The sequence below is a fragment of the Cryptomeria japonica genome, chromosome 4, assembly GCF_030272615.1.
Source record: "Cryptomeria japonica chromosome 4, Sugi_1.0, whole genome shotgun sequence".
Taxonomy (NCBI): domain Eukaryota; kingdom Viridiplantae; phylum Streptophyta; class Pinopsida; order Cupressales; family Cupressaceae; genus Cryptomeria; species Cryptomeria japonica.
In genome coordinates, this window is record NC_081408.1 from 527,524,203 (window position 1) to 527,668,381 (window position 144,179).

Genomic DNA, 144,179 nt, shown 5'->3' on the forward strand with positions numbered 1-144,179 from the left:
GATGAAGGAGACATGGTATGCAGATTGAAGAAAGCATTATATGGACTCAAATAAGCCCCTAGAGCCTGATACGTGAGATTGGACATGTATTTGATCAAGTTGGGATTCTATAAGGGTACTATTGATAGTAACTTATACTTTAAGATTGATAATGATAATATTTTGATTATTGAAGTCTTTGTTGATGACATTATTTTTGGAGGAGATGATGACTTGAGTAAGAAGTTTTTTGATGATATGCAAAAAGAGTTTGAGATGTCTATGATAGGAGAGATGAAATTATTTCTGGGATTGCAAATTACAAAGATTGACAAAGGCATTTCCATATCTCAATCTAAGTATATGAAGGAATTGCTGAAGAAGTTTGGGTTAGATGATTCCAAACTTGTTGGAATTCCTATGGTAACTGGATGCAGGATTACAAAAGATGACGAATCTCTGAAGGCTAGTCAGACCTTGTATAGATCTATGATTGGTGGACTGCTATATTTGAATCATACTAGACTTGAAATTATGAATGTTGTATGTCTTGTTGCAAGATTTCAGGTTGATCCTAAGGAAAGTCATGTTACTGTTGTGAAGAGGATATTCAAATATTTGAAGGGAACATTTGATTATGGTTTGTAGTATCCGAAGAATGATGATTTCAATTTAAATACTTATACAAATGTTGATTGGGAAGGTGATGTTGATGACCATAAAAGCACCGTCGGTGAAGCATTCTTTTTGGGAAAGAAGTTGGTTGCTTGGGAAAGTAAGAAGCATAATGCTTTCTCTTTATCTACTGCAGAAGCTGAATACATTGTTGCTGCTAGCAATTGTACGTAGGTACTTTGGATGAAGAAGATGTTGAAGGATATTAGAGTTGTTTATAATGAGCCTAATGTTATATATTGTGATAATTGTAGTGCTATCAATATTTCTAAGAATTCAGTATTACATTCTAAGACAAAACATATATCAATCAAGTTTCATTTCTTAAGAGATAAGGTGAATGAGAAGGAAGTCATACTGGAGTATGTATTTACAAAGGAATAGATAGCAGATATCTTTACGAATCCTTTGCCTATAGATATATTTGTATATCTGAGAGAGAAGTTATGGGTGATTTCCCCCTTTTTGTGTGAACTGATGCGTTGGGTTGCATCGATCTGGTGGACTTCATAGTCTTATCTTGATATCCGAATTGATGAGTGGGTCCTGCTACTCAAGGGGAGTAGTCAGTGTGTGGTTCAATTGTTTAGATTTGTTCAGTGTGTATCTTAAGGAGAGATTATCTTGTAAGAGGGAGAGAATAATGATTTGTATGTGTCTTTGGCATTGTTGTCAAAGGGGGAGAGAAGCATGTGAAAAACTGCCTTATCTACCTCAGATAGAGAGCTATGTGTGCATGATCTCAGGGGGAGATTGTTGGAGTTGATTTCTTTCTTTGCATTGATTGTTTTTCACATTAATATGTTGCCATCAATGACAAAGGGGTAGATTGTTGGATATTAGAGTTGTTGTCCAATGTGTTGTTGTCATTGATATCAATATATTCCTGTGTTTCTTGTGTTTCAGTGTTGTAGAGAGTTGGTTTGATTGTTTTATTGCAGATGTGCTGATGTGGATTAATGGGTTTTGAGATACCTATCTCTAGTTGATTCAGTATGAGTTTCAGTGTTCCGGAAGGTGATTTGATCGAGTTATGTGATCCAGTGTGGTGATTGGTTTTTCAGTTGGTTTTGTATTTCGGAGTTGATATTTCTAGTTTATATTGCTTTGGAATTGATTCTTTATGGTGTGCAGATTTTGGAGAGTGTTCGGGATGTTCATGTGTGTCCTCAATTCTAGTGGTTCATGATTCAAAACTTCACAAGCATATCTTTCAATTTTTTTGAGCTCCAGAAGGAAAATGATGACGATTCTTATTATCCGAGTTGTTGCAGAGGAATTCACATTGCTTGTTGATGTTCTTTGATCATGTGTTATGCATTTTGGTGGTTTGTGTTGATCGTGGTGCACGTTATTGAAGATTTTATATTGATTTGGTGGTATACTTTGTGTTATACGACCTTTCTGGCTGACTCGATGGTTGTTACGTGTTGCAGATGATCTTGGTGAGATATTTGGTTGTGTTGCATGTTCAAGGATTTGATTTGGGTCCATGCTATGTCTTTGCCGACATTGTATTAGTCCGCATATTGATTTATGTATCGTGTGATGTAATTTTGTAATTAGGTCTTATGTGTTGAGCCGACCTTGAGGATAAGGTTGATGATCTGTATAAATACATGTAATATTCATTTAAGAGATGTGATCTGCATGAACAAATTTTTTTTTGATCCTTCAATAGCAAAGGAGTAAAGCGAAGAAGTGCAAAAGAGTGTGTAGAAGTGTGAAGAGCATAGTTTGAGTAAATGTGCTTAACCAAAATTGTGATCAGGCATTTGGAGATGTTATTCTTTCAGTTCATGTAATCTGGATTGTTGTCTGATCTTTATAAGGCAATGAGCCTTCTCAGGGTTGTAGCCCTTTGTTGTTTTTGAGTAGTAAACTCTAGGCAGTGTGCCTAAATGCATGTGCACTCCCCATTGTAATATTTACACATACTATTGTAGGGTATCGTCATATTGTGGGTAGGTTCCCACCGTGAATTTTCCCTTGACCGGGTTTTCCACGTCAAAAATCCATGTGTTATGTGTGTTTTTGATGTGGTTCTTATCTTTTCTATTGTTGTTCTTGTTTGGTGAAAACTAATTCACCCCCCCCCCCCCCCCCCCCCCTCTCAGTTTCACTGCTTTGTTGTTGCCAACACTCACAACACATATTTACTTTTATGTTACTTTCCTTCTTTTTTTTCCAATAACACAAGGATGAGTAGTTGGGACTTGATGCACTCTTTTCCAAAGGGACTTGACTCGTTAATCCAATTCACACTTGCACTTCTTTTCATAAAATGCAGTTTTTCTTCAATTACATGCAACCGCACCACAAAATATATTTACATGCAAATGATCAATTCCATACAAATGTACTTGGAAATTTTCTTTCTCACGAATTCAAATTTGCTGCCAACTTCACATTTCAAATTAGTTTCACCACATCATTGTGTCAACATCTCATTATCGTCATCACTGTCATATCCATCACATCAATGTCACTTCAAATGTTTCTGCTTCCCATGCATACCACTTCCACACTATTTCTTCAGTATAGTGCAAGTACTTCAGATTATTTGTGGTGACACATAAGGTATGATCTGACATAAATAGTATTTATGACATATTTCACAATTATTACCATTCTTTGATTCACACGTGATATTCATATCAATATGAAAATATTATATATATTGTTTATAACTCTCCCTATCAATCGTATTTACCTCCCTTGTTCGAATTTGAGGACAAATTAATATTTAAGTTGGCTAGGGGGAGAGATATTATGATGTTGCCATCATTATATTTTCATTAGAGAAGTGTAAGTTATTATCATTGTAGCTCATTAAGGGGTAGGTTATGTGATTGATTATGCATGCACCATTTGATGAACTTACAATTATTTGGAAAGTCTGGTAATGACTGCCTTGGCAAGTCTGTAATCTTGGCTAAAACTTTAGAATCAAAACCCAATCTTTTGTCTAGAATTGCAGTCACATGCAGTTACCCATATAGGTTGGAAGGAAGAATTGCTAAGAAGCGGTTACAAGGGTTGTCAAAACAAAATTGGTAACTGTCTAGAAGTGGAAAGAGAATAAGGAAGCTACATTGAGAAGAAATTAGTTATTTTTGAAGATATAATTTAGGATTTTGAGTTGAACATAGTAGAATATAGCTTGATTGAAGGCCAATTACATAAGAAAGAAGCGGGTCAAGGAACACAAGATGAGAATAAGAATGGGTGGTGACACAATTAGAAAAGAACCTTCAAACCACACCCTGTTGCTCAATGATGCAAATTCTCTTCTATTCTTAGAGAGAGCAGGATGGATACATTATTGTTTATGAATAATAGAGTATAATGATAAAATGATGGAGGAGTTTGTAGCCACCTTCTATAATAATTTAGCAACTGTAAGAGGGTTAAAGGTGGATGCATTTGAAGTTGCCATTATAGAAGTTAGTGGTCTTTTGAGAATGAGAGAGGAGTTTCTAACATCTCCAAATCCCAAGTCAACATGGGCTCAAATTGCTTATCCCAATGAGATCTTTCACTTGACCACTCAAGGAACCAATTGGCTAATTATTCCTCCATTCCGGTGCACCATACCAGTACTAGTTATCGTACCTGTGATGGAAGGTATTCTATGTTGCATACTATTCATTTCAAATTATTTTCATTTGTGGCATAATATATTTGTTAAAGTACCTAACTATTTGCATCATGTGTTAATTACCATGGTAGTAGAATATAGAAAGAAAAGGAAACCCACTTCTTTGTCTCACCAATGTCTAGTTCTTTTATTGTTCAAAAGAAGTTTGTCTTGATAGTTCCTAAATGTAATAAGAATAATTTAAAACATGGAACAACATTCATAGTAGGTTGTTAAGGAATCGTCTAGAACCAAGAAGGGATAATGTGAAAGAGCCTATGAGAATGGAAGAAGAACAAGCATCGATAGATGAGGAAACTAAAACACTGGTAGTGGAAGACTTAGGGGTTAGTAAGCACAATTTATATGATTCCTCCTTGCATCTTCAAAAACCCTAGTGTGAATGAAGAAGAGAACTTGGAATGAGGAAATCCTAGTGACGGTGACCTGATAGCTACACTTGCAACATCATTGGACACACTTGTAGCCTCTGAAAAGATGACATCCTCATCATTCGAACCAAAATAATTTGCAAGGAAGAGGAAAAGACCTTTGTATTTATCTACCCCAAAATAGAAGGGGTCAAGGGTATAGATGTCAAATGAGAAAGATATGACAAAGAGACAAAAAGTTGTAGAGGACTCTTGAAAAAGTCCACAGAAAAGGTAGAGGAGAAGAAATATGAAGAAAGGTGTGAAACTTCAAAGCCTACAAAATAGTCCAATAAACATAAATAAAGGGATAAGGGGAATCAAGGGAAACAAAATTCAAGGAGATGTTCTACCCATCTCAGTAAAAATAAACCCTCATCAGAGAAGGAAACCCCAACACATGAGACTGTACATGTGGATTATATTGATTTTGAGAGGGAGTATTTCTTCAGAAATAGAAGAAATAAGGACAGACGTACAGGGGAGCTTGAAGCAGAGACTGTGGAGGAAAAAGAACAATAGGGACCTGACCAATATCATTCTAACCAAGGAATGGAGGATAAAGATCCTTTTGACCCTAGGAAAGTACCTACAAGGGAATCCAATCTTGTGGAATGGTGGATCATTCCCCCTATGGAAGAACCTGATAATGATAGTGAAATAAATGAGGACCTAATATTTCTATTGGTCTTGAGTATGGTTTGGAAGGAAAATAAAAAGTAGAGTTGTAAGCATCTCTAGAGAAAAATATTTTTTTTAGCAACAATTGGCTAACTTCAAAGAAAGAGATTGGATTGAAAGACAAGGTGTAGAAATTAGAAACATGTTTGATTATAAAATAGCATGAAGGGGTTGGATTACAAAATTTAGCCAACATGAGGATTATAGAATTACAAAGGAAAAGATACCCTCATGTTACAAGTAAGGATACATTTGCACTGCTGCTATAGTTACACTTGGGCATGCCTTATGGAAGCAACAATCAAATTTTGCATGACATAAGGCACAATGGAAAAAGGATAAACAATTGCTCCAAGAAAGACATGAGGCAAAGTTAGAAGAGAAAAATGCAGAGGTCAAGAAGTTGACCGTTCACCTAACATATATTGCTAATATAAGAAGTTATTGCCCTCCTGCCCAAGTATATGTCTTATATTTGCAAGATAAATTCTTATGTTTTCAAATTAGTTAGTTATTAAATAATCTACCAATCTCTGTTGTATCACCACAGTCATTTTTACTTACTTAATCCAAAGCTAATCCAGACACACGAGACCAGATGTGTGAGTTTTATCTACTATCTAGTTGTTCCCTACACCACTACATGGAATATCTTATAGTATGTGGGGGAATTATAATTGAAATCACTCACATCTTATCTTAGGAATGAGCAAGAGAAAGGGGAACTATATCAACAATATCGAGAATGGGAAAAGGTGCATCCATTGAAGATAAGGCCTGAGTGTGAAGAACCAAACCATATTGTAGTGAAATGGTTTAGAATGGTTAATAGGCTGGAGATGGTAGCAAAAATTTATGATCTCAGGAGAAAGGACTATTAGCGGTTCAATACATTTGTGCACAAGACAACAAAAGAACAAACTTTGGGACATTGTTAATTTCTTGAGTTTTCTTGTTTTCCTGCTACTTCAACAAACATTTATTATATTATTGTCAAACTTACAATATGCTTTAATCATCCTTAATCATCTTTAGAACCTTATTACTACTAGTTATAATATATGTATATGGTACATTGATATAGAAATGCAATGTGTTTTAATGAATGATATGTTGTTAAATGTTACAAATGATCATCTATGTGGATTATTACCATTGTTAGAACTAACATGTAGCTTGGAGGAAGCACAAGATGGTTGTAGTTGGCATATCTTTATTCCATCTGCAACTGAAGAAAGTGTAACTATGTCAACACACGTGGGAGTCATGGTTGAAGAAGAGTCCTTGTTGACTCTATCTTTATAGAGAGCTTTGAGAAGTTATTGCATAATAAAACAGATACTTGTCGACAATTCTATATTTAGCCATAATAAAGTATCCTTGATTGTAACACGGTTGAAGAAGAGTCCTTGTTGACTCTATCTGTATAGAGAGCTTTGAGAAGTAAATATACCCTCATGTTCTTGATTCCATGTTACTGCTTAATCAAATAGTCTATTCTAAAAGGGACTCCTGTAGGATTAATCTATTATTCATGTTTTCTCTCTTAGAGTAAGTCACCTCAATGATAGGGAGAAGCAACATTTGGTTAGTTAGTTGGAAGAAGTTAATGATGCACTTTCTTCGAATGATTTATAAAGGAGAAGTGTCACTCCAGTTATAATCTTCTCCTGCTATTGAAATTCAATCTACTTTTGTACTTATTAGTTAGATATACAATGCAAACAATATAGACTGTGTTTACTGTTAAGTCTTTTGTGTAATTATCATTTACTTGTTCTAAGCATGAGAATAATGATGGAATGATTATTGTTCTTTAAGTTAAGTGTATTGTTATCTTTCACATAGATTACATTCCTCAAGCAAGGGGCACTTGAGGTAATATGAGGCCCCTTCCTTCTTTCTATTATTTAGTTTCATGAATGTAGTAGATAGTTACTATTAATTTCCAATTTCTATTCCATGTTCAATAATCTTGTTGTAATTAAGAGTCTTGGTTGAACCCAACTTCTAGTTGTTCAGTTGTATTGTTAGTTGTACTCACAACCATTGTTGAGTCACTCCTAGAGTTACCTGCAACAACTGTTGCACTAGTTAGTTTCTCATTTAAGCATCATTTATGTTTTTAGTAAATGAAGTATATCCCATTTACACAATGATAGAAAGATTAGGAATCCATTGTTGCACATATAGTGCTAGTGTCATCTTTGAAGATACATCCTTGGTCAATAATTAAATGAGCCCTCACTTAGGACAAGGTTGATAACACAATGATGAACAGTGAGTACCAAACCGATACTGAGAGGGGGGGGTGAATCAGTACAGGTACAAAAACTTTTCCTGAACCGGTTTGACTGCAAACAATGAACTTGACTGGCAATCACTAACACCGGTCATAAACCAAAATACTACTGGTTAAGCACAATGAGACTGTGAAAGATATAAACCGGAAACACTTATCTTACCACACAAACTACACCCTCATTTCCACATTATCCTTGTGCATAAACAAATATTCTATCATCAGAAATATAATAACATGCTAGATCACCATGATTCACCGCTTGACATAAAACAACATAGCATCACATGAAAGACATCACATATGACACACATATTTTTCACGTGGAAACCCAACTGGGAAAAACCACGATGGGGATGAATACCTACAAGCTATTTTTGAACTCTTTAGAAGTCCGCTCTGTTAGAAGCCTAGTCCAGTTAAAGACTGTTACAACAGGTTCTGTTAGGAACCAATCCTGTTAGGGATCACCCGGTTAAGGGATGGCTAGAATACCTGGTTAAGGGTTAAACCCTGTAAAGGGTTACCTTGTTAGAGGATTTTATGAACTCAATGGCTTTGAGTCACCCTGTTAAAGGATTTACAACAAGCTGGTTAAAGCTACTCTGTTAAGGGATTTTCCAACTGTTGAAGTGATTAGAGATCAACAGGTATTACAATGATCTGGTAATAGCACTCAATGCCAATGCAGACCCACTTTAGTTCCTTTCTTCTGCATACACACTCTGCAAGTATCAACCCTCTTATCTGGTCTGGCAAGAATCATGTATCTTTGCACTTAGATACACACACAACATTTGCCAACAACTTCAACATGAAACACAACATCGACCTTATAGGAAATAGATAGGTCGGTAACATAAACCCTAAACCCTAAACATTTAGGTTGAGCAATTCAGTCGGTTCAATCCTGACCATTGAACACTTTGTATTTGAATACAACGGTCTTGAACAGATCTCAAGACATTCTCCATCATTCGTTCTTCACCACTTCTTGGAGGTGATAACCCATCATGCATTCTCCACCGTTTGCATGGACTTTGCACATTCCCGAGGTAGATAGGATCAATCTCCTTCATGCAAGATCCTTCACATGTACGAGGCTGACGTGGCAACACGATCTGATCTCCATTACAATGCTAACTCATCACACAATACCATCAGTTGAATCACATAGGCTTGAAATACTTCAACCGGAAACCCTGAAGCTGAGACTACCAACCGGTAGTCATACCATATTAAACCTTGATAGAAAACATTCCATATACCGGTTCACTTGAACAAACGCACCGCTTCACCTTTTGCACATATACCAGTTCTCATCATTATACCGGTTCACTTTGCCAGTTGCTTAACTTCAATAAACCTGTTCACTCTTCATCATATTACCGGTTCTCTCTTGAGCATATTACCGGTTCATTCTTTCAGCACATTGACATCAATGACAACACAATATCATCATGTCAACATATTCTGCACATATGCCAACAATTACCCCATTGAATACCTCAATTGGGATGTGTGCATGACATACTGCACCAACTCAATGGATGTAGTGGAGACCAATCAGTATACATCTCATTCAAACATAAAATTCAATACAACCATTTCTAGGGCTTGGTTAGTTGAGAGATTTTTGCCTTTTGTCCAGATAGGTCAAAAGAATAATTTGCATTTCTCTGCATTTCACTATTCTCTTGCAGTTTGGAGGATTTGATCATAATGTCAGTGTCTTCTTCTTTAGTTCTAGGTGTTCAAATGTATGAAAAGTATGGATCTAATTATTATATCTCGTAATTATGTTGCTTGACATGCATGTGTCGATTAGTTTCAGTATATATTAGTTTGTACTAACTAAATTGAACAAGATTGTATGAAAGAAGTGTATAGAAATGATGTTGATACTCATATGTTTCTCTCCTATGCTCCACATTATGGTTCCTAATCTTTTCAAAACTATTTGATGAATGGAGTGGACATTTGGAAGGTTAAGTGGTTGTCTAGCTAACTTGGTATATTTGTGTCAATTCTTTGTGGTTTGCACCAACATGGAAAGGTGCAATAAGATGATTTGAGTCTAGTCTATCTCTTGCCTTAGTCTACACTTACTTTCCTTCCACTGTGGAAGTATTTAGGGTCGACCTCCTTGGGGGATGCACATGTCATGTCTACATGTTTCATCCTAGCCGGCTTGGAGTATGTGCACCACTATTTTTTATGCTTTTGTGGGCATTGATATGTGTTCTAAGTTGAATTAGGCTCTATTTTTATGTGGATCAGACTATAGTTGTTCTCCTTTCTCTGTTGATTTTGTTGGGGGCTAACCTCTTGTATAGTGAATCTTTAATCATAATTGGTTGACTTTGAGAAGGTTACTGATGCTTGTGGAGGATATATGAGAAAAATAAAATTAGTTAGCAGAGTGGTTGAGGTGTGGCGAGTGTGGTAGTCATGAAGTGTGCACATAAATATTTTCTGCATTCTAAAAGTAGTGAGCTGAAGGTATCTAAATTTGGATTAGTATGAAAGTTTGCTAAAGGAAATGAGCTAAAGATAGTTGATGGTGGATAAGTGTTGTGGTGAGAATTCATCAATCATTCATGATACTATGAGGTTGTAACCTCTTTTTTAAGTGTTGTATTTCTTAGGGAGTAGTGAACTTTCTTTGGATGAAAATAATATTCAAGGAGCTATAGCTTCCTCGTGTTGTAGCCCTAAAACAAAGTTGTAAATCTATTTATACTTTTTGCGAGGCTTGATTTGGATAGTAGCTCCAAGAAGCTTGCTCACCATGGTTTTTCCCTTGTTGGGTTTTCCACATAATTTCAATGTCTTCATGTGCAATGGTGTTGAATGTTTTGTTCTTTATATTTTTCATTGTTGCTAATATGCTTTAAGAAGTATTATGTTTTAGTGTTGTTGAAGGGTTTTAGACTTGATTGAATACTAATTCACGGGTCCTCTTAGTATTCCCGTGTCCAACAATTGGTATCAAAGATAAGTTCCTTGGAAGAAGCCTAACAACTTGAGGAAATATGAGATGGCACAAGAAGGATTTCATAAGGCACTTTGATTTGATGGAATAAACAGCACCTTCAGGTGGGTAAGAATGGAATCATATTTGACCTCTTAGGGTGTGGTGTTTGACAATCTATTGGCAATGGTTATACTCCTCCTCTAATTGATTAGGCTAAGAACAAGGGCATATGAAAGTAATGCTAAAGCAAAGAATGTTATTTTGAGTGGATTAGCTTATGCAAATCTTATAAAGGTGATGCACTATGGTACTATAAGAGATGTCTAGGAGAAGCTTAGTGTTATTTATGAAGGAGATACAAAAGTGAAGAAAGGCAAGCTACAAATCTACAAAGGTAAATTTGAAAACCTACTAATATCAAAAGATGAAGATATTGTAAGCTATTTGCTATGGGTAGATGAAGTTGTCAGTGCAATCAAAGGTCTTGGAGAGGAATTGAAAGAACTAGTTGTGGTGCAAAAGGTACTTAGGTCTCTTCCTAAAGTCTATAGTCCTAAGGTGTCTTCTATTGAGGAAGCTACAAATTTGAACAACTTTTCAATGGATCAACCGTTCAATGCACTTATCACTTTTGAGATGAGAGAATTTGACATGAAAACTCCTAAGAAGGAAGCAACTTTCAAATCCAGTAGAAAGGAGAAAAAATGGTGCATCTGATTAGAGTAACAATTTTGATGAAGAGGGTGGGATTTAAATAAATAATAAATATTTATTTAAATTAGAAAGAAGAGGCTTAGTGAATTAATTAATTAAATAAAAATATTTATTTAATTAATATAGGAGGTTATGGTAAAATAATTAAATAAATAATAAATATTTGCTATGTTATTCTCCAAACTATTTTTACATTCATTGTACAAATATAAAATGAAGTGTATATACTCCACGACAAATTGGGCAGGAGAGGACATGTTGTCCACCTATAAGGAAACTCTAAAAAATTGTGATCACAATGACTACAAGGGGCATCTATATCTTAGTCACCATTGTCGTAAATGTTGCATATTCAAAATGCCCCTTAGAAATCCATGAACATATAAAATAGTGAGAAAATCATTCCTTGTCCACTTGACATGCTTACGAAATTAATGGCATAAGGTTTCATATGCAAGGACAAATAAAACACCAAGAAAAATCTATTAGAACAATGACTTGGAAATGGTATTTCAAATGTTGAGATCAACAACAATAAATGAAGCATGTCTTGAGCACCACATTTCTCATTTAGATCCAATCAAGTTAGAATTTAAAATTATTTCTAGATGCCATAACATTAAATCTGGTAGTTGTAAGGCCAAATCAGATCATTAATGGAGCTTTGGGTCATCTAGGAGGGTATGAGGGATTTGTAGTAACAAAAGATGAGAGTTTTGAGCTATTGAAGATCAAAGAAAAGTCATATTACATGCTAGAATCAAAGTTTCTAGGAATCGGGGTTGATAGGAAAGTTGTGCCAAAAGGGGATGAGGAAAGGTCAAATGTCAACAAGGAAACTCTAACAAAAGAAAATATTTTGAGAAGTTAAGTATTGGAAGAGATGTTATGAAAGGACAAGAAACCTAGAAATTTTGAAATACTTAGAGAAACTTTGGAAAATATTGAAGAGAATGTCAGGGTGTTAGATTCTTGGAGAAGGCATGACCAAGATGACAATTCTAATGGGGATGGAGAGTCCAAAAATCCAAAAATTCGAAAGGCCAACAAACACTTGGGTGAATTTAAATAAGGAATAAAGCAAGGTTTCAAACCTTTAGGGATTGATGGAAAGAGGTAATCAAATAAAAGAACAACAAAAAGTTTGATTCGAAAGATAGAAATTTGGGGTGACATGGATTGAAGATCGAGGTGCAAGGTTATGATACAATGAGTACCCAAAGGGATGGAGAGATTTTGAAATTTTGATCTAGACTAATGACATTGTGATGTCATTGGGTTTGCTTACATTAGCTCTATATCAACTTGACTACTAATGTTTGTAGGATTGAGTTTACTAGGAAAATGTGAGGTTTCAAACTTTTGGGGATAACATGATTGCAAGGACGAGTTCATTAGGGGTATGAAAGGATGAAGAACTTTGATACTCCAAAACATTTAGACAAGGATAAAAATTCCAAGGAACTAGGAAAGGAGAGATGACAAGAAGGGAAAAGAAACCTTGAAACTTTGAAAGACCAACAAGTTAAACACATGCAAAATTCACAAGGTTTCCACTCAAGGTCCTGAGATAGTTAGGAAAGGTATACAAGAACAAATACCCCCAAAATACCAAAGCTCTGATAAAACACAAAAGGTCCAATAACACAAAAGTAGCTCTAGAATTGGAATTTTTTTAATGGATTTTGGGCATCAATTGACACTTGGAAACCCATTTTAGAGTTTGTCAGATTGGTTATTAGCAAAGGGTGGAAAACGATCAAATGCATAATTTTTTTGAGCAAAATAGAGCAAAATGAGACTCCTCAAATTGGAGTGTCAACATGGTTAATCCTAAAGAGGTCAAATTTGACTTGCACAAAATTCTATGACTAGAACATTCCTAAACAACAAACACGTCAAGGATATGACTTTCTAAGCATTGGTGAATTGGCTTTGTACTACATCAATGATTTCTCTTTATTATCATTCCAAAAGCTAAGTACCATATCTCTTCTTAGATCGATTACCAGTAAAGGGTGGAAAACATCAAATGTATCATCTTTTGAGCAAAACGTAGCAAAATGAGACACATCAATTATGGGTACCGATAGGATCAATCCTAAATAACACAAACTTGACTTGTACGAAATTTTCCGATTCTTATAATTCCTAGACATCAAGAACCTCAAGGATATTACTTTCTAATAATTGATTGATTGACCCTCTACCACATGAATCATTATTCTTCATCATCATTCCAAAAGCTAAATACTCTATCTCTCCTTATTTAATTTCAAAATATTCATTTATTTCACATTTATTATTCCTAACTATTAAATAATATAAGTTAATTGTACTTCTATTGTTTGTCTAGATTTATGAAAAATAATTTTACTCATTTAAAAAATTATATTATTATCTTTAATAAAATTAATTAAACTATTTAAATATCAACATCTCTATCTTTTTTTAGGTAGATTACAACATAACAAATTTTATATAATATTTTAGACTATTCTCCCACCCAAAAAAAAAAATTGAACTTAAAACGTCAAACAACAACTAACCTCCATTTTCATAAAATAAAAGATTTTAATAATGTCCACCACACCAAACAGTCCATAAAATGAAAGATTTTTTAAACCCTAAAACCCTACTTTATGAAAAGAGGAGCAGGTGAGACAAAAGTTGAACAACGCTAAAATGTACTTAGTCTATGCAAATTTGCCCCAAAAAGATTTGAATTTGCCACTCTGCTGTGTGGGGAACACAATGTTGGTGAAATAAGATTCTGTTTCATCATTATCATGGCGAGCGTGCGTCGTGTTGTGCCCCCAAAACAGGGAAGCACAATAGCTAACAACCAAAACAAGACAAGGGGATTTGAGTCCCGCTGTAACAGAGAAACCCCATTTTTAATTGTTATCATTACAGGCTAAATTATTCTGTAAGTCTACTCATTGACTCAACCCGATAAGACAAACAAGTTCCAAGCACTCACCATCCATTACTACAATCCTCTACATATACTGTAGCGCCATGTGTGAAAATCTGAATTCTGATCTATAGAATAATCTTAGATCATTCCTAAATAAATCACTGTATGCATGTGAAGCAGAGGGAGATTTTTTGTTATTTCCTCGTGCTGTCCCGATTCATGTTTCGAGGGGATTAAAGGGAGCAAAGATTTTGCTTGTTGGGTTGCCTTGATTGGTTCTTGGAAGCTCTCGGTAACAGCACAGACGAATAAAAAATAGGGCAAACCTTTCTTTAATGGCTGTTCCATTTCAATGGATTTTGTGGATCAAAGCCGCCCAAAAAATTGACAAGTTGCTTTTTGTTTAATGGTGAAAGTAAAATGGGTTACAATCATAAAGAATGTAGAGGGGATTAAGTTTTGTTGGGTTCTAGTTTTTTTTTAAAAGATAAGTTCAATTATGTTCTATAAGAATTAGCTTAACAAATGTTTAAATTTAAACAGGAGGAGGCAGTTGTACAAGTACTATTGTAAAATGATTTAAAAATTAAATTTTAATTGTTTTATTTAAATGGAAATGTTAAAATAATATAAATTAAGATTTATAATAAAAAATCTTAAATATTTTTTTTGAAAGTTTTTGGATTTGATTGTGCATACATTTTGTACTCTTTGATCTGGATTTTATCAGAATGTAAAAAATTAGACTGATAAAAATGATAATAAATCATAAAATATGATCTAAATTACAGATTAAAAATGTCTATTATATAATAAAATCCAAATTATCCATTAATCCTAATAAGATACACTTAACACAGGAACATGTGGAAGAAGAAAATTGAAAGAATAATGAGGAGTGGGAATTAAGCATAAATGAGAGATGGGGGACCCTGTCCAGAGGTGAGTGTGGGACCAGGGGCCTACAAAATGCCTGCGAAGTCCAGCCCCTCGGTCGTATGTCGGGTATACTTTTAAAAATCATGTGGTGGTTATTAAAACACTTTTTGTTGTCCTCTTCCCTTTGCCTGTAAAATTTTTCCTGACACAGGCTTTCCCACGCATTAATTTGTCCAGTAATGATGAGGAGTTCAAGTGAGTGTGACTGCTGGGATATATGCTTCACCAGAGGCTCTTGAGAAAATGACAGTGTGGATGGCTGAATGAAGAAAGTTCTAATTGATAATGGCGCATGAGTAGTCATTTTGAGATAGAGATTGACAGAGCCTTGGGAAAGCAGTTTATTGTTTTGTACAATGAGTGCAGAATTCAAGTGAATAAGGATTGACTTTCATTTTCATAAATGGATGCTAGTTGAAAGGTTCAGTTTTGTGAACCTTCGTGACAAACATATAGATACTATTTTGCATATCGCTGTCATGCTGTGGATGTCTGATGCAGTGAGATAAACGAGGTATCGTACAGTCCAACCCCTTCTACTTTCTTATTTATGATGTTGTCTTGTGTTGGCCCTTGATGGGTTTTTCTTTCTGCACTGTTTAGACTGCCCCCGTCTCTGCCTCTGCCTGGCCCTGACCTGCATGGGACTAAGGCAGAGGCAGTCGATTGAACTTGGAATTGATTCATGAGCTCTATTTGAACTGAATGGGTAAATTGGATGGGTGTGAACCCAATACCCAAATGGCTGTTAGTTGTTTGGAGTTCTCTTTTGTGTGCGATATGATGTCACCCTTTTCGCAGATAGAATAGAATTGTCGAAATGAGTTCTTGTACCTAATGAAAGATTGTGACCGGTGCTCAGCGTGGGATGGAAGCAAAATAGGACTGTTGAGTGCTTTCCGATGCCTGATAAAACCATCTTCTTGCGTGCAAGATGAGTTTTTAGAAATGTTTTTGGCGTGCTCAAATGGCATGGAGGTTTGTATAGGATATGTTTGTGCAATGAACTAGTCTGTTTTCTTTAAGAGTCCGAAATGGGACTGGAATTTTTTCTCCTATTGACATGGTAGCCGCAAGATTGTGAAGTGAAAGCTTCATTTTCGTGGTGAATCTTTTTGCAGAGGCTTAAGGTCATCACATGGAGATTTGGTTTCTGTAAACTTGTGATAAGGTTGCAGACTTATTTGTTTCATGGATGCGCGACTCTACATCGTTTCGGTGTCTGCTGATGTCACAATTGACTAACACGTAGCTTCATTTCAGGAAAGCAACTCAAATGCATCGAAAGCTTTTTAGAGTTTAAGGTGCTGAAACATTTCGTAATCTGTTTGATCCCCAATTTAACGCTATCATCCAGATATATTAGGTATCCTCGAATTCCATTTCAAAGCAACATTCCGATTCAATCAATACATGTACGGTTCTGTTTTCAGCGGTTACTATTTGATGAAATACCATATTGCAGTACAATGGATTTTCCAAAGCAAATATAGAGGCGCCTTCTGTCTAAATGACATGAAGATCACATACCTGATGCTCTTCAAGCTCATGGGTTTCCTACCGTAGCCCTAAATTTGATTTTCTTGGATTATGCTTATAAGTCGCTTACAGGTGAACTGAATCAGACTGACAAGAGGTGTCTCCAACTGCTTCTTTCCTCTCATGTAATGGTGTACACTCTGTTTAGAAAATTTCATAATTGACGTCAGGTTTGTTTCCGTTAATTAAAGTCACCGGCTTTTCAATAAACACTCCAATAGCTAGAGAAGCCACAACGTGCCCAGATGTGGACTTATCTTCTTTTGCTTGGATTTTTTGATTAAAAGAAGACCATGCCCTAAGCTTTTTCTCACTATAATTTGTTGTAAACTATACCTTGTTCCTACCCTATTTTCTTGATCAAGCATCGACGTCTTCCTTTTTATTACCTGAAGATGGATCTAGGAGTAGGATCTGAAATGTCAGGCGAAAATTCAAATGCAGTTGATTCCGAAAACCTTAGGCAATAAAGAAGTTTGTAGTTGCTGGCTCTCGTCCTTAGACCAAGCAGGTTCAGATGGTAAGAAGGAATTCAGCTAGGTCGCCGGCCATTTGGCTAGGCTTGACTGGTAGTAGTAGTAGTAGTTGCCTGCTGTTTTTAACATATGCAAGGTATCTTTATCATTTTGGTTGCTGTTATAACTCATTTCGACTGCTGTTAAATGCTATATCTACGTTGACAAGTAGTGAACACCGTTGACTAGAATATATTGATAAGTTAACTGCTATAATGATGAACATCTGCAGCAATTAAATGTTGCTGTATATTCTTGGCATGTACATGCTTGGGTTGATGGCTGTATGCTGTCTGCTTTGTGGCTTAAATCTGTAAGTCATCTCATGAGAATGAGGGCTTACAATATTTATAGATGCTTGAGAGTTGTCCAAGGTTGTGGTTGGCACCTGTAAATAAACTTGTGAGAGCACTTGAGTTTTGGTCCTTTGTGGTTGATGCTTGTAAGTTGCCCCCTTGTGGTAGATGCCTGTAAGTGGCCATTTGATAATGCCAGCTTATCCCATTTGTAGATAAATGCAGTTATTTCCAGGAGTTGTTTGATGGATGTAAATCATACCCCTTGGTGGCAGATATCTGGAAGTTGTCTCACATGGGATGTAATGGTATTTCTATATTATGCAAGTGAAATGGCAGAGAACCAATGGGATAACAATAACATTCCACACAGTAACATTGCAATACAATATATTAATATTAGTAGAACATATCAGAAATGACAGCTGATTGCTGAATTGCCAAAATACTGAAAGCAGAGACTTGAGCATTTTAAGGTGGCACTGCAAATACAATAGACCAAAGATATGATTTACACAATTTACTTTCCAAACAAAATACCATTCCTTGTTTATATAGTCACAATTAGGTTAGGTCATCCCAAAAGCTTTAATGAGGCCAATCTAATAAATAGGAAAATACCTAAGAAGCTACCAGAAGCTTATTCAAGGTTTATGTGTGCCACTCCATTATCTGACCACACATAATGATACATATAGGGCCAGAGACACAACATGTCCTTACCCTTCAAAAACGTGTCGTTCTCAACACTTGAGAATTGTGGATGTGCTTCTGCATGGATTGCTCATTTTTCTAAGTAGCAACTTTAGTTGGCAGGCTCATCTGTCTGATTAGATTTTCCATGATCGTTGTGTTCCTTCATGATTCCCTGATCTGACATTGCTTCTGGTTCTAGAATGATTTTTCCTTCCTCATCAAGCTCTAGAAACTCTCTCTTTGCTAGAATCTGATCACGGAGAACCTTCTTGAGGAATGATGCATCAATGACTGGGTTGATCCATGAAGAAGGGGATATCTCCAACTTATATGTGACACTGTCAATCCTGGGAGGTGCCTTGGGAAGGCTATAGAAGCTGGGTGAGAGTTTGCTGCTGTTATGCTTTGTGAGACAATTGTTTGTATGGTTGACGCCTTTGATTGAAGATCCACTCTCTGACTTCAAATTGTCTCTTGCTCCTATGTTTATCTGCTTGGTGTTTCATTCTATTTGATGCCATAGCCAAATTCTCGTTGAGGATTTAGGATGTTAAGATGGTGTTGCATGTAGTTTTCTATTGTTTGAACTTTTGACCAACCCTGCAGATAATTCTCCTTGAGGTTTGGTGGATGGTAAGATAGTGCTGCAGATTAGTTTTCCATTGCTTGAACCTTTAACTAACCCTGCAGATTCAAAGTGTCAGTGACTGGTATATACCCACACAGTTCTTTGAATGGCGTTATCTTAGTTGATTTATGAAAAATAGTGTTACATTATTTAAGATTTAACCTAAGGAATCCATTTGAATCTCTGAACTTATTTTTCAAAAGAAAACAACGGATATAACCTTTAAGATATCTGTTAATAGTCTTTATCTGCCTATCTGATTGAGGATGGCATGAAGAACTATGGAACAAGTTAGTTGTAAAAATATTGAACAAGTTTGTACAAAATTTGTCAATGAATACATGAGTGCTGGCACTACCTATGATTTTTGGAGTCTAATGATGCTTTTGGACATGCTCCATAAAAGTTGTCACCACTATAATAATGAGAATGGATGACATATACGTCAAAAAAATGTTAATATTTAGTGAACTTATCGACCACTAATAGAATAACATTCATCCCTTTTGATTTAGGAAGGCTTGTGATGAAGTTCATGGCTACGTACTCCCATTGTTGGCCAGGAATAACCAGTGATGCAATGGTACTGGTGATTTTGTTGTCCTGCTCTCGATATACATGCAGATACAACCTTTTGCCACAAAAGTTTGGATCTCTCTTAAGTTCTTTCAAAATTAAATCTCGTCAAGTCTTTTGAGGAACCCTTATTGGCATCTTATAGAGGGTGCATGCATTTTTAACAGAATCAAATGTTTCAATTCTAAGATCTGGCATAGGTACAAACAATTTGTTCCATACAGACCCCCATTTGTAAGCAAATAATCCCTCGCATTTTCACCACGTTGTAGTTGTTGGACTAGTTGTTGTTTCGTTGAACCCCATTACCATTCTAAGCGTGCTGCTTCAATCTTGCCAAATTGCATGGTGGAGATTTACCAAAGGAGAGCTTTATCATCTTCTAAGTAATGGAAAGACCATTTTTTGCACATTCTCCTCCTCTTTGGAAGGTGAACTTGATATTGTAGCCTAACATCATGGCAATGCACTTATCTTGCACCTCTAAACATGAATTCTATTCCAAGAATTATCCTAGATTCCTAGGCTTTCATCATTTGTTTTGACCTTGAAATAGTGACTCAATAAATGTTGTTATTGTTTGACTATATGAAAGATGGCCAACATCTCTTTTTTGTTAGCTGTTTTGACCAAATTCTTTCAGTTTCACTTTTTTTCTTTAAAATGTGAGCGGATTACCTGCATGAATATTGCTTGAATACACACATTTGAATTGTCATACTTTATGACGAATGCCATGTTGAAATTTAGGATAGCTATGGTTGGGGTAGAAATAAGAGCTTCGTAGAGTCACTTGAATGTTTGAGTGTTGATATCAAACAATGCAAATGGTTTATTCTTCAACAAGGTTGTTTAGAGGTTTTAGGATGAAGGCATACCCGTGGACAAATCTATGGGAATATCTTGTCAAGTTGAGTCTCTTTAGAATGTTTGGTACAAACCATCTGACTACTGCTTTTATCTTTTGAGGATCTCTTTAACTCCTCCATCAGAGACCATGTGACCCATGAACTTAAATTCTTCTGTACCAAAAGGATGATGTGACTTCTTGCAATGGTGTTGGCTGTTTCAACATTTGCAATACCTGTCCACATGGTTTAGATGATCTTCCAAGTTAAGTTGTAAATTAAAATGTCATTGAAGATAACTAATACAATTTTTCTGAGTAGAGGTTTGGAAATAGATCCTATGAGACATTATTAAAGGAGCATTTGTGAGACCAAATGGCATCACTACAAATTTATAGTGGCCTTATGGGGTTTGAAAGTTTATTTGGGCACATCTTTGAAAAGATGGATCTAAATAGTTTGCATCAACCCACATCCCTATTGCCAATGCTTTGGCTTCCACTTCATGATGCTATTGGATACAAAGTGCAAAACGTAGAAAAACAAAAAAAACACATTTTCATTGCAAAAATGATCAAAAATGCAATTGCTATATAACCTAGCTAGCATGATAATTTGGGTGCACATGTAAAACACAAATGTATATGTAGAATAAAACATTTATAAACACTTGGAAAACTTAAAAAATGTACAACAAAACTGAAAAATCTTGAAAAAAACCAGGGAAAAAAAAAACTTACCTGAAAGACTTAAACAATCTTGAAAATCTTGCTTCCACAAACACCTAAAATAACTACCAGAAGAGCTCAAAGGAAAATGATTGCTGTGTGAGTGAGAAGGGAATGTTCAAGGGCCTAAAAAGTCAAAAAAGAAAAGAAAAGAATGTGTTTTTTTCTGAGTGCAGACTGCATACGTGAGTTTCTCTTGTGGACTCACCTAGTATTTGCGAGTATGGTGCAGTTTTTTAATTCAAACATCACCAGAACTTGCCTGCAAGTAAATGGGTGATTTTTTTGGCTGTGTTTTTATCTGGCATGTACTTGGTCTGACAAGTGCTCAACTATTTTTTAAAAGATGGCTTTGCGTAATGTTGAGAAGGCTGTTGAGAAGGCTAAACCTATAAAATGGGTTTATGTTGTATGGGAAAGTTCTCTACTTTCTATAATTGCATCAATGCATCCCAAACTAATATTCTTGGGTCTCAATTCCTACTCAAGAGGACTTTTGATGTGTTGGTCCATTCTCAAGCCTTAACAATTGTAGCCCATCTAACCAATTGTTTTGGCACGATGTTGAAAATTCCAGAAGATTAGTTCTCCACTTTCTATAATTGCGTCATTACATCCCAAACTATTATTCTTGGGTCTCAATTCCTACTCAAGAGGACTTTTGACGTGTCCGTCTGTTCTCAAACCTTAACATTTGTCGGCCATCTAACCAATTGTTTTGGCATGATGTTGAAAATTCCCAAACAAATCTGATTAGTGGGCATATCTCTAAAAATTAAAAGAGTTTACCATGTTTGCTTGGACTGCTAAATGAGCTAATTCAGATGTCCACTATTCTTCTTAATCTATTCAGGCTCAGTTTTTATTATGGCCAAATCATGTTGAATTTCTTCATGGGCTGCTTCACTGTCAGCTAATTCTTGTTGAAGCTTCTTCATAGCTTGCTTGCATCTTTCCTCTGTTCAATGTAATCCTTCAAAGATAATGTACTAAATTGGACGCTCTTCATTTGCAACTCTTTTATATTTACAAAAATGAGACTAAGAGCTTCATCCTTTGTGCAAACCTCATTTTAGAATAATCGATTGTTGTCCCTTAGGCACAGGTTGTTTTTAAGCAGTGATTAATGCTTGTCTTAGGGAATTGAAATTGGATCCACACATTGGGTTTGTTTTTTGTGGCATCTCTCCTTTTTGCCTGCCTTCCCCATGTCAAGTATAGAATAGTCATGCACAATGTATGACACTGCTTTGATACCACTGATCTGGATCATGGGAGTATTCATGGTACAACGCTCTACATTATTGGAACTTAAATATTTGTAAGTGGAAGAACATTAGAAAAAAACTTCAGTAGGAATAAAATTGAAGAGTTGAGTTATAAATTGCCAAAGAACAGAATATTGCACAATAATGTAGAGCAAATTACATATGTAAACTATTTTGAATTTTATTGACTCTCTACATGAGAAGTGTACATAATGATTATTTGTAAGTGGAAGAACATTAGATAAAAACTTCAGTATGAATAAAATTGTAGAGTTCAGTTGTAAATTACTGAAGAACAGAATGTTGCACAATAATGTAGAGAAAATTACATATGTAAACTATTTTGAATTATATCGACTCTCTACACAAGAAGTGTACATAATGTCACAACTTGCTATGCATGCACCAAGGGATATTGCATAATACATGTACACCATCATTAGGATGTGCTTCAAGGTTGAGACAACTTTTTGAGTTTGTGTGTTGTATATGTGATGCCATACCATCATTAGGATGTGCTTCAAGGTTGAGATGACTTTTTGAGTTTGTGTGTTGTATATGTGATGCCATACCATCATTAGGACGTGCTTCAAGGTTGAGACGACTTTTTGAGTTTGTGTGTTGTATATGTGATGCCATACGGTATATTAATAACTCTACTTGGGGATTGATGACCTCTAGAATATGATGTGGGAAAAATTAGCAGCAGAATAAATGCCTCTTTGTTATTCTCTTCCACACTCTAGCATAAGAGATGTTTGTATAGATGCATGATGTGTAAGTGTATAATCTTTTGAGATAAGAACTGATTTGTAAAAGGAGAACTGAATTGTCTCAAGAATCTGAAGAAGAACCACTAAACAAGTATCTCATTTGAAGACGATACATAACTAGTGGATGTCGCAGAACAGTGACAAAACAGTTGACTACAATTCCCAATGTATGATTACCTCTGTTGTTGGACAACATAAATATAGAAGGCCCATGCGTTGAGCTTTCTCATGGATCAGGAGTTGAGATAATAATTTACTTCTCTATTTACATTAACCAATAATCAATGTTGTTGAATAGAGGAGTGCTGCAAGGATGGACTTGTGCTGTACTGAATGTTCTGTACATTTCTTAGTTGTCTATGTTTGGGTTGATGCCTGTAATGCCTTCCCCATGTGGCAAATACTTTAAAGTTGTCCCATGATGATGAGGTATATAACTACTTTCTATTTGTAGAGACTTGTAAGCTATCCTATGAATCAGTTGGCACTTGTAAGGCATCTTGTTGGAAAAGTTAGTCCTTTGATATTGATGCTTTTGAGTTGTTTTCCTGTGGTAGGAACTTGCAAGTTATCCCATGTTAATGAGGGCTCTCTAATTTGTAGACAGATTCCAGTGATCATAATAATAGGTTAACACATATAATCCATCCTCATATGTGATGGTATGTGGTGGATTGACCACAAGTCATGCCCTCAGGATGGGACAATATGGAGACCTGACCACTACATTCCCCATTCTCCATCTTCATGGTGATCTGTTAGGGAGACCTGGGTGGCCTTAAAGGAACATCTTGATCTGGAATGGATCAGGCAAATAGATTGTAATTCAAACATCATCTCTCCAACATTGAATACTCAAGTATAGAAACATCAAAAGACATGACACCTTAGCATTCACCAAGTTGGTGACAACAGGATCAAGAGTTTGTGTTGGAACAAGTACCTAGACATTTGGAGATCCTATGATAATACATGGTCAAAATCCAGATGATGTCAAGGTTTCAAAACTAGCAGGACTTCAAAGGTCAAGCATGGTATATTCACCACCTCAGGTGCCGAACTTTGTTTGGAATTTTGTGTTAGCCTATGAAATGGACATAAGAGGTCTCCTTGGTGTCATGATCACAACCCAATTGGTTGCTTTGAAATAAACTATCCATAACAGTTCTGCCACCTCAGGCATCAAATTTGCACAAGAGAAGCATTCAACTTCCAATATGGGTCCAGCAGGAATCATCTAGAACAATCAGGATTTTTAAACACTCAGGTGATTTAACCTCAACCCAATACTTGTAAATTTGTAATGTATGCAAGGAAAGGGAAGCCCATAAAACACCCAAGATCCATTTCAGCCAAGCTTAATTGGAAATGGAAATGGAACCTTTTATAGTCCACAATACCCAGTTGTCTGTTTTTGGGTCTACAAATGGCTTGTAGTATATGCCATATGGGACTACCTTGTACTCTATGCAGGGAGCACCTAACTGTGCTACAAATGAGGCATACATACCCTACCCCCTGCAGGATTTGAACTTGTGACCTCTCTTTCAAGAGTACAAGTTCTCCACCATTGGGCCAATTCAGGAGTACATAGAAAAGGCATTCCATGGTCCATATTTTACATATCACGTGTTTCAGATAGTGTAGTGAAAGGAGCAGAATGTAGTAGGCAAATGAGGAGGGGCTGCAATGCACAATGGAGGATGAAGTGTGAAATTCCTATGATCCAAGAGGGAGTAAGTAGTCTTTTGAAAGTGCTGTAAGAACCTTTCTCTTAGTAAAAGTGATTTTTAATTCTAGAATTTTTCCGACATCATGTTTTCTCCAAGGTAAATTTGGTGTTAATAGTTTGTGTATTCAGATAATGTTGATTTCTTTGTATGTTTATCCAATTTTCCTTTGCAATAGCATGAATTATAGACTAGTTCATATGGATTATGGATTATTGCATGCTGAATATTCTTAATATATCAGCAATGGAAAACCATAAAACAACGTCAACAAATATTTTTGCCAAATAACGATGATAAATAATAATACCTGGAATATCCAGTGCATTTGAGAGATCACTTCTACACGCTGCCCTGCAGTGGGCCTGCTTAAAGCTCACAAAAATTGAAAAAATTATTTATCCGAGGGTCATACAAACTAAACTCAAGAACCAAGATACATTTTGTGACCAGTCTGTGTAAAAGATTAGTAAGGAACTGCCATGCCCAAGGTGAAGAGAAAAGATCCCATGGTTCAAGAGCGAGGAAATACTTCTTGGAAATTATTGTAATAGTCCTTGCTTAATAAAGATAAATTTTAGTTCTCAAGTTTTTAACCTACTGGATTATCTCCAGTTTAAATTTGGTGTTTACAGTGCATATTCACCGATATAAATTATTTCTCAAATGTTCGCTCAAATTTCCATCACTAGCACTGATTTTAGTTAATATGGAGCATGGTTTATTGTGCAGCAAACATAATTCCTAATGTATCAGCAATAGTAGAACAATTTCAGTATTTATTCTTGTCAAAGATCTGCGGGGAAGAATCATACCAGAACATCCAGTGTGATTGTTGATCATATTTTGGTGTCCTTACATGGGTTTCACTTGAGGATTGAAAAATAAATAAATATATGCTTAATAAAGACACCATTAACTAAACCTTACACTGAAGTTCTTAAAAAATTACTAAACCTAAGAATCAAAATAAATTGTCTACAGTTAAATCTACTTGAAATTGTAGCAGTAATAATTAATATTTCGTAGTATTATTTAAAAAAAAATTCAGAGTTTAGTATTATCAAATATCTGTTGTACAGAATTATACCTGGAATGTACAGAATTATGCCAGGAATATCCAATGCAACCACTGGTCATTCCTAGGTGACCCCCTGCACAGGCCTCTCATGAGACTCACAAAAATTAAAACTATATATTTACAAAAAAAATTTCACTAACTGTTTAAACCAAAACAAAAACATAATCCAGGAATCGTGACGCATTTTATGACCTGTTTATTTTAATTTATCTATTCTTAAGTGTTCTTAATTTTTAAATTGTAATTTATCAATTTCTATATAGTTGTTTTATCATTATTTTATTTAACTTTCCTCTTTTCTGTCCTATATTTCCTGTGATTTTCAAGGTACTTTCACCCAACCCCTTTTTGCATCCCCTTGTTTTCTTGTGTCCTTAAAAAGTGAACCTGGTGGAATACAGATCTTACCTTGGATTTCCATGTTCTTCCTTGTTTGTGAAGATCTATCAAGAAAATTAATAAGCACCATCTGTACAGGTGGGTATATATTGCAGATATTAGTTCATGGCTTATGATATAATGGAATGATGCATTGTGAGGATGAAATTCATAAATATCTTAATAATAATTCTTGCTTTTGCTGAGGTGGATGGATAGTATGTAGATTGTCGTATAGCTTTGTTCAATGCAATTTTTTTTGGCATGTCTACCTATATTCTATTGGAATTTAGAACACTGTTTTTTATTAAAATTTAAAAATGGAATTTTTTAGTTTGAATAACTGGTGACATTATTGTGGTTCAACATGATTTTAATTGTTACTTGTAAGCACTAGAGAGTTATACTACATTCATTTGGGGCATTCCACTTTTTTTTGGGTCTCATCTTCCTATCTAGATTTATGCATACATGACCAGTGTTAAGTTCACTTGCAGATTTTGCATAATAATAATAAAACTATAAGATATTCTGTGGGATTTACTCTGGAGTCTGGGCATAATTTTTATTAGAGCTGCACTAACTGCCTGATTGGTAATTTACCATGTGCTTTTTTAGAAAGGTGATTTAAACATTGCAAGTTGCTTGGAGAAAACTGTAATAAAGCTGTATGTAGATAGTAGAATGTCTGTGCAAGCATATAATTTGGTTCATAACTTTTTTTAACACACCTTATAATGCCAATGTGAAACTGATACAATCACCAGGCAAATTGGTGGATGATCCTGCAAATTAGCTACTAATTCAACAAGATCATGGAATGCATAATGGAGAACAGAAAGACGAAGTATTCATAAACAATGGAATGGGTAGGCCATTGCCAAGGCTCCAATAGATGTTGACAAATGTCCAATGCATATGGACATTGGTGCATGTGGACAGGATGACACCAAGAGTCCAACCTGTATGGTGCTAATTGTACTGCTAGATCATGTGGCCTAGATGCTGCCATTTTGTTGAATACAGATGGTGTTAGTTGTATTGTCATGCCCGATGACTCCGAGGCCACTAGGTGTTGCATGCATGTGGTGGCATAACATGTGGATGTTGATGTGTAATGATCCCGATTGCTATGGAGTCTGCCCCAATTAATAATTAAAATCTAAATAAATGGAATTATTGAATATTTTAAATACTGTGTGCCGACCTTTCCGACCTTCCTTTTGAGTTTTTATTTAATATTGTGTGCCAACCTTTCTGACCTAGATTTGCAAATGTTCATGCAAATCTGACTTTCAGGGACTTTTATGAGATGAAGAAAGCAACAGGAGATGGGAGGAAAGGGTATAAAGGAAGGAAAGACATTCAACATTGATTGAGAAAGATTACCATCCCAACTTTTGATGGATCTGGTTGTTCATCAGCAAGGGCTTAGTTGCAAAAAAATGGACACATACTTCTCATTAAATCCAATGCTTGAAGAAGATGCTTTCAAATTTGCCACCTTATATCTTGAGGGGATAGGTCATGAATGGTGGTATCATGGCATGATAACTCAAGGGTATGATTTGATAACATCTTTGGAAGACTTTAGCCAAAGATTGACTGAAAGTTTTGATAGGAGGGACCTAGAAATTCACTTTAGGGAATTAGCACAGCCGAAGCAAGAGGGTAAAGTGGAGGATTTCAAAGCAGAATTTCAAAGACTTGTAGTACTTGTTCCTCATGTGACTGAAAGAAGACTCATAATTCTATTTGTAGAGGGCTTGGTTGAATATCTCAAAGGTTTAATAAGGGCATTTGATCCAAGAACTCTACCAGAAGCCATCACAAGAGCCCTTAATTTGGAGGATTCAATGACTAGGGACATATTTTATTCCAAGAAGTCAGATTTTATTCTACCCAAGAGGTCCCTTCAGAAGGATATACCAATGCCCAAGGCATCACCCTCCAAGCCAAGTCAAACAAAGGTATCCATGAATGAGCTACGAAGAAAGAAGCTATGCTTTACATGCCGAGAGCCTTGGCAACTAGGGCATAGGTGTTTAGGTAAAAGGCAAATACACTACGTAGAGGTAGTTTCAGATGATGATACGGTAAGTGAGGAGGCTGAACCTAAAAGGAGGTAGAAGAAATTGAGCATGAACACCAAGGAGAAGAGCATTCAGGAGGTACACTTGCAACTCTTTTAAGAGCACCACGATATAATGCTTTCCGTGTAGAGGAGTCTTGAAAGGCCAAAAAGTAACAATTCTTATTGATAGTGGGGCTACTTATAACTACATTGATGAAGAAGTAGTAAGCAGATTTGTGGTTAAAAGCAGAAGATTTTGAGGTGTTTGATGTTAAAGTTGCTAGTGGGAGAATTCTTCCATGTACTAAAAAAATTCCCCAGATGGTATTGACTAGGGGGAGTATAAAATGAAGGATGACTTCTATGTTATCAGCCTGGATATGGAAGTGGTTCGAGGAGTTCAATGGCTGTACTTAATCGATAAATATTAATAGAGCTACTGAATCATGGAGTTCTCATTTTTCAACACAATGGAAGGAAGATAGGTCTACATGGCCTATCTAAAAAGGAGCCCATAGAAGTTTCAGCTAAGAGGATGAAGCAAGCTTTTCGCAAAAACCAAGTAGCATGGGCAGCTGAATGCTTAATTACAGATACATGTCCTATCCTACAATGTAGCGATTCAGTCTATTTTGGACAAGTATGGCAAGGTATTCAAATATTTTCCTATTGGACTACCACTAGATAGGGGTTTTCAGCATATAATTGAGCTGGAGGAAGGAGCAAAACCAGTTATGATCACTCTATATTGTCATCCTACGGTATAAAAATAATCAAGGATCTGTTGGATATGGGGCATATAAGGCCTAGCTCTAGCCTTTTTGCATCATCCATAGTGCTGGTTAAGAAGGAGGATGGAATGATGAGGATGTGTATAGATTATAGAGAACTCAACAAAAGGACAATTAAGAACTATTATCCCATATCAAGGATTGATGAGCTTCATGGAGCCAAGTATTTCTCCAAGATTGATTTATGTTTAGGGTACAACCAAATTATGGTAAGAGATGAGGATGTGCACAAAACAACATTTAGGTGTCATTATGGGCATTATGAGTTCTTGGTTATGCCATTTGGCCTAACCAATGCACCAGCAACCTTTCAATCATGCAAAAAAACCAGGTATCCATTCTACAATTAAGGAAATAGGTTCTGGTTTTCTTTGATGACATTTTGATTTATAGCAAGACATGGGAGGATCATTTGAAATATTTAGATGAGGTGTTGGATATACTTGAGACGCATTCTTTTTATGCTAAAGTCTCCAAGTGTGAGTTTGGGTTGACTGAAATTTTGTACTTGGGATTCAAAATTAGTGCACAAGGTGTTAGTGTGGATGGGGAGAAGATCAAAGCAATCCAAGATTGTCCTAGGCCAAGGAATTTGACACAGCTAAGAGGATTTGTAGGTCTATGCAGCGACTAATGAAGGTTTTTGAAAGGATTTTTCATAACTTGCAGCCCCTTTAACATTCCATAACATATGAAAGCAAAAACCTCAAGGAGGCTGAATGAAACTTCTCAATTTATGACAAAGAAATGCAGGCTATAATGCATGCTTTAGCTAATTTTTAACATTATTTGGTTTATGGGAAGTTTGTAGTTAAAACAAATCACAATAGTCTGAAGTTCTTCCTTAACCAAAGGGATTTGAATGATAGGCAGCACAAACGGGTAAGTAAAATTCAAGCCTATGATTTTGATATTGAATACATGAAAGGGGATAACGATGTGGTAGCTCATGCACTTTCTAGGAAGCCTCATCTTCATTCCTCATCTTCATTCTCTTACTAACATATCTGCTGATTGGAAGGCTTTGATAATAAGGCTTTGATAATAGCTAAGTATGTTAAGGATTCGTTTGCTAGTGACATTTTGGAAGGAAAAATGCAAGATGACAAGTTCAAAGTAATAAATGAGCTCATCCTTTACAAAGACCAAGTGTATATCACACTCTAAGATGAAGGGAAGGATTTTGAGAGCTTGCCATGACACACCACTTGCTGGTCATCCGGGTTTTTACAAGACATACAAGTAGGTAAGTGAATGCTTCTCATGAAAAGGGCTTAAGAATGATATGTTGCAGTATGTTATTAAGTGCATGGAATGCCAACAAAACAAAGTAGATCATGTTTTCCCAGCTGGTTTATTACAGCCCCTGATTATCCCGAATCAGAAATGGGAGAGTATATCCATGGATTTCATCATGAGGTTGCTAAAGGTCCAAGGTAAGGACTGTTTGTATGTGGTTGTTGACAGGTTTATGAAATATGCACACTTTCATGCCATAACTTATAAAATTAAGGCTCCTCAAGTGACAGACTTGTTTTTTAGGGAAATTTTCAGACTTAATGGGTTGCCAAAGAATATTGTAAGTGACAGCGACAACATGTTTTGTTAATTTTAGTACTTTCAGATTAGATGAAACTCAGAAAATCAGAATTTGTTTCTAACTAGGTTAATTAGATTTATTGGTTTTCAGATTTAAGCATAGTAAGAAATGAATGCAAAAGAGACAAGACAAAGTTACCCTGGGAAAACTTCCTAGGAGGAAAAACCCAGCCAGAAAAGATCCTCAGATCTGATTATGGTTTTAGATTCAATTGACAATTACACACTTATCTGGAGTATAGAAGTTGCAGTCACAAGGAAGATGATATAGAAGACTACACAGCTAGTTTGTTGACAGTGATCATGTTTTACAGTCCTTCTAACTTGTCTTGTTGTGCATGCACCTTTCAACTAGTTCACAGTCCTTTGCTTGAGCCTTCAATGGAGATCCCTGTCTTTGATGATAACTTGTGATCACCAATTAGATCTGCTGCACATACATGGAGTTCGCTGTGATCACCAATTAGATCAGCACATACATGGAGTTCGCTGTGACCTAACTGATAATCTGCTGCCTATGGATGAAGTTCGCTGTGATCTGCTGCTTGCAAAGGAGTTCGCTACCCAAGAAGGATATATTTCGCATTTACTTGAAACTGTATTAATGATATTGTGAGAGTTATATGTCTTATTTATAGGAGAGCAACCACCCCTAATCAAGTTGGCTTATGATGAGTTAATGACCTTTAATTTATTTGCATCACTTTAACCAAAACCCTTTATTAGATAGGGTCGGCCCTATTCATGTAAGCATGTTATCTTGCACGTAGCGTGGTATTGAGGAGTAGCGTGGTGTTAAGGAGTGCGTGATGTATAGGGCCCAGGCCTAAGAGTGGCGTGTGGGATGAGAAGGGCCCAGGCCTAAGAGTAGCGTAAGAGGAGAAGGGCCCAACCCTTGGCGGATTCCAATGTTGTCTTAAGGCAATTGGAATCCGCATTCTACCTAGTTACAATCAACATGTTCCTCAGCTTGTTTTGGCAAGAACTCTTCCGTTTGATAGACGCTAAATTGACACCAAACACTAGCTATCATCCACAAACTGATGGGCAAACAAAGATCGTGAACAATGGATAGAAGCCTATTTAAGGAACTATGTCACAGGGCAGCACGGAACATGGATCAAGTGGTTGCACCTAGAAGAATATTGTTACAACACAACTCATCATATGTCCTTTGGTATGACTCCCTTTAAAGCACTCCATTTATATGATTCTACTTCATTTATGGACTTGATGTTGATTGATAGTAGAGTGCCAAGTGCAAAGGATATGATACAACAAAGTAAGGATATTTTGGAAGTTCTCAAGGAAAATTTGCAGCAGGCTCAAAATCAGCAAAAGTTATATGCTGATAGACATCGAATAGAAAGTGTCTTTGAGGTTGGTGACATGGTGTTTATGAGGTTGCAGCCCTAAAGGCAATCCTGCATTAAAGGGAGTGGAGCCGAGAAGCTGAAACCATGTTTTTTAAGGGCCCTATAAGGTGACAAGGAAGGTTGGTGCAGTGGCTTATGAGCCGGAACTCCCATGGAACTCCAATCTGACAAGGAAGATTCACAACACCTTTCATGTTCTTGCCTCAAGAAGGCTCTTGGACGGCAAGTTACTCCCTCACAAGAATTACCTCCATTGGACTATGAAGGCAAATTAATTTTCGAATCTGAGACAATAATGGATGTGAGAGAGAAGAGGTTGAGGAACAAAATCATTTCTGAGTATTTGGTGAAGTGGAAGGGACTTCCCCTTGAATATGCAACATGGGAGGGGGTTGAAATTTTTGAACATCCCAACCTGAAATTGCTAGAGGACAACCAATTTGGGATGGGAGGATGGTGATGATCTTGATTGCTATGGAGTCGGCCCCATTTAATAAATAAAATTTAAATAAATAGAATTACTGAATATTTTAAATATCATGGGCCGAAATTTCTGACCTTCATTTTGAGTTTTTTATTTAATATAAATAAATTAATAAGTCGGCCCTAAGGCTGAGCTGTTTGTTCTGGTGGTTAATTCTGAACTGACCCTAGGAAATGTATATATATCGTTTGCTGTAGCTGAAGAAGATATTGGAGAATTTCAGTTGATCTTCATTACACGAATGCAAGGGAACTTAAATGCAAGCCGAGCTTCTCATCTTGGTAGGATGTAGCCCCTGCCCTGCAGTCACATTAAATCAGCTATTATATTGCATATTCTCAGTTGTATTTGTATTAGAATTGATTTGGATATCTGACCCGTAATACATCCCAGGGCCTGCATATTTTGGAGCTTATACTTGGTCGTGAAAACTACAGAAGGGTATATACTGAGCCAGTCTATGAGTGATAGTCATCATCTCCTTTGCTTTGTCTTCCAACATAGCAAAGCAGGAATCTTGGGACAGATTCGAAGGCGATTCAAGAGAGGAGCGATCTCATCAGGAAAGGTGTGATAAGTTAGTGCCAACTCGATTGGAAGTGCCTACAGCGAAGTTTAGTTCAGTTTGTTCATTGCAGAAGTCTCTGAAGACTTTAAGGAGTCAGAACGGACTTGGAGACACCACCTTAAGGTGCAATCAGCTAATCGCATCCACAAGAGGGCCAACCGACAGTCTATGGTTTCATCATGAAACTGAGTGTTAGTAGTTGCTAAGAAAACTGGGGATCAAATGTCTTATGTGAATGCCATTTGCTAAGATTTATGTTAGAACTAAAAATAGAGTATACCTGTTCTGGTTCTGCAAACGTATGTGTTTTTGGTAATTACATTGCTTGAGGTGGTAAAAACATCAGTGTTAAGAAAATATTCAGAAATCTGATATGAGCAATGATGCATGAGGTTGATATGATTGTATATGATGAAGATGTTTGAATCTGATTATTGTTCCTGAAGTTGTGCAAATTTTTACTATGGCTGATTAATTTTCTGACTATTTCCATTTGAAGTCTTAAGAAGGATATTTCACAATGCCCCATATGTTGCGCATGTATGGTCTGACTTGGCACAAGCATGTGCAACCATATGCAGAGCCATACTATTCACATATACAGTGTTGTGCCATTGCACATGAGTACTATGCATAAGGTGTTGCATATGGATGCATGGACGCTGTCATGTGTGCATTTAGCAAGGCTAAGTGTGCTTAGGAAAGTGCCAATGAAAATGTTGCATGAGGCTGTGCTTGAATCACAAACTATCTTGATTTTTTTAGTGTAAATATTTTTCTAGAATTTGAGTTTAGAAGCCTTTTGTGTCATTTTTATATAAGCAGTTAATAATATTGAAATTAATAAGGAGGTATTCAGTGGCAGCCTTAGTAGAAACTGTAATTTCCTTATCAGCATTATTAGTTAAGACATAAAAGGCAGCCATCATTTTCAAGTGTAATATTTTTTATTTTGTACTGTCTCTGGGGAAGATGCTCAGGCCTTTGATTATAAGAGAGGTTTATATAATTAATGTGTTGAATATGTCCTTGATTTGTTTCTAGAGTCACAACTTGTGACCTTGTTTTGTCTGTATTTGTGAATTTAAGCCGCACTGTAATGTTTATTGCTTAAGTTTAACAGTGTAGGGATTACAAATCAAGTCCTACCCTTATTTACTTTTCCATATTTTCATGTAGGAGCAAGTAATATGCTGTGGAACAAATCATTTAGTTTGAATGGTTGACTGCTGTGCTCCATGTATGTGGTATTCTTTTTTCAGTTCCACCATTAAGCTGAGCTTTGTGCCACACTGGTCATCTAGGGAATCAGCTTTGAGCATTTAATTTCCATCTAATCACACAGGTATAGTATCTATCCTTCTTTATGCCAATAATTTTATTGACGGGAATGGTGCTTTCAATTCAGGACAGCATTCTGTGACTAGAATTTTGACTGAACTGAAGATCACTTTTACTTTATTATCATCATTCAGGAGCAGGTTCATTCTAGTAAGTGACAACAGCGCATTTTATCCACCTCTAGTCTGAAGATTTATTTATAGAACTGAGGTAGAATTTCAGTATTAGAACGAGGTCTTCAACAGACACAAAGGTGGAGAAAACTTAGTGATAACATTAAAAGCAGAAGGATGGGCCGTTGTGCATATAAAGATGTCTCGGCAATCAACTTTGGGTTTGGATAAATTGCAACAACAAAGTCATGTTGCAGAGCAAAGTCAGGAGCACAGAGTTGAAATTCCAGGGTCAGAGCCTTCTTTGTCTCCCCAGTGTCAAACTAACAATGTGTGTTTACAGGAATCAACTTCTTCCTATCCTGAATGTTCAGCAGGGTACTCAAAAGGATATCGAGAAAATACTGGTCCAAATATTATTGAAAATGTATTTCCTGGTTACAGTAATTACATGATAGTTTCTGATCCCTACAACTTCTGTGGCACTCCTGATTCACAGCTTTTACCAGCAAAATATACCAGCAAGTTTCATGCAGAATTGGTGCAAGAAACTCCTCCTTTAGCTGGAAACACCAAGTCTGGAGATTCTCTCATACCTTTTAGTTTCAATGGCTGTGTGAATTCATCAAGAATAGAAAGCTGGGATTCTGGACGCCCTCAGTCAGGGATGATGAATAATAATGGTTTGGTGAACTTACCTTTATCTGTAAATATTACAACAACTGTTCCAGCTGCAGAGTTGTTGGCTGCTCCAAGCAGACGGTCAAATACATTTGGATCAAATAGCAGAGAGGAAAGCATGGGTACATATTTTCCAGATTCAAGTATCCAAACAGACACCATGCAGACCCTCTATCTCATGAACCCAGGGGTTGCAGGTTATACTGATTCAGTGGCTTCTGGGAACATGGTACTCCTTAATAATATGCCAGGAAATGCATTAACTACTCATAATTTTGTTGGGAATGGGCAACCACAGCAACATTTCATTGAAATCAATGGCTCTGCTGCTTCCCGTTCCCAGCACTCTTCTTTGGGGGCTGTAGAAAATTCTGCAGCAGAACATAGTGTCACTTCAAGTATACTCACGTCAGCACTTGGAGCCCATACTTACAATTCTTGGCACGGTAGAGGAAATGGAATGACTTTCCAACAGACAACAGATGCAGCATCCAGCAATCAGTCCCTATGTGGGCAATTGAACAATTGTGCCAAGCTTGATAATCCATCAGTTGCTGAGATTTCTCAACTAGGGATGAGGCATCCACCCATGTCGTCAATTGAAGAGCAGCAACCAGAGATACTTACCAGGGGACTCCAGTTGCAATTAGATCAATCATCCACTGCCACTGGCCAGAGACAGGAGCTTTCTCTCAGGCTTTCCCCACAGCATCCCTCAACTGTCCAGGTACCTTCTTTCCAAAATCATCACACTGACCTGGATATAAACTGCCCAGGTATTGCTCAAGCAACTTCAGAAGACAATATGTATGGAGTTGATGGGGCCAATCGAGATGGGATGATGAGAACTGGGTTTTCAAATTCTATTCATAGTCCTCACACTAGCAAACGAATCCCATCCAGTTTAAACATGGTAGCTGAGTTCCCAAATGTTCTTAGGGGCTGCAAATATCTTAAAGCAGCACAGGAATTGCTTGATGAAGTTGTAAGTCTTGGAAAGTTTGGGAAACAGGACTATGCTAAGCATCATAAATCACATTCTCTATGTGGTAGCAGGAAAGATAAAGAAAATGCTTCCACAGAAGAGGGTGGAAAGGATGGAGTAGTTGACACCAGAAATAGACATAGAGCTTCAGCTGAAGAGGCCGATTATCCTCATAACACCGAGCTTACTCCTGCAGAAAGACAAGAGCTTCAAATAAAGAAGGCAAAGCTCGCTGCCATGCTGGATGAGGTGCGCACTTTTTATGACTTTGGGATATCTTTTCATGTTTAAATGTGACTGTCTGCAGAACACGAATGTGCGTGTTAGTCTGTGACCTGCAACAATAGTAAAATGCACTTGAAAATTGGCCATGGGTTGCACTACATTTTGCATGCACTTTAAGTAAGATAGAAAACATTATGCAAAGTCATTTTTTGAATAACCATGTTGACATCTTGAGTTTGTTCCACAGCATAAATGAAAGTTACTGCATATGGTGGGTTTGGAATCCTCCACCATATTTAATGCTTTTTTTCTATATACTGAGAAAACATCAATAAGTGGTATTTGTTTTTAAATAAAATAAAAAATACAAATTATATTTAAGAAATTTAGTGACAAATGTGGAAATGTATTTATAATAATTTTTATATGCATTTTTTTCAATCGTACAGTGCCAACATTGCTAACCTGGCTGATAAAATCATGAATTTGGAGAATATCGAAGAGCTTTAGAAGAGTTTTTAATTATTCATTAGCATGTCAATAATAAGGATTATTTTTTGTAAACTGATCTGTAATTACTATCAATTGTTATTATTTAGATTTACAGTATACTGCATTTTATGAGTGGACCATTTTATTCCTTCATTATGCTCTACCATATTAGACATTTTGTGTGAAAGTTACTGCCTTGGTATAGGCAGTTATTTACTAATGTGAAGTGTGCTCTTGTATTTTTCCTATTGTCTACAATTATCTTGTAGGATGTCCATAACACAAATTGTACAACTCCCAAAAATTAAAACAAACCTTACTAAAAGTAGCAGATGGCAACCCAATTAGTAGATTGGTTGAAACGTTTCCCTAAGAATTAGAGTTAGTAACCTTCAGATCGTGAAAAAAATTTAGAGATTCTACTCAAGAAATGATGCATCTCTATAACAAACAAGATGGATATTTCACAATGGAAATCTGTCATCAAAATGCATCTGGATATTGCATTAATTTTTAAATAACAATGAACATTCTTCTTAATTTATGTGACAACTCCAATTGGAATCATAAAACTTGTTATATGAACATTAGAAAAAGATGACTCTTGCAAGTGCCCAAAAAAACCTCAAAATTTAAGGCACCGAGATTCTCTATTGGGAAAGGATGTAATGACTCAAAACTCTTGACAGAATGACAGCATAAGATTGTGTTGAACCCAATGATAGGCTGTTAGAGAAAATCCTATTAAACTGTATCTCAAGGCATAATCAGGGAATAAATTTGTACCACATGAAAGTGCATGCTCACATCCAACAATAATACACCTATATGTGGTAAAACGACAAAGAAATGATTAAAAATTCTAAATTTTTTCGTGAAGTCTGGGCATGTTGATGTTATGTCATAACCTCGTTGGGGTTGATGTGGATGAGAAAACAATGATCAGAAGGCGTGGATGAATTCTGTAAGTTTCTATTATGAAAACTAGCTACATGTTGAGTGCTAAAGTAATGTAATCATAACAAGAGGGATAAATTAAAGAGGGTAACCTGTGAATCATAGGAACTAATTACAAACACAAACTTGTGATGGAAGACCCCTGAATGAAGCTTGTAGCAGATGAAAATGAAAGTAGTCACATGTTTGTACAATGGCTTGGGCAGTGAGAGGCCACAAAAGTGCCAGTACATGATTTGATAGTGCTCTTAGAGAAATGTCAGTGGCTGAATGGGGTTGGCTGGATAATTATAGGAGAGAATATATTGATTACCAATAATCTCTCCTGACATCCATGACCGATGAACCTTGGTGGCAGATAAAACCCAGTAATGTACACTTGCCTCCACCACTTAGATTGTGGACAAGGGGAACACGCTTTACATCAAAATAACACAGCTTCGGATTTTCTTCTAAAAGATACAACTTATTGATCCAATGAACTCAAGTAAAATGATGGTGGCCTCACATTGTGACCGCTTCTCCTTAAGTCAAGGCATACAAGGTATGCAAGGAAATAAGGAAAGAGGATATGTTTTAATCCTTTCATGACGAGAATGAATTAGTGAATAATAGTGAAGGAACATGAATGGTTATTTTTATGCAATAGAGGAAAAACATGGGTATATGAAATACCCTCATGACTTTATTAGGTGCACGGCATGGCCTCCTTGGCAAAAATGCTTAATCCCTGAATGCTTATCTGTCTGGAATGTGATTTTTGTGTAGGATATTTCACAATTCCCTCAGATGTAAACACTATCTGATCCTCCTTATCAAGGACTAGTATTTCAGTTTGGACTTGAGTGTGAAATCTCTCTTTTTACATACAATAGGATGCATGACAAATTGGCATGTCTTATGTATAAGCAATTGGAATTATCTTTTTACCAATCTAAAATAGCCATAAGAATGCGGGTGATAATTTTAAGCTTATGCTACCTTGTTATAATGAAGTTTGTTTGTATGTTTGGAGGTATGAAAGAATTTAATCACTTTATTGAATTTATTGTTTTGTTCTATGCTGAACTTCTTGTTTCTTCATATGATTGAGAGCAACATCCAAGTTTTTCTTATGGATGCTAATTATGTTTAGTGATTGCTCTGCAATCATATCTTCCTGTCATCTTTCATTCTTTTTCACACATCACATTTTGCAACACACATGACAATGTTGATTTGCCTTATTGACACGTGTCTATAAATATTTTATTGCATCTTTCCAGTAAAAGCATTGTCATTTGGTGCATAAAAAGTTTTAAAAAATCCAACAGACATTGTTCTCTTTTAATGCTAATATTCTAAATTTTGAAATTATGAACAGAAATATATCTTACCTAAACAAATTTAGGATACTTCTCAATTTGTTTAGTGATCATTTTGCAATTATTATCTTTTGACAAAATCTGTGTGGATTTCTGTAACCCATTTTGGAATCTAAATGGAATATGCAATATTAACCTTATTTTTATGAGATTGCATTTTTGACAACTTTACCTTTGCCTGTTTGCACAAAATTTCAAAACAACAGATTGAACTTTTCAATCCACTTTTGTCTTACAGAGTGGGTATGGTCTTCTTTTGAAACTGATATTGTTTGGGCTTTTGCCAAATTATACACAATTGCAAGCATTTCGTTATCATAAGTTGACCATAATTTTTGTTTTTGCAACTTTATGACTTTTGAAAGTATTGGATGGTCATAATGCAAAATTATGGTTCCAATGGCAAATCTGTAAGTATCAAATTCAATAGCGAATCGTTTTAACTTTTAAAATATCAGCTATGGCTAATATTGGGTTTGCCTACAATGTTATTTATGATCTCTCAAAGTTCTACTTCACCTCATTTGTCCAAATAAAATGTTTTATTTTTGACAATTTTGTTAGAGGTGTAGCTACATCAGTATAATTTGTAATAAAGCCTTGGTCGTATACAACCAAAGTGAGGGCTTTTAGCATAAAAACAGTTTTAAGTACTGGTCATTCGAGTATGGTTTTAACCTTTTCAGAATTGGCTTTGACTTCTGAGGAAATAATATGGACCATATAGCATTTTCTTATCTCTCTTTTTCCAAAACTGCATTTAGACTCTTTTGCATAATATTTATAACTTATTATTGTCCAATATAAAGGGTAAAAGGTGAAGTTTGTTTTTTAGGCCACAATGAAGCAAATAACTAATTTAGTGTATAGGACACCTCTTCTGGTGAAAAAAATCATTCATAGGAAGCTAAAAAGTTGCAGGTGCATTGGTGAGTCCAAGAGGCATGACCTGGAACTTCCAGGGACCTTGTGACCATGGAATGATGTTTTCTAAGTATCATTTGATAGAACATGAACATGGAATGGTGAGTCCAAGAGGCATGACCTGGAACTTCCAGGGACCTTGTGACCATGGAATGATGTTTTCTAAGTATCATTTGATAGAACATGAACAGGATGATATTGGAAATTTGTTCTAAACTATTATCATTCATATTCCTCTGAATTCTACACAAAAAATGATATGATCCATATTTTTACAGTTACCTGACCAGTATAATGGATGCAGAATACAAACTCTTAGTTGGAATAATTTTACCGAAGTCTAATGGTTCCTAATCCTTCAATTTCTGTTTTATGATAATTGGATATCCATTAGGCCTACTATTAAACCGATGCAGACCTTGTTTTATCTCAATATCATGTTCAATATCTTTCTTATTGGCTAGTCCTAATGGTAAATTATAAATAATTTAAAACTTCACGTTTATTAAACGTTTCCTTCCAAACACACAATTTTGACAAAACACCTAATCAACATAACAATTTGAAAGATCTTCCACAATTTGAAAGATCTTAGTTACCAAGGTTTTTTGGGCATTTTTTCCTATGTGACCCAACTACTAGTGCCACAACCACCTTGAGTTAGGTTTAGTGACATTGTGTGAGTTGTACAACATTGATGCCTCCAACTTAAAAAGAGTCCCATGCCTCACACCTCTATCTAATACCAAATTGCCTCTAGCCAACTTGCAACCTTTTTTGTCAAAGGCAACATGCACTCCAGAGTCAATTATCTTAGAGACAAAAACCAAATTTCTAGCCGAAGCTGGTATGTGCAAAATAATAATGTCCTCACTCTCCCATCCATGAAAGACACTTGAACCTTTCCTTGACCAACCATTTGAAGAGAGTTGATATTACTAAGGAAAACCTAACTTTTATCACACTCCTTGTACTTGAAGTACTACTTCCTATGAGGAGTTATTTGGAATGATGTGCCTGAGTCAATCAACCTAGAACCATCACCAATAATATTAAGAAATACAATAGAAACACTAACATACACATTAGTGTCAAAGGATTTATTAAAGGAATCATCCATCTTCGACTTGCACTCCATCATATGACCTTTTGGCTTTTATCCCCCAATTTCAACACTTTACTTTAGGTTTATGAGGAAGCTTAGACTGTCCTCCTTTGACTTCGTATCTTTTCCACCCTTCTTCTTACCTTATCTATCCTTAGACCTACCCCATACAATTAGGGCATTTCTAGAGGAATCATCCATGGACTTCCTCATGATTTCTTCACTTAGAAAACCACAATGAGTTATTCTAGATTGGGTGAAGAAGACTTATCGTTGCTTGTCATAATTTGACTTTTCCAAGAATCAGGTAAGGAACATGACAACAAAATTAACTTAGCCATTAGTTGACTTAGAATCAAATTGAAGGTGTTGAGATGATCAAATATAGAATCATCCTTTTTCATCTTCATGGAATATAGCTTCCTTATCAAGAAAAGTTTGTTTGCAAGACTCATGGATTGGTACAAGGTTCCTATCTTCAACAACAAATACACAAATGCTTTTTCTAACACAATCATTAGTATAGAATCTAAAAGATAGACATGTTACTTCCAACTTTTTCATCCAATCTATTATGGGTGCCATAAGACATTTCTATAGGTTTTTTTGAAGAAATTTTGCTGTCCATTGATCTCTCTACTTGGAGGTTTTTAACCTTAAGTACTAAACTCCAAGTTTTGACCATTGAAATGGTCAATATTAAACCTTTATGTACTCAGCATGAGTCCAATAATACATGTGCTCTATATTGTCATAAAATATTTCCAAAGGCTTCCATTAAAACTAATTATATATAAATTGCAACCTTCATGCTAGGGTTTCAAAACTGCAATCTTAAATCAATTACCAGTCACGCATATGGTTATGACACCAGACAATGTGGCTTCACCCAAGCAATTATACTTTGATACCAAATGTTGGGAATTTAATCCCTATCATAGTCAATCTATATTGGGATATTGGAACACCTTAAGATTATGTGATACTGTTGGTGTAATTAAGGTATTGTACCTTGTTAGTTCTTCACCTAGGTGCTAATTACATATCATTTAAGATTACTGAGGGACCACATAGGAGCTTTTAGGAGCATGAGCATTCCCACTTTAGGTGGTTTTATCATGTTATTGTTTTTCCACCTTAGGTGGGTGATAAGTTATCACTTTTTGTCTCATGTCATAAGACTATGACACTTCTCCTAATCTTATGCCTTCCTATGTTTCACCTTGGCCTATTTAACTAAGGGGTCTCCTATGTACTATCATCTATCGTATTGCATCATTGATGAGAATACAATTTATTCTTGTCACACTATTTCTCTCTTGTTCTTGTGCTTTTCATTAGGCCTCTAGATCTTGGGTGGCTACCTTCATAGCCAAATCTTAGATGGTATCAAAACTTTTAGAGTGCCTTTGGTTATTCATTTTTCAGAGATTTTTTGTGCATTTTGGGGTATGTTATTTTCGTGGCTTTGTATTGTAGGTAAAAAATAGAGCTTGTTAGGTCAAATCTAAGGTCACCATTGGATTCAAAAGGTTTTCGAAAGTCACTTTTGCCTTTTGATTCATCCAAATCGGACATCGAAGGCCAAGTTGAAATTTGGAGTTGCCACGACAATACTAGCATCATAATTATGCATAAGATTTTCAAATAGTGATGTCTTAGTCATCCGAGCTCCTTTTTTCGAGCATTTTTTTTTGATTTGGGGTAGAATTCCGTGCTCTTCACAGTGGTGTAGGTGTTTTCTAATGTTTGTACCTAGAGTTTTTAGAAAATTATGTAATCTACATTTTTGCAACTTCGGAGGCTTTGTTTGGGCTTATACAAACTTCATTTTAGGTGCAATTTTTTTTAAAGCATATAATTTTTCTTGTATTTCACAGTGGTGCTATTAGTTTCTAGGCATTGTGATAAAAAAATTCACTTTTAGCACATGGTGTTATTTGGTTTATTTTTGGCAAGTGTGATGCATAGATCACATAGTAGTCTTTTGCATATTGATTTGAGTCCAATATAGTCTAATTTAGGCACTTGTAATCACTGAAATTAGAAGTCCACTTTGCCTTTGTTTTGCAAGTGGCCATTGTAATCGCACTAAGTATAAAGTGCCAAATCATTTGCTTTGGGGAGGTTCTTTGATTGAGTGAATTTGGAGGGTAACCTTGCAGTAGTTGATTGCATTCTTTTGTATGTTTTTGTGCTCTAATGATGGGGAAATCTCAAATTGAACTCCTAACCAATGTTACAAGACTTGGACTCGGCTCAGACTCAGCAAGTTGATTTTTGACTCAGACTTGGACTCGACACCCAAACTCAGCAAAAACTCGGAAATTTGATGATTTAAAACTTGTTTTATGCATCCTTTAATAAATAAACCTTAAAGACACAATAATCTCATCAAATAGAAGCTACTTTGAACACATACACAAGCTTACAGTGATCACATAAGTATAAATGCAAATTTTAGGCTTGAGCTGAAGGAAATAAGTTAAACTAAATAACACATTAGAAATATAAAAAGTGTCAAATGTCTACAAAATTCATGGAATATGAAATCCATTGCATCAAAAGTTCAAAACATATATCAAAATAAAAGCTAGAGCCTAGAAGTCTAAGGCTCAGATGAGCCAATATCAGTGACCACTCAACTACGCAACCCTCCTACGTGTGCGCCTAAGATAGGTCCTGGATAGTTCTGCAGCCATTATAGCTGCCTTTGTCTCAAGCTCAGCCTTAGTGACATCCATATCCTCATCCATATCAGCCTCTGGGTCCTCCAATGGGTCTCCTCGTGCTCTAGCCTCCTCCTCTGCCATTGCTACCGCCTCCGCCTCTCAATCCACCTAATCAACCCATTCCAAGTCTTCATCGTTGAAGACATGATCATCAACCTCAATGTTCCACTCTGCCTGTGGATCAATCTCCTCTAAAGTGATAGGAGATGTGTCAGCGCCCAAGATCTGTCTGTGATAGAGGCGAAGGTTGTAATGAACATACACAAGATCATTCAACCTTTGCATTGCCAACCTGTTGCGCTTTTTGGAGTGAATATGCTCGAACATACTCTAATTGTGCTCACATCTTGAAGCAATATATGGCTGGCTCAAGATACGAACTGCAATCCTATTTGACACCTTATTACCAAACATCTCCCACCATGCATTTGAAATGAAAAAAAGAAAAATGATTTCTATTCTAGAACTTTGAGTTTATGATAATGGTAATAGAATCATAGATAGAAAAGTTTAAGATTTAAATTTTAAAGTTCCATAGATGAAAAACTCTACGATTTTTTGAAAAACTCGCGAGTAGTCACGCGTTAGTTTTCGTCGCGAGTCACTCGCTTCTGCCTTAACTCGCCGTGAGTTAAAACAGATGAAAATCACATGTTTTGGGGGAAAAAATGACTATAACAAAAAAACACGTGAACTTGAAAACCTAAAACTTTTCAGTCATTTCCTAGCTGTGCGATGGAAGTTTTTGACTTTTTATGACGTGAAACAAACCATTGATAGCGCGTGACACGAATTCTCTTCCAGCACCACACGATTTCATAGGGCACAACTACGAGTTCTTCATAATTCATGTGATTTATTTCAAACGTTCCACGATTTCTAGCGCACAGTCACACTTTGAGTCCTTTGTTCTTTAGCTTTCTGTTCTCTTCGATAAGGTAAGGTTTGGAGCATATTTTAGTAAAAAAAATTTACCATAAAACCTTCAATGTTAATAATCATAGCAAGCTCATAGACTCACAAATATATATTTTATTATAAATTTATTATTTTATTAGCCACCTATGTTAATCTTCTTTAAGATTAAATTTATTTAGACTATTTTCTTCGTCGAGCTCCATAACTGTTTAGACTATTTAGACTATGTTAATTTGCTTTTTGGTTTATGCTATGTATTTAACTCAAACTTTGATTTATATATCATGGAAATCAATATGTGTTCTACAAATTCGGTGTAAATGTGTGTTTTGAAGAATATTTAAAAAAAAATGTATTTTCATATGTTCGATAAAGTTGTCGAGTTATTACCGAGTTTTAAAAAAATTTGGGCTTGCCGAGTCATTGCCGAGTCTGAGTTTTTCAACTATGTTTTAAACTATGCCTTGAATAGATTTTTACTTGGCATCATTTCTATCTGGTTTTGCTTGCATATGTCTGGTGAAAAGAAGTCTCCTTGTGCATTCCTAAACATCTCTATCTCATGGACTATGTGTGCTCCAATTGATGAATTGGGTGACATTCGCTCTACAACTTCATAGAGCCCATTCCACACCTCGTCATTGGCCTAGAAATCTGGGCGAAATTGGAACGCTGGATTAAGGTAGTAGGCAGCTGCATGTATAGGGCCTATGAAGCAGATTGTGCCATTGTCGATCAATGACCTCCCATATGGGACCGTACTTAGCTTGATTCCTTGAGTAAATAGCTCTAATGGCCTCCTTCACCTTGTCCATGCCCTCATAAATGTAGCCCATTGCAGGCTTCTCTCCATCAACAACTCGTAGGAGAACAACAAGAGGTTCTATGAACTGTGATCATTGTGAAAGTTGAAACATTGCTTTAAGTTTTAAGTTTTATATAAACAAGTGTGAACAAAAATAAGGAAATGAGAACAAAAATATAATGGAAAATTACTTGCACAATCTCCTTAGCCAGTTGTCAAAAGCTATGCTCATCAAAAACCCGATCAGCAATTCCTGTAGTTGTCTTTGCATATGATGATGTGGTCCACTCCTCACTTACAAACATGCTTTTTAAACCTGCCTTGGATTGAAGCAAGAATTGTAACGTGATAAAATTTGTTGCAAATCAGGTAATTTCTGGATGAGCCAACTCTTTCTTATGCGTGGAATACCCAATAAGGTTGAAGACCCAGGTATGATTATATATGTAGTTACAAATATTCCTTGCGTTCTCTACACATGTTTTAATCCAAGGAATTTTGCCAAGATCCTCCAATATGAGGTCAAGGCAATGAGCAACACAAGGGGTCCAAAAACAAGGTGGGGTGCTTCTCCATAAGAAGTTTACTTACAGAAACATAATTTGCTACATTATCTATCACGATCTTTAGCACATTCTCCTCACTCACCTCCTCCAACACTTCCTCCAACACCCCACAAAGATACTCAACATTTTTCATTTTTCCTGAAGCATCAATTGACTTTAAAAACACTGTGCTACTTGAGAAAGAAAAAAACAATTTAGTAAAATAAAAATTTAAAAACTTAATCATTAAATCAATATAATCTAAAAAATAGAAATTATAATTACTTGATGAGGAGACAAGAAAATTTAGCAGTGTTCCTTTTCTTATGTCGGTCCAACCATCAGTCATGATGGTGTAACCCTTCCTCCTCCATACAACACGCTGCTCGGCAATTGTGGCTTTGACATCAGCCACTTTTTGACTCAAAATAGGACCTTTATCTCCTCATCATTGGGGGCTTTGATGTAATATCCCAGTAATTGTTTTTTGATTTTTTAACAATAATCGACACAAGCAATCACCACAACCCGTTAAGGTTAGAGAAATAAACCGAACTGCTGAAAGGGAACCCTTCCACCTTTTGTTCACCGAGAGCCCAGTCTGGGAGGGTGAGAGCATACGGTGTTTCGGGGATCGTTAGCAACAATAATCAAACTGAAATTACAATGCCTGGGCGGCAAGCCAGCCCCTTCTGCTTATCCAGCAGGATAGAAACCAAACTCTTGGCAGTAAGCCGACCAAGGGAAAAATGACAAGAAACTGAAATTCAATCACTCTACCGCGTGTTTCACCGGGAGGACATTACATTAAGCAATCACTCTACCACATATTTCAGCGGGAGGACCATTGTATTGAACTTATCACTAGACCACTTATTCAGTGGGAGGACTGAGTGCAGAAACTAAATTACAAAACTTAGAAGGCGGCAAGCCAGCCTCTTCCACTTATGCAGTGGGAATTACAAATAGAAGCAGAAAGAAGGGATGATCAGTACTACTGAAACAACCTTACTAAATAGAGATGAGCTGAGAAGAGTAATTGCAGATTTCTACAACAAGACTGTAATTTTCTGTTACAACTAATCTGCAGGCTGAAAGTACAATTCAGCAGCCTATGGAAACATCAAAATACTCTTAACTCCCTCATTTTTCACTCGAATCAATTCAAATCAATCCCAATCCCACAATATAACACTAACAACAACATCCCATCCAAACTACAACCCAAACAACCCACTATTCATTTGGCACACATCACAATGCAAGTGCAAAAACCCACGCTATACCTGGGAAGTTCGATTTTATCTAGTAAATTCATTGCTCATTTAAAACTGCTAAAAACTCACACATTGTATCGCCATAGCTAGGAAGGAAGGATGAGCCGGTACCCAGAATGATGGAGTCGCTTGGTTAAGAGGTGTGAGCAAAAATATACTTTCAGCAGTCCCGCGACCAGCAACCAGAAACACTCAAATCCAACATAGAACACTCCATAATCTGCAACTCATTCACCAATCAACAATGGGAATACAAGGACACAACTAGGTACTATCTTGCAAGTACGAAACTGAGACTCAGCTAGGAAGCCAACTTCGAAGCTCAGATTTTCAGTAGCCAAACCGGCAGCATAACGATGCAATTTTCAAAGATAATCCAAATGGGAGCCCAAGCCTCATATTTATAACTTCACTCCTCAAATCCAAATGCAATTCCTCCAAATTCAACGCCTTGCATTTGCATTTCATTCCACTACATGTGGACCCAAGTGTAGCGCCACTTTTTCCTAAGTCAAAAACTCACGCCAAAAAGGGGGAAGACCCACGTTAATCACTTGGCAAATAATGGTGATGCAATGTGAAATAATATCCTTCTAAAATATTTCGACATCCCATAGTTCACATAAATTTCGCAAAAACTTAGGATAAAACAGGCATTAATCCCAAATTTAATAAACCAGTAGCCAATAATCAGATTAATTAAATATTAACCTTAGGATAAGGAAATAATATTTAATTATGTCGCAAATGACTCCCGTATTGATTATTATCACAATCAGGATGAAACTGAGCCCAAACAACCACAAAACTGCTGCAGAATCAGAACCCTTGTCTACTGCCAAAAATAGAATTGTGCCATACAACCACTTACTAAAAATAGTAAGTCAAGAACTAATGCTTAGAAAAGCATGATCATTGCGTCCAGAGGCAAAACATGGAGAGCTCAGTAGGACAGTAAGTCCAGAATGGTCATTCCCTGACTTACTAAAAATAGTAAGTCCTCGTTTCATCAATGCTGGACCCTCATTCTTCATTCCACCTAGCCTATGGGTCTCAGGAATAGGCTAATGGACCACTGGAAGGTCATCAGTGAGAAGGGGACATTACATTTGAACCCTCGACCACAAACAATAATGGCATCTACCATAATTTGCCAATAAGGAGACCTAAAACAAATTAAATAAATAGAATAAGTATTTACTATTAACTATTAAGTTTTACTTGTAACTTCAAAAATTAAAATAATCAATGTGGCATACTCTTAATTTCTTAAAAGCAAAAAAATCAAGATAGAGAAATCAAAATAATAATGAATGCCTCCCTGCATGAAATGGAACCGTGTTGTAGAACCAAAAATCTCCAATTGCATTTTTTGTAGCATCACGCTTCTCTTTATTCCAATCCATGCTCTCAATCAATGGTTGGGCACTTGGAGTCGTGTGTGGAACAAAAAGTGAATCTAATGTGGATTTATGTTTACAAATCCGAGGCCCAATGCTCACACTCGCACTACCACTACTTCGAGATGCAGGAAATGGAGGCCAAGGATTTGAAAAAGCCTCTCCACCAATTTTTGCCATTTCTTCCATTTGCTTCCTTTTTAATTCTTTTTTCTCTTCAAATTCCTCTAATTGAGCTTTCACTTCACGTATAGCCTCAGGGGGTGCTACTTTGCATGGTTTGGCATCATGGCATTGTATTTGTGCAATGTGATATTTCAGCCGGTTAATACCTCCCCCACTATAATTCGTTTTGCAATGAAAACATATTACTTCTCCTTTATTTGATCTGGGCATGGCATGTTTCCAAGCCTCATGCTTTCTAACTGGGTTTGCCTTTGGGGCACCACTACCACTACCGGTAGGTTGAGACATTATGCTGCAATATATCATAAATGAAAAAAAATAGCATCTACACATTTTAATTAAGTTAAAAGTAAATAAAAAACAAACAAACCAAAACTAGGGTTTTTTATTTTTTCCATGAATATAAAATGAAACAATCAAACAAAATCAAAACAAATGTACAATAAAATGGAGATATGAAAGTAAAAAAAAAACAAAAAAACAAAAAAATGTAACTTTCCTCTTCAAATTTGTTACAGTTTTGAAGAAATGCACCTTTAAATTTGTATAGGCCTTCAAATCCTTCTTTAACTCCTTTAAATGGGTGAATGCAAGTTACTAACTTGCACAAACAATTAGCAATCACTATCTCCTCTTCAATCAATTTGGTGGTCTGTTCTTCAATGCCTCAACATTTTTGCTCAAATGCCTCATTTGCTCCCCTCATTGTGTTTGCAAATAATAAAAATGAGCTTTTAGGGTAGGGAGGCAAATATAATGAACTTTTGTTGAAGTGAAAACTATTAACTTTTTATTTTTTTCTGCTTTCTTTCCAAGCTGGGTGCGACAGAGTTCAACCCTTGGGACTCAGCGAGTTTGACTAGACTCGGATAGACTCGGTTGAGTCCAAGTCTAGAGCTAGCCTTCTGGACTCTACAAAGCCGACCTATCTTTGGACTCGCAAAGTCCGGGCCGAACTTGCAAAGTTCGGGCCAAACTTGCAAAGTCCTGGAACTTTGCTCCTAACATCACATAATTATGCATCATGGAAGAAATCAATATGGAATATCTCATGGGAAAAGGTTATCTTGGCTATCTAAAGGAAACAATTTCTCAATCAACTGATTCTAATGCATTAACAAAGTGGGAAATTGAAAGGGAGAAAATGCTTGGATGCATATGTTCATTAGTCTCATTTGGTTTGCATTTTCATATTGAATCATGTAAAACACGAAAGGAGGCATGGGAGATTCTTGAAATTTTGTTTGGTAAAACTAATAAGAATATGAGATATTAAATTGATAATGATTTGATGAATCTTAATTCAAGAAGTTTTGACCATATCCAAGACTATATCTCCAAAATCAAGCAATTAAGAACACGGCTAAAGGAATACAATATTCAAAAGGAGGATTTACAATTGGTTCTTAATGTGTTATCCAAGCTTGGTCCTGAGCATTCAATATTTGTTTTTGGCTTTCATACACACAGGCTTTCAATGGGAGCATCATACGTTGTTCCTAAGTTTGATGATTTTGCAAATCTCCTAATCCAAGAGGAAGCAAAGTTAATTCACATGGGTCTAATCAAGTCTTCTACACACCAAGCATTGGTGGCAGTTGAGCCTAAGGTAAAGAAATAAACAAGGAATTTTGATAAGAAGCAAAATAAGAAAAAGAACAAGCTAAACATTGAATCTGAATCCTCTCCCTCTCGAGGGGACTCATCTAAGAAGGAGAAGCCTAAATGTGCATATTGCAAGAAATTAGGGCATGATGAATGCCAATGTTATTTGAAACAAATTGATGAGTTGAAGCATCTTCTTAAGAAGAATCAAATCAATGTGCCTTCAACAATGTCAAGTAGTTCATCCTATTCTTCTTCTTCATCATCATCTAAGCTAGAGAAACATAAGGGGCAAACATTTGCTGCAGTTGCAAATTCTAATTTGGATAGGTGGATACTTGATTCAAGAACTTCACATCATATGGCTTCTTCAAAGAGTATGTTCTCTTCATTTGGGTCTTGTTTATCACCACACATCCTAATGGCTAACAACACATATATGCGTGTTTGTTGGAAGGGATCTATTGACATGGGTGATGGAGCGAGCATTCAATGATGTTCTTTGTGTGCTTTCATTGTCAACTAATATCCTTTCTATCTATCAAATCACTCATGGTGGAGCTGGAAAGAGTGTTGAGTTCACACCAAATTTTGTCACCATTTGGGATTTGCAGAGTAGAGATATTGTTGCAGTTGGGGAGGTTGATCACCATTCTTGAGTCTACACCTCACATTTTGCTCCTATTGTTGGTTCAACTGATGTACACACTATGGTATCTAGTGTGGACACATTTGAGGTGATTCAATATGGCCTTTTGAATCTTGGAGTTCTCTCTATTGAGGTTCTTGAGACATATGTTGATATTCCATCTCCTTCATTGAATGTTGTACTCGACGATACTTGTGTTGCTATAGTTTAGTCTCCTTGTGATTCAGTGTAGTAGGAGACACTTTGTCTTCTAGACATGGCTTCATGGGATGACTACTTGATAGACATTGTAGGTTTGTTTGTGGAGTCTTATCTTGTAGATTTGGGAGACACCATTGATGACATACATCTTCGCTTTGATGGAGATGTTCCTTCTTTAGTTGTTGTGAGAGAGCACTCCAACCCTCTTGTTCATTCTCTACATGACCATTCTTTCTAGTTTGATGTGATTGTGGATACTTATGTACAACATTTGGAGGAGGCCTCTTTATCTTTTGAGGAGACACTTGAATCTTTGGATCTTGTTCTTCATTCGTCTTCACTAGATCCTAGATTGGCTTTTTCAGCAGTGTGCCCTACTACACCTAATTTGGAAAAGGCAGCTTTTAGCATCGACATGGAGACACTTGAGCAGCTATCAAAGACTTCATACATTTTGAGTTTTCTTCCTACACATTCCTTTTAGGATTGGGGAGACTTCATACATACACCTTTGGTTTTGTTTCTTCCTAAGGGTAGGAACATTGTTCACCGAGTGTGGACCAACTTCTACATCCATTTTCGAGCATCTACCATCGGTGCACATTCTACATTGAGGGGGGGCTACATGGTCTCTTTTATGGCGGGTACTTTTTCCTCACATGGGGCTTTGTCCTTCTCATTCTTCTTTGAGAGTATTTTGTATCTTCATCTCTCTTTTGGGGAGTAGGTTCCTCCCATTGGGTTTTCTCTTTTTCTCCATTTGTGAGAGATTGTATTGCATTTGTACCCCGTACTGTTAACACAAAAGTTTGCACCCCTGGTGATCAGGCTTGACCACCAACCTTGTGAAACATTAAATCAACCTCTCAAGTGTGGGACCTTGCGCTGTTGTGAGGTTGAATCTCCGGAGAAGGCCGGCTTTGTCTTCAATTTGAATGCAGAGTGTTGGACCAACCCAACACTGATAAAACTAATCTATGGTTTGATAGGGAAAAGGGAGAAAGAGAAGGGTTGCAGGAAAGAAGGGAAAAGGGTTTGCACCCAAACTGAAATAATGACCCATCCCTGCCTATATCTGCACAAAACATTAACGAAAACTACCCAAGGATGCACAAAATTCTATTCTATTTAGCCATCTAAGTGTGAGTGAAGGCTGAGAATCAACACGGTCACTTACACTGCAGAAAACCAAAGGAGAAAGCATTGAAACAAAGAGGTAAACACTTACACAGATTGCAAGAATCGAATAAAGGCAAGAAGGATAATTCTATTGATGAAAGGGCAAGGCAAATTTTCAGATGTTGAGAGACATAAGAATTCTGCATGAGAAAAGAAGGGAGAAGATCCTGAGAAAAATGTACAAAATTGCCTTTATAGTTCAGGCATAACTCAGATGGTTACATTTGAGAAAACCTAACCCCACCTGGGTTAGGTTACAAAAATATCAGAGGGAGAGATCAGATCCAAGATTTGGTGGCGTGCTACAACTAGCTCTGGGAGCGTCCTCTGCCTCTGGAAGAGCAAATATCTCCGCAAATCAGGGAAAACCCTGCATCTGGATGCGTCTCTGTGTACTGGATGGCGTCTGTAGGCACAAAAAGTCTTCAAAACGCATTGAAGAGGCATGGGTTGCATTTGGAATCGTCAGCAGGCATCATGTCTGGCATTATGGCATCAAAATTTGGTGGTTGCAGTGAGATCGGGTCCAAAATCAGGCACCGACTGAGCAAAAAACGACCTCGACCATTGGGTTGACAACCACCGCCTTCAAAAGAGTTTAAATGCCAACGACAATTGCAAGTTTGAAAATTGGTCGTTGATTTGAGATCTTGCGCGCTGATGGATGTGCAAGATCTTGCCATGTAAGTGCGCTCAAAAGGCCAATCGAAGATTAAAACATCGCCGTTTGATCGATCTTTATGAAGATCCAACGACCGTGGGTGGCTAACGTGGCACCCTGGGTCCATGCTTCCTTGGCTGTGTTGACCGCTGACTGCACTGTATTCTTACCCCGTAGCATCTCTGCAAGTCCCTTTTAACTTCGTGGGATAAGAATTTTGCTTTGATTTTGCTTTGCTTTTGTTATCTTGCGGAACCACTTGTGTCTTTGTTTCCTCCTGTGGGATAAGAGTTTTCTTTGATTTACTCTTGTTTCCTTATCCCACGGGACCTTTGATGCCTTTGCTCAACCTCGCAGGATAAGCCTTAAGGTATTTTCTTGCTTTGTTCTTATCTCGCGGGCCATTTGTGTCCTCGAATTTACCCCGTGGGATAAGCAAAATGCTTGTAGTTTCTGTTTGCTCGTTATCCTGCGCCATTGCTTTGTGCCTATCTTTGCCCCACGGGATAAGAGAAAGCCTTTCGGTTTACTTTGTCTTCTTTGTTTCCTTATCCCGCGGGATAAGGTTTTCTCTTTGTTTCACCTCGCAGGATAAGCCAAAAGTCTACCCGCCTTTGACTTCTCTTATCCCACGGCCTATTTGATGCATTTGTTCCACTTTCGGGGGATAAGAGAAGAGATACTCCTTGCCTTTGAAAATTCTTATCCTGCGGCCTCTGCTTGTTGCATTCGAAAATCCTGCTACCGGTAAGAGGAAGGGGGAAATCGGCCTGTTGACGACCAGGAGCCCCTCCACCCGGTTGAACCTAAGTGGGTTGGCCGACTGACTCGGTCAACTCGAAAAAGAATTGGGGCCCGCTTACGACCGGGAGCCCCTCCAGCCGGTGGTCAATAACACGACGTAGTATTGACACATCATATAACCCTCGTGTTATATGACTTTGCAAAACTATGAAGAAGTAGCTAACTCTGTTGAGACCGATAACACGACATGTTACCGGTATTGACTAACACGAATTGTTAGTTACACTGAATTCCTAGAATCGATCCCTGCAAGGTTGGCACAAAAAATTCCAACATTTATGGCGACTCGGAGGGGGTGACAAACTTGCTTGGCACATTGATCAGCAACCTTAGATGTCCATTGGGCATAGAGTCAAAACTTGAAGCAAAAAGATAATCTCCGCCCCTGCAAGATGTCAAAACTTCGCCATTCTGGAGAATAGCCTGTGCGTGCACACTTCTTGGAAAGCTGAAAAAAACTGAAAGAACCTAAGCTAATATGTACACTGCCTCACAATGAAGGGGCTAAACAAAGCCATTCACTGGTTTGTCAAAGTAGCTACCTTTCTTGACTAATGCCTGATACTCTTCATTCCTGTGGAAAACCAGCCAGGAAAAGAAAATTGAAAGGCATCCAACAAACTGTTGGAATGCCTCCCAAAACCTAAGAGCAAAGAAACTCACCCATGATTGAATTTTATCCTTCTGGGGTGGATGGGTGAAAAGAACTTGCTCCTCTTCATGATGCTCAACTTCATGCTCAGAATAAGCATGACAAGGGGTGAATTGCAGGTCTGAGCCAAATGTCTAATAGGGCATCCCCTTGAAGGAGATAGGCTTAGGCCATCACCGCTGACCTGCCCTTTGCTTTGTTGATTTGACAACAAAACAGGCACCTCTGAGATATGCCCTTGCTCTTCAAAATTTATTGCCTTTGCTGGGAATGTAAGATGTTCCTCTTGCTCCTCTTGATTCAACTGACTAGAAGCTGTTAGCTCGGTGTCAAAACTTGAGCAAAAGCCCTCTAGATCATCCCAAAAAAAATCATCCTCTGACTCCCCAACCCCTGACCCAGTCTCATGCTGCTGCTCAGATGTAGGCACATCCTTCTCCTCAAGGGAGGAGGGGAGCTCTTCCTGAAATGAGGAAACAAACTCCTCCTCATTGGTATCTTTTGCCTCCTGCCAGTTTGTAAAAACAAAATCTCTCTGCACCACTAAGGCCTAAGAGGCATCCCCATTTTTGCAAGCGACTAGATTAACATGATTGGACTGCACATGAACAAGTGCTCCTGAGGTGCTTGCACTTGCAGGATTTAGGCTATCCAAAGGCCTAGGGCCCATCCATTGGTTTTGTCTTGCAAAACTGGATCTCTGAATCTTTGTGAATGATGGAGGAGGTGCATGTGTAAGCATTCGACCTGTAGATGTCACTGGTATAGGGGCCAAAGCAGGCTGCTGTGCAGGAACCTCTGGGAACAAGGGCATTGGGGGCCTAGGAGCTAAGTTTCCAGCCTGTATTAAGCACCTTTCTGCTTTGATGGCAATGTCATAAGCTCTTGGAAGGTTATCCCCTCCCAATGACTGTATCATCACAACTATGTCACTATTTAGAGCCCTAAGAAAGTATAAGAAGGCACAGTTGGCAGATGGCCTGACCAAAGTAGGGATCCTATCCCAAGTCTTCTGGAACCTATAGTTGAAGTCTGCCATGAATTCATATGGGGCTCTCTTGATAGTTACTAGCTGTTCAATCAGTGACAAAGAGTCACTTTTGTCCTCAAAACTCTTGCACAATCCCTCCCCTAATTCATCCCAGCCGTGGATTGTACCAGAGGGCAGACCCCTAAACCACCGTAGGGCTTTTCCCTTGAATGAAGAGGCAAGAAGCTTCATTGCTATGTTGTCTTCTGTGATGTAAAAAACAGAGCAAATACCTGCTACATCTTGAATGTGCCCAATTGGGGTGACGGAGGTTCCCCAGTGAAAAAAAGATACAGCCTTAAAAGGTGCAACTGGGATGTCATTCTTTTGGGCTAGAGCTAAGGGGCTGCCACCATTAAAGGTGACAAAAACATGCATTCTAGGGATAGCCATATTTTTATGCTACTCCCTCTACTTCTAGAATTTGAAAGTTCATATTATCAGAGAAAAATACCTCTGGAAGGAGCTCTTGTTCGACTGTTTGATGTGAAATGGCTGCTGGTCCTGAGCAAGAGCCTGGATCTGATCCTCAGAGTTGCCAGGTGTTGGATGTTGCCTCCAAAGGCTGAATTTGCTGATGGACACACCAACCATCAACAAAATGATAAGAAGCTTGAACCAGAGCTGGTTCAATCTGTCCCATCGGGCATGCCAAAAACTGTGTTATGGCCAGTGGCTTGGAATGGAACTAGATTTCTTCTTGAATGCTTTAAAGATATGTCCCACTGGGCATGCCAAAAACTGTTAACAGGTACCTAACATGGTATTCGTCGGTACCCATCTTGCATTGTTTGCTTTTGTATACATTCTCCGTAAGTTGCGCTTAAGGGGGGATGTTGGTGTAATTAAGGTGTTGTACCTTGTTAGTTCTTCACCTAGGTGCTAATTACACATCACTTAAGCTTACTTAGGGACTACATAGGAGCTTTTAGGAGCATTCTCACTTTAGGTGGTTTTATCATGTTATCATTTTCCCACCTTAGGTAGGTGATCCTCCTTTAGTGGACATATCACACTATCCCTTTTCCACCTTAGGTGGGTGATAAGTTATCACTTTTTTTCTCGTGTCATAAGATTATGACACTTGTCCTAATCTTATGCCTTTCTATGTTTCACCTTGGCCTATTTAACCAAGGGGTCTCCTAGGAATTATCATCTATTGTATTGCGTCATTGATGAGAATATAGTTTATTCTCGTCACATTGTTTCTCTCTTGTTCTTGTGCTTTCCTTTAGGCCTCTAGATCTTGGGTGGCTAGCTTCATAGCCAAATCTTACAGATACAAATCTTGTCATGTTTGTTATTTCAACTCAATTTAGCAACATTAAAGGAAGCAAATGAGATAGTACCCAAACAACAAATACACAAAATGGAACAATGTGTGAAAATAAACCTCTTTAAATTGTGAGAGGAAGCTCCCTGATATCTAAACTAAGCCTAAACACTAAGTTAAACTAACATTAGACACCAAACTATAGACAAGATATACAAATATCAACACCACACAATATCTTCTTTGAGGTTTTGCATAAATGAAAGGACTACTTGCCTATTTTTTTGTTGCTTTGAATACAAGTAGTAGATTGAAAGCAACCATTCTTGCAAGCAAGATTTTAAATATTATGAATAAAAGAAACTTAATCTTAAAAAAATTACTACACTTTCTTTCTAGCTAAAATAGAGGGTAGCATTTCAATGGACATAGGATTCTAAAAGGGATGACAAGTTAGATCAGCATCAAAATATTTGAAGGACTAAACTTTCAACCTAGATGAATAAATAACATCAATGCAAAGCTTGACACTTATTATTTGATTTGAATCTAATCAATGAAATTATATAGCAATCCAATTTGAATAACAAATTCTGTAGGAGAAGCATAATGCCAATCAATATTCAAATCCCTTGTCCTCAAGACACTTATTTATAGGTTACAAGATACTATAATATAAGGATTTAAAATAGTTGTTTATCCTCGGAATTATTGTTTTAAAGTACAAATACTTGAAGCTGCAAAAAAGTAGGAAAGAAAGGAACTTTAAAGCAAATCCACTTTAAACAACTTCTAAAATAAAGGGCTTAAATAGGCCCTTATCTCTTTGCATAGAAGTAGAACATCAGAAGCAACAAATGGCACATATAACTATTGCTGAAAATGGCTTGGGTTTGATGCCATTTGATGAAATGGAACAATGTATTACTCCAAACCTCAGGTTCTGTTGCAGAAGATAAAAAACCTCTTATTAATTATTGCACACAGAACCATAGCTGATGTTTGATGAAAATGGTTGCTAAAACTTAGTGTTGGAGTATTTACTCCACCCAAGACCACAAACAGCTGTAGAACCTTCACAATAGATAAATGATATTTCATCAATAGATGAATGATATTGAGATGAATATCAATATACGAGAGCCTTGCTTAAATAGGCAAGAGCTAGATAGATGAAAGCACACAACAATGACGTGGCTCAATGAGATGCAAGGTTATGTGAGAGTAGGTAAACTCAATCACTTGACAACTATACATCACAAATATTAATGCAGGTAGGAAATAGCTATTAACAACTGCTTGAGTGCAAATACCTATGCACTTATAAAATGCTAATGATGCCTGAGCAAACTAAAGCTTAAAGAGTAAATAATAATTACTCCAACACCTACCCCCCCCTAAGTGCAACAACTTAGGGGGAAGATTATTATGCAATATGGAAGCGAGATGTGATATGGGTTTGGGCTACAAAACCATTTTAGGTACCCAAGTAAATTGCAAATGTAATGCAAGGAATCTCTCAGAAAGTGGAGAAAAGGAGAGAACCACATGGGAGAGAACTCCTTTCCAAAAGAGAGAAAAGAAACAAGATACATGGATGGAGGATTCACATCCCCTAAGTACTACATACATCATGTATATACAATCAATGATCCCCCCATAGGAAGGAAGAAAGGAGACTACACAGTCTCCCCATAATGAACAATGTCTTGTAGAAATGGTGAGTTCTTGAAGACAAAACATAGTCCAATGTCTCCGATTGGGAAGAAGATAAACCAACTACAAATGCAGGAATGCATCCCATTTTGGATAGGAATTGTTAGGAAGGGGAATCCAAATGTAGGATGATGATGCCTTTGAAATTTGCTCATGTGTCGCCATGTCTTTCGATGAAGATGCCACAAACCAATCAAGTACTTGCCCAATCATAATAGAAGGTGACAAGCAAGGAACAATTGGACACTGATTTTGAACAAGCTCCAAAAACAAAGATGAAGCGATAACAGTCATACCATAACCATCATCAAATAAGAGAGATAAACCCTCAAGTGTGTCTCCCAAATCTGGAATGTGAGATTCCACAAACAATGCACCAATGTCTGGCAAATAGGAATACCAACTAGGAAGACAAATAGATACCTGTTGCTTAGGAATGATGGAAGTCTCAAGTGAAGGTTGATCAACTATCTCTGACGAAGAATCAGGAACCTCTGAATCATCTTCAATTGATCTAAAGTTTCCAAATCCTTCAAAGGATCATAAACATGGGTTATCTTCTTTGAAGAATGAAGAGGCACATCAGAATCGAAAATAGGATCATTGAGAGATGGCAAAGTATCATGATCGCCATATAACTCTCGAAGGTGAGTCCAAAGAGCATTTGGGCACTCAAAATGAATAAGTGACTCCAAAATGTCATAATTGACATTATCAAAAATAACTCTAAAGACATGAACCCTATAGCCTTTCCAAATACTATGCTCACAAGGTGTGCCAAGAACATGAACTTCATTGTACAAATATGGCAATAAATCACACTCATTAAGATGAGTGATGATAAAATCATGCCATTGTTTATACTTTCCTTTCTCCAAAATAAATGAAAAACCCATTTTGACAACTATAAAAATTCTTCAAAAAATTAGAGATACGCCATCAAAATATATAGAGACCATCCAATAGAAGATAAGACCTAATTTTAACAAAATAATGGTGGGGCCTAGACAACAAGAATCGATATCTTGGTGGTTTCACACACTAATGAGTGAACAACCAAGCGCCAAGCAATCAACACAGCTCAAGACAAGGCCAGCTGATCAAGTGGGTCCACAAGCCATGACACTAAATCTTGTTTCAAGCAAAGAAAATTGGCCAATGAACATCCTCTGTGCAAGAATCCAAGTTGGGGATCCAAACCACAACCAGACGTGCTCAATATGTGGCAAAAACAAGAACCATGTGAGCAACATGCATATACAAGCGTGCCAATGGATGGCCGATTCAATTGCACAGGAGGTGAGCCTTAAGCCATGGACCATCAAAATCTTAAGCAATAAAAAACGCAGTTCAAATGCAGACGTGCCAATAAGGTAGACTGCTAGAAAAATGTTTAATCTCCACAATTTTTTTTGAGCCGAAACAATCAATGAAACTTATGAGATTACTTCGCTTACCCAACATGAGCGTGTTCCAATCGATATAACTGAAATTTAGTGCACATCTTGGCAATAATAGTGCAACGAATAGAATCATGCCGCCACACCCATGACAAGATCATTCCCGACTCAACAAAGCACTGTAGAAGGTAGTCTCAATTGCAAAATAGGACAAACTCCAACCAAATGGAACTGTGAAGACTTATGAATGCCACATATGTTGCCAAGCAATAACAACTGCAGCTTGATCAAGTAAAGAAACCGGCCAAATGCACGAGGTGGATGCCACTAGCTTGCCATGGACAAAAGCAATCAAACTATCGTTTCAATGAAACGATCCTCTATGCAATAAAACTTGAAACAACTACTAGCCAAACAGAATATGTGTTGATCAAGAGAACTATGAGGTGAGAGCCGATGCTTTAATAAAAGATGCCCAATTTAGCAAGAAACCAACGATAAGAGAGTGCAAGTAAATCTCAGAACCAAAGAGGTTGCGATATTGGAGACTTGTGGTTGCAATGAACCTTGCTGATGTGCAACCACAAATACACCTCCAAATAGTGACCATTGGGAATAGAGAGAATTCACACAATATCATGCCTTGTGATGCATTGAGAAAAAAACTCTTGCCAGCTTGAGAACAAATGCCAACTGATGCAAAAAACCACTTTCTTGAAATTGACCTCAAAACCTCCCAATGAAAATTCTCAAGAGTGGAAGGAGTTGTTGGAAGATGGCTCTGATACCATGTTGGAGTATTTACTCCACCCAAGACCACAAACAACTATAAAACCTTCACAATAGAGAATATGATATTTCACCAATAGATGAATGATATTCAGATGAATATCAATGTACAAGAGCCTTGCTCAAATAGGCAATAGCTGGAGGGATGAGAGCACACAACAATGACATGTGGATCAATGAGATTAAGTTTAGGCGAGAGTAGGTAAAGTCAACCACCCGACAACTATACTTGCAGGAAGGAAATAGCTATTGACAACTATTAACAACTACCTAAGTGCAAATACCTGTGCACCTAGAAAATGATAATTATGCCTAAGTAAACTTAAGCATAATGAGTAAATAGTAATTTACTCCAACACTTAGCACCGGATGTCAAAACCTTGGTGCTAAATTGCCTTAAAAACTTGATCATTGAACAAATAGAGAAACAATAGCCAGTTCAAGCAAATCAATAAGGAAATGATGCCATACTTTAAGGGTTTTCTAATTTTTGCTTCAAAATAGGGTCAACTTACTATGGATTAACATGATTTTCATTGTTGTGGCTGACTAAAATCACAAAGTGCATGATTTAGGCTCATTTTTGACATATACTATGTTGTTGCATGGATTCATGTGTTATGCTTTTGTTTTCCTTGGTTGTCGTCCAAAATAGACCTCTTTGTTGGCATTGACTCCTTAGTCACGATAATCTACCATTCTAGTAGCTCCTGAATGTTAACTACATGATTTGACTTGGTTTGCTAGTGCATTGTTAACTTGATCATACGATATCAGTCATCCTTCCACTGTGAACTCTCTAGTTGCATGATTTAGAATTTGTTGCCCCAAATAAAAACCTTTGTTGCAGATTTATGTTCATTTTTCAAGGTTTTAAAGGCTGATTGTGTGATTTATGCTTGTTTAACACTTGTGCTTTGCATGTTGTGGATTTGCTAGTGTCTTGTCGCAATTCAACTTCTAGTTGTGTGATCATGATTCCTTGATTCCTTAGTCATGGATTGAGTTTATTTGTGTGATTTGTAATCTTTTTGCCATCTTTTGTTTGGTATTTTTTTCTACGTAACTCAGGGATGCATCCCTGAATTGAATATCCCCGTCCCGGTCCCGGGGACGTTTCAAGGACTTGGGGATGGCCAGGGGACGTTTCCCCCCCGTCCCCAAAATGCGGGAATTTGCTGGGGACGTCCTGGAAACAAGGGGACGTTTGCCCCAACCATGGGGGACATCCGTACGTCTCAGGGACGAAGGGGGACAATTGGGATGTCCCCAATCCGTCCCGGGGACGACTGGACGTCCCCCATGGCTGGGGTTAGTTAAAACATTAAAAAAATGTCATATTTTTAAATTATTATTTTTTCTAATGTGGGCCCCAAATTATTTGCCCAGAATAGTTCCAATTATCTGTTAGGAATTGCATGTAGAAAATATCAATTAAATGCAAATAAAATTAAAAAAGTCGTTTGAGCTTTCGAGGGCGCTACCCCTTGACCTCGCCTTGTACCGCGACAGGGAGTGCGCCAGGGGCGCTGCCCCCAAACCCCCATTGAATAATTTGGGGGGAAACTATGCCAATAAAAGTGGGGAAAATTTAACCTCCAAGTCTAATTAGGCTTCATATAACAACATTATTAAAAGTTTAAAAGGCAACGATATTAAATTATTAATATAAGTCTTGACTATGTGATAATTCATAATATTGTTGCCATATTTCATGTTTGACTATATGATATATTTAATTCTGTAAAAGTGAACGATATAAATATTTCATCTCTTACCATATGATATTCATATATTTAAAAGGGAAGGATATGCAATACGGGTGATAAAAACAAATATTTCTGGTGATAATTGTTTAAGCAGAGCAATCAAATTTTCAGCAAATCAAACAAGTGCTAGCATATTGACAATGAATTTTCAATTATGAATGCATATTGAGTATTGACAATGAATTCTGAATTATGAATGTATATTGAGTATTGACAATGAATTTTGAACACAAATGTGGTATTTAAAGGTTCTATAATGTACATATAGCTGCTTTATCCATATTTTCATATGAATATAATGTATATATACATGCTTTATCTATTTTTCATACGAAAATTTAAATCTCTATATATTTTAAATTTTCCCTATATTTTATATAGTTGTCCCCTTTGCCGTCCCCCCACCGTCCCCAAAATTGGTAAAAAAATTTGCCGTCCCGGAAACTCGTCCCGCCGTCCGCGTCTCGGAAACTCAGGGTAACATAGATCTTTTGCATAGAATGAAAAATTTCCCATTCCCACTGTCTTCCCTCAAGGCTTCACATTGGGTGGCCCAATCAAATTTTCTTCAACCTTTTGAATGTGATTATGCATCTTTCCATCATTTATTAAAGGCTGCTTAGGATGTTCTTTGTTAAATTCAGTGGATGTTGTTCATCCATTTATAAAAGGTACTTCTCTATCATCTCGTCAATTTTTTTTCTTAGTTGAGCAAGACATCGAGATGTAAGATTTCTTGGTGTGCCTTTAAACCACACCTTGTTTGGAATTATATTTGTATCCCTTACCACCATCAATGAAAATCACTAACAACACATTACTATCAAGGGGATTTGTCTCTCTTGAAATAAGCTATTGTATGCTTAAAACTGAGGGTAGTGCAGCTGCAATAGGATCTACATCCACATGTGGATAGTGGTTTAGTAGCATTATTGCCTCTTCCTACCATAATAGCTTAAAAAATGCACGCACCAACCAAAAAGGTCCTTGGGATTGAACTTATAGTCTCGGTTGAAATTTTAGGTGCAACATGCATTGCAAATATGGCTTTCGCATCTCCAAGTGCATCTTCACAAATCATGTGAGCAGCACATATGCCTCCTTTTACTCATATAAACAACATCAAAAAACATAGACCTTTGTGTCTATCCATTAGGTGAAGAGACAAGCTTATTTCCTAACATCTAAATACACATTTTACCTAATTTAAACAAAAATGACAATGAAAGCAAACGTGATAAAGAAAAGGGAAACACATTACTGTAAGATTAACATAGAAACATATACTACGGATGGAAATGAGGAAGTAGGCATGCTAGACATATTCAAGATATATTCATTTACAGGTTAGGGAAAATAGCAACACCTCTATTTGAGTTTTGAGTTCAATTGTAATAATGTGCATCCTTGAAACCTAATATTTGTTGATATCCATGTTTCAAGACAATATGAACAATCATGCAAGGATAACTAAAGCACAAACTCATCAACATTTTGTAATTTAGGATATTCCTCTTCATTAAAACTTAATTCCATCTACTCTAGATACTTTGCTTCGGGCAAGGTCTTGTGACTGTAGCCCATCCTTAGGAATGACAACAACTTGGGTTTTTTTCTCTCATTATGCTCTCAAGATGAAACTTGTCCCTATAAATGGGAGTTGTTGAAAATTTATCTCAATCTCTTGTATTTGACTCTCCAACTATAAAACTATGAATCTTGTGTAAGCAACACATCCTTAGTTACATACTTTGCACTTACTGAATCTTAATTTGGTGCACCCTCAAGGTTTTTATTTTCTTCAAGTACTAGACCAACATCAAAATAGACATGTTGATGGAACATGTCAATCTTTGGCAACACATTTTGCAAATCCATCTTAGATGATGATTGTGGGCTTTGAGTGAATTAGATCTATTAATATCATCGTGATAGTCTGTTGCAAAGAATCCATCAAGCAAAGGGAGAAAACAGTTAAATTGATCATCTTTGTTGTTTATCTGGTGTCTTTTGACACAAGAGTCAGAGGAGATAGCAGTTCTTCCTCTTTGATATCCTCTTTTTCATCTTCTGTAGTTCATGCCTCTGTTGATATTCATAGGAGCTATTGAAAATGAGGATGAGCCAAACGTTGAAAGGAAATATACTGTCTTATTTTGATGATCCACTCTCAAGGTGTTGCAGGAAATTGTCAAGATCGGGTAAGAGATCCTTTATATATAATTTTGTTTTAAGGTGTGATTTAGAAGTTGAACTATCAATAAGAAGAAGAATTTGTCTCATTAATTGTGAACTTTCCTTGGCCTTTTCATGTGGAGATTATTCAAATAATCCTTCAGATGAACAGAAGAATCCATTTAATGCATCTTCATCCATGACACAGTTTTTGTCTTGATCTGTAAAAATAGTTTTATCATTACTTTACACTATGGATGTTGGTGAAACTGAAACCTGATCTCATCAAATAACATTTGATATATTTGTGTAGTTCCTTTTATGTCCAACATAAAAGGTGGCCCTTCTTTGAGTAATAATTTTTCTTCTTCATAGAATTTGATAGATGGAATGTCCAACTCATCTTTTTGATTCTCTAATGTAGAGGCAAAAGTGGGCTCCTCAAAATAAGACCCAGTTGGTGGATCCTTCCATAGATTTTCTTTTTGCATTTCTTCTTTTCTTCTCCTCCTGCCTCCTTAGCTCTTGACTCCATGAACAAATTTATTCTTTTAACACTTGGTTGTGCTGATTACTTGTTACTTTATCACAAATGAGCTCATTTTAAAAATATCTTGTCATCAAGCTCATCTCATAGATGTTGAAAGTTATCTGATAATCTTTGACTATTTGATCAAGGAAAGGTTAAAATCTGCAACATGGGTTGTATCTCTAGACAATTTTTAGCATTGTGATCTCTTGTCTCATGAAAAGAGCAAAAATTATTGAAGTGGTTATCAAAAGGTGCCCCCAAAGTGGACCTTTCAGGTGGAGGTTACCTTGTAATTCTTGTTATGAGGACCAGATTTTTTTGTGGTTCTCCTTAGTATTGTTGAGCAGGAACATTTTGTTGAAGTTGTCTCTTCATGTTTGTCATGCTGCTCACCACCCTTTGCAAAAGAGGATCATTGGAACTTTGAAATTTTGAATCATTGGTTAGAGTCTTTTCTAATCTTCTCAGCAGTAATCATGTTATTCATGAGTTTAACCTCTTGCTTTGGAGCTCCTAGTTTATTAATCGTACTAGATTTGATCATGAAATCAATCTTTGAAGGGACTGAAATAAGGAAACAACTCAAGATGATCTTTGGAGAGTGCTTCAAAGTAGAATTGGTTTTGTCAACAAAGTAGTTGAATCATGCAATGAACTCTTTCATTGGCTTGTTTTTCTCTTTTGTTTTTTTGCATCCTAGAGTTGTAAAAAAGATTGTGGCCATCTTCAACTAGCTTGGAACATGACAAGAACCTCTTGAGCATGATCTCCCAACGAGTGATTCTATTGTGCCTCCCACTAGTGTCTCAACATAAAGTTGCACTGTGACATCTTCGTGCACCACTCCTAGAAGATTGTATGTTGTGGTGAAGGCTACAATTTGTTCATCAAGGTGTTGTGTGTCATCACCATGAAACTCTGGTAACTCTTCCATGAACCATGTGGAAAATCATTGTGTTCTACAAGAGCCAAGTGATCAATAGTAGCTCCCCATGGCAAAGAAGGCAAAGATGAATCACTATTTTTTTTATTTGTGTTTTCATCCATTGTTTGAAGGGGCTCCTTGCCAAACATTGAAAATATCTTGATGAGCTTAGAGACAATTGGTGAAGAACTACCTTTGCTTGAAAGTGCTTGATTATGCTTCTAAAAGATAGGATCGGGAAGACCGACCTTCATTTGTGATCTAGTGTAGACCTTATGTGCTAGGATGAAAAAGATTTCAATTGAAGATGATACGACTAGGTCATCCTTATTTGCATTGTGATTAGGATATATGATGTAACCTTTGGAAATTACCAATGTAAACCAAGGGTTTAGACTCACTTTATGAGTGTGGGATTGAGTAGCAAAGATTGGCATCAAGGTGGGAGGCCAAATACCAGATTGAGTAGCTAGAGGTTGAGGTGAAAGCTCAACAGTCCTAATGGTGCATTAATCTTTAATTGAAGGTGCATTGCTTGAGTAGTTTGGGGACAATAGACTAGTTGCATTGCGACACTCATGTTGCATAAGAGGTCTAGATTTGATGAATGAGTTATAGATGGAGCTCCTTTAACTTTAGAGTCTATTGCTGATCTGGAATATACCTATGATATATTTGATTGCTCGTAAGGCTCTAAGACCTGATTGAAATGCCAAGTGGCTTGATGTAATTATTGTTAATGAATAAAATACATCATTTCTTTGTTCATTGTATTGTGCATTTGTTTCTGCGCTGTGATTAAATTTATGTGCTAGTTTAGTGTAGTTGGTCATTCCTTAACTAGTACCACTAACCACAACTACATCATTGCTCCATTTTTGTTTCCAAAGAAAAAATAAGTAGCATGGGTTTTGCAAATGATGACTATGACGAGAAGTGAGTGTCAATGATGTTGATGATAGAATAGCTACGGTCGGACTCCATTAGGGCTGACAGAGACAACGCAATTGTCTAATTGGCTTATCGGCCTTAGACAATTACGTATGCCGGCTATTAATGAAAATGATATTAAATGTTTATATGTGCCGTTTAATTAATATAGTTAATGATTACCTTCAACGTACATATCCAACTATCGACTTGCATTCATAATCGATGTTTGGTTATGATCGATTATTATCGTATTGGTTAATGATTGAATTGTTATCGCTGTGGTTAATAATCAGCATAACTGATTATATATGAATCCGTTTTGATTCCAATAGTCATCGGGTCTATTAGTGAAGAGTCACGACTTCTTAGGAAGTCATGTGGCATCATATTTTAATATGATTCATTTCCTTTGAAGCAAAAGAATATTAACGTAGCAAGATATCGATAATATATATACAGCGATACAACAAGGATTTGAAATACAGCAGTTCGTGAAGAATGCTATATGTAATAAGAAGTCAAATATATACTGCAGTTCATAATCTTAATTGAGCAAGGCATATTCAAGAGTGCATAAATATTAAACTGTAGAGGTTGCATTATAATCAAAGGTCGGATATATATCTACATATATTTGTGGATCTATGCAGATCGATAGTTACACTCAACAGTCGGTGGGGATCAGATTAACATCAGCAATTACATATATTGATTGCAGATCAATATATATACATAGCATATTGTGAGAGCATATCATAACAGACTGAATACATTAGCAGACTGGAGGGAACCAATAGCATATCATATATATCCTATATATTGGATCAAATACAACCAATTAGACAGTTGATATACTCAAGTTGACTGGATATTATAATCTCAGATTGCCATTCATAAGTTAGGAGACCAATATTCATTGGTGACTCTGATCAAAACATAAATCAAATTTTAAATTTACCTGCCCATGATAATCTGATCAAAACTCAACATGGTATCAGAGCAGGCCTCAGAAAAGATCAGATCAGATTTATAGAGGCAGGGTTATCTTCTACTATTGTCTTCAAGTTCAACTACTTCTATCAACGTCAAGATGGTGAATGGAATTAGAGTTGAAGACAAACTTGAGGGAGCATCAAACTTTGTATCTTGGAAGTTTAGAATTATGCCTTGGGGGAAAATGAATTAGACGAATTCGTGAAGAAAGCCATACCAGAACCAACCGAAGAGGATGAGAAGCTTCAATGGAAGAGAAAGAACCATAAAGCAATGAAGATGTTGGTTGACTCAGTGAAAGATCACATCGTGCCAATTATCTCCAAGTTGGAGACAGCATATGGCATGTTCAAAGCGTTAGAGGAGATGTATGAGATAAACAACACTAGCCGAGCCCTTGCATTAAAGCAAGAACTTCACCACATCAAAATGACAAAAGAAGAATCCATCGCCTTATACTTCATGAGGATTACTGAATTGAGAGATCAACTCTCTACCATTGGACACACTATAGAGGGCAAAGAGTTAACCATGTTGGCATTCAATGGTCTCCCTTCATCTTGGGATTCATTTATTCAAGGGATAAGCGCAAGATGAAAACTTCCTAAGTTTGATCGACTGAAGATAGACTACATTCAATAATAGTCAAGATTGGTCACAAGAGGCATTGATCAAAGATCTACAAATGAAGATATTCATGTTCTTGCCTCTCACTCCTCAGAGAAGAAAGGTAAGAAAGGAGATTTCAAAAGAAGGAAGGATATTTCTGAAATCCAATGCTTTAGATGTGACAAATATGGTCACTACGCAATGAAATGTCCAACCAGGACTATGCCTCAAGCTTCCATTGCGGATGTTGGTGAGACTCTTCCACAAAAGGATGCAGATGGATTCATATTCTGATTTGAAAGAGGTTATAGAGTTTTGAAGTTCTATTTGTGATGAAGAGATTGAAATTTAGGAAGAATATGCTGAGGACTTTAGTGGAGATTCTGAAATTTTGCATTTCCAAAACAAATATTAACTTGCAGAAGTGCAATTCACTTGTGAAAGCCATAGAGGCATTTGTGCAGGTGATGATAGCATCTAGGGCTACGAAGCAAGATGAGACAAGAAGGCTCTACTAGTGAGAGGGAGCACACTGCAAGGAGATTTTGTTCTAAATCTCAGGATGGTTATATTCCTGCCTAGGGCTCAATCTTATGACATTAGATCCATGGTGGCTTTGGATCTAGCACTTCTAGCCGTATGGGGATCATACCAGATGATGAGAGTCTCTTGAAGCAAAATATCTTCCATGATTAGGGACCATGTGAGCAGGGGATGCTTTTGTAACAGAGGGAGCAACTAAGAGGATGTGCTTCAATTGATATTCGAGGATCTTGGTTATATTGGTTCAAAGGGAGGGGACCATGTCAAGATGGTTTCTCTAGTGATCAGTCAAAGGACTATGATTCATGGGATGGAGACCTATGTATGTAGGGTGGAAGACCTTTATGCTGACTCCTAGGTCATGATATTCCTAGATAGATAAATACTTGGTGAGCTTGGAATACACCAAGAGTGATGCAGACTCCAACCTTATATTTCATGAAAGATCAAAGCATGTGGAGATCAAGTATCACTATGTTAGAGACATGGTGGAAAGGAATGCTATTCATTTGAAGTACATTAGTACTTGAAGAAGTTGAGAAAGTACAACTTCTGAGATCCCAAGAGCATCTGTATGCAAGAATACCTGTCACAAGAGAAGATTGGAGACAGATTACAAAAAAGGCTTTGAAAGAGAGATTATCATTCATAGGGGGAATGAAAAATAAAGTTACAATACAATCCTTATGACAGGAGAACGAGAAACCCTAAAGATGTGCAACCCTAAAGAGATAAAGAGTATTTAATAATTAGAATAATTATTAAATATCTTCAATATTATTAAATGCCTAAGTTTAGCTTAAGCGTAGAGTATAATAGACTAATAATTAAACAAATAATTATTAGCTAATACAAGATAACTCTAACACCCCCCCTTAAGATGAACTTAGGGAGTAGCTAAAAACTAAATGCAGGGAGCAAAATGCAACTACAAGAAGGCAAAAGAAAATTTGGGTCCTGACAACAAGGCCTGATGAGGTACCCAATCACAACTAAATCTCTATGAAATGGAGAAATAGAGAAAACCACATGGGAAAAAACTCTACTTCAAAAAGAGATGGGAAAAAGCATGTAAAGAAAAAAACATGAAGGAAGGAAGGCCTCAATGAGACCCCCCTAGGACAACTTCCTTCACCCCAAGCATAGAGCGCAATTGAAGATAGCACGGAGATGCAAAAGGTTTAGTGAAGATGTGAGCAACTTGCTCCTCTGTAGGAATGTACTCCAAGATGAGAAAGCCATCCTGAATCAACTGTCTGATGAAGTGCATGTTAAGTTCAATGTGTTTAGACCTTTGGTGCTCCACTGGGTTGCGGGAAAGGTGAATGGCACTCTGATTGTCACACCAAAGAATAGTGGGACTAGCCGGAGGGAACCCAAACTCAGTCATCAACTGCCGAAGCCATAAAACCTCTTGACTGGCTAACACCGTTGCTCGGTACTCAACCTCTGTAGATGATAATGCAATAGCAGACTGCTTCTTGCAAGACCATGTGATAGGGGACCAGAACCAAGGCAAAAAACAAAGCCAAAACTAGACTTCCGATCTTGAGCATCACCAGCCCAATTTGAGTCAGTGAAGCCAACAATGTGAGGGGATCTTGAAGTATAGTGAATGCCAAACTGTATAGTGCCCCGAATGTACCGCAAAATACGTTTGGTTGCTTGCCAATGACTCTCATGAGGATCATGGGAGAACCGAGAGACAAGACCAACCGCAAAAGAAAGATTCGGGCGCGCATGTGTCAGGTACAACAAACTGCCAACCAACTGTCGATATAAGGTAGAATCCACGAAAGGTGTAGAACAAGTGGGAGACAAAACAACACCCGATTGAAATGGTGTGGGTGCAGGCTTGCAAGTAAGCATGTCAAATCTGTGAAGCATATCAAGAGCATACTTCTGCTGAAGTATGGAAATCCCATCGGAAGACTGAATAACATGTAGGCCCAAAAAATAGTGCAGAAGGCCAAGATCTGTCATCTCAAACTGCTCCATCAAGGCTCGCTGAATATCCTGAATCAAGGAGGATGAGCTATCGGTAATGATAAGATCATCGACATAGAGCACAAGAATAACTATATCATCCCCGTGATGCTGAATGTAGACTGGGATTAGAATGACAAAGTGTAAAGAGTGTGGAAAGCAAGAAAGAGTCCATCTTCTCATACTAGGCCCGAGGAGCCTGCTTGAGACCATATAATGAACGTCGAAGTCTGCAAACCAAAGAGGAATCCTGCACAAATCCTTGAGGCTACTCCATATAGATCTCCTCACGAAGGTCTCCATGCAAGAAGGCACTCTTCACATCCATTTGAAAAACTGTCCATCCCCGTGAGGCTGCTAGAGAAAGTACAAAGTGAATAGAATTCATCTTGGCGACAGGAGCAAAGGTCTCGGAGTAATCAATACCCTCCACCTAAGAAGACCCCTTCGTAACAAGACGAGCCTTATACTTATTAATAGAACCATCTGCAACATACTTGGTACGGTACACCCACTTGCACCGAACCAACTTTCTTCCCTTCGGAAGAGTACAAAGATCCCAAGTATGATTCTTTATCAAAGAAGAATACTCCTCATCCATGGCCCTATCCCACTCTGGGTTACCTGTCGCCTTTGAAAATTTCTGAGGATCATTCGAAATGGCATGACTCAGAAGACTAGAACCAGATGTCTGTGCACGAGTACGACGAGTGTCAGTAGGATCACTTGCCATAGAACCAACATCATCCTCAAGGAAGAAGGAATCCTCAAAAGATGAAGAGGGAGGAGGAGGGTGTGAGGGAGAAGCTGCAGATGGAGAATTCATCTGAGGAAGGCGCTCATCAAATTGGACATCCTGCCTAAGCAAGACCTCTCTGGAATCAGGATCAAACAACCTGTACGCCTTAACATTTTCACAGTAGCCAACAAAAATGAGTGGTCGGCTCTTCCTCTCCATGGCTTTCCTCTGAGCCTTTGGAATAAATGCCCAAGCCTCACTACCAAAAATTCGGAATGAAGAAACATCAGGCTTGACATGGGACCAAGCCTCCTTAGGAGTCAACTGGTGCAATGCCTTATGAGGCATCCGATTCTAAATATAAGTGGCACAATTACCTGCCTTAGCCCAAAAAGCAGGCTGCATAGAACGTGACTGAAGCATGCAATTGGCCATCTCCAGTAGTGTTCTGTTCTTTCTCTCAGCAACACCATTTTGCTGAGGGGTGTGAGGAACTGATAACTGATGCTGCAAACCATGCTCAGTGTAGAAATCCATAAAAGCCTGATTCACATATTCTCTCCCATTATCTGTGCGTATTCTCTTGATAGAAAGACCAGACTGCTTCTCTACAAATGTCTTAAAGACTCGAAATGAATCAAAGACATCAGACTTGTCTTAAGAAAGTACACCCATGTACGTCTGGAGAAGTCATCAATGAAAGTGAGCACATACTTGGACCCTGAAAAAGATGGAGTCGGAAATGACATAAGATCACTATGGATCAAATCCAAGGGTGCCTTAGCACGGGTGGCTCGGCTTGTAGGAAAAGGATCACGGTGATGCTTGCCAAGTGCACAACATCGACATACACCATCAGTACAGGAAATCTGAGGGAACCCAATAACAAGTGCATGTGTGCTCATCTATTGTAAGTATCTGTAGTTGACATGGCCAAAATGCTCATGCCAAAGTCTGCTCACTGAATCTGCATGTGCTACAAGAGAAACACTTGAACCATCTGGACTCTCAAAGCCATCAAACCGATATAACCGAGAATCAAGATCAACATTGCCAGTAGCCACAACTAAATCAGGATCACGGAGCTCTCGAATAACCACATCATGTGGGGAGAACTCAACCGTTTTACCAGAGCTAGAATGACAAATCTGATAAACAGAGAGGAGGTTCGTAGAAATGTCAGGAACCAAAAGAACATCCTGAAAATAACCACCTCTCAACGGAACAAAACTTGAACCTGAAACTGAAAGTTGTGCTGAGTCACCAACTGCAATCTGTAAAGTATTACTGTGAGCAAGTGAGGTAACAAGTTGCAGTGAGTGTGTCATGTGATGAGAAGCCCCATAATCAATAATCCAAGTGGATGCAGAAGGAATAGCTCGTGCAGATAGAGTATGTCCTTTCCCAGTAGAAGAGGAAGATGGAGGCTGAGGAGGAGAAATATGATGCTGCTGTATGGCTGCCTTCAAGGCCTCTAATCGTTTCCAACAGCGAGAAACTGGATGACCTTCTTTGGCACAAAAACTGGAAAGTTCATCTGACTTCTTCTTAGTCTTGGAGGAAGACTCACCAGACTTAGAAGAGTGCTCCTTTTTGGGATGGGACTTCGATTTGTAATTAGACTTAGGTGGTGGCTTGGAGGAACGCTCATTGCCAGCTGAATCCTTCTTAGGCTTCGGTTTCCGCTTCTTGTTCTCTTTAGATGTCTGAGCAAACAATGCTTTCGGCTTTGATCCCGTGAGAGTGTCCAACTGAGATAGGTGAGTCTGCTCATGAGTCAAGCGATCACAAAACACATCAAAAGTAGGCATGGTGAAGCGTGTACCCAATGCATCCATAGTAGAATAAAAGGTGGAAGCAAATATCTGATAGGGACCTCGAAGCTTAGAGAGAATCAGGTAGATACACTCTGGGTCTGTCTTATTTTTACCACAACTGTGTAGGATGGATCTGGTGGTTTTGAACTTGTTCAGAAAGTCCTCAATGTGAGGAAAAGACTCAGGTAACAAGGAAGAGAGCTCTGCCTCAATCTGTAATGCTCTAAACTCATTGATAGTACCAAAGAGAGTTTCAATTTGGACCACATAGCTTGAGGAGTGAGCAAACCATCAAGGTGAAAAAGCAAGCTGTCTGAAACATGTAAAGAGATGACACCCATAGCCTCATCCATCTTATTTCAGTGTTGAAGAATCTCAAAAGGACGTTGCAACAACGGCTGATCCACATCCAAACAGGACCACAACCCCCTTGATTTGAGAAGCCTCGTATGAGCTTTCCAGAGGTGATAGTTCTGGGATGTAAGAAGCTCAACTGAAGAATTTGCCATGTGTACCTGTACTTGAACTTGGACCTGCTCTTGATTTTTTTAATTAAGTGATCTTTCAGACTAGACAAAAGATGCAGAAGGGGTTTTTTTGTTTTTTTTTGAGTTTAGGTGTTCTGATTTTCTGAAGTAAATTACAGAAAATAGTAAAAAATAACACCCCCCCACAATATGTAAAACAAAAAACCAGTACAATTTGAGAGCCAGAAAAGAAAACTAGACCAAGGAAAAAGTGTCAAACACTATCTTGTGTACTTGGTGATTTTTTTGGAAAAGACAACTCCAAATATGAGAAGAGTTATCCAAGGCCTTTCCGACGCCTATTCGTTTTCCGAAAACGAAGTTCGTTTGCCCAAGATATGGCTCTCGGAGTGCAGAAAAGAGCGCTGACTTGGATGGCAAAAAACAGGGACTAGATGAAAAAATCAGCAAATCTTAGCTCTAGATCTAAGTAGAGCTCGAAAAGAGCTTTCCGACGCCTATTCGTTTTCGAAAATCCAACTCCGTTTGCCCAAGTTATGGCAAAAAAACAATACGCTGGCAAAACCCTTCAAGGAAAAACAAAGGGCCCCCTGCTGGTGGCAGGGAGGTGGCGCTCTGGCTGGGCGATGGCGGAGCTTCGGGCGGCGGCCAGGTGGCGTACAGTGGGCGCAGTGCAGTGGCGGCGGCCCCGGGCGGAAGGCGGCCGAGTGGTTAACCGATCGCTGTGGCTGTCGGTTGCTAACTGCTGCGGCCTGGGCTGACTGCTGCGGCTGCCGGCAGACTGGCAACCAACGGCGGTGGGAGACCGCCAGCCGTGGTGGGCTTGGAGGTCGCTTGCGGCTCCACAAACCGTCATGGTGGCGGCTCGGCCTAGGCAAGCCGTTAAACTGCTGTAAAAAGTTTTTTTTGATTTTTTTTGCCTCGGAAAACGTGCCTGCAAAGGGCAAACTCAAATTTTCTTTTCCCAGAGCTAAAGTTGTCTAAACTGGACAAATTTTATATGAAAATGGGGGTTTTTGGGTGTTCTGAGCTCAATGGCGAGGTCCGTTTGAGCTCAAAATGCCTAGAAACAAAAAAGATACCCCAGACCCAAACTAAAACCTCTAAAAAAGAACTGAAACCCTTGCCTCCAGAGAAAATCTTTTGAAAAGAAATCAAGAACAAGCATTAGCAGATGAAAGCTCTGATACCATGAAGAAGTTGAGAAAGTACAACTTCTGAGATCCGAAGAGCATCTGTATGCAAGAATACCTGTCACAAGAGAAGATTGGAGACAGAACACAAAAAAGGCTTTGAAAGAGAGATTATCATTCAGAGAGGGAATGAAAAATAAAGTTACAATACAATCCTTATGAAAGGAGAATGAGAAACCCTAAAGATGTGCAACCCTAAAGAGATAAAGAGTATTTAATAATTAGAATAATTATTAAATGTCTACAATATTATTAAATGCCTAAGTTTAGCTTAAGTGTAGAGTATAATAGACCAATAATTAAACATAATTATTAGCTAATACAAGATAACTCTAACAGTACTGATGAGCAAATGGCAGACATTCTCACCAAGCCTCTCTCCAGAATAAAGTTTGTGTACTTTCGAGGTAAGCTTGGTATGGTAGAGAATACAGCCTTAGCTGAGATTGAGTCTCAACAACATTGACTTGTTTATATTTTGTTCATATATATATACTAATGTCTTCTTATTTTCAAAAGATGTTTAAAGTGTAAACTCTTGATTAATGCATTTCTCTTTGAGAGAGACTTGAGGTGTAAGCCCTTTTTTCACCCTCTGGTATGGTTCATGGTGAATGTCATGTGTGTGACTCCATGACAAACATCATGTGAGAGAATCCGTGATGATTTTCTTTTATTTGTGTGTTTATCCTTTGGATGAGCCATGGTGAATATCATTGTGAGGTGACGATCTCACAATGATAAACACTTGTACATCTCACCATTATTGTAAGGTGACGATCTCACAATAATGGTTGTATATATCATTATGGTGGATATCACGTGAAGTGATATCTATGGATATGCCATAATGATTGATATCTCGTGAGGTGATATTTGTGGACATGCCATAATGGTGGATATTACATGAGGAGATATCTATGGATAAACCATAATGGTGGATATCATGTGAAGTGATATCTATGGATATGACGTAATGGTTGATATTTCGCGAGGTGATATCTGTGGACATGCCATAATGGTGGATATTACATGAGGAGATATCTATGTATAAACCATAATGGTGGATGTCACGTGAGGTGATGGATATGCCATAATGGTTGATATCACGTGAGGTGATATCTATGGATAAGCCATAATGATTGATATCATGTGAAGTGATATATATGAAGGATCCATGATGGTTGACATCACAGTAAGGTGATATCTTTCCTTTCCACATATGGATGTAGCCATTGTGGTCAATCATCATGATGAGGTGATTTAACTTATAGAAATTAAGAAGGTTTCCTCCCTAGCTAAGAGGGAGTGTTGATGATAGAATAGCTAAGGTCGGACTCCATTAGGGCCGACAGAGACAACGAAATTGTCTAATTGGCCTATCGGCCTTAGACAATTACCTATGCTGACTATTAATGAAAATGATATTAAATGTTTATAGGTGCCGTTTAATAAATATCGTTAATGATTACCTTCAACGTACATATCTAACTATCGACTTGTATTCATAATCGATGTTTGGTTATGATCGATTATTATCGTATTGGTTAATGATTGAATTGTTATTGCTGTGGTTAATAATCAACTTAGTTAAATCGATTATACATAACTGATTATATATGAATCCGTTTTGATTCCAATAGTCATCGGGTCTATTAGTGAAGTCATGACTTCTTAGGAAGTCATGTGGCATCGTATTTTAATATGATTCATTTCCTTTGAAGCAAAAGAATATTAGCGTAGCAAGAGATCGGTAATATATATACAGCGATACAACAAGGATTTGAAATACAGCAGTTCGTGAAGAATGCTATATGTAATAAGAAGTCAAATATATACTGCAGTTCATAATTACAATTGAGCAAGGCGTATTCAGGAGTGCGTAAATATTAAACTGTAGAGGTTGCATTATAATCAAAGGTCGGATATATATCTACATATAATCGTGGATCTATGCAGATCGATAGTTACACTCAACAGTCGGTGGCAATCAGATTAACATCAGCAATTACATATTTTGATTGCAGATCAATATATATACATAGCATATTGTGAGAGCATATCATAAAAGACTGAATACATTAGCAGACTGGAGGGAACCAATAGTATATCATATATATCCTATATATTGGATCAAATACAACCAATTAGACAGTCGATATACTCAAGTTGACTGGATAATATAATCTCAGTTTGCCATTCATAAGTTAGGAGACCAATATTCATTGGTGACTAATCAAAACATAAATCAAATTTTAAATTTACCTGCCCATGATAATCTGATCAAAACTCAACAAATGAAGTGTTGGGTTTTCTTTTGAGAATACAAGCATTGTAGGAAGCCCTTTTGGATACCTTTTTGTGATTATCAAAGCTTATGCAAAAATCCCATTCAAACCCACAAAACCCTTATGTAGTATGTGATTGTTTTAGACAAAGACCAGTCCAAAAATTTAGAGGGGCTAGGCACTGGTTGTGTGATGTATACTAAATTGATTTCCATGAGAGTTATAGTAGGGTTATCATCATTTATTGTGAATTGCCATGGGTTTAGGGTTTGTGGAAACATAACCTTAGAAGAGAGCTGAATTGGATAAGTTGGTCAGAGGGTAAGGCAAAAGCTAGTGGTGTGCCTCTATAATATGTGGTATCAATCCAATATGTTGTGTATTGCAAGAATGGATGTTGTGATGGGAGACTATATTAGTAGAGGGAAGAGGAAGGGCATTGGTGATGGGACAAACATAGTTCTTGTTGATTCAACTTGCAAGCATCTCAGGAGGTTGATGATGTTTTGGCCAAATTCTTGTATGCCTATGTTGTCACTTTTCATGGGGTAAATTCTTCATATTTCAAAGAAATGTTGAAAAAACTAAACACAATTAGATCATCATATGATCCCTTTAGAGAACATTGATTGTGTACCACCATCCGTGACAAACAATATTGAGTGTGATCTTGTTGATGGAGAACATGAAACACAGGTTGCTCCGTATCATTCATGGGTGGATTTTTATTAGACATTGGTTATTCACTATTATATTTGCGGCTCAAGGATGCAAACTTTCAATTCCGTCTTTTGAGTGAGGCCATAGAGAAGGTTGGGGCTCAAAATGTTACATAGGTTGTGACTGATATAACTTGCATTTGTAAGTTAGCTGGTCCAATAGTAGAGAGTGCTTACTAACATTTATAAACCCCATATGTTCTTGGAACAAGAAGTTGGAAAACACTGAGAAGATAGTCATAACTGCTTCTGGATGAAAAAAACCATGACAATCTAGTCCAGAAGCAGTTATGACAAATTTCACGGATTGTGGTCTTTAATTGAGAAGATAGCTTGGGTGAGGAACTTGGTGGCAGACACTAGACATCGCAGACTAGATATTCTAGCTATTTCATTTTTCTAGAGAGGATGCTACAGGTGTCTGTGGTTTTACAAAACATTAAGAAAATAGCTTGGATGAAGACCAGGCATATAGATGTTTATAGTTACTACTGTCACTCATAATAAGTAAATAAAATATTTTCAAGAGAATTTTTAGATAAATATATTTAAGATATTTATATTTATATTATTTTAATTATATTGTTTCTATTTTTATTTACTTCAAAATTATTTATTTATTTTAGAGCAATTTTATTTTAGTTTTGAATTATTTATGAAGAATTATTTTAATTAATTCTTTAAATAAAATAAAATTATTTAACAATGGTTGTAAAATAAAATAATAAAATAATCCTCTAAATAAATAAAAATAAAATAATATTTAAATAATTCTTTTAAATTAAATTAAAATATTTGTAATAAATAAAACAATATATTTTCTTTTTTTCAGATAGATATATTTAAGATATACATATTGATCTGATTAAAATTTTAAAAAATTGGCATTATTATAAATTTATAACACTACAAAACAAAACAAATCTTATTACAAAATAAATTTATAATTGCAATATTTTGAATGCAAATACAATGCTACTGATTTTTGTGATATAGTATTAGATGACAGTTTTATCATTATCTGTATAACTCTTGCAAAGAGTTACTGGATATTAACTATTAAGCTTGCTTCCATTTATTTTACATCTTAGAAAAATTATCAGCCTTGAAAGCTTTTCTCTTATGTGTCATTGCATGTTGATTCAGGTGGATAGAAAATACAGACAATACTACCATCAAATGCAAATTGTGGTTTCATCTTTTGAAGCTGTTACTGAGGTTGGTGCTGCCAAGACATACACTTCTGTTGCACTTCAAACAATTTCCAGGCAGTTCCGATGCTTGAGAGATGCAATTACAGGTCAAATTCGTGTAGTGGGCAAAAGTTTGGGTGAGGAAGAGATACCAGAAAGTTGCAAAGGTGAAACTTCTCGTTTGCGGTTCATGGATCAACAGCTGCGGCAGCAACGAGCTCTTCAGCAACTGGGTATGATTCAACATGCATGGAGACCACAGAGAGGTTTGCCAGAGCGATCAGTTTCTGTCTTACGAGCTTGGTTGTTTGAGCATTTTCTTCATCCGTGAGTTCTCCTTTACAATAATTGAACTACATATCTTTCATATTCTATTTTCTGTTTATATCTGCATTTTCCCTTGTCCTAGGCTAACTGATTTCGTGTAGTAGCATACTTAGTTAATGATATTGAATTTCTGCAATCTATATTATAAATCATTGTTGTTTCTGGATTAAATTGTGTGTAAGTTTTTTGTATCAATGTTTCGGATCACACTTTGATCTATCATCAGCATGGAAGAGAGCTAAAGGACAAAAAATTCTCTTTTCCATCCTGATGATGGATCACGGAGTGATCTGAAATGTTGATACAAAAAATTGGACACCAACGAGTTATAGCATGCTAAGTTATATTATTTATATATTTTAACTCAAAATAAATAGTGTCAAGTACTATGCCAGTAGGTGAGTTTGACAGGTTTTGTATGAGTTAAGTTGATTTTGACTCACCAATATTTTTCTATTGGTTTTTTATTCTATTGCACTGAAGGTATCCCAAAGATTCTGATAAAGTTATGCTAGCAAGGCAGGCAGGGCTGACTAGAAGTCAGGTATTTGTACAAATGGGAGACTTATGCTTCTTTAATTTAAACCATATTTTTCATTGGGAAAGAGTCAAGGCCTTTGATAATGTTGATAAATTTTGAATCTGAACCAGTCTGCCTCACTCTGCCTGGTTCAAGTTGTAAGTTTGACTGATAGCTTCCTGTTGATTTCTGAAATTTGTTCCCATATAGGTTTCTAATTGGTTCATAAATGCACGTGTACGCCTTTGGAAGCCCATGGTAGAAGAAATGTATATGGAAGAAAATAAGGAAGCTGAGTTAGGACATGCATCAACTGAAAAACATAATAAGGAAAATGTTGAAAATAAGGAAGAGGTAAAGTCGGATGAAGGACCTGGAAACAGCCATTTTCGTCAAGAGCAGAAACATACAGTATCACACCTTGGTAGCAACATACAGGATGTAGTCTGCGAAGAACAAAATATGACAAGTGGCAGCTTTAAGTCTGAGCACTCCTCAGATTCAAATTATAACAAAAACCGAACATTAAGCATGGAAGAAGCATCAGATGAAGAAGTAATTCGTGAAGTTCAGGATGAAGGTGCATCACAGGGGCAGCTTAAAAAGGCTAGGAATGGAATTGAAGATAATGCGTACCAATTTGCCCCCAATATTTTTACAATGTTGAACTTTAAATTGGAAGAAAGCTGTCCTTCAGATACTTGTGATAACAAGTTCAATGAGGGAAGACATAACAATGAAGACTACAGTGTTGTTCAGAATCACATGTTTCTTGCAGATGTTAATGGAAGCTCAGGGGCATACCAGCTCGGTTGTATTAATGGGTATGAACAAGATTCATTCATCAGCAGGTTTTCTGGAAGTGGTGGTGTGTCACTTACTTTGGGACTTCAACAATCTGATGGTGTATCATTCTCAAGAAATCAACAGAGTTGTATTTCCAATCAAGGAAGGACTAGTGGAACTGGCAGGGCCTCTGATGGCAATTGTAACATCATGGAGACAGGAGTTGCACATGCTGCAGATGGGTATGATAGCATTAGCCTACAAAACAGAGAGCATTATGGCTCTCATCCAATGTAGACTCTGTAGCTTATATCAATGAAGATGCTGTATACTATGTGCTTAATGCATTTTTTCTGTCTTGCATGGCATATGTGTTCCTTCTTTCCTCCTAATCATGTCCTAGGAGGGTCAGACTTAAGTAAGAGTCTTAAGACATGAAATCAAGTTATCTTCGTTACTTTGCCTTACTTTTATTGCCAGGCTCTTTTCTTTCTCCCACTTGGAGGAAAGTAATGTTAAGCCGATTGTAAAATATATAAATATATATATATATATATGTGTGTGGAAATACCAGTTTGTGGTATTGTAAGCTCAATTAGGTATGTAATACATAAGGATGATTCTTGAGAAAGTATATGATATTTAAGAAAATTTGATGTTCTGCAAGTTTGCCGTTTATGATTGTTTGAGAACATTCAGATCAACTGTAATCTAATAAGATGTTCATAGTTTACACAGAGAATTCATTAGCTGTCAGTAACATCAAATTTTATGCTTGTTACAACTGCCACGCACTTGTTCCCATCAAGTATTTCTATGATTGCTTTTAGGTCTGCTAAATGGGCGATTTTAAGAATTTAAAATCTTAAATAATACAAAAGATAGAATCCATTTCCAGGTTGGATTATGCATCACCTCGATTGAAAGAGTTAACTTTATGGTTAGTATTTTGAGAAAAAAATGATGTTCTACCAATATCAAGGTTTTTGGTACTTTGGATTCATGTATGATACACAGTGCTATTGAGACAATACATTCCAGGGCCATCTAAGGTCATTTTTGCTCTTAATATTTAATTGCTTAAGGAAAGAGATGGCTGTTCTAATAAGTCTTTTGATATGCAATAGTAATTTAGCCATGAAAACAGTAATATAACACTTTCATTGTGCTGATTTTATTCTGGAAACGGTTTTATGCTAATTCAAATATTCTCAAGTACCAACTGGTAGCAAAATTCTTAGCTCTACAAAACTTTTAGTTTTTTTATTTTTGTAATTAAGGGGCTCTCAGACTCGTAAGACTTGAATCTAGGTCTTTTCTTTGATGACATGGATTTTTATATTTTTATAACATCAAAACCTTCTAGTTTTTTAAACATGTCGACTTTTAGTTTTTTCAATGCTTGGTATTGTTTAAGTTGTATTGACATCACCATTGAAATATTCTGGCAAGTTTTTCGTAGCAGTTTACCATATAAATCAATTTTTTAAAATATATTTATCTCTGCTAGGAAAGTTGCATTGTAAACCTTCCACATAATGTACCTGTAATTGTGACCCCTCTTGGAAAAGGAGGCCACAATTAGAGGAATCTTGAAATTTCCATGTAAAAATGATTTTTTACGATTTGTAAGTGGAGTTACTGAAGCATTAACATTAGGGGTTAAAAGAGACTTGTGAGAGCATTTTTTCTTTATAAATTTGAAGTTTCATTTATAATTTAATAACTCTTAATATCAAGCTTTGTTGCAATGGGTTCTTAGTTCCTCTTCATTTGAGTGGAGCTGAAGTAAATACTCCAATCATTTAGCAAAGCAAAATCATTTGACATAAAAAAAAGAAATAAGTGCAAGGAGTAACGAAGCTACAGGGTGTAGAGCTAGAGAATATTAACTTGGATGCTTCTACTGACTAACAATCTTCATTTTTGAGGATTTATATAGCTAGCATACTTTTAATGCAAGTACTAATTTGTACACTCTTTCACACAAATAAAATAAGTACAAAGAAGAATGAAGCTATAGGGTGTAGAGCTGGAGAATGCTAACTTGGATGCTTCTACTGTCAACAATTCATTTTTTGAGGATTTAGATAGCCAGCATACTTGAGTGCAAGTACCAACAACACTACTTGTGGTTTTATTTTGCCTAAATCCATTAATTTCAATGATGGCGATGATGATGACCATTTCCATGAAGACTTCTATGATGTTGATTGCTAATTTTATTATTTTAGTATTGGATAATAAATATCTATCATGACATTCAAGTTTGACAATTTGATATTGAAATAAATTTTTTAATTTTAGATGATTTTGTTAATTATATACATGTTATGTGGTATCATGAACTTATTGCATGCTAATATATTTATTGTAAACATGAAATCAACCATTTAATACCATGTCTAATACCATCTCACTATGTGCCAATTCCATCCTCATTCCCTTTTTTGCATCACTAAATATACCACATCATTACATTCTCTAATTAACTAAATTAATCTTTATCATTTAGTTGATTATTGTTTCTATTTAATCAATCATTTTTCTATTTATCCAAAATAAACAAATAGAAAATATCCACAAATAAATAAATAAATAATTCGATAAGTCACATGACTATCTCTAGTCACATAAATCTGTCAACTTAATTAAATGAATATTTACTATTTATTTGATTATCTAACCATCAATAACCAGTTAATTAAATTGATATTTAATTAATTCATCCTCAACTTCTTCTCCTATTAATTAAATAAATTAATCAATTTATTTAAATTAATTCATTAAACCAAATTCACAATCAATTAAATGAATAAATCTTATTTATTTAATTTACCTCCCCTTTCCTCTTTTAAATAAATAAATAAACATTTAATTAAATCACTAAACAAATTCCCCCCACTTGCATTCTCCTACCCACTTGCATTCTCCTACAAATGCAAGTTGCAACCACAATTGAAATAAATAAATTTTATTTTAATTAAAATCCTATTTTCTTTCACCCACCAAACCCACTTGCAATCCTAAATCCCCTTCTAGACTCTTCTAACCACCTTCTAAGTTCTTCTAAACACTCCTAATTAGCCTAATCTCATCCCCTAATTATTGTCACATTCCTAAGCAACTTGAAGTCACTTCTCAAAGCCTCCAGAATCTTTGAAAAACATTTAATGGTTTATGTGTTCAACAAGCTAACCCCTAAAAGTCTTCCAAATCACTAATGGCTCTTAGATGACCATTAATGGCTCTTACACAATCATTTATGGTTAACTCAACTCACCCACATGGTTAGAGACTTTACCTCTAACTCAACCCTCATCTGACTCATGGGTCTCTTCAAGCATTTATTGCTTTGACCATGGTTATCCTCACTAACTCTTGTACAAGAGTTTATCCATTGGATAAAGGCATTATTTATTAGATAATGGCTTTACTCATTCAACTCAACATTAACCTTACCTCCCAAGTTAACCTTCAAGTCATGTCGAGCATTTAATGCTTCTTCTCTCTCCCCTCAACCCATCTCATGTTGACATTTGTCATCCTGGGATTGGGTTGAAAGCCCTCACATGGATCATAAACCCATCAATCCTGACCCTTGTTGAAATTACTCAATCTCAACCATCCATTGCTCCATTTTACCTATAAATAGAGCTCATTTCTTCATAATTCATATCCTAAAAATCTTGTATGCATCTAAGTTATAGTAAATTTTAGAGAGCATTTTAGCATAATCTACATTTGTCTTTTGGCTAAAATTAACATTAGTTAATTAACTAACATCTCATATTTAGTTTGTTTTACACTTGCATTGGCATAATTAATCATTTCAATCTTGAATCTCCATAAGACATCTAGAATAGTGCAAAAAGCTACTGAGAGCTACATTCATTTGGAACTTGGAGAGGAGAGGAACAAGGGAGGAGTAACTACAAACATGGTGGAGGGCATTTGGAGATGTTTTATTGCATCCCTTAGTTTTGTTAAGCTTTCTATTTTGTGTTTGATATCTCTCTTGATATGCTTGCTTAGGATAGTCTTTGATTTGTGATTTCTAACACTAACACTTGGATTGTTTCTTATGTGTTTGTGTTTGTGTTTGTCTTCCTAAACATATTCTAACATCCTTTTTGCAGAGCATCATGTGGTGAACCCGACGTGAATCGAACACGCAACCTTCTGATTAAATTTTTGAAACTAATAACATTTTTGCTTGTTTTAATTGACACACAGATCGCACTATAGTGCCATTGCTCACGCTCTAGCGCCTTCGAAAGTTGGTGATTTAGCGCTATTGTTCACCAAAATAACGCTATTGTCTTTCAATTGGCGCTATCGTCCTTCTTATAGCGCTATTGACCAGAGATTACTAGTGGTGAATATTTGCCAATGGCGATTTTTCCACGTCGACGACCTGGGAAATGACGAATATTTTGTACCGATTTGGGGTGGCCATGTTGCCAGAACATTATCAATTTCCGTCAAAGTCACGACCCGATCGCCATATGTTTTATGCAATTAAATGTTTCTATGCGATGATTTCGCCAATACAATATACAGTGGACACACGGTAAATTTAATTTTTTCGCCTACACTCTCCGAGGTTGTCTTAATAGATGACCATAATTCGCCTATAGGCATGTGAAGATTTGTTAGCCAGGAGGACCCAATTCGCCCGACATTTTGCCAACGCGTGTCTCCATTCACCCCAACTTTCGCCAACTATATTGTATTTGCCAATTATTTGGACGACCTATAATTGCCTCGAAAATTACATGTCGTATTTGGATGACCTATAATCGCCTTGAAAATTACATGTGTTATAGTTACGCGGGATTCGCCAAATATCTGTATACCATATTAAATTCCCGCGGAATTCGCCGTATAAGGATTGGTATAAATACATGCAAATATCAGATCTATCTCAACACAATTTGGTGGGTTCCAGGCTCTGAATTTTGATCAATAGCGGAGTTTCATACCAAGGAAAATCATTGTTGTTGACTGCATTGGCGACTGCTAGTGACCTAAAGGTGAGCGATCATATTTTTGAAGTGTTATAATTGTAGCGTCGTAAAATTGCGACACTTGCAATTTCGACTGCATTTGGGTCTTCACGATGGCGGCGCAACGTTGAACCTGAATGGAGACCCCGAAACTTGTTTACGACATCAAAAACTACATCTTTCTGCACCTTGGCTTGATCCTCCTTGCACCCTGCTGTCCCGGGAGGTGGGACCATGGTGCCCAGCGCCCTGGTCCCTGGCCCTATTTTGGGCCCGGTCTCTTGTTGGGCATCAGGTCTTCAAGTTTGCATTTTGGAAAATAATGTTCCTAGGTCGGCCTAATGTCGGAAAAGTCAGTCTCCTAACCCTAATTGACAAGTATATAAACTATATTTCCCCTCCCAGAAAAGGGGGTGCGAAAAATATATGTGTGCAAGACGCGGAAGTGATAGGCAAACATTCAAACATTCAAACATTCAAGCATTCCTTCAAGCAATTGAGCATTCTAAGTCTCCATTCAAGGCTAGGTGTTGCATTCAAGACAAGGATTCAACCATTGAAGAGGAGATCACTTACAACATACAACATACAACATCATTACACCTTCGCATGTAAGAATACAAACATTCTTACAACAAGGTATCAGTACTTGATTACATTACAAACACTTACATTTACAACATTCTCATTTCTTGGTTAATTCCAAAACCGGGGTTTGACGTAAAGGCAAACCCCTAATCCCTTACCCCCCAATCGTCCTCTCTTTTCTGTGTGTAGGTTGCAGGTACGTGGCTGTAATTGAAGATCTGGAATCCTTGTGCAGAGACGAATAGATCCCCCTTCGTTTCGCGGATTTTTTGGAGGACCGTGTGCACTCCGGGCGCCATCGTCCCATCAACTTTTGCTCAAACTTGCAGGACAACATCGTCTCAACATTTTACTGCTAATTTGAGGTCTGTAGCTTCACCCCGTGTCCCAATCTCCATCTACAAGCGAATCTTTTTTACTTTTACATGCACTCCTAGTTCAATTCTTCTATCTACATTCTTTACAAAAGAGGGTATCCTTGATGTCACAACCCTTGAAACTCATTTAGAATCCAGTCTTGCATTGTGTGGGATTGGATCTTGTGGGTTTCAACCCCTTTTTTGAATGTAAAGTCTCTCCTAAGTGAAAACCGTCAATCCTAGTGACCTCCTTTCTCTCTCCATGGAGTGGGGGAACACCTAGGGTTCGATTTTCCGCTTTACATTTTGGTGAACCTGACATGAACATCCTAATTCTGATTATTCATGGTTAGATCTGAAATTTTTTTGCTTCCTTAATTACATTTCCATGTTTGATCTTTTGCAAATTTTAGATGTTAATTGCATAAAAACCCTAAATTTTCTTTTTAGTAATTGAGCTTGTGAAATGTTTAATTGTGAATGCTTGTTTCAGATCTACCCTTCTATTGCAAATTGTCAATTCATATTTGTGCTTTAATTCTGAAAATTAAGAGGTTAAGTGTGAAAACCCTAATTTCTAAAACCCTCTTGATTCAACCTTTGACTGATGATTTCACTGATCAAAACATCTCCAAATCGGCTGTAACTTTGGATTCCGCAACAAAATCATAATATCTCTCATCCCTAAAAATTTTGAAAAAAGTTGCGAGGACCGTGTGCACCCCGAGCGCCATCGTCCCCGACATTTTTTTTGAAATTTCGGGAGCTAGATCTTACTGTATTTTTTTGCTAGAATCCAGAATTTTGGCTGATTTCATCAATTCTAACACTTTCAAAATTAAAGTCAAAGTTGGTCTAGTGATTGCTTGGATTAAGGCTTATAATCATTCAAAAATTGTTGAAATTGAAATTTTGTGTTAAAATTGTGTTTCTTACAGTCCTAAATCTGAAAAGTGTGTTGGCATTCAATCGAAGTTTCAGTGCTTTATTCAAAGTCTTGCAATTTGTGACTTTTGAAATTAAGTGTTTAATTGCAACAACCTTGATTTCCACTTTCAAAATTGAATTTTGCATGAAATTGAGTCAACTTTTAAATTTCAAAGCTTGCATTGCTTTCAGTATTCCCTCTAAAATCATAAAATTCAAAATTTCAGTTTCCCCCTCTTTTTCAAAATTCAAATTTTGCATTTTTCAACAATCTTGGTAGGGTTCAATTTTGAGATTGCAACTTTAATTTGGCCTATCTACAGATCGTAAAATCACTCAATTTTTTCAGATTAGCTTTAAAATCATCATAACTTGCATCCCTGAAAATTTCGAAAAAAGTTGCGAGGACCGTGTGCACTCCGTTCGCCACGGTCCCCGACATTTTTTCTGAAATTTCGGGAGATTGTCATGATTGCATTTAACAGCTTAAATCTAGGAGATTGGCTGATTTTATTGAAATTTGCTACCTCTAAATTCGAAAATAAATTCAAAATTCAAGATTTCAATTTTCAAGATAACAATTAAAATTAAGTGCTATCCCCTTGGCCCTAATTTTCAATTGTGCCTACCTTTCTTGGAAGTTGTGCATGAGTTTTACAACAATAAGCCCTACTTACACTATTCTCGTTAGACGAAGCCTTAGAATTAAGACTTTCCAAGGTTTAATTACCGAGGAGATGTAACCTAATTTGAATGGCCTTTTTAACGAGGACATGGGTAATTCCTCTAATCCTCTTAGTGATGAAGAAGCTCTCCATGAGGTTTCTGTAGAACAAATTTCGAAATTGGATAACCAATTTGATGATTTCCAGCAATGGATGTCTCAAGAATACCCTAATAGTCAAGCTCTTTCATTAATTGAGGGTCTAAAACATATGGTTCAAAGTGATAAGAATGGAATTGATATTTTGTGCAGTATTGCACACATTGTGGATTCGAATGTGATGCCTATGAAGAGTTGTGCCGAAACTTTAGGTTATACACAACCTCCTACTCAAGTCAATCATTCTATTCCTTTGACAACTTCTATTGCTAGTATACCTACTTTCACATCAAACATAATGACTACTTCAATACAAAACATTCCACCTATGATCACCAGTCATGGGGGCAATCCTTCTTCTTCAATCAACCCTCTTCCTTCATTCAATCCGACTTCTTCATTCATTCCTTCAATGAGTGTCCCTATTACATCTCCACAAATAAACATGACGCAAGGGGGCAATTCATTTAACCATTCCATTCCTCCTTGTAGTGTTCCTTCTTTCCAATCATCTCCTATGACTAACTATCATAGTGTCCCGCCACCTTACTCTCAATCAATACCTTCTTTCAATAACATAATATCTCCATCACAATCTTCGATTGAAGTGACCATTAACAATCTTGCACAAACTGTCTCTTCTTTACAGCAACAAATTGCCTCTATGAATCAATCTAAGTTTAGTGTGCCCACATTTGATGTTGCGAGCCCACTTTCTCTTGACATTGTTCGAGCTATCCCCCCTAAGCATGTTGAAATCCCGCAGTTGGAGCTTTATAATGGTAAAGGTGATCCTCTAACACATGTTAAGACCTTTCAAACAATGTGTACCGATTTTGCTCATGACCAAAGGTTGCTTGCAAAACTGTTTACTAGAACATTAAGAGATAAGGCTCTACAATGGTATTGCTCGTTGCCTTCCTATTCTATTACTTCTTTCCAACAACTTGCAAATGCTTTTATTCAACAATTTCAAAACAATATAGGTCCTAAAGTTACTTTGATTGATTTAATGCATTGTAAACAAGGTGTTAAAGAAAAAGTGACTGATTTCATTGGTAGATATAAGCATTTGTGTGCTCAAATTTCTTTTCCAATACCTGACAATGATATTCAAAGAATGTTTATTTCTAATTTACAAAAAGATATTAGAGAAAAACTTCTGTTTTCTGAGTTTACTTCTTTCCAACAGTTGTGCGCAACTCTTCACAATTATCAATTGACTGTGAGTCAAATGGAACAAGCAAATCCTATGGCTCCGAGTGATAAGGGTGATAGTAGTCAACAACCATTTGGGAAGTTTAAACCGAACAGAGAGTTCATTAAGTTCAATGAAAACATCACCAACAACAATGTGAATGCAGCATCAGGTGTGCCTCCTATTTCTAAGTTTTTCAAGAAAGAAAGAAAGTTTACTCCTTTGAATGAATCATTGCATAGTATTATGAATAAGTTATTGGAACAAAATGTGCTTACTCTCCCTCCTATAAAGCAAATAGATCCTACAAAGGTTAATTCACCCTATTTTGATAACAAATCTTTTTGTCAATTTCATCGTTAACTTGGGCATGATACTGAAAAATGTTTTGCTTTAAAAGGTAAAATTAAAGATTTGATTGATAATAATACTATCTCTGTTTCAAGTGTGAATGATAAAGGCAACACATCTGTAGCTCTTCCTAACCAAAATCTTAAGATTTTTACTGATCCATTACCTTCTCATACCTCTAATGTGATTGAGACTAATGATTCCTCTTTCTCACCTGATGGTCTTGTGTCTATGACTCCGAATGTGATTAACTTTGTGGAGTAGCAGAAAATCCCTAAAGAACCTTCCATCACATTTGATTCCAGTGAAACTATCAGGGCACCTGATGGTCCTTTATATATAGTTGTAAAAGTCAAGAATACACCTTGCCGTGGAGTGCTTATTGATCCTTCTTGTATGGTTAATGTCATTACTGAAGAATTTCTTTTTACTTTGCAATTGAATCAAGTGATCTATGAAAAAACAAATGTGGTTGTGAAATTATTTGATGCATTTTCTTCTCCTGCAATTGGTTCTATTACATTACGTATTGAGGTCCACAACAAATCCCTTGATGTGAGATTTGCTATTATTCCATCATCCGAACAATTTCGTGTGAAGCTAGGCTATCCTTGGCTATCTTCCATGAAAGCTATTGCTTCTCCTATTCACAAGTGTTTGAAATTTCCCCATAATGGTGAAGTTGTTACTGTCAATCATAGTCTCTTTAAACCAGCTGAAAGAACTTCTAGCGCTCCTATTGATTATTTTTGGCCTAAACAATTTCAATCTCTTCCACCGTGAAGTGATCATCTTTTCAAATCTTATCAAAAGTGGAAAAAAGATATGATCCTATCTCTAAGTGAACCTAGAACACCCAAACTTGATATTCCTATCATTCTTGAGAAGGAAGTTCTTCCTTTGAAAGATAAAACTAATGTCTTTCCTCAAGAAGATTTCCAACCCATCCCTATGGATGTGACTATGTCTATGTCTAATAAACTTTCTAAAGGTAGACCTATACCTCCTCGTCATGATGGACTTGGTCTCCTTCCTAAACCAGATATTCCTCCTTTATATGGAGCAGTTCCTCCTCCTTCCTCTTATAGAGAGAAGAGACCTTCCTCTTCTCCTCTTATTCAACCTAAGAGACCACAACCTAAACACCCAAGTGATAAGGATGAGAACATTCCTCCTCCTCAATCTTCTCAACTTCCTACTAAGACTAGACGAAATCGTTCTGCGCGTGAAAGCCGACGAAAGCGTCGTCTTAGAGCTCGTGCAGCTGTTTCCCAAACTTTGCAATCCCCAAAAACACCTTCAGCTAATATTATTCCATTTTCTCCTCAGCCGAAAATTGAGCCAAAATCTCCTAAACATAAGATGCATGATGGTTTTGATCCTGTGCGAGTTAAAGATCCTATTTTTATAAATCTTGATGATGATATAGATGAAAATGTTATTCATGATGAAAATGTTACTCCTATTTCTTCTGATAGTGAATATGAATATGTTGATATTGATAACCATTTATCTAAAAAATTTTCTAAAGCACTTATCCTAGCTCCTAGACAAGAACAACGTGGCTTGGAACATGAACATAGCCCTTGTTTGGATCTTGCGATAGCTCCATCTGCTGTGTTGGATGTTCCTCCTCTGGCGTGTTTCCTGCCTTCCCGAAATATTGATCAGCAAGATCGGGGGGTGGATGACATGCTAGACTAGTTCATTAGCATAGCAGACTCTCTCCTCCTCTCTTGATCTCTTTTGTTACTTCTTCTATGTGTTATTCTCATTCTTCTATTTTTTGTCCTTAGTGTTGTCTACTTGAGGACGATGCAAAGCATTGAGATCTCTTTTGGTCTCTCTCATGTTGACTCAAAAGACACATGTGTTCCCTTCTTCTAGGTGACCTTCCTTGATTGGGGAATGAAGAACAATTATGCATACATACATATGATATACATGAATTATCATACAGCATACTGACCCCAAGGAAAGCGAAGTCACCTCGTGCTTTGTGTTTTGTGTCTATTATCCTTGGGTTTATCTCACATGTGGGGGCTAAATCTTTGTGATAACATGCTCCTTTCCCTACTCATTTCTTATGTGTATCACTACCTTAAAGCAACCACCCCCGATGAGGCATGTACGATCGCTTTAACGTAGGGGGCATACACTCCGTTCATATCTCTTCAAGATACTTAAAAATTTCTTGGCGAACTTAGCTTTGCCTTGAAAATTTTTGGTATTTTTCTTGCATGACTCATAGTGAGGGAACCTTACTACTGACAGTCATGGTTCTCCCTCGTGATCTTCCCTTTTACTTTGTCAATCGAAGTCGTAAGATCCTTAGTCCACTGGGGGCTTGGTGTATCTTGCCTCCTTGACGTGGTGAAAGTCTTTTAATGTTGTTTCCTTGTACTTTACCGGAAGTATGGGCGTACGCTTATACTCCCGCTAAAGTGGGGGCTAAATGTAGCGTCGTAAAATTGTGACACTTGCAATTTTGACTACATTTGTCTTCACGATGGCGGTGCAACGTTGAACCTGAATGGAGACCCCGAAACCTGTTTACGACATCAAAAACTGCATCTTTCTGCACCTTGGCCTGATCCTCCTTGCACCCTGCTGTCCCGAGAGGTGGGACCATGGTGCCCAGTGCCCTGGTCCCTGGCCCTATTTTGGGCTTGGTCTCTTGTTGGGCATCGGGTCTTCAAGTTTTCAATTTGGAAAATAATGTTCCTAGGTCGGCCTAAGGTCGGAAAAGTCAGCCTCCTAACCCTAATTGACAAGTATATAAACTACATTTCCCCTCCCAGAAAAGGGGGTGCGAAAAATATATGTGTGCAAGACGCGGAAGCGATAGGCAAACATTCAAGCATTCAAGCATTCCTTCAAGCAATTGAGCATTCTAAGTCTCCATTCAAGGCTAGGTGTTGCATTCAAGACAAGGATTCAACCATTGAAGAGGAGATCACTTACAACATACAACATACAACATCATTACACCTTCGCATGTAAGAATACAAACATTCTTACAACAAGGTATCAGTACTTGATTACATTACAAACACTTACATTTACAACATTCTCATTTCTTGGTTAATTCCAAAACCGGGGTTTGACCTAAAGGCAAACCCCTAATCCCTAACCCCCCAATCGTCCTCTCTTTTCTGTGTGTAGGTTGCAGGTACGTGGCTGTAATTGAAGATCTGGAATCCTTGTGACGAACAGATCCCCCTTCGTTTTGCGGTTTTTTTGGAGGACCGTGTGCACTCCGGGCGCCATCGTCCTGTCAACTTTCACTCAAACTTGCAGGACAGCATCGTCTCGACATTTTACTGCTAATTTCAGGTTTGTAGCTTCACCTCGTGTCCCAATCTCCGTCTACAAGAGAATCTTTCTTACTTTTACATGCACTCCTAGTTCAATTCTTCTATCTACATTCTTTACAAAAGAGGGTATCTTTGATGTCACAACCCTTGAAACTCATTTAGAATCCAGTCTTGCATTGTGTGGGATTGGATCTTTTGGGTTTCAACCCCTCTTTTGAATGTAAAGTCTCTCCTAAGTGAAAACCGTCAATCCTAGTGACCTCCTTTCTCTCTCCATGGAGTGGGGGAACACCTAGGGTTCGATTTTCCGCTTTACAATAATATTATTCTAAATTTATCTATATTTGTTTGCATTGTTGAGTTCAATTTTATTCAGTGGCGATCCGTCAGTGCCAAGTAGTCAGGACTCAGGGGGGACATTTAGGCCCCAGACATCTAGATTGTAGGTCATAAGGCCAATGAAACATGTATTATACATTATAGTCTATTATTGCTTCTTCAACAAATTGATATTTTTTTTGGCAGCCTTTATTTCGTTGGAGATGTCGAACAGAAAGAGGGGTAGGAAACCTGAATGTGGGGAAGGCCATGAGAGGTCAACGAAAAGCAGAACGTTGTCTTCGTACTTTGGCATTGGAAAAGATTGTGGTGAAAATCAGGAAGGTACATCATCACAACAACGAACCTGATATCTCAGATCATGATGATCTTGAAGAAGATTATCTGGTAGATGCCCAAGTTAGCCGGAATGATATAATCAACTGTGATAATGCCATTGATGATAATGCACGGAAGGGGAAAATAAAAGCCATATCAAAAAAGGGTGAACCACAATAAAAAAAGGATCGGGAGTGGGATATGTCAGTGAGGAATTTTAAAATTAATTGGGCATCAAAGTATCCATTCATTGAACCAGTGGAGAATCCAATTGAAGGTGAGCCTCCAATAGAATGCAGGTGTAAGATTTGCACTTGGAAACATAACTAGGAAATTCGGTTGCAGCTAAAATTTGACACCATAGAAAAGCATATGGGTAAAGTTTATGAAAAACAAATGATAGACATGGTTGAAAAATCAGTGATAAGATGGAAAACAAAGGAGGAATGTAAGCATGTGAGGAATGCCGAAGAGTATTATTTTCATGAAAAAATACAGACAAAGCCTGCTGAAGTTAAAGGTTCTATTGAAGCTAGTTTTGCAAAAGCAATGCAAATAGAACAACTGGGAAAAACTGTTCAGTTAAGTGTTGTTTTTTATATTTTGAGCAGAGGGTATGCTATGACAGAATTTACCATCAATTAGTGGTTTATTACACTTTTTGAAAGTTCCTAACTATCCTAATAGACATTGGTCAGTAAACAGTGGATGGGAATGGGCAAGTTGTCTTGCCGAGGTTGAAAAAGAAGATGTAAAGAAAAAAATAAGAGAGTCAAACTTTATTGCATTTTCTTTAGACGGAGTTATGACAGGAGACAATACTTCATGGGTATGCATGCATGTTTATACTGTAGAGAATCATACCCGCCAACCTCATCTACTATCTGTTGCTAAAATGAATGAGAGTGCGACAACGAAAAATTTATTTCAACTAGTAAAGAGAAATTTAATTGAATATGGAGGTATGGATGACATGACGGTAGCCAAAAAATTGGTTTGTGTTGGAGCAGATGGAGCTTCAGTAATGCAAGGTCTCAAGAATGGTCTTTGTACAAAGATTGAAACTTCATTTGCACTGTACATTACTGCAATTCACTGCATGACTCACAAAATGAATCTAGCTTTTGGAATTGTGAGCAAGTTTGCTTCGGTTAAAAAATTTGAAATTTTAATCAGAGAGCTCTACTCACACTTCTGTCGAAGCCCCAAGCAATTTATAGAATTTGAACACTTTGCTGATGGAATAACTGATGGGAACAAGCTTCTCATGGATAATGATACCAGATGGATCTCTTTGGATGGTCCAACACATCGAGTGTTTTCAGAATATCCATCCTTGATTGGACTATTTCACACAACTCACGACGAATCAGATCAACCGAAATTTCCTGACCTTCTTCAGAGGTTAAGTAATTTAGAGACACTCTTAACTTTAGCAGCTCTTCTGCCCATGCTAGAGGAAATGAGGAATATTATGAAGGCTGCCCAAAAAAGAGCTCTGAATATTGCAGAATATGCTACACTGCGTAAGATGACATGCATGACCCTCGACAATCTCTATCAAGATCAACCAACACTATCTGATGAAAAATTTGTTAAGTGGTGGGCACTCACAGATTTGAACAATCCTGATAACTTTTTACAAATCGGTGCAGACAGGGAGGTATGTGATAATGCATGAGGATTTGAGATACCAATGCACTTCTATGCCATGGTCGACCCCGAGGAACCGGGAAAGCGCTCCAGGAAGCAACTAGTAAGAGTTACAAGGGAAGATTTCGACAAGATTGTTGAAACTGTAACTACTTCTGTGAAGAAAATTGTGTATGATTTTTCCTCACAAACTAGAAGCAGATTTCCTCTTGACAACCTTCTCGAAGCCATGTCTATTGTGTTTCCTCATTATTGGAGCCTCATCATTGCATCTGATTTTCGAAGTAAGCTACTGTTTTTGATAAAATAATTTTGTATATCTAGAGAATTGAATGGAGTAACTATAAATGGAATATTAGATGAAACTCATCTTCGAGAGAAATCATCTTGTTTTGCATACACTATGAGAGAACAATATGGCAAAATGGAGAACCCCCGCGAAGAGGGATTAGTAACAAGGCTTTGGAAAATTATAGCTGAGAACGCAGCATTGCGTGATTCAATGCCAGAATATTTGAAGCTTGCTGATTTATGTCTTACCATGATATTGGGCTCGGTGGAAGATGAGAGATTTTTCAGTGCTTTGGGGTTCCTAAAATCAAAGCTAAGAAACAAACTCGACAAAAATTTGGAAAATTGCTTGAAGCTCTATACATCTATGTATGATGTCCACACTTTTCCTTACGATAGGGCACTGCAAATCTGGAGGTCCAAATGTTAAAGAAGAGGTTTGGGCAACATTTCAAACCAAAGTGCCAGTGAGACTATTGACTCATGTACTGGACCTACTAGTAGCATTGAGATGCAGTTCAACGAAGGTATGCATACTCAGAGTGAAGAAACCACATACAAGAATCAAGAAAACTTTGAATTTGATGAGGACGAATGGCAACTGTAAGAGATTGGTGTTTATTAATCTTATTACTGTATCTCATCATTCATATTACAAAAGCATATTACTTTTTGCAATTAGAATTTAATATTGATTTGTAATAGTATTTTTCAACTTTCTATTTCCAGATTTAAAATAGCATAATAAAAAAAAGACCATAATGTGTTTATTGATACAAAGATGTTTATTGTTTATTTGGACATATTTGAGTCTCAAATCTGTGTGATACATTTCAGAACCATATGATACAATTCATTCAATAGTAATACACATGTCGAGAGCTTAGATTTTCATTAATTCTTTCAAAATATAGCCATATGATACAATTCATTCAATAGTAATACACCAATTTGTGTGATTCTCCATGCAAATTGCAAAAGTGAATACAAAGTTTCAGAACCCTTTGCAAATGACCCTGAATTCCCTTTTATAGAAACAAGAGAGCAACAATAGCTCCCATGTGATTCTCCAATGTCCATGCAAAAGTGAATACAAAGTTTCAAAACCCTTTGCAAATGACCCTAAATTCCCTTTTATAGAAACTAGAGAGCAACAAAAGCTTCAGGTCAAACTGCAAGTTTGCAACATGTGAAGACTCAACATCAAAATCACAAACTCAACACATATTTATATGGCCATCACAAGCCATATTAGCAATTTAACATCTGCTACATGTCTGATGTCTCTTGTTCAAAAAATAGAGTTCAAAATTAAATATTAATTCACGCCATAACAAATTAAATATAGATAATAGTAGTGCCTAAAACCTAGTAATCAGAAATAGAGAAATGCATAAATGTTAAAGCAAGGGAGAATTTGAGAATACATATTTACTGGCTGAAGTTTTGCACTGTGCATCATAGATTCATAGGTTGGATTAGCAAAATAGCAATAGCGAGTGTTGGTTTTTTCCTATTCACAAAACAAAGTTATTTCAAGCAATGCCAAATTCCAAACAGAAAAAACATAAAACCTTGAAATTAAGAGTAAAAGAAGAAAATTGTGCAATACATACTATGATTCTTAAGATTTTTGTGCCAATTTTTGTAGGGTGCTCCACTCTTCGTCTGATGGAAGTTCAATATTCTGTAAACTATGGAAAGTCAACTGCAACTTCGTCAACATTCCATATTTAGAAGATTGACTTGACATCACTGTTTCATCCAATACCGAATTTAGAGTTGTAAATGGTTGGATGAATTCCAAAAAGCTTTGGGGAGTTGTGTCCTTAGGAAGAAAGTCTAAATCAGACATCATTTTTATTTCCATGCTTTTTTTGTAAGCTTCTTTTCCAATGAATTTATTTGATGGGTCAATGGTCTTGGGCAAACCAAGTTTAATCAAATTATTTTTCTTTTCTTGCAGCTTCAATATCTTTTTTCCATAATTTTTCATAACTTCTGATGTTTCCCTTAGTTTCTAGCATTTTTGAATGAGAGACGATGTCTTAATTGTGGCATCAATGCGACTCTTAATTCCCTTGGATGCCAAGTAGCTATCACTGGAACTATAGACTACTTGCATAATCTTTTTTGCCATATCCTCTTTTGAATAAACATGTATGCTCTTCTCAAAGTGCCCTTTGATTTTCATATAAATTACTCTCAGACTTTCATTCAATTCAAACCATTCACACAACTTGTCACTCCTCTGCATTGTTTGCCACCAAATGTTTTCTTGTATATACTTCGTTGTATTTTTCATATTATCTTTCAATCTATCCTCCAAAGTTTTTATTTTATCATTTGCATTGTGTAGGTCTTCTTTCATTTGTGCACATTTTTTTCTTTCTTCCTCTACTTCCTCTTGCAAATGTTTTTCTTTTTCCTTCCCAAGATCCAATAGGTCCTGTACTTTTCTCATTTCGGCAGTAATAGACTCATAACTTTTGTATAATTTTTGAAAATTGGCTCTTTCCTCATCAATTTTTTTTACTACTTTTAGCCATTTTTTTGTCAGGTCCTTCAATTTTGCATCCATCTTCTCCTGCTCTGCAATTTCTACTGCAGCTCGAATTTTTTATCCTTTTCTGTAAATCATTACACTTTTTATCTGCTACTTTTCTCCTTGATTTTTCGTTTGCCAGGTCTGCCTGTAAATTTTCTATTTGTTTCTCTAGTTTATTTTTTTTCTCTCTCCACCTTTAGCAGTGAAGTGTAGACCACTTTGTTAGTCCTTTTTGACACACTAATTTTGTCCACATTATGTACTTTGGAAAAATCCATTTGGAGGGTGCTAACTTGAAATTCAAAGGGATCTATCTGACTGTGTGGTGGATTTTTATCTTTAGTTGGGGTCGGGGGCATAACAACCATGAACTCCATCATATCTTTTTGTGGGTCATATGTTGGAAATACCCCATTCCTTGCAGGCTGTTCGTTTAAAACTTCAGTCAGGGAAACCCTATGAAATGCTTTCTTTTTTTCTTTATTTGCTTTTGTTGTGTGTTCATATTTTTCATAGTAATCATGAAATTGAAAATCTAGTCTTGCTAAAGCAATTTAATGTTTGAAAGGTGACATAGCAATACCAAAGGCTCCAGTTCCACTTATTCTTGTGGTTTTAACTAATGCTTGACTAGGATTACCAACAACAATTCCTGATCTTGTCCCACTCCCACTGACACTTTCATGTGTAGTTTTCATAATCCTTTTAGGTGTGTGATCTGAAGCTGCAAATGATTGTTTTGTAGTGTTAGTGGCACTTGATATACGATTCTGAATAGTATGAGTATCTACCACTAGAGGCCTCTTGCGAGAGATATTTTGTTGTAGCCCTTGTCCAACAACAAGACAACTAGTATCAGTAGTAGTACCCATGCCAACCCCACCAATCACATCATCACTTGACTGAACAATAATGGGAATACTATCCCCAGATTCCCCACCTATGGCAGTGGCACTTGATTCACCACCAATGGGAATACCATGATGTGGTGATTGTTGTGGATTTGAACCTGAAACAAATGTAGGTGGGCCCTGAGGGTAATGAGTAGTACCCATCCGTGATGAATATGAAGAATCAAGTCCAATGATTGGTTTAACATGAGCTTTTGATTTTGACTCTGATGGAAGTTGTATCTGAAGTGGATACCAAATGCCCTCTCCTCTGGCACCTAGACCACCACCTTCAAAACCCATTTTTTCCACAATGCTTGCCCCTTTGCTATATTTTTCTTTCATGGACTCATTGACTGCACCTAATATTTTAGGGACTGTAGTAGTTGTTGGAGTGGGCTCAACCTCATACTCATCATCATCTTCACTCTTGTCATATGCTGTCGTGGGATGCTCCATATTCCACAATTTGCTAAACTCTCCATCCTCATCGATGGTCTCAAATTTTGCACTGGTCTTTCGTTCACCGAGATTCTTCCTCATAGTCCAAAAATCATTTAGTTTGGTTTGAGTCCAAAAACTCTTTTTACATTCTTGCAGAATTGATTTGGGAATAGATTTCTTAGATGGATTAGCAGATTTTTGGTAGAAATTGTAGGACCTCCTATTTTGGATGCCTTGGCCCTCCTCTGTTGTCCTCTGTGTGTGCAATGCCATAATTTGTGATGAAATTTCTTCTATTGAAATGTTATTGTTAGATGCAATTTTCTCCATCTCTTTTTTAACCTCAGCCCAAGAGTCCATGTTTCTAAGCTTTTCTAGCAATGGTTTACTTTCACGTTGACACAACGCTTAAGAGTTCCCATTTTTCTCAAGCCTTGCTTGAACTACACCGATTGGATCATACTGCCAGAGACCCTCATCACCAAAGTTAAAAACTGTCACAAAATCATGTGCCACATTGAATGATTTTCTCTCAAATGTGAACCCTCCACATGAGAAATGCAAGGTTGGAAATATGCTCTTCTTTTGCTGACCATGGAAGTGCCTATCTGTTCTCTCCAATTTCCATACATACTCCAATGCAAATACCCTCTCTGTCACATGTATTGGAAGTCTGTATGGTTTTACTGTCGATCCGTAAAACCTTAACATAGTGAATTCTTTCATGAAGAACCAATCAACCAATTCTATTTGACTTCCAAGTTGAATGCAATCTCTACAAGACACAGACAACCTAGGCATTGGAGTGCTTGTAATTTCATTATACATTGGTGCCAAAAAGAAGTCTACAAAATGGTTGTAGTTCTTTCTGTTATCATGCATCCTTATCTTTGGTGTCCATTCATATATTGGACACTGTTCTCTTCTCAGTCTTCTCATCAATCTTATAGTTCACAATTTAAAGCTTGTTGGTCTAGAATATTGCATGATACTTGGATAGAAGGAGATAGCACAAGTAGGATGAGAACCTAAATGTCTTACATGAACCTTTTTTGATCATTAGTAATTGTTTTTGCATGGATTGAACAATGTGCTCAATAAAATTATATCTTACTGGCTGACCTACACAATGGATATTATAAATCATTTCAAGAAGGCTTGCACCCACTTCCCTATAATTTTCCAATCCCAGGCAAAACGATAGCAAGGAAATAGTATCCCCAACCCATGGAACAAAAATGTTAGAATCATAAGGAGGCTTATGATTTTGATCCAACACAATACCAGTACCACTCTTTATTAGAGTTTTGATAAATGAATCTCTGCGACTTGGATCGAGACTCTCATAATTCCTTGCCATCTTTCCAAGGTCAATTTGGACGTTTGAGTTTTGGGCTTCAAATCCCAGGTTCAACAAATGAGCAAATTCTCCCTCGTTTATGGATAGAATTTCCTCTTTTGTATTTTTATTGACAATTGCTTTTTTATCTTTATCATAATTTTTGGCGCAGACCATGACAAAATTAGGGAAAGGGAATACTTTAGGTAACACCATGCTTCCCAATCCAACATCCCACGATGCGATTTTATATGTTCTTTGTTTTAACATTGGGTTGAAAATAGTAAATTTTGCCCTGCATGCATCTGCTGCCTTACTAGACAATGCATATCTAATATCTATGATACACTTTTCACCATGGATAGCAGGGTCATAAATATCATGGTATTCATCAGTAAAACCTAGTGTTTTAACCAGTTCGGTTAGGTACATTTTGTTTTTCACTTGGCTTCTTGTTGAACTACAACTTCCCGTTTCCCCATCGCTGTTATTGCTAATAATTCAAAATAATGCTAGATAAAAACCTAAAAATGCTAACCCTCAAATTGGACCATGAGATTAAAAAAAGCAAAAAAGGTGGGATGTAGGTGTTCTAGATTTTACCCAGAATTTCTATTTCACTAGATTGGCACAGACAGTTTCTATTGCAACTTGCATTATTCAATCTAGTAGCTGTTTCTAAATCTCCTTTGATTTACAGGTTTTTCCATGAAATGAAATATGATTATGATTTACGAGTCTCTTATTTTGAAAACTCTGAAAAGTACAAAAGTAATACCTAAAGGGCAAAATATCTAGAATCATGTTGTAATTTTATTAATTATTATTAATAACTATTCGATGCCGAAGGACAAAACATTCATCACTTCAATATAAATTCTGAGGATATTAAATGTAAAACGTTCAATTCCGGGTGAAGTTCTCACAAATGTGTTCACTTCCCACATTCGGGCCGAAATCCACCCTAAGTCGTTGATCTTTGCTCATCCAACGGACGATGGTACATGTCATGGGTCCCAGGACTTCTGCCATTTTTCAGGCACGCCACCATACTCATGTGACTTTCGGGTCTGTTTAATCATTTTAAACTTCCACCTAAAAAAGAGCTTTATAGACTTAATTATATTTAATTAATCTTAAAACGTTTCAATTCCGGGCGAAGTTCTCACAAATGTGTTCACTTCCCACATTCGGGCCGAAATCCACCCTAAGCCGTTGATCTTTGCTCATCCAATAGATGATGGTACTTGTTGTCAGTTGTCGTGGGTCCCATGACTTCTGCTAGTGTTCGGGCACGCCACCATACTCGTGTCACTTTTCGGGTCTGTTTTTAAAGTCTGTTTAATCATTTTAAACTTCCGCCTGAAAAAGAGCTTTATAGACTTAATTATATTTAATTAAATTTAAAATGTTCAATTCGAGGTGAAGTTCTCACAAATGTGTTCACTTCCCACATTCGGGCCGAAATCCACCCTAAGCCGTTGATCTTTGTTCATCCAACAGACAATGGTACTTGTTTTTAGATGTCGTGGATCCCATAACTTCTGCCATTTTTTTGGCATGTCACCATACTCGTGTCACTTTTTGGATCTATTTTTTAAGTCTATTTAATCATTTTAAACTTCCGCCCGAAAAAGAGCTTTATAGACTTAATTATATTTAATTAAATTTAAAATGTTCAATTCCGGGTGAAGTTCTCACAAATGTGTTCACTTCCCACATTTGGGCCGAAATCCACCCTAAGCCGTTGATCTTTGCTCATCCAACGGACGATGGTACCTATTGAGTGTTGTCAGATGTCGTCAGTCCCATAATAAGAGACATTTAAATTTTAAAGATGTGCAATAGTTTGAGATAACTATTAAATTAATGTTAATATTATTTGTAAAAATTTGAAATTCAAAAATAGTATAAAACATGAAACTTAGTTTCTAGAATAAAATAATTAACTAAATAATATTATAAATTTTGATATACAATTTGAAAGGTAAAAGTTTACTATAAAAAATAAAACATTCAATATTAAATCTAAAATATTAATTTAAAGTTTAACAAAATTCTTTAAAAATATGTTTACAATATATAATTTTAAAAAATAGTTTAAAAGTATATATAAAAGTTCAACATAAATTTAGTGTATTAATTTTAAGTTTAACAAAATTCTTTAAAAACATGTTTACGATATATAATTTTAAAAAATAGTTTAAAAATATATATAAAAGTTCAACATAAATTTAGTGTATTAATTTTAAGTTTAACAAAATTCTTTAAAAACATGTTTACGATATATAATTTTAAAAAATAGTTTAAAAATATATATAAAAGTTCAACATAAATTTAGTGTATTAATTTTAAGTTTAACAAAATTCTTTAAAAACATGTTTACGATATATAATTTTAAAAAATAGTTTAAAAATATATATAAAAGTTCAACATAAATTTAGTGTATTAATTTTAAGTTTAACAAAATTCTTTAAAAACATGTTTACGATATATAATTTTAAAAAATAGTTTAAAAATATATATAAAAGTTCAACATAAATTTAGTGTATTAATTTTAAGTTTAACAAAATTCTTTAAAAACATGTTTACGATATATAATTTTAAAAAATAGTTTAAAAATATATATAAAAGTTCAACATAAATTTAGTGTATTAATTTTAAGTTTAACAAAATTCTTTAAAAATATGTTTACGATATATAATTTTAAAAAATACTTTAAAAATATATATAAAAGTTCAACATAAATTTAGTGTAATATAAATTTTAATTTAATAAATAAATAAAGACTAAAAATATATATAAAAGTTCAGCATAAATTTAGTTTTATATAAATTTTAATTTAATATAATTAAAATAAGTAAGTTTAATATAATTAAAATAAGTAATATAATTAAATTTAGTTTAATATAAGTAAGTTGGAGTTTTAGTTCAAATCTTAACTATATATTTATAAAATTATAATCAACCATAATCAATGTACAAATATTTAATGGAACGAACTGATTTTTTTTTTTTATATTAAATATAGAGGAAGAAGCATTACATAAAAAAGATCACAGTATTGAATTTATTTCCATTGTTTAACAAATAATTGAAATAAGATAGCTCATATACAAAAAGCATTTGAAAAAAAAAAAATTAATAAAAATGAAATAGAATTATAGAAAGCATTTTTATATCCATAAGACTCTAAGAGGCAAACTGAAACAAACTGGAATTTAAAAAATTATCATTAATATTTATGCTTTGAAAATTTACAATTTTTACGTCTAAGACTTGAGTCCCTCAAAAACTTAAAAGCCAAAATGAGTGAGCCACTGAGTCTGTTAGGTTTCGAGGACATAGGAAAAAAAAACTACTAGGGGCCCAGGGGGGCGGGGCTAGGGCACAGGGAGTGGATGGTTTACAACTTTTCCCTAAGAATCTGGCCCTCCTTCCATGTAGAATTCTTCAGACAACATAAGTTGAGAGAATTCTTCAAGCCACATGTAGTTTGGAAAGTCGTTCAGGAGCAACCATTTCCGGAGGAAGTCCTTGCCAATCTACGCCCATTTCCTATGACGCGTCAATTTCTCCACATTCAGGTTCAGGAGAAATGGTTGCTTGGCCACTGACATTGTTTGGCTAGGGAGGAGAAGCTTGGATAATTCACTCACCCAAGGGATCCCCACCCCTACTTCTGCAAGGACGACAACATTAATGTCATCTCCAAGGAAGTCTTCCTTAAAAACCTTCCTCAACAACATCAACATATCCACCTTGTCTCCTCCGAGGTCCAGAAGAGACACTAAGAACTGGGATGTAATGTCCGTGTTAACATGGTATCTATTTTCGTTTCACAAAAACTCTTTTCCCAACACCATCTGCACAGCCTCATTGGTGAACGACCCAACCTCTTTGTAGACTGATTGGAGGGTTGGGTCTCTAACGGAGCCTAGAAAGGCCTTCTGGTCCTCTCCAGAAATGCTTCTCAAGTGGATGGGAGTGTCCATCTTGAGAAAATAGATTAACAAATTAAACAACCTGAGCCTATAAACCTAAACCAGAGGAAAAATTTAAATACCGTGAGCTCCGACGATTTATCTACCAAATGATAAAGGCTAATTGAAGATGAAAGAAGCAGAGATCGTATATAAATAAAGCTCTTGATTGTAATAATTACTTCTCTGACCATATTAATTCCTTTAATTTTTTTAAAAATATTTTGTATCTCTGCAAATCTTTCCCATAAATGCACGAGTGTGCGAAATTGGAAACAACTATAAACCAGTACCAAGTTGGCAAGTGCCACATTGGAAGTCGTGGGGACATAGTGGATTGCAGTAAGTGAATAGATATATATTAAATGACTGAAATTATCAATCGTGATTCGTGACATTTGATACATGTCTATTGAATCCAATTCCATTCTGGGCACTTTCTGGTGAGCTATGTTCTCTTCAAAAAATTGGGCCGAAATAAAACTTCAGCCATTGATCTACGATCATCAAACGGTTTAAAATCATTGATGGATTTTAGGTATGTGTCACCCTTCACATGTCAAAGAGGCCATGCTTATTGATACATCGTGAAGAGTCCAGACTCAATGTAATGTACTAATGTGATGTGATGTGCCTTGTCTATTAATGACAATGAATTCATGAAATCACCAATAAATTATATATTTTTCCATAAATAACAAAATATTCACCAAAACAAATTCAATAAATTTTCAAGCGGTGGATAAAAATCGCCAATACATTTAAATAATTTTTCCTTCGAGTAAAAAATTTCGCCCATACAATTATATATTTGTTCCTTTTAACAAAAAATATTCGCCTCCTAAATATATATTTTCCCCATAGAACAAGGTGTAATTCGCCAGAAATTTATGGAATTTTCGTACCCTAGAAAAAAATCGCCAATACAAAATAATTTTTTGCCCTATTTTGAATTTTTTTTTCGCCATCCATATGAAAATTTCCCCCCGAAAAATAATGTCTAATTCGCCAGGATTTTACATAGTTGCCCGAGGGGTGGTTTCTTAAAGTTATCCCTGCTATTGACCATTAAATAGCGCTATTGTGTCTATTTTTAGCGCTTTTTGTGCTCTTTGTTTGACATAATTTATTCTGTTTAACAGTCTTTTAGCATTTTTTTAATTCTTGTAGTGCGATTGTATTTAGTTTAGAGTTTCTATTATTAATATAGCGCTTTCGTGTTAAATAACACTTCTATTTTCACACAAAGTAGCGCTATTGTAACAAAGAGTTGTAAAAACTTTTTTTTTGTAACCGAAAAATCAAAAAAATTTAGGCTTCTAGAAGCCCACAAAAAATTCTTGTTTTACTAACTGTTTACTTTTTTGTGCAAGTTTTTGACTAACTCCCTTTGCAGGATTTTTAAGAGTTAGATTAGGAAGTAAAGTTGTTTTTTTGCTAACTTTGTCTTTAAATTTGGGTTTAACATGAATTCACTTTCTATTTTGGCTTAAAAAAATTAACTTCACATTTCATTTTGGCTTAAATGAATCACATCTTTTAAATTTGGGTTTAAAAAGAATCTCACTTGTCAAAATAAAAAGAACCACAAACTCAAACCCAACAAATTTGCTTTTTTTTTACAAGTTAGGATTCATTTCATTTTGGGTTTTAAAACAAGACAAAACAACTTTTATTTCTTGCATCAAACTAAAATTCACAATCAACACTTCATTTGTACAAGTTAAAAAGAACCCCCAAATTTGTCAAAGTTTTGTTTTCAAAGTGATTTACTTCAAAGCAAAACGTGTTTCAAATTCAATTGACCAGGATTTCAAGTTCCTAGATTACATAAAATTTTGCCTTGAAGTTAAAAAGAACACCATTTTTTTTGGAGCAACATCTCCAAATAGTTTTTAGATAACATTGCTATAACTTGGTTAAAAAGAACAAGTGCTTTTGGTGATTGACACACTTGTGCAAAAGTTTGTCGAGTGGTCCTACTTCTAAACACACACTATCCTTTCTCTTGGCTTTCGTGGTCCTAGGTGCAAGAGAAAAGTGTTAGTAACACTCAAAATTTTTTCTTTTTAATAGAGGCCTGCCAAGAGACACATCACTCTTGGCAACGACCTCGCGCGGTAAATCCTTCGAGCCACTATAGAAATCAGGTGTGAGCAAAAGCTGTAGCCTTGGGTATAGTTGTTCCTACAGTGTAACTTGCCAAAAGGACATATGGGCCCCACCAAAAGTTACAAGGCTCTTAAGTGAATCACTGCAGAATGAACTTATGTCAAAAAACATCGAACATTACTAGACACCTTTTTATATAGAAACCCACCCGTTCTATTGATTGAGGATATTTGTGAGAAGTTCAGTGCAAGAGCATAGATGGTTTTGCTCCCAAGATACTCACCATACATATTTCCTTGAGTAGAAACAAGGCTTTTTGAAAGGCTACTTGTAGCTTGATAAAAGTGGTGACTCCCCCATCATAGGGATCATCTATCTGTTCTCATGCAAGACTTCGTATATCACATCCTTACCTGCTACGACGAGATTCATAAGGTATGTTACCAAAGTTGAAGAAATATAAAGATGTGGGCTAAAATTATCGCAACTGGCCATTTGACCTTAGGGATAAAGTGTGTTTGAAGTGTCTTCATTTTGTGTCAGACCAGTGATAAATTGAGCTGACTTCAGGCTTTTGGAAAAACATACAAAAACATTTGAAAAGGGGTCGAAAAGTTCAAAGATTGGGTTGATTTAGACCCACACCTATTTGTGCCTTTTGATGCAACATTATTGTGCTTGTGTGCTTGCTCTGTTTTCTTGTGAAAATAAATTCAAAACCAATTCAAACCAAGTATTCATCCAACACAAATTTCCATGAAACATTTGACCAACAAACAAACATCAAACAAAGTGCAAAACAAGATATCAAATTATATGACCATCCTTCAAATCTTGAGAAAAAAGAATCTTCATCAACATATCAACTTGAAGAAAAGACCATTGAGTTCAAAGGATTTTATCAAAAGAAGGAAATTTTTCTATCTCAATAGACAAATTTTTGTCTCACACAGAGCCTTCTTGCGTCATATGCGTCTATACCTTCAAGGAAAATCCAACGAGTTCAATAAAGAGCCTTTGAACAATAGAGCTTTTACTCAGTATAGATGTAATAACCCACCATAATTAACTCGACAAAATTGACCATTTTTTTTTTTGTTTAATTTAATCATTGTGTTTGATTCAATTGCATACTCTGGGCATCCATCCATTTGGATTAGGCATTCATCCATCCAGGATGAGCATCTAACCATACGGGTTAGGCATCGGTCCATACGGGACATAAGATTTCATCTATCCAATATGGGATAGGCAACTACCCATATGGGGTAGGCATTGGTCCATATGGGACATAAGATTTCATCTATCCAATACGGGATAGGCATCTACCCATACAGGGTAGGCATATATCCAATCAAGATAGGAGGTGCTCTGGCCAGAGACTTAGACTCATCGGGACCATTCGGGCCCCGAGCCACTCACTAAGTACTACACTCTTCTAACAGAAGTGCACCAAGGTCGCCGTCCTTAGGAGTAATTAAATAACATAATATAAGCTTGAAATCCGCCTCAGAATTTGGCTTAAAGCCTCGGGAAGTCGAGCGAATCCATACGGGATTCCTTCCGAGTATGCATTGAATTACTTTTTCCAATTTAATTATCTTATCTTTCAAAATAGGATTCTTACTCAATCTTTCTTTTACCAAGCCTAGACCCCACCCACGAACGCCTGAGTACGAGGGACAACTCCGTCCCAAGACTGCCTACATACCCGCTTTAGCACAGGATCAAGGCGTGAAGTATGTAGATCTATTTTCCACTCTATGGTTTGATGTAAACTGATTAGTGGGTACGCAACCCTTTCTAGGGTCAATGTCCCAGATAGTTTCTCTGCGGTTGCTACCCACGATGGTAGCACTTATACAAAGGCTCAAGATGGCCTATTGTTTGTGGCCTAACAACTACATCCTAACACCTATCATGAGCGTCACCCTTGACCAAATTGTCAATCACCAATATCTCTTCAAGATAAAAATCAATTCCATAAAAGTATTTTACGTAAGCAACCCTAAAGGGGGGTTTACTATGGTTTATCTCAACAGATGTGAAATCATTAAAAATTATCTTATTAGATTATTGACCCAAGGGGGATTACCCGCCCCTTGGATTTTAACTTCCAAGTGTCCCTTATTACTCCCAGACGATTTATAGGGACGATGCCATAGACGTCGTTGATGTAGCTTTATTAGGCGTTAAGTGCAGTAGTTCAACACGACGACATTACCTGTAAGCGTGACCCAGAGGCACCGTATATACCGAACGCTACTATGTTTTGGTTTCCATCTTCCTTTATTTAGTTTTCTAACTACGAGCTATGAAACATCATATTTGAAAACAACTACTAATTGAATGCGCAAAATTTAATTAATTGAAATAACTACTTGAAATATAACTTGCATAACAATGACCATCATGAAACTTGCATATTAATAATTACATGTGTACTTGCATGAAAACGTCAATAAATGTAATTAATCTATACATAATTTGCATGTTATAAGAATAGTGCAACTTGCATGAAAACGTCAATATATGTAATTAATCTATAAGTAATTTGCATGTTATGAAAACGTCAATAAATGTAATTAATCTATAAGTAATTTGCATGCTATGAAAACGTCAATAAATGTAATTAATCTATAAGTAATTTGCATGTTATAAGAATAGTACAACTTGCATGATTAAGCAATCCAAATATAGTGATTAAATTTAGGCATTTGATTCAAATCATATTAATGTGAATTATTTGCTTAATGCCAACTAAGTGCCCCAATGGGTCTTAATAGATCGAATGATTCTAATTATAACATAAATAATTTACAAGTATAAACTTACTATAGTTAAATAAATCATGAATTTACTACTCAATAATCCCCAATATTTATGAACTTTTCTAAGTTAAATTCAACAACTTAAAATTTATACTAAGGAAAGAATTAACATTTCCTAAATAACAATTAAACTTAAAATTTAGACAAAAATAATTATTAGCAATTAACTTGAAATTTAACCCCAAAGTAATTACTAAAAAAATTCCTAAATTGGAAATTAAAAAGAATATATATAAAAAAACTAATTACAAAAATAAAATAAGCGAAGTTTTTTGTGGGGACCACAAGTCCCAACACCCCTGCGGTCCTGCATGCGCAGGCCCGTAGGGTTGAGGGGACACCGCGGGCCCCCTCCACTCCCTTGTGGCCATTGCCATGATAGTGACCGCAGGGGTAGTGGAGGGTACCACTGCCCCCTCCTGCAGTTACAATAACCGCCCTCTATATGCCATGCGTTATGCGGAATTTTTTATTTTATTTTTTATTTTTTTTATTATTATTATTTTGATGCCGTGTCAATTTAATCTCCTTGCAACATTAATATATCTTTAGCATTCAAAATAAATTTAATATATATAATATATATAGTTTACATTTTCAATTATTTAATGATATATATATATATATATATATATATATATATATATATATATATATATATATATATATATATATATATATATATATATATATATATATATATATATATAACAAAAGAGGTATTCATTTATGAAAATAAGAACATGAATAAAATAGAATTTAAACAATTGTTTTAGATTTGATTTTTACAGTATTCACAGGAGGATTTTATTCCACTGATATTCACAAAGAGATTTTATTCAACTCATTTCACAGAGATTTTATTCAACTCATTTCACAAAGATTTTACTCAACTCATTTCACAAAGATTTTACTCAACTCATTTCACAAAGATTTTATTCAAGTCATTTCACAGAGATTTTATTCAACTCATTTCACAGAGAGATTTTATTTTAATTAATATTCACAGAGAGATTTTAAAAATAATCACAGAGAAATTTTAAAGATAATCACAACGAGATTTTAAAGATAATCACAGAGAGATTTTAAAGATAATCACAGAGAAATTTTAAAGATAATCACAGCGAGATTTTAAAGATAATCACAACAAGATTTTAAAGATAATCATAGAAGGATTAAAGAAGGAGATTTAGATTTTCATTTGAAGAACCAGAGAAAAGAATCAGAGGGAGGAATAAAGATTCAAATCACACAAGAAGAATTTTGATTTCAGAAAAAGAGATTTTAAACAAATAAAGGAATATGATTTTCTTTTGCTAAAATTTTTTTTGGAAGAAAAACAAAAGCAAGATCATGTGCATATTTTCTTGAAGGAAATAAAATAATTTAAATAACTATATTTTACATGCACTATATGAAAGCATCATCATTACTATTTATCCTCAAATAAAAGATTTAAAATCAAATAAAAGAGTTTCTTTATATAAAGGAAGATCTATAACTATTGATAATACGAATTCCTCATAAGTAAATGTAAGGATAAACAACGAGGAGAGAACCTGGTTTATCGAGCTTGATGTTGAATCCACTAGCTACCCTTATGATCCTTCCTTGCAACTTGAGAGAAATCCTAAACAACAACTTAAAATTCCTGCAACGAAAATGAGACTACCAAAAAGATCTATTTCTAAAACTTGGAAAATTTCCTTCAAAACATAATTAACTCCCTTCTTTGGAACTTGCATACAATTTATAAGAAAAATCCCTCTATTCCACTATCTAGAAATTTTAATTAAAAAAAAGAGATTCTTTTCCAATATTGGACTCATGCAAATTGATTAAACTTAGTGGGGGAGTTACATGCAAGGTGGTGGAGAATCCTCTAGAAGCTTCTTATTCTTCCTACAACATGTGCCATAAGTGGATGTGGGAAATAAATAAATAAAAATAATGTATATTTTCCATGTGTGTGTGTGTGTGTGTGTTATTATTTTCATTCTTTTTATAACATTTATTCAATCATTCAAATAGCTTATCCAAAAATATAATAGAATTGTATTTTAAATCCAAAAGTGATAAAGGAGGGTTGTAACAATAGAGCTTTGAGTTATCATAAAATAAAAGGAGGCAAAATCAACCCTGCTTTCTTTCCACACATCTGCATTACCTATAGCATAGATCGAGAAGAACCACTAACCCCTGAGCGAGAAGAGGAAGAATTTGTCCCCTTTGTAACACAAAGTTGTTATTGAGGTTCACATTCTATCCACTCTCACATTCATACATCATCAATCCATTCAACTCTCGAAACATATAAAGGTCTTGTCCTAAGTTCTTTTTAGATATTGCTTAAATCAAAACAACACATCACTTTTTAGAGTGTCTCTACATCTAGGATAAATCATCCTAAGAGGCATTTATACGCAGGTTAAAACTAGTCTATGAGTGCATCCTCTCATTACTAGGTAGCTTTGTTTGTAACACATCTCAAACCTTGCTATACCTTATCATATCAACATTGTTGACAACACAAAGAGCAATTCATAAATGAACTTTGGTAACATCAAACCTTCAGTGTTAGAGATCCATCTTCTAAACACTTCACAAAACATTTCTCTCATTTCATCACCAACTCATAATCACTTTCACCAAACCTCAAAAAATTTCAACACAAAATGGCTCAAACCAGATCGAAAACTAGACAACTAGAGATCGAAGAAGAAAAAGATGGAAATCTCAATGACTTTCAAGAAGCCATTGGAGGAGGTCCAAATGATAAAGATCCTAGTACCCCAACTCCTGAAGCAATAGAAAGAGCACAACACAACCCTAGGTTCAATCGAATTTTTGATGAAATCCTTCAAAACAATGCAGATGCTCATTTTTTAAGACTTGTTCAAGAGGGAGCTAAACTACCCTTTGATTTTGATACCGCACAAATACGACAAACATCAAAAAATCATATCCGCAATGAGGGTGGAAGAGGTAGAGATTACTACTGATATGACCTTAATCAAGGAAACCCCCCACCTCCTCCCCCTAACGAAATAGACATGTTGAGGTAACAAGTCGAGAATCTCGCCCAACAACTCCATAGTGGTGTGAAGACTACCCGGTTTTCACTTAATGATATTTGTCCCTATCCCTTTGATAGGAATCTACATATGCCACCTTTTCCATGAGGGTTTGAAACACCTAAGTTTGAAAAGTATCGGGGAAAAGGAGACCCTAGAGATCATGTTAAGGAATTTCACTCAACTTGCCTAGAAGAGGCATATGAAGACATGTATCTAATGTGCCTCTTTCCTCAGAGTTTGGGGGGAACAACCATGCAATGGTTTTCCCGATTACTAGGCGGCATTAGGACATTCAAAGAGCTAGTCCAAAAGTTCATCGCACATTATTCACACAACATAGAACATGATGTTACCATGGCAGACCTGTGCAATACCAAACAAAAGCCAGGGGAGCTATTTTCAACTTTCCTACAATAGTGGAGGCAACTTTCTAGTAGATGTTCTCTTCATCTACTTGAACGAGAGCTAGTGGAAATATTTATTTTTAGCTTGAACGATGAAATGGAATTCCACCTAGACATGAAGGGTAGAAAGTTGTTTGAAGACATGATCACTCAGGGATTAAAATGTGAACGGTTCCTTATCAAAAAGGGACTTATCAAGATATACAATGAACCAAAAGATGGCCCTTGCTCGCATTTTAACAGTGATAAACCCAACTTCTGGAATAAGAACAAAAACATTGTCAATGGCGGGGTCATAGATGCAAGGACCATAAAAAGTGCACAACCTGTGGTCAGATTTGCGGGGCAAAATCCCCCTCCTAAAAACAACACCATTGCTCCTCTGCAAAATCAAGGTCGCAATGCATCGCAAGAGGAGCCAAGACAATGACAACAAAATTATAAACCTAAACGTACATACACACCCTTAGGAGAACCCATCGAAATAGTATTGCGTCAGTTGGTCTCTTCAAATCTGGTGACCTTACCAAAGACATCTAACTATGAACCTCAGGTCAAACCTCCTTGGTGGAGAGATAATGAACATTGCAAATTCCACCAAGGGAAAGGGCATAAAACAAGTAACTACCATAGACTAAAAGATCTTGTTCAAGATCTTATTGATCGAGGAGAAATTAAAATCGAAGGACACAACCCAAAAACCTCAAATAATGATCATCTCATGTTCAAGAATCCGCTTCCATCACAAGATCAAAGGGGTCCTTCCACCTTAGGGTGAAACAGAGATCCAACTAATTATACGTGAGCTGCCTATAATTATACTTTGAATCACCTATATGATGCCAAAGAACAAATTGCAACCCTCACCATCAAATATGCGAACCCTGCCTGCAATATTGTTACGCATCATAGAAAGATCACTATTAAAGTAGCTCCACAAGGCACAACATCCATCCTAAAGCAATATAATCTTGTGGAGCAGTTAGATAAGACGCCCACACTTATATCCATCTTAGAGATTTTGTGCCTATCCCCATCTCATAAAACAATCTTGGATCAAGCTCTCCAAGAAGCGTTAGTCCCTACCAATCTTAATACAGATCAATTTCAAGCTATGGTTGGTAATCTGAGGTCATCACCATGTCTCACTTTCTTTGAAAGCGACAATACATCCTTCCAATAACCTCATAATGCCTTGCTCCATATTGAAGGATTTTTCAACCAACACAGGATCAAGCGAGTCTTGATTGACAATGGCGCTGGTATGAATATATGTACATTACAGTTGGTCACATCATTGGGATATGCAATAGAATCAGTGGAACCCCACAAAAAGATAACCATAAAAGCCTATGATGATGCAGAGCATTCTTCAAAAGGAGTATTTGTGTTACCAATCCGAGTGGGCCCAGTGGTTAAGCACATCATCTGTCAAGTTCTGGACCTTCCTTTGCCATATAATTTGTTGTTAGGAACACCTTGGATACATGCCATGCAAGCCGTTCCATTCACCTATCATCAGTGTATCAAGTTTCCCCATAACGGTGTAGAAATCACAATCCTTGGTGATACAAATCCATTTGCATATTGTAACAACATTAACCATCAGCTAGAGATTACCGTTCATAACAAAAGAGAAGCTATCTCATCCACCTCATATGTTAGTCCATCCTCTCTTTCCATCTCAAACACCCCTATACCAAAGCAAGAGAAGCTGAAAATGAAAATGGCAGAGGAAGGTCCTGGGGAATATAATCTAAGCCAACTCTTCTGTGTTGGGAAATTACCCACTTCCCCTAGAGCTCATGGCAAGCCTCAACAGTTGCTTCAAATGCCATCGGCTAAGAAAGCATGCACTTTGGTGCCTTTTATCCTTGGTAAAAGTCAGGAAGAGGAAACTAGAGATGAAGACCTAGAAGAATGGATCTATAAAGACCCTATCACCACATAAATCCCACAGGCTAAGCTTCCTACTAATAAGTATGGCAAAGGCCTTATCATTATGCAAAGAATGGGCTATGATGGTCAGAGTGTTCTGGGACCTTGCAAACAAGGACAACATGAGCCGTTGCAGCTTGAGTTGAAACCCAAAGATAACACTGGATTAGGCTTTCAAAAAGAAGCTCTTCCCAAGCTCAAATTCAAAGGTAAACCCAACAAACCCATGTATCAAATAGTTACTCTAAAGAGGCCACCCTTGATTATATCATCAACACTAAGAACAACACTAACTACCCCAACATGGCTGTGAATCCCATCAGTAGCATCCACATCACCACTCACACTGCTAAAGATACCCGCAAAGCCCATAATCCCACTAGCAGCACCGATAATATTACCTACAACACCGATAATCCTACCTACAACACCAATCATCCCACCAATCAAACCAACAACCCCATCAGCAGCAACAACCGCATCAACAACACCATCAACAGTATCTGTACCCCCAACAACATTGACAAAATTGGTAAACCGATCAGCAACATCAGTGGCACCCACAGTTGCAGCAATTCCATCACCAGCAGTACATCAGCCGATCACAACTGCAGTGTTCAAGTCAAAAGATATCCCGGTTTGGTATAGTAATTGGATACTAGAAAGCGACTCAGAGATTGACTCACATGAGTGGGAATTTGATTCTGTACATCTCAATACTTCAGATGAGGAAGATGCATCACCACTTCCACCTCACAAAGAAATCCCTATTTACGGAGAGGCACAAATTAAAACCTCTTGGGTTCCTAAACTGGAAACACCTTCCATAGACCCTACGTCACATCCTACGCCTGATTCTGACAGGGAGAGTATCATCAATGACCTTCACCACAGTGTCTTAACCCTCACTGACACATCCCATGACCTTAACCTGATTGATGAAGTAATGCCCATTATCCATCCTAAACTCATCGAATGGAACCAATCTAATCCCCCATGCCTTGACAAATTCCAAAACGATGAGGTGATCATTGACTTTTTGAAACTACGAGATAACATACCAAGCGGGGTTCACAAAGCTGGATTCACCATCAAACTTAATAGAACAACATACTTTGGGGCAGATGCCAAACCTTTTAGCTACAAAAATATCACAATAAAACATGGATCTTCTAGTGAAAACCACACTGTGGCACTATTTGATACCAAAAAAGTAAAAAGAAAGAGCATATCCAACGGTGAAAACCTCTCTGAGGTGCCTGAAGATGAAATGTTTGACATCCTCCCCTCTAGTACAAATCAGGAGAGATTGACGATCCTAATTGAGGAAACAAAATAATTCAATGTGGGGACCCCAGAGGCTCCTCACCAAATACATTTGGCATCTCTACTCACTCCAGAGGAACAACCAAAATTTGTAGAATTCTTCCAGAAGCATCAAATCAACTTTGCATGGTCTTACGAAGACATGCTTGGTGTAGATCTTGATTTGGTCATGCATCACCTCACCGTGGCAGAAGGAGCTAAACCTGTAAAACAAAAGCTTAGAAAGATGCACCCATAGATTGCTATGCTTGTCAAAGCAAAACTCAAAAATCTCTTAGATGTTGGTTTCATCCGACCAATCGATTATGCCTATTGGATCTCCAACATTGTACCTGTCGGTAAACCAAATGGGGGCATCCATATCTATACAAATTTCATAGATCTAAACAAGGTATGTCCTAAGGATGACTTCCCCCTACCAAACATCGACATGATTGTGGACCTAACAACAGGACATGCCATGCTTTCTCTTATGGATGGCTTTTCAGGGTACAACTAGATAAAGATCGCTCCAGAAGATCAACATAAAACTACCTTCACATGTCCATGGGGAACATACTATTGGAATGTGAAGCCTTTTGGTCTAAAGAATGCAGGGGCGACCTATCAAAGAGCTATGACCACCATCTTTCATGATATGATGCATACCATAATGGAGGATTATGTTGATGACTTATTGGCAAAATCATTAACAGGAGAAGGTAATTGTTCCATATTAGATAAAATCTTTGATAGACTAGAACAATATCATGTTCGACTCAATCCAAAGAAATGTGTCTTTGGAGTAGCCTCAGGGAAACTTCTAGGATACATTGTCTCAAGCAAGGGCATTGAAGTAGATCCGACGAAAGTCAAAGCAATCATGGACATGCCACCTCCAAAGAACATCAGTCAGTTAAGGACACTACAAGGGCAACTACAATCAATTCGGAGATTCATTGCACAGCTAGCTGATAAGTGTCATCCCTTCACGCATCTGTTACACAAAAACATCCGCTTTCAATGGGATGCCAGATGCCAGCAAGCATTCTAGATGCTTAAGGACTATCTCATGAATACACCATTGCTGATCCGACCAGATCCAAGTAGACCTCTATTGCTCTATATTTGAGCTACAAATACGACATTAGGAGTACTGCTGGAGCAACACAATGTAGAAGGGAAAGAGTGTGATGTATACTATATCTCTCACACACTGGTTGACTATGAACTCAATTACACACCTATTGAGCGAGCTTGCCTAGCAGTTATCTTGGCAACCACTAAACTAAGGCATTACCTGTTGACACATAAGGTACAACTCATTTCCAAGATCAATCCACTAGATTACTTACTCAACAAAGCAACATTGACAAGCCGCTTGGCCAAATGGGTGATGATTTTGAGTGAATTTGACATTGAGTACGTGGACCGCAAGGCTATCAAGGGGCAAGTTATTGCAAATCAGTTGGCCGATGCACCCCTTACAGGTGATCATCCTCTGTTTTCTAACTTCCCAGATGAAGAGATCTTCATGATCACAGTAACACAACAATGGAGGCTCTACTTTGATGGCTCATATACTAGACATGGCTCAGGTTCAGACATTCTTTTCATTACACTTCAAGGTGACAACATCCCGAAGTCTTACAGGCTAACTTTTCCATGTACAAACAACATAGCAGAGTATGGGACCTTGATCACAGGACTCAGACTAGCCATACAATGGAAACTAAAAGAGCTATAGGTATATGGCAACTCCCAACTTGTCATCCGACAAGTCACAAACGAATATCAGACCAAGGATGATAAGATTATGCCATACAAACAAATGGTGGATAATTTAAAAGCATAATTTACAACTATCGCCTTTGAGAAGATACCTAGAGATCAGAATCGAGCTGCTGACACCATGGCCACAATTGCATCTCTCCTAGATCTTCCACATAATTCAACACGCTATGAGTTCTTGGTAGAACAACTTTGGATTCCCGATTATGATATCCCTGAATCCGAGATGATATGTTGCCTTATCGGTTTTGAATCCCCATGGTACAGTGAGTTCTACACCTACCTTTGCGATCACACACTTCCTCCTAACCAATCGAATAACCAACGCAAATCCTTCATCTGACAAACCGCTCGATACACCATCATTGTCGACACCCTATACCGCCGAAGTCTTGGTGGTACTCTCCTTCGATGTCTAGAACAAGACGAGACAACAAAAACCTTGGAAGAGGTACATGAAGGAATTTGTGGGACTCACTCAAGTAGTCCTTCCTTAGAAAAGAAGATCATGCGCGCTGGATACTATTGCCCATTCATGGAAAAAAACTCCTACTATTTTGTTAGAAAATGCAAGAAGTGCCAAGTTCACGGAGACCTGATACATGCACCAGCACAAGAATTGCAAACAATCACAACACCATGGCCCTTTTGTCAATGGGGACTTGACCTTGTGGGTAAAATTCATCCATCTTCATCCAATGACCACAAATTTATCATTACCGCCACCGAATACTTCACAAAGTGGATCAAAGTTGTTCCACTTACCTAAGTCACCAACAAGAAGATTGCCTCATTCATCCTTAATTACATCATCTGTCAGTATGGTGTACCCATGTGCATCACAGATAACGAACTTCCTTTCAAAAATCAGGATGTCTGTGAGCTCTGTGAGAAGTTTCACATCTAGCACTGCTTTTCCACTCCCTATTACCCATAGGGCAATGGTCAGGCGGAAGCATCAAACAAAAACATATTGAGAATCCTCAAGAAGACAGTCAATGATACTGGCTGTGATTCGCATTCAATTAAATCCAACACTATGGGCGTATTGAACTAGCATTCGAACCCCTACAGGTGCAACTCCCTACTCACTAGTCTATGGCACAAAAGCCATCCTTCCTATTGAGGTTGAGATACCATCTCTACGGGTTTCTTTGTATAATTTGATAGATGATGAAGCATACCGAGTCTCCCATCTTCAAGACTTGGAACTACTTGATGAAAGGTGACAAGTTGCATACAACCACCTCAAGGCCTATCAACAACGCATGAGCAGAAGCTATAATCATCGGGTTAAACCGCGTACATTTGAGGTAGGTGATCTTGTTCTCAGGGAGAATCTTCGTAACCAACCAAACATAGAACATTAGGGAATGTTTGAATCAAACTGGCTGGGTCCATATGTTATCACTGTTGTGTTTGGGTCCGAGGCATGTCAGTTGGCTACTTCAGAAGGAGAACCGCTAGCAAATCTGATCAACAACATGCACCTCAAACGGTTTCATACATAAGCTATACAGAGTATCAGGCTCCAATACATACCAGAAAAAAACCAAAAACATTCAGATAAAAGTCCTTAAGAAAATACAAAAAAATCAAAATAGTAAAGAAAAATCATGCATCCAAACGGTGAACAACCACTCCGGTGGCGCCTTGGGTAAGTACGATGGTGAAAACCTGGCAAACAGGTGCCGTTTGTAAAGGCTATGGCTCCATTGTCTTTTAGACTTGTTGCAATCACATTCATTGCATCCATCCATCCATCATTCAAACCATGGTTTATTATTGATCTGCAATCAGGGATAGCACTTCATGCGTCTTGCATCCCGATTTTTCATAGTAATATCTAAACTGGGGGCAAGGCTCTTACCCTATTGATGGAACTGGATTCTACATAACTTGTGATTCATTGATTTCTTCATTCAAAAGTGACTCACAAAATCCAAAAAAATATTCAAAACTGACTCACAAAATCGAAAAAAATATTCAAAAACACTCACAAAATCCAAAAACATCATAAAACATCAAAAATCAATCAAAAACATGGCAATGCATAAAAATCCTTTGTACATGCACATCACAAACAGACATCAAACAAACATTTTGAACTACTCAAACAATGACCACTTATCAAATCAACCAAAATAATCAACACAGGTACACACAACTGTCTTAACAAGGATGTATCCTTCCTTACCAAAACAAAGACATAATCACATTTTCTTTTACAAGAAAATTTTGTTTAAGCTATCAAATACTTGGTTAGTTTGTTAAAGTTATTTATTCATTTATATCAGGTTCCTACGCTACTCCGGGATATCCACAAGTGATTAGAGTAGCCGAGATGGTTCCTAGGTATCATTTTGTTTATTGTCTGTGAATTGTTCCAATGAAGTTCTGGGCATACTAATGGTGTCTACGTGGGAAGTTCACTAGGCTACGTGATCATATGCAAAAATCTAGTCACGGATCACTATGGCTTACTGACTACAGCGTATACCTCGACCATCTGCATATGAACCAGAATGGAGGGTACATATTCTTTTTTCTATACTGTTTGCTTACAGGTACAATGCTCCAAACTTGGTTCCTACTGCCTCATCTAAGATTGATACTACCATGCCTAATGATGAAAAATAAAGTACTATGGATCGTCATTTCATCTCATTTGTTTATATTGCATTCTGTGGCATATCGCCCATCCATTTGATCATTCATTATTCATATTTATGGTTTGTATGCAAGTGTAAACAAGTTAAAATACGAGAGGTTCTTTAATATGAATTGGTCTGGGATACAATCATGACAAAGTTCTCTAATACATCATCATTGCATCATGCAGTTTCTCACCAACTTGCATTCATATATCATGAACGCATGGCATTATCATTCCATTACATTTTAGTTGCATGTAAATGCATCTAGTTCCTTATCATTTACTTGCATTTCATTCAAGTGCATTTTATTATCAAGATCATTCATTCATTCATATAGTACATTCCTTTTCACAACATTCCTAAGGAATTCCTTTCATGTTAATTGCATTACAATGCAATTATTTTTTATCCTTTTAATTGCATTAAGGTGCAGTTATTCAAAATCCTTTTAATTGCTTTAAGGTGCAGTTATTCATTATCCTTTTAATTGCATTAAGGTGCAGTTATTCATTATCCCTTAGTTGCATTTATTTGCATTATCATTTGACTTTCATTTATCACTTAGTCCCATTTTATTTTAAGTCATTTAGAATCATAAACATAAACATTCGTCTCAACATTTGTTTATACATTTTAAAGTGCATTCATTTAGAATCATCACATAAACATTTGTATTTACATTTGTTTATCCATTTTACATTCATTTTTAGAACCATCTATAAACATTTGCATAACCATTTGATTCATTAAGGTTCATACTAAACCAGATACATCATTTACTCATATCATCATATCATCAACATAAAAACAAGTCTTATCTATCCCATAGTCATCATCATTCATTTATCATTATGCATACATAGTCATCATGGCATCACATTCATAAAGCATTACAACAAAGCATCATACATGTACTAACTCGCATCCACATGTTAGCACCACATCCATAAAATGCATATAGAAATCATAAAATCATCACCATACATATATAGAAAGAAAAATCATCCATAGCATCCATCTAAGCATAAATCATAATCATCATCCTGCATACACCCATACATATCATCAGTATGCATGTCATCACAAAAATATGGGATCTCCTCATATATCATCTTGCACAAGAATACAATTGGCTACCAAGAGCCATCCAAGTCACAATCCAAAATAACAATGTAACAAGTACATAAATCTCTCTCAAATAGCACTCTGGCTAGATGCTGCACCACCATCACCGCCTGCTCCACCACTGCCCCCTCCTCCACCCACACTATCTCATTGTGGAGGACCCATAACACCACCACTGCTTTGCATCCTCTAAGACCGCTCTATCTCACTGGATGCATCTGTGAATAACTTAGTGCCTGTTGACTAGATGGCACCGCCTGCTCATATAAACCATGCCAATAGTCAACCTCTCCACCTGCCTGCCACAACTCTCTCACCAATGAATCAGTCGACGGTCCCTGTCCTTGTACTCCCTCCAAGGCCTGAACTCTCTCCTGTAGTTGGATCACCATATCAATAACATCATCCCGCTCTTGCCTCACTACTGTCAACTCTGACTCCCGTGCAAACAACTGAACATCTCTAGCTGCAATCTCTGCCTCACTATCCTCCACCCTTGCCTCGACTGCTGTAAGACAAGTCTGCAAATATACTATCATATGCTCCTACAAGTCTCCCCCTCCCATCCCCATAGGATCCTCTCCTCCACCTGTAGCTCCCTCTCCCATCTCCATAGGCACCTCTCCCTCCCCAATATCCTTGCCTCCTACTCTGGCTGTTCCCTATATCAAAGGACCTTGTGACAGTTGCAACAGTTGCCCACCTCTCCCTCTCCTCTGCAACCGTCCTCCTCCACCACCTCCACCCCCACCCCCTCCACCTCCTCCTGCTCCCCCAAAATCTCCTCCACCATCTCCATCACCTCCTCCTCCTCCTCCTACTCCTCTGCCTCCTCTCCTCCCCCGTCGCTATCTCCTATCATCCTCAAAAGATGGTAGCGGCTCAGCTGGATCTAAAATGCGTGGAATAGGATGCGTGGTATGATACTACATATACTCCTCTGTCACCCCTGCATCCACAAGCCCTGACCTCATATGCCATGGTCTCACTTGTAAGGTCCGAAACTCGGCTAGGGCCTGATCATACGGTAACACTGGCTCCCACTAGAATCTCTCCTGTACCGCCCGTGCATACTCCCCTGATCCCCTCGACAACCCCTGCCTCCGACCAAACTCTCTCATCACTCTACTTGGTACTTGCCTCTCTACATTGTAGGATGTCCTACCAATAAAAAACTATCATAAATACATACGACAAGGCCTCTGCATCATCCTCTCAAGGCTCGCACTCAATATATGGCCTCCATATCATTGTATCCAAATCATCCAATGCCCGCCACCACCACTCCAACTTCCCCAAGTGGGTCTGACTCATCATACCTCCATACATGTACACATAGGGCTGGTCTGCTGCCCTAAATCTCAGACAAACCGGCCGTGTAACTGGCAGGTGCTCCCATGCCCAGATGTGTAGCAAAGTAATCCTGATCCCCAGAGAACACGTCTCTCGGTATACCACCTCATGCATCTCTTTGTACAAGTGTGAAAGCATGCATGGTCCCCATGCATAGTGGGTCCCATCCGTCACCATGTGCTCAATAACCTAGCCTTAACCCACAACAAGTCCATGTGATCATCTATTGGGGCAAAGCAAGCCCTCGACAATGCCTGATAACATAGTTGGTAGTGGCTCATATAACACAACTATCTCCTCCCATGCGATCGAGCCACCATGAATATATACATCCTCTACAAACATCTGTTGCACAGCTGCTATCCCCAAACCTCGGTCATACGTCACTTGATCCCCTCGGATAGGGATGTGTAGTATCTGCCACACATCCTCCAGTGTCACGGTCATCTCTCCCATAGCCAGATGGAAAGTGCAAGTCTTGCTATGCCAGCGCTCAGCTAATACTGTCAATAGTCTGTGATTCTTCCGAATCACAGGCATATACATCATGTCATACAAACCGATCGTAACAATACAATCAATCTCGACCTCAATCAACTGCCTTCGCAGCTGCTGCGTGGTAGGATGCCGCTCCCGCATCTGAAGAACGGGAAGATCCTCCTACACATACACACATCAACATCATCATTAGTTGTTTTGTTTCAAATTTTCTTAAGTTTAAACCTAGATTATCAATAGATACTTTGGTCAAGTATCTTCAGGTCTCAACAGGTAAGCGATCATGGCAAACCTAGACTACAACAGGCATTTATCATAATGAACTAGTCTCAATGGGGCTGCTATGATTCAAAACAACTCGTCCATCCATCCACCCAACACAGACATCCAGAGATAATTTTTCCTAACACTGGGGCATTTTTATCACAATATGCACTATTCAACTAACAATTGTGCTACAATTTGTGTATAAAAGTGCTAAAACAATAATAGCACTACAACATGTATCGAACAACGCTACAACTGGGACACGCATGCGCTAAAACAACAAAAGCGCTAAAACCACTAACCAATTGCACTATTACCTGGCAATAGCGCTAACACTATGTTACACTTGCGCTAAACTATCGACTACGGTATTACTACTATGCAAACACGCTAACCCTAACGACCGCGCTAAAACTAATACCCAATAACGCCATAGCAGCACAAAAGTGCTATTTAGGCTGACAAAAGCTCTAAAACACAGTTTTAGCATTATTGTCTTGGTTGGACTTTGACGCTTGCATAAACACATAAAAAATGCACAAAACTTAAAATTCACAATTTGCGTACCACTGGTCCATAGTCATCTAGCCACTGGAATCGATGGATCCGCTCTAACCGATGATCTGCTATAGGTACCAACATGATGATTGCTGCTTGCTCCTTCACAAAAGGTCACTATCAGAGCTCATAGTTGCAAGGGAGATAGGTGCAAATGAGGTTGTTTTGCCCCTTCCCGTCCATATATACCCCTCTGACCCTAAACCAATTTCACCCCTCTCACTGTCGTGGTCCCCGTGAACTTCTAATGTCTCTCATTTATCCATTTTAACCCCGATTTCTTCCATTCTTGGGGGGAATACCACCCACTAAATTAACATGTATGGGGCATACCACCCACTAAATTAATATGTATGGGGCATACCACCCACTAAATTAACATGTATGAGGCATATTTCTTCACACCTATTTTTCTTTCTTTGAAATGACGTGATAAACCACATCGTCTCAAAGAGGGGCAAATGTAGTCACATAAATATGTCCACTTAATTAAATGAATATTAACTATTTATTTGATTATCTAACCATCAATAACCAGTTAATTAAATTGATATTTAATTAATTCATCCTCAACCTCTTCTCCTATTAATTAAATAAATTATTCAGTTTATTTAAATTAATTCATTAAACCAAATTCACAATCAATTAAATGAATAAATCCTATTTATTTAATTTACTTCCCATTTCCTCTTTTAAATAAATAAATAAATAAACATTTATTTAAATCACTAAACAAATTCCCCCCACTTGCATTCTCCTACAAATGCAAGTTGCAACCACAATTGAAATAAATAAATTTTATTTTAATTAAAATCCTATTTCCCTCACCCACCAAACCCACTTGCAATCCTAAATCCCCTTCTAGACTCTTCTAACCACCTTCTAAGTTCTTCTAAACACTCCTAATTAGCCTGATCCCATCCCCTAATTATTGTCACATTCCTAAGCAACTTGAAGTCACTTCTCAAAGCCTCCAAAGTCTTTGAAAAACATTTAATGATTTATGTGTTCAACAAGCTAACCCCTAAAAGTCTTCCAAACCACTAATGACTCTTACATGACCATTAATGGCTCTTACACAATCATTTATGGTTAACTCAACTCACCCACATGGTTAGAGACTTTACCTCTAACTCAACCCTCATTTGACTCATGGGTCTCTTCAAGCATTTATTGCTTTGACCATGGTTATCTTCACTAATTCTTGCACAAGAGTTTATCCATTGGATAAAGGCATTATTTATTGGATAATGGCTTTATTCATTCAACTCAACATTAACCTTACCTCCCAAGTTAACCTTCAAGTCATGTCGAGCATTTAATGCTTCTTCTCTCTCCCCTCAACCCATCTCATGTTGACATTTGTCATCCTGAGATTGGGTTGAAGCCCTCACATGGATCATAAACCCATCAATCCTGGCTCTTGTTGAGATTACTCAATCTCAACCATCTATTGCTCCATTTTACTTATAAATAGAGCTCATTTCTTCATAATCCAGATACTGAAAATCTTGTATGCATCTAAGTTATAGTGAATTTTAGAGAGCATTTTAGCATAATCTACATTTGTCTTTTGGCTAAAATTAACATTAGTTAATTAAATAACATCTCATATTTAGTTTGTTTTACATTTGCATTGGCATAATTAATCATTTCAATCTTGAATCTCCATAAGACATCCACAATAGTGCAAAAAGCTACTGAGAGCTACAGTCATTTGGAACTTGGAGAGGAGAGGAACAAGGGAGGAGTAACTACAAACATGGTGGAGGGCATTTGGAGATGTTTTATTGCATTACTTAGTTTTGTTAAGCTTTCTATTTTTTGTTTGGTATCTCTCTTGATATGCTTGCTTAAGATAGTCTTTGATTTGTGATTTCTAACACTAACACTTGGATTGTTTCTTGTGTGTTTGTGTTTGTCTTCCTAAACATATTCTAACATCCTTTTTGTAGAGGATCACTATCCAAAAATGATAAATAAGAGTTAAACATCTTGCAAATCTCTACTCTCCATTTAATCAATAAAATCTCCATAGTTCATATAAAGACAACCCTAAAAGTAACCCATAACAGTCAATCTAAACAATTTGTTTTGATACATATTTGAATTTAGACTATGCACACCCTCAATCAATGTATCTATAAATATATCTTCATCCCTCAACACTCAATCAAACAATTATATCAAAGGCTTGATAGGTACATGCTATAGAAATTTTGCATGACTCCTTGAACAACAACAACAATCACATCTTCATCAATCAAGTTAAACAAAGAGGGTTTGTATTAATAAGATTATCAAGTATTTATTTTGTTTGAATTCTCTCTAGCTCAATCAATGGTTATGCTTGATTTAGAATGAAGGGTTTAATGTTGCTTTAGGTGAAGAGCACCAGTAGCCATTATAGCTAACTTTGTGCACCCACAAATCATAAATGGTACATCGAATCTTGGTGATATTTTTTTGGTTGTCTCCATATGTGACTTAATCGCTTCTAGCTATTGTGTTGGCTTCTGGGTAGTAATGAGGCATGTTGTAGGATCCATTATGCATGCAATGGTAAAAAAGTACTCATTTCAAAGTGTTGCCTGATACTTACTTAGAGATGCCCCAATAACTGTGCACTTAAAATTGTCAATACTTATGCACAAATGACCTAGTAGTCGTGCACAAACGTCCCAGTTATGGAGCAAAAAAGCTAATAAGTGAGCGGCTATTGGTACATGTGAAATTTATTAATCAACTTTTAGTTATCATTTTTTTGGTTTCTTTAAGTTAGTAATTGAAGGGTTTGGTGAACAAGGAGTGATTAGTAATTGGGACATGGGTGGTGACTGGTGCTCTTCCCCTAATCTCTTCGGTATTTTTTTCTAAATTTTGCATATCTATTTTAACATGCCCAGTGTGACCCCTTGGTCTTAAGTTTGATTATGATTTTACAAGACATCTATTGCTTGTTTTTAGGTTTTTCATATTTTTTAATTATTACTATTTTTAGTTTGACATATACGACTTGTGTCATGGCATCTCCATTTAATCCCTATTATGTGTTCAATTTGTGATGTTTTTGTTGGACTTGTTGTCATTAATATCAAACAAAGTTGTCATTTATATCAAATTTATTTCATCAGAGGTTGGAGAGATCATTTGTTCTTTAGTCTTCAATATCCTTAAGGTTATTGGGTCTCAGCCCTTGTGTGCTCATCATTTCATCTACACATTTTGATAAGAAGATGGTATAATGAATGGGAGAGCCCCAACTGCCAAAAGCTCATCAAGTTTAGGCAACAAGGTTGTTGTCTTAACAAGTTTTGGTGTTTGCTAGGAATTTCGACCCATGAAACAACTTCAAGCTTAGGTTGATAGATTATCTGTTTAACGATTTTTGAAGGTTGTTTGACATAGGATTGTGACATTTCTTGTTTGAAGTGTATTGAAATGAGGTATGGTGAATTTGTTGTGTCTTTCAATCATCATTGATCAGGCTTTCAATTTAACATTTTTTTGGAAGTGGTGAAGACAACTTCTGACCCCCAGTAGGGCAACTTGGAAATCAGTTTTGGTCTTCATCTGATTTTAACATTCACAAGGCTAGGATTAACCTATGGGACAAATAGGCATGCCAAATAGACTAAGTGTCCAAAGAGGTATAAGATGCCCCAACCACCAATTGGCCAACATCCCAAATAGACTAAGTGTTCAACCTCTCCTTTGATATTCAATGCTCACTGGTTGGAGGAATGACTTACATTTTATAATGTGGTAAAGGCAATCCCTAACCTCCCAAACGTATAAATTTACCTCATACACCATAACTTATGTATTGGTGCATCCTAAGGGTTGGATAGTTGTTTCCACCCACACCTAGCTGACCTTGTGTTGTTTAAGTTATATTTTTCTTTAAGACAAAATAAAGTGGGTTGGTTGGATGACTTGTTAGAGAATGATATAATTTAATGTAGTAAAGACAATCCCTTACCCTCAACTAGCCAACCTTGCATTGGTTAAATTAGATTTTTCCTTAAGACAAAAGAAAGTGAATTGGTTGGATGGCTTGTTGGAGAATGTTATGATTTAACATAAGTGCTATGGATGACTTGTACCAGCATAAATTGTATGAATCGATGGTGTGGTTTGAGTGATTGAGAAAGTTAAGAGTATGTGTGCAAGCACTATGTAATGTTTTTATCATGCAAATAAGAGCAACACATAATTAATACAAAGCAAAAGTAATTTTGAGCAGACTTGATGCAAGATGCTTGTGAAGGATATCGAAATGGAGATTTTGGAGTTTAAGGTGTTGTCATTCTAATGAGAATATTGTTGGAGAAAAGCTATATGTTTTCCAAAAAGCAGAAGAGCTTGGTGCCTCTTAACAAAAGAGGTTGGTGTCTCTTGTTGATTTGGTTCTCAATTGTGGGGATTGGTGTCTCCAGTAGATTGGGGCCTGCAAGGTCTGGAAGTGGGGATTGGTGTCTCAAGTGGGTTGGTGCTTTCAAAGGTTGTAAGCATTTTATTTTGTTGAGGTTGGATTTGGACAATAGATCCAAACAATCTCTTCTCTATGGTTTTTCCTCGAAAGGATTTCCACATAAGATCTCGTGTTATTCATTGTGTGGATCTTACGTGTTTGTTAAGTTTTAAATACATAACAAATAATTTTATAATGATTCACCCCTCTCTCAGTATAAGTGTGTACTCATAAATTGGTATCGTAGTAGGTTATTTCAGAAACAATCCAATCACTGGAAGGTAGATCTCAGAAGCACATATGGCTAGTCAAGAAGGATTCTCCTCTAATAGAGATCCACTATTTTATGGATCAAATTATGCATTTTGGAATATAAGAATGCAAAATAAATCTAACGGCTCTAGGGTTTGACATTTGGCAATCTATTATGAATGATTAATAAGTTCCAACACCCCCACCAATAGATTAAGTTGGAAATAAGGCTAGTGAAAATAATGTAAATGCCATGAATGCTATCTTGTGTGGTTGAGCAAAATCCAAGTTTCTTAAAGTGATGCATTGTGGATTTGCAAAAGAGATCTAGGATAAGCTTCAACACATTTTTGAAGGCAATGACAAGGTCAAGAAGGCTAAGCTCCAAATTTATTGAAGATAGTTTGAGAGCTTAAAAATGAAAGGTGAAGAAAATGTTGCAACCTACCCACCTTCGTGTGGATGAAATTATCAACACCATCATAGAACTTGGTGAAAAGGTTGAAGAACCAATAATTTTGTAAAAGGAACTAAGATCTCCCCTTCATATTTGATGCCAAAGATTTTGCCATTGAATAAATAAAGGACCTGAATGCATTAACCATGGATGAATTGGATAGGATGCTCATGGCATATGATATGAGGATTGAAAACGAGAATCCATAAAAGCGAGAAGTAGCCTTCAAAGCTTCAAAGAAGGTGAAGAATGAAGAGCTTGGATCAAGAGATAAATTAGATGTGGAAGAAGTCCATTTTGTGAGAAAGCTAAAGAAAGGATCTGGTAAATACAAAGGTAAGTTTCCATTTAAATGTTTTAACTATGGTAAAATAGGACATTTTGTTGCAAGTGAAGGAAGGGAGCAAACATCATCAATAAAAAAAATAACTTCCATAAACACAATACAAATCTCTATTCCAAAAGGTACAACAACTCATTTGAGAAGAGTGATGAAAGTGTCTCAGATAGGGACATAGAAGAAACTATGTTCATTGTAGTAGAAGCAAGGAGTGATGCCATGGAAGATAAAGACAATCTTGTTAGAGAAAGAAAAGAAGAGAAAAGATGGATTTACAAGAAGAGGAAGATGCTAAAATTGAAGGAGAAGTGGATCTTAAAGAACAACTTATTTGTGCCCTAATTGAGATCAAGAAGATTAAAAAAAAGATTTTGAAACAAAATTTGTAGTTGTAGAAATGCAAAGAAGAAAATTGTGATTCAAAAGAAAAAATGTCACAAAGCCTTGAGGAATTAGAAAAGATTGTCGTTAGCCTAAAGATTTAACTAGAAGAGGCAAAGAGGATTGAAGAGGTAGCATGAAATTAGTTAAAGATGAATGGATAAGACTACGAGAAGCTTGAGTTTGAAATTGTTTCCTTAAAAAATTAGAGAAAACTAAGGCTCAGCTAAACAACAACTTAAAGTTTGAGAAGAGTACTAAGATTCTAGATGACATTATCAACTGCCAAAGATCACCTTTTATTAAGACTAGCCTTGGTTATCAAGTGAATACTAAAAGAGATCAAAATCAAAAGGCTACTAAACTACCAAAGAGGACAAATGCAAAAAAGCCCAAAATCCATATAGATACACTCAAGGGAACTGTCAATAATGAGGGTAACAAAAATAAACAATATTACATTCCTCAAAAAACTAGAAAGGACAACAATGATTTCAAAGGATCATTTCCTCCAAGACAACCTCATGTGACCATGTTCCTTAATTATTTCTTTGGTTATTTTTTTTTTCCGTAATCATTTTGGTCATAATGTAGTAATTGTAGGGAGAATGCAAGAAAGAACACATATAGAAATGATCAAGGAAGATTTGGAACACCTTATGGATGACCAATAAAGGGGTTTCAACCCTTATAAGACTTCACAAGATGAAACAAGACTTCACTTGACTGACTACGCCATCTCCTTAGTACTAGGTGCAATGATTAGCCTCCTACGAACAAAATCATGCAAACCAAAGCACACAAAACCAACACTTACAACACCCAAGGGTAATCATAGAGGTTTCCTAGAATCTCCAAGACTTGATGAGAAACTTTCGAGGATAGGACACCCCCTTTTGGGGCCCTAAAAAGCCCACTAAAAAATAGATAAGGAGATTATTGTCCTAGGTGGACTTGGGCACCCAAAAGGTACACTAACACACTAGAGGGACACTAGCATGACATGCTAGTGTTCTCTGTGTGTGCCCTAGTCCTCTGGACACACTAGTGTCCAATCTAGGTGCTAGAGCCCCTAGCAAACTAGCACCTACATTGTCATCTTCTAGATGTGCATCTGTCTTGACTAATGAGTGATCTAAAGTCAAGGATTAGTGAAAAAGGATGTAACAAATGTGTTGAAGACAAAGGTTCCCAAGTAGTCCTAGGAACACAAAAACACCCAAAACATTCAGGGAGAAAGAAAACAAAATGTCTTCCCTAGACACTAGATGCCACTGCTGCACAAAGGGAGAGGATTGGGAGATGTGTAATGACCACACCCACCTCTAAACTCCTAATATAAGAAAGGAAAAATATAAAAGAGTCATAGTGATGCTACAATATGAAAACAAAACTATGCAAGACGTCCTAAATAACCTCAAATGAGCCTAAAAATGTCACAATACAACATGAAACAACAAAGAAAATAACTAAAGGCCAAGAGAACAACATGAGGGGTCTACACCACCCTCCAAGAAAATTCAATCACATGTAGATTCATTTTTAAAACCAAAGAAATATTTCTGCATCATTTTAACCAATTTTCACCATATAGTTAAGAAGGAAAGAATGCAATCTTTATGCTCAACACCAACATTGAGACACATAAACTAGTCTAACTGATTGCATTAATATTTAATCACAATCCCTTCATAATGAGGATCCAATATGCATATTACAAATTACAAAGAATAGGGCACGATGTCCTTGAATTATACATTTCCATAGTTGAAAGAACTAGAAAATACGCAAGGAAAGGTGAGAGAGAAAGACAGTCTGATGTCGACTTTGATGTCAAAGCCTTTGGTCCCTAATGATGGTAACCATGCGACCCAACCATACAGAACCAATAATTCCACCCTAGCATGCATTGTAGATGATCATACAACCCAAACACAACAAAAACATAATACATTTAGGGAGAAAAGATTATACACCTGCCAATCATGAAGTGTACACATCATCAAAGCCATAGAGTAAACACCAAAAGGGAAAGGAGTATTACATCTCTTGGGTGCTACTCAAGCTACAAAGTGGTTAGGTATTATATGCTATGATTTAGGTGACATCAATCTTGTAAATTCTTGTACATTAATTATTTTCCTAATCCTATTTATAAATTACTTTTAAGAGATGAAACCATTTCACATACAATGGTAAACTAGCAGTTGCAGGGGGATTGCCTACAACAGGAGGCCGATAGGTCTGATTGTAAAGGCATTATGTTAGTAGATGTATTAGAGTTGTCATATTTAGAGTTATATTGATTTACATTCATGCCATAGAAGTATTGTATAACTGAATAAGGAAAACCTATTAAAGTCAAACAAATAATTGTAGAGGAAGAAAGAAAGTTTTGGTGTACATAACCCAACTAATGGTTGTTCCCAAAGTTGAAAATTTTCCACCCACCATCCCCCATGCTAGTGTATGCAGCATGATGTAATTCAAGAAAATGTCATGAATATTTGATTTACAATTTTTTTTGTAGGCTATATTATTCCCAACCAAATGTTTTTGTTGGACCCAGAGTATTGTTGTTATCCACCCTCCATCCCCCATGCTGGTAAGAGCAGCATGTTATATAGACTTTTGTTGAATTCCATGTGTTCTATATGATGAAAGACCTGCATCATTGTTTCATTTATATAAGTTAGATTTGGAAAATATGTAAAATTGATGAAGCTAAATACTTTTAAAAACTTGAAAATTTGAAATGTAGTAATTTTTAGTAATATAATACTTCGTGGAATGTCAAATGGCACAATGGGAATCTGACATACCATTCATGTCAGTATTTGTTTGTTGTCAGAGAGGTTTTTTGCAGATAAGTTTTTGAAATCAATAATTAAATTTGGTTTAAGAAGTGAAAGCAAGTTAATTTTTCTAAGTGGCTATGATATATTTATCTAGGTAATAGTATTTTGTATTCTGAAAACATTTACATACCTTGATAGTAATGAGCTTGGTGTATTGGGTGTTGTTCTTTATGGAAAGTTGAATTGTTGAGTGAAAAGAACCTAAAAGTGTGAAGGGGTGTTAAAGAGAGAAGGTAGTTAATGTTAAATAGAATAATAGTTACCAATTGAAATCCTTCACAAACCATAATATGTGTAAAAGTGAACATGTCCAGAGACAACTGAACAACGTAAACAAAGTAAGAAGCTTGCAAGCACAGGATGGAAAATCTTAAGCCTGTTGCAAATAATATGTATTTTTGCATTATTAGTTGATATTAAATATATTGAACAAGTGAGTAAGGTTTACACACCATGAAAGTAATGACCTTGCTGCATTTGATGTTGTTCTTTAATGAAAGCTCAATTATTCAATCAAAAGAACCTGAAAGTGTAAAGGGATGTTAATGAGAAAAGGTAGGTAATGATAAATAGTATAATAATTACCAAATGTAAAGAGAGACACAGTGAGCAAATACCATCAGAAACCATTATACATGTAAAAGTGAATAGGTGCCTTGCAGACTGGAAGTGGTCAAATCCACAAACAGTTAAAGAACATAAACAAAGCAAGAAGCCTGGAAGTACACCACAAAAAATTTGAAGAGTGTTGCAAATAATATGTATTAGAACATTAGTAGTGGGTATTAAATGTATTGAACAAGTGGGTAAGGTTATCATACCTTGAAAGTAATGAGCTTGGTGTATTGGATGTTGTGCTTTATCGAAAGCTGACCTTCACAAACCATAATACCTGTGAAAGGGAAGAGGTGCCTTGCAGACTGAAAGTGGTCACGTCCACAAACAGTTAAAGAACATAAACAAAGTAAGTACCATGTATCAAAACATCATTAGTGGATACTAAATGTATTGAACAAGTGGCTAATATTTGTAATTGTTATATTCATATATTTTATAGCTTTCTTTGTTGGGTTGCATTTGGAACCTGTGATAAATAACAATATATGAGAAAGTAATTTTGGCAAATAGCAGGGAAAAAAATTATTGAAAGCAATAAAATAGTTGAACAGGAAATGGGTGCTAGATGTGTACCTTTTGTTGCAGAGTTGGGACATGTAAAAGGGATCCTCAAATTCATAGATGTTAGTTGTGTTGTTGATCTTGAAAAGTATAAATATTGTTTTGGGTTGATTCATTGAATATAAGATATACAACACGTGAAAACATAATGAAGATGTGATTTGCATACCTAATTCTGTTTGTTCAGTAGGTATGTTTCTTCTATTGTGCATGAAAGCTCCAACAAGCGGGCTTCCTCGGTCTTTTGTAGAATTGTTTATGTTGCACCTTTCAATCATGAGTACCTTTGGTAGGTGAAGGGTGGTTGTATGCGTAGGTGTTCAATTGATTTTACTCTTGAAAGTGTTGTGAATGTGAGGCCTTGTTTCTCTGTTTTGTCGATGTCAACTGTGGCAAAGTCTAATGTTAGCCCCTATGATTTGTGAATAGTAATGCCCCATGCCATTGCTAGTGGAATTTGTGTGCGGTTTCCTCTAGTAATTGGTGGAATAGGCACATGTTTTGCATTTTGTGGATCCCATGAAGGCCCAGTATAATGTTTGAAAAGAACGACCACATATTTTGGCAAATCAGGTGGTTTAGAAACTGCATCGTAGACAATTTATTTGATTTGACCCAAAGCGCCATTTACAAGGCCAACTTCTATCCATAAATTTTCAATAAGCATAACTTCCCGGTCTATAAAAAGAATAATTTCAAATGCTCGTTGTTCTTCTTGGTGTGCTTGCTTATCTCTTTGATGGGTAATGATTGCTGTTGCACGTACAATGGGCGAGTGCAATTGTGTTAACATTTTTATGTTGTGTGCACTTGAAGCTGCATTTGTTGCAAACAAATGCTTCTATTGGTTGAAGTGGTTATTCTAATCAAGTGTCAAAGCATGGGTTGACCACAATGGGAGGGATTCCCAGTCTGTTTGCAATGGTGTTGTGCTGCGGATATTAAGCAACATTTCACAAAATCTTATATGTGAAGAACTTGTGCCTTATTGATGAAATGGAATATCCAAGGTCACAACAGTATTGAATATGTTCCATAGAGCCAGTGCCATTGAGTGAGATGTGTATAATGGCCTATCCATAACTAAGGGAAGCTGTGCAATATCACCAACCAAAATGACTGAGATAGCTGCAAATGATTCATGTTGTTTGCTGGGAAAAGCTTCTTGCAATATTTTATCAATCTTAATGAGTAATTGAGGGCCAAAAAAGCTCATTTCATCTATTAAAATGTAATGTAAATGTTTGCACCGCTCTTGAAACATTAATAAGGAATAGCTTGTTAAGGGTTTGTATTCTTGAATGTGTATACAGAGTGCAACATGGATTGTGGTTGCTTGGATATTATATGCGGAAACACCTGTTGGTGCCAGTACAAGCAAAGGGTATTGTGCATGTTCTAAATTTGAATTTAACAACAAGTTCTGTTGAGCATGAGTTTTAATGATATCAAGTGCAATAATTTGGTTTCTTGCAAGCTCATAGTTAGTAGGTGCATTTAAATGCGGGTTGGTGAGGCTGTGGGGTGCTTGGCTTTTCTCTGTTAAAATAAATTGAGATGCTTTTGAATGTAGTGCTTCATTAGGTATAGAAGCAGTCCAATTAAAGTGTAGATCAAAATCACACCTGCCAAAGCATTTGAAGAGTAGCAACGTCAATGTTGCTTGATGCTCCCATTTGTGACAATAACTCACATTCGTACAGATCTTCATGAGTAGATTGTTGTATGTCTTATGGTTTTAGCTCTTCACCATTTTTTGTTGTAATGTGTTCTTCAAAATCATTTACATGCCAACGGATGTAATCTGTACTTTGAAGATGTTTCCAATTTATTATAATTTTTTTAGCTGAGTTCCCTATATGTAGAGGAATGATTCGAAATGGCTTGTAAAGAAGCAATTCACTCCAACAAAAACTTTCAAAACTGTTGTCATCTTATAAAGGTACAAATTTGTGTTGTGGCTAGACATTTACAATTGCTAGTAGCTTTCTTTTCATCCATTTACATCATTTATGGTGGTCAGAGTATGTATATAGTTGGGCTGAACGAAGCAGAGTTAGGTTTGCTAATTCTGATGGTCATTTCATGTAGTTTGAGATGTAAGATATTGAGGTTTGAGATCCTTCATCACAATTAGCTATGCGTTGGAAGATTCTTTTTCCAACATTGAGCGTTACAAATTAGCGTGTGCAAGATATCAATGGGAGTTTAAGTAGCACGTGACAAGTTTCTTGTGTGCTAATGTCCCTATCAGCAACAATTCCCATCAGCAGTCTTTGGTATGCCAACAAAATTGTATCGTCTGAATTTGTTGATCCAACTATGTGTTTTAGGATATCAGTATAACTTTCTGACTTCTATTCAGTTTTGGATGCGTACTTTGAGATATATTATAGAACTGCTTTTTTGGAGCAGACAGGTTGACAGTCAACATTTGTAATGCCCATACCCTAGTCGGACTTTTAAAACCCATTTAACCTTGATTGACTTCCTATGTGGCATTCTTGAATGGTAGAGTAACCGATATGCAATGTGTAGCTTAGATAATATAAATAAATTGTGCATGCTTATTATTGTGCTTTTGCATCGATTTTCATGTAAATGTAATTGTTTCCTAACCCCTGTGATAAATCTTGAGCTAACGTCTTCATTGAATATGTATTTGTATATGCATGCTTGTATGAGTTCATGGGTGCAGGAGATTTCAGGTACAACACCGCTTAGGGCAAGGTTCACCTCCTTTGGAACTTGCAAGGTTGAGTATGCTCTTTCATCTTTTGAATTCGGAATTAGTGGTCATATAATGCTCGTCTTGCCTTAGCCATGGTTAGGTGAGCATCGTGCATGGATTCATGGAGCTTGCCTTTCATTGGGATGCGCATCGAGAGATCTGGAGGACTACCTCGATTTGCATGCCTTGCACGAGGTAAGTGAGGTTTGTTATCCTAAGTATTAAATTTAAAATTATGATTAAACGTACACATTAGAGATATAGAAATTTAAATAGGTAGCTTCTTCTATATGATTAATCACTAATTTAAGAGATTGCTTTAAATTGTTATTGTAGCAAGCTTAAGGTATTTAACTGAGGTTAGTGTGCTCATTTACGCATTTGTAACTTTTATGCATTTGTAGTTGAGAAATTTGAATAAACAAGACTCTTGCATTAGATTAGTCATTTATTTAAAAATGTCGCTTTATTAAGTTATAGCGAGTTAATTTAATAGTTAATTTTAATAACTACGACTTTAATAAATTATGCATTTTAGAAAGGAAGATTTTTAAAGTCGTTTGGGAGATAGTAATAAATTACTCATTTTCGCATTTTGGAAGAAAAGGGATAAATTATTATTATTTAAATGAAAATTATTTCTTTTTTTACTTGTATAGTTGACATAGTATAAAAAGATTGATTCTTAGAAAATTAAAATTTAATTAAAACGCTTTACCCGGTAAGTAGTCCCAAAGTATAAATGTAGGCCTAAAATTAATATTGAGGAAATTAAAAATTTAAAACTCAAAAAGAAATAGAAGAACTTTAATTTTAATAGGGAAAACAAATGAGAGGTAAGAGGGAATGGAAATGAATGACTCCTATTTTGATTTTCATCTATTTTATTTTTAAAATAAAATGCCTAAATTCGAAATTAAAAATTAGGGCAAAATTAGGGTTCTCTTTTTAACCTAGTTTGTAAGCATTTTTGGGGGTTCTTTGGCTTGGGAGTTTTTTTTGGAAAAATGGGGGGAAGATTTGCATGGGAGTAGCAGATTGGGGAAACTCTCATCAAGATTCATGCCTGGAATTGCACAAGGAGGTAGGAATCGTATCCACCTTTCTATTACTTGTTTTAAAAAAAAAAAAGATAGGATATTACTCATGAATGTGTTTTCTTGAAGAATAGTTGCAGTTGTTCCTTTAAATTTGGTTGTCCTTGAATTAATCCTTGTTCTTAATGGATTCTGTGATTTTGACTGGGTAGGAAACACAATTCCCATAATGGAGATTTTGTTATAAACCTGGAAAAAAAAGAAATTTATTGATGGCTGTGACTGTATTTGTCTTTTTTAAAAATGGGGATTTTACATCCTTCTTGTGTGCATCCATTTGGGCTTATTTCAATATATGAAAAAACAAAATTATATACATTTATATCGAACTGTGCGATGGAGGATCATCACAGTGTGTTTCTTTTACCATCGGGCTGGGCGTTGTTTTCTTACCATGGTAGCGAACTGTGCATTTTTTTGGGGGTTTTAAAAAAAATGAAACTTTGTTGGGGGTTTGGAGGGCGGGGAGCGGAGCTCCACCCGCTCCTCCTCCCCTTTTCCCCACACGCACCCCCCTTACCCCCTCGCCCGTTCCCCTTTCTCCCCACCACCGCTCGCTACCCCGTCCGCCTCCCCGCTCGCCTTCCCTGGGAACTCCCCGCCCGAGTGCACTTTAGCCCTAAGGCCGCGGCACTGCGGTGGCCGCAGGGGCCGCGGTGGCCGCAGGGCGCCGCGGGCCTGCGGGCACCGCAGTGGCGCCGCCGCTCGAAGAGCCTTCTGTGTGTTACTTAGGGTTTGCCAAGGGCAAATGAAAATGTGAGGGGTACGCCATTTCTTGTGTGGTTGTTTAAAACATAAAAAAAATATATGTGTATTGTGATACATGCCGTGGGCAAAGTAATAAAAAAAAAAAGATATATGGATGAAAGGTCCATTGTGTTGGAGAATAGTTTTATTCAATTTTTATTTCGCTAAATTTATGTTTTATATATATATATATATATATATATATGTATGTATTAAAATAGTAAATACGGAGTTGGTGTTTATATATATATATTTGTAGATTTAATTAGGAAATAACATTTTTATTTGTCATGTATTGTTAAATTTATTTTGATCACGATTAATTTTGGAACCCAATATAATTGGATATCGTATCAATTTAAAAAGGAAAATGTTGTAAGTATAAGTTCCATATTTTCCTAGTTTGGGGAGGCGTCATACCTTGGTGTGTTTGTTTTTTTTGGACCTTGTCAGCTAGATAATTTTGTCGGCCATATCCGGAATGTGCCCTAGTCAAAATATCGTCAGTCATTAGAACTTGTAAATTGCTTGTAGTGTTTCAGTTGGAGCCACTCTAGAAGGGACCATCATGTAAAACCCGAAGGAGGTGTTTGTTGTATTTTTTTGATTGTATTCGCCTTAGTGGCAAGATGTAAAAGACTTATAAATCATGTATTCCGAACGATATAATACCAAAGGGGTCTTGCAGTTGAGCAGACCCGGAGATGTAGCCCACCCGGGGTGAACTCCGAGATCATATCTGTGTTATGTGATGTTATAGCGTGCTTTGTTTTATGTTTTAAATTATCATGAAAGGTTGTAATCTTGCATGAGTGTATGGCGGAAGTAATGAATTCGAATTTAAATGCAAAACAATATCATATGGATAAACGTAGTTATTTAAGTTCATAAAACGTTGTGAATTATGAATATGGCATGGCATTTAAATATTGAAAATTAAAGTGTGGAAAAAAAAGTAAATTGGTAATGTTAATTTAAATTGTAATAGTGAAAGAAATATAATTAGAATTACTTTATTGGATTAACTTGATATTAAGTATATAAAGGGAATGAATGTAAAAAGGAAACAAAGTTAAAATTTATGCCACAATTCCTAGATTGGAAACTAAAGAATGAACATCATATAAATATCTATCTTTTTACCTTAATAAATGAATCACGCCATGTCAATTATGTTCTATTACATAGGATGAATTTGTTAAGTCATTTCACGTTTTACTCTTAACAATAATCCTCACAAGAATAATTTGATAATCATGGGGACTCAACTGGGTATCCATGTTGTATAATTGGATGAATATACTTAATAATTCATGTTGTAATTATAACCACTAATCCTCACCAGATTTATTTTATAATTGGGTGAGCTCAATTAGATATCCATATTTTAATCCTTATGAATGGAATCCCTCATGATTGCTAAAATTAATCTAAAGTGGGAAAGTAATTGATTGGTGGGTGATACATTAAACCTAGTAAAAGAATCTTCCTCACACTATCTTTCATTTAACAAAAAGAAGATACACAATAAGATAAATGTATTTTAATTCTAATAGAAGAACGTCATTACGATCTTACTTCTCTAACCTTGAAATGATGAATGTCATCTAGTTAACGATACTTTGAAAGGAAGGATGCTCTCGTGTGTTCTCATGCATATCTACCTTAATGAAATTAGTCCATTTAATTGCATTATTAAAACTTCAGATGAATCCCATGTCTAGGCACATTTTATCTTTCATTTAAGGACTGCATCTCAATAGTTGGTTATGTATGATACCAAACGAAGGGACTTAACTCAATTAATTGTGGTTAATCCTTAAGAAATGAATTTCTCTCATTAACCATGCTTTTAATATAAAAAAAAAAAAAAAAAAAAAAAAGATAACAAATGTGGGTGAATATTTTAAAATCAAATGATGGCATCCTTGTTTTACTAATTGCAGTGTAACCCTAAACGAATGAATCTCGTAAAGCATATTTATAGTATTAAAGGGTGATGTCAAGTGTGGATGGTTATTTTAAAACTCTAATGAATGAACTTTGCTATATTTAAAATGCCTGAACCTATTTGGAGACCTCCTAATGAAACTATGAATTAAAGTGCATTGAGTAATTAACCTCTTGATGGCCTCCTCACCAACCAAAGTAATTGAACGTTCCCTAAGGTCATAAGTTGTCAAAACATTGAATACATATTAATTCATGATCTATGCATTCTCTCATAATTAAGAAATCTAGTTTAATGGATCTAATGACGCAAGTTGAGTTAGGTGTAAGGTTGTGTAATCGCGTTAGGAAACTCCTTAGGATTGGTTGAGCCTTCCGCTGTGATAACTAAGTTGACAGATAACTACAATGTATCTTAATGTTGTGTCTAATTATGAACTGAGGCAACTTCAAACTATCTTAACGTTGTAACGTTTCATTAACGCTCTTGATTATTATAAAAAAAAAAAATTTACACTCTATTTGAGTGTTTTAAACTTAAACCCTTAGGGGTTTCCTGGCGGGGCATTACAATTGGTATCAGAGCCCATGTTGCAACACTGGGATCTCTGGTTTCGCTTGTGCCCTTAGTTGTTGTGTATGTGTCTATCTTATGTTGTATGCTTGTCCACCTTGATGTGAGGGTGTGATTTAACAGACCCTTCTTGTGTGTAACGTGTGTGTTCACACTTTGTTTCACCTCAATGATGTGGGTGTTTTGGGAGTAATTATAGGTGTTTTGTCTGCTTAATGAGGTCTTGGTCTACGATTTCTCTTACTTCAAAAGGGAGTCGTATGTACCTTCATTTTCGATTTATTTTCCCTCTTTGACTAATCCATCTAAGTTGGTTGTTAATGTCTTGAACCTAAAAGTACGAAATGTGTTGTTTGTGGTTTTGGCTCTATCTTCACGATTGTCCACTTGAAAGACTAGTATGGCAAATGTTAATGCTTATCATGTAGTACATTGAGTGATTATGACTCATCTTCTTTTCTCTTTCTCTAAGTAAATTAAAATGAATTGATATGTGTAGTTACCTCTTAGTTAAGTTTTCTAATTGCAAGAGAAAGGATGATATATTTTGAGCCTTGTGTGAACCTTATAACGTTTTTGTGCTTTAGATTGTGAAAAGGATTGATTTAGGAGTTAATTTTTGGTCAATGATAGAAATTGTATGGTTGCATTAAAAGGGTGCTCCATGTGCTTGGTAGGAGTAATATAAATAAATTTCATCTTAAGTAAGGTGCCTTAATATGCGTATAGTTGATTTTGTGCAAATTGCTTGATGTGAAAGGAAAACTAAAAGAGGACATACTGTAGTAGCTTCAAGAGTAAATTGATGTGCTTCTCAAAAGATTGTTTTATGTGCTTAATCAATTAGTGTGGTTAGGACCTATTAAATGACGCACCATTTAACTTGTTTTGGAATCAGATAATTGCCTTATTATGTTTCGAAAGGAGTAAATAAAAGACTTGCTGATTTGTATGCATTAAATGTGTAAAAAAATCTAGGGGATAGCTCTTCATTTACCTCCTTGTTATATTATGAATTTCCAATGTTAGATTTGATGTATTATTGTATTGTATTGTATTACGAATAGTGATTGTGCTCTAGAAGACTTGTATTACA

General features: G+C 36.6%; 1 protein-coding gene across 5 annotated transcripts; it reads left to right on the forward strand.

Moving 5' to 3' along the window:
• The first annotated feature begins 15,327 nt into the window (after positions 1–15,327).
• Positions 15,328–82,411, forward strand: LOC131069030 (BEL1-like homeodomain protein 1). Of its 5 annotated transcripts, XM_058004328.2 has the most exons (7): positions 15,837–16,236; positions 16,380–16,624; positions 34,386–34,551; positions 34,682–36,575; positions 80,071–80,444; positions 80,928–80,988; positions 81,175–82,411. In XM_058004328.2, the coding sequence occupies exons 4-7, from the start codon at positions 34,860–34,862 to the stop codon at positions 82,045–82,047; spliced, it is 3,024 nt and encodes a 1,007-aa protein (XP_057860311.2). In that variant the 5' UTR covers positions 15,837–16,236; positions 16,380–16,624; positions 34,386–34,551; positions 34,682–34,859; the 3' UTR covers positions 82,048–82,411. The 5 variants fall into 5 exon arrangements, with proteins under 5 accessions (XP_057860309.2, XP_057860313.2, XP_057860311.2 ...); XM_058004326.2 differs by lacking the exons at positions 15,837–16,236; positions 16,380–16,624 and adding an exon at positions 15,328–15,772; XM_058004330.2 differs by lacking the exons at positions 15,837–16,236; positions 16,380–16,624 and adding an exon at positions 15,328–15,772 and having other exon boundaries at positions 34,469–34,551.
• The last annotated feature ends 61,768 nt before the right edge of the window (positions 82,412–144,179 follow it).

Excerpts from the sequence above, each read along its gene's own strand:
- LOC131069030 (XM_058004326.2), top strand. The coding sequence starts at position 34,860 with ATGTCTCGGCAATCAACTTTGGGTTTGGATAAATTGCAACAACAAAGT. Across the intron at positions 36,576-80,070 it reads TCGCTGCCATGCTGGATGAG|GTGGATAGAAAATACAGACA; the intron begins GTGCGCACTTTT and ends ATGTTGATTCAG. Across the intron at positions 80,989-81,174 it reads CAGGGCTGACTAGAAGTCAG|GTTTCTAATTGGTTCATAAA; the intron begins GTATTTGTACAA and ends GTTCCCATATAG.